The sequence below is a fragment of the Balaenoptera physalus genome (assembly GCF_965194825.1).
Source record: "Balaenoptera physalus genome assembly, chromosome: 9".
NCBI classification, from domain to species: Eukaryota; Metazoa; Chordata; class Mammalia; order Artiodactyla; family Balaenopteridae; genus Balaenoptera; species Balaenoptera physalus.
Genome location: NC_138888.1, coordinates 35,531,709 through 35,675,887, shown reverse-complemented (window position 1 = coordinate 35,675,887; position 144,179 = coordinate 35,531,709). Strand labels below are relative to the sequence as shown.

At 35.9% G+C, this 144,179-nt stretch overlaps 1 long non-coding RNA gene across 1 annotated transcript; it reads right to left on the bottom strand.

The window, feature by feature from the left end:
- Window positions 1–53,561: 53,561 nt before the first annotated feature.
- On the bottom strand, window positions 53,562–141,853 carry LOC309666905. The gene is made up of 5 exons (XR_014267339.1): window positions 128,601–141,853; window positions 116,169–125,201; window positions 99,219–99,368; window positions 66,449–66,496; window positions 53,562–58,564 (listed from the first exon to the last, which is right to left on the bottom strand). It is a non-coding gene; the product is annotated as an uncharacterized lncRNA (long non-coding RNA).
- Between the last annotated feature and the right edge of the window lie 2,326 nt (window positions 141,854–144,179).

The following is a 144,179-nucleotide window of genomic DNA, read 5'->3' as shown; positions in this document are numbered from 1 at the left end:
AATTTCATTCTTTTACATGTAGCTGTCCAGTTTTCCCAGCACCACTTATTGAAGACGCTGTCTTTTCTCTACTGTATATTCTTCCCTCCTTTATCAAAGATAAGGTGACCATGTGTGTGTGGGATTATCTCTGGGCTTTCTATCCTGTTCCATTGATCTATATTTCTGTTTCTGTGCCAGTACTATACTGTCTTGATTACTGTAGCTTTGTAGTTTGGTCTGAAATCTGGGAGCCTGATTCCTCCAGCTCCGTTTTTCTGTCTCAAGATTGCTTTGGCTATTCGGGGTCTTTTGTGTTTCCATACCAGTTGTGAAATTTTTTGTTCTAGTTCTGTGAAACATACCATTGGTAGTTTGATAGGGATTGCATTGAATCTGTAGATTGCTTTGGGTAGTAGAGTCATTTTCACAATGTTGATTCTTCCAATCCAGGAACATGGTAAATCTCTCCATCTATTTGTATCATCTTTAATTTCTTTCATCAGTGTCTTATAATTTTCTGCATACAGGTCTTTTGTCTCCTTAGGTAGGTTTATTCCTAGATATTTTATTCTTTTTGTTGCAGTGGTAAATGGGAGTGTGTTCTTAATTTCACTTTCAGATTGTTCATTATTAGTGTATAGGAATGCAGGAGATTTCTGTGCATTAATTTTGTATCCTGCTACTTTACCAAATTCATTGATTAGCTCTAGGAGTTTTCTGGTAGCATCTTTAGGATTCTCTACGTACAGTATCATGTCATCTGCAAACAGTGACAGTTTTACTTCTTCTTTTCTGATTTGGATTCCGTTTATTTCTTTTTCTTCTCTGATTGCTGTGGCTAAAACTTCCGAAACTATGTTGAATAATAGTGGTGAGAGTGGGCAACCTTGTCTTGTTCCTGATCTTAGTGGAAATGGTTTCAGTTTTTCACCATTGAGAACGATATTGGCTGTGGGTTTGTCATATATGGCCTTTATTATGTTGAGGAAAGTTCCCTCTATGCCTACTTTCTGGAGGGTTTTTATCATAAATGGGTGTTGAATTTTGTCGAAAGCTTTCTCTGCATCTATTGAGATGATCATATGGTTCTTCTCCTTCAATTTGTTAATATGGTGTATCACATTGATTGATTTGCATATATTGAAGAATCCTTGCATTCCTGGGATAAACCCCACTTGATCATAGTGCATGATCCTTTTAATGTGCTGTTGGATTCTGTTTGCTAGTATTTTGTTGAGGATTTTTGCATCTATGTTCATCAGTGATATTGGCCTGTAGTTTTCTTTCTTTGTGACATCTTTGTCTGGTTTTGGTATCAGAGTGATGGTGGCCTCGTAGAATGAGTTGGGGAGTGTTCCTCCCTCTGCTATATTTTGGAAGAGTTTGAGAAGGATAGGTGTTAGCTCTTCTCTAAATGTTTGATAGAATTCGCCTGTGAAGCCATCTGGTCCTGGGCTTTTGTTTGTTGGAAGATTTTTAATCACAGTTTCAATTTCAGTGCTTGTGATTAGTCTGTTCATATTTTCTATTTCTTTTTGGTTCAGTCTCGGAAGGTTGTGCTTTTCTAAGAATTTGTCCATTTCTTCCAGGTTGTCCATTTTATTGGCATAGAGTTGCTTGTAGTAATCTCTCATGATCCTTTGTATTTCTGCTAACTGCCTAGATCGTAATCTCTAGAAGATTGTTGACTTTAGCCTAAGCTATTATACCATTCTGTGTGATAAAAACCCTCCCCCTGGGACTTCCCTGGTGGCACAGTGGTTAAGAATCCGCCTGCCAATGCCGGGGACATGGGTTTGATCCTTGGTCCCGGAAGATCCCACGTGCTGTGGAACAACTAAGCCCTTGCACCACAACTACTGAAGCCCGGGCACCTAAAGCCTGTGCTCTGCAACAAGAGAAGCCACCGCAATGAGAAGCCCATACACTGCAATGAAAAGTAGCCTCCACTCGCCACAACTAGAGAAAGCCCGCACATAGCAAAGAAGAGCCAACGTAGCCAAAAATAAATAAATTCATTAATTAATTAAAAAAAAAACCCTCCCCCTTCCCAGCTAAGCAGGTCTGTTCCAGTCCCATGACTGTTCAGTTTGACTGCTCACTGAGATCTAGTCCTTCTTCCTTTAGGCCTCCCTCCCTGCGTATAATAGAGCCCTCCTTTACCTCCCAGAGAAAAATACAAAGTCTTTAGCATAGCATTTGAGAACTTCCATAGCATGAATTCTCCATTTTTATTAGATTGAACCATCTACGTTTCCCACCCATGCAGACTTCCATCTTCCTGGTTTTAAAAGTTGAGGAAATTCTCTATTTATATAATATCATATACAAATATGTGATCATCTTAGCTTTTTAATCAATGATTGTTGTCTAATAACATGTTTATTATTTTTCCTGCTAATGCATTGGATTCTGCTGTTTTTTCTCATGTTATACATGTTTGCCTGTTAGAAAAAAAAAAAACCTATGGTCACAATGGATAATTATTTCAATGTGATATATTCTGTTTTAAAATCTTATATAGAGTTTTCATTAAAATATCTGTAAGTAAACTTAAATTATATAATTTTTGGCCATTTTGAGTTTTGGTGCTAAAACTAAATACAAACTGTCTGTGATGTTTCAACTTATGATTTTTTGACTTTACAATGGTGAGAAAGAGAAATGCATTCAGTAGAAACAATACTTTGAACTTTGATCTTTTCCTGGGATAGCAATATGCAGCAGGATACTCTTATGATCTGGGCACCCGCAGTGAGTTGCAGCTCCCAGTCAGCTGCAGAATCACAAGGGTGAACAACTGATACACTTATAACTATTCTGTACCCATGCAACCATTCTGTTCTTCACTTTCAGTACAGTTTTCAAATTACATGAGATATTCAATACTTTATTATAAAATAGATTTGTGTTAGATGAGTTTGCCCAACTGTAGGCTAATGTAAGTGTTCTGAGCATGTTTATGGTAGGCTAGGTTAAATTATGATGCTCAATAGGTTAGGTGAATTAAAAGAATTTTTGACTTAACAATATTTTCAAATTACAATGGGTTTATCAGGATGTAATCCCATCATAAGTCAAGGAAGATCTGTATGTTTCCTAATGTGAATGGAATAGTAACATATTTTACTTTTCTATATTTTTCAAGTCCATATAACATAAGAGCATTGATTCCATAACAGTTTTTGGAGAAAAGTCTTTAGTGAATCAGGTTTAGAATAATTTTAGGAATAATTCAATTTTTTAAATAATGAATCACTTTGGTAATTTTCTATTTTTTGCTAGAGGATTGCTTCTGTCTATAAAATTGTCACATTTACTAGCCTATTTTCTAATAAAAAGAATAGCATTTCCCTTTCCCCAATGCCTGGTTGGCATATTCATCTGAAAGGAAATAAGTCACAGTGTTTAAAAGCACAGACTCCTGAAACCAGACCTCTCGCCACTTATTATTGACTCCTTAAGTAAGCATTAAACTTTACATTAGTATTAAACTTTAAAATGAGGATGATGATAATAATAATACTTCTATTGCAAAGTCGATGTGAAGACTGAGTTACTATATAGAGAACACTTTAAAATGCCTAGGGTGTAGAAAATGTTAGCGATTTCTTTATCTGCTGGTTGTTTAATAAGCTCCTCAAGCTTAAGGGGTCCAAAACAAAATTTTGATCTACTCCTGATCCCCAAATCTGCTCCTTCTTCTATAATCTCCTTCGAAATAAAATGTACCACACTTTCACCAATTCACTTAGTCCAAAAAACTACTACCTATCACTGGTTCCTCTGTCTCTCTCATCTCTCACATCTAATTCATCAGTCTTATCTTCTCTAAATTTAAATATCTTCTAAATTGGACAACTTTTCACTACTTCCATCACTGCTGTCCAAGTCTACAACACTGTCACGTGACTCCTGCCATGGCCTCTTAAATGATCTCTCTGCCTCCCCTCCCCTTCCATTTCATTCTCTTCTCTACTCAGCAGCCAGCATCTCCTCCTTAAAAGACAAATCAGATCCAATTATCTCCCAGCTAAAAATTGCTCGGGTCTTCCTATAACACTTAGAATAAAACCCAAACACTTTATCCTGACCTAAAAGACCTGCATACACTGGCCCCTTGTCTTTCTGACCTCATCCCCTATCAGATCCTGCTTGCTCCATGCATAGAATCTTCCAGCCAGTGGGTGTCTTCAAACACAACAAGCTGCTTCCTATCTTGGAAGTGGTACTTCCAAGTGAACTTCACTCATGCTTCTCAGGTTTTCTTTTCTCCCCTTAAGTGAGACAGGAGGGCTAGAGGGGCCTGGGGTTGTGTATTTCCCGTTTCCCACATGGAAGGCTGGAGGGAGCTGGTGTTCGGTATTTCCCTTCTCCCATGTGGAAGGCTATTGCTGACTAGAGTTAGATATTTCTCTTCCCCCAAGTAAGTTAGGCTCTAGTAAAACCCCAGCATGTTTTAGGCTTTGGCAAAATAGTTTCTCCTGAGGGAATGTCTTGTTAAGAAGAACAGAATGCTCTGGCACATTTCAAAATGGTTTCTTTTTCTCTCTTTCTGCTGGAAGCATGAGGAAATTTTTCTTGATACTCACTGTGAGGACCTGGTGGAGCACCTGGAGGTAAAAGTAACAAAAAGTGTGGGACCCCTCAGATGACTGGGTCCCCCTGGAGTTCTCAACCTGCAAGCTTGTCCACATTGAGCCTCCGGCAACTTGTCAGTTATTTTGGGTGGGCCAAAATGTTCTTTCGGTTTTTTCCATAAGATGGCTCTAGTAGCACTTAGTTGTCTTTAACTTCATTCGAAACAATTTTGTTAGATTATTTGTGACAGCTGTCATATCAGCGTGCGTTTAAAAAAAGACTTATCAAAATTGGTGAATTTTTGTGTAGCCATTTTAGTATTGAAGATGGAAGGGAAAAAGCAGCATTTTCGGCTTATTATGCTTTATTATTTCAAGAAAGGTAAAAACACAACTGAAACGCACAAAAAGACTTGTGCAGTGTATGGAGAATGTGCTGTGGATGATCGAACGAGTCAAAAGTGGTTTGCGAAGTTTCGTGCTGGAGATTTCTCACTGGACGATGCTCCACAGTCGGGTAGACCAGTTGAAGTTGATAGCGATCAAATCGAAACAGTAACTGACAACAATCAACGTTATAGCACACGGGAGATAGCCGACATATTCAGAATATCCAAACCAAGCGTTGAAAATCATTTGCACCAGCTTGGTTATGTGAATCGCTTTGATGTTTGGGTTCCACATAAGTTAAGCAAAAAAAACCTTCTTGACCATATTTCAGCATGCGATTCTCTACTGAAACGTAATGAAAACAAATTCCGTTTTTAAAACAAATTGTGATGGGCAATGAAAAGTGGATACTGTACAATAATGTGGAACAGAAGAGACTGTGGGGCAAGTGAAATGAACCACCACCAACCACACCAAAGGCCAGTCTTCATCCAAAGAAGGTGATGTTGTGTATACGGTGGGGTTAGAAGGGACTCCTCTATTATGAGCTCCTTCTGGAAAACCAAACGCTTAATTCCAACAAGTACTGCTCCCAATTAGACCAACTGAAAGCAGCACTCGATGAAAAGCATCCGGAATTAGTCAACAGAAAACACATAATCTTCCATCAGGATAACGCAAGACCGCATGTTTCTTTGATGACCAGGCAAAAACTGTTACAGCTTGGATGCGAAGTTCTGATTCATCCACCGTATTCACCAGACATTGCACCTTTGGATTTCCATTTATTTCAGTCTTTACAAAATTCTCTTCATGGAAAAAATTTCAGTTCCCTGGAAGACTGTAAGAGGCACCTGGAAGAGTTCTTTGCTCAAAAAGATAAAAAGTTTTGGGAAGACGGAATTATGAAGTTGCCTGGAAAATGGAAGAAGGTAGTGAAACAAAAGGGTGAATACGTTGTTCAATAAAGTTCTTGGTGAAAATGAAAAATGTGTCTTTTATTTTTACTTAAAAAACCCAGAGCACTTCGGTTTTGGCCCACCCAATAGTTCAGGTTTTCCAACCTGACACTGGTTTCCATGGAGGTTTCTGCTCATAGGTTTCTACACTGGTAAGTTGAGATTCTTTGTATCTTTCTGTCTCTGTCTCCAATTTGGGGGCAGCAGTTTGCCCTGTGATCTCAATTATCTGACAGATCTAAGACGAGTTGCTGATTTTTCAGTTTGTTCAAATTCTACTTGTTTAAGGTAAATGGACTCTTTTACACTCCTTACATGCTGGACTGGAAACTGGAAGTTCCCCTTCGTTGGGTGTGTGGGGGGCGCTTTTTCCAAATCAGAATTTCTTTTATGTTCTTTGTTCAACTTATAAAATGGGGGAAAGGGTTGGGGTAGCAAATGTTACTAATCATTAAAAATAAATAAAAGCATTTAAAGAATTGCACTGAGTTGGTGCTTAACTCTGGCTGTAGAAATATTAGGCACAGAGAAGATCTTCTAGAGGGTTAAATTCTATAATAATATATATGAGCAGTGGGCTTACAAAATATTCCAACTAATATTTGCATAGCATTTGTCCCTTGTTTAAGTGAGAGATTTATTGATCATAAACACAGGCTATTTATTATCCCCATAATATGGATGAGAAACCCTGCGCATAGGAAAATTTAGTTACCATCCAAGGTCACCCTCTGATCACCTGGTATACACTATAATAAGCCTGAAAATCTAAATTTATTAGTATTTTTGGCTCCTCCATGAAAATGGGCTTAGAAATATTCCTTTTTTGATTGCTTCCCCACAGAATTTATCTCCTATCGATAGGTGCAAGATGAGTTAGGGAGCATGGAGGTAAAGTTAATTTTCTTGCATCTCAGGCATATTACTCATATATTTCTAGATTCATAAACACAACCAACATTGGCAATCCCCCAACTACCATATTTATCAACATACTCATTCAGGGGATGCAAATAAAGGTGTCGAATACATAACTAAGTTCCATAATATAGGGCAAATTATTGTAATTATTTCATAAAAAGTAATTTGAATGAATAAACATATATCTATGTCTATGCCTGTATCTATCTATATCCATTCTAAAACTTCACATTAAAACATTAAATATCACATTAAAACATGCCCTAAAGGAGGGCAAAGATCCAAAGCATTTTGAGAACCTGATAATTCTCCTATTGAATTATGAAGGAGAAACAGGCCCCATAAGTGACATTTCTCATTGATAATTTTTAAAAAAGAGTACACAAAATTGAGCCTCCTCCTTTTGTTGCTAAGTGTTTTATTTAACTCACTCCTCCTCCTATCATGAAAATAGAGTCAGTTCATAACACAGGGAAGACAAGAGGTGTTGAGAATCAATCACTTTGCTTGTTGCCAAAATATAAAGGCACCACTGGGAGAAATATGATTCCTTACTCAAAAATGCTTGCTTTACACCACATTAGATATTCTCTAATCATTGACATTACACAGATATCAATCTTGAAAATGCTATGGGAGAATACCAATGGACCTAGATTCTATAGTGGAAAGACAAGCCAAGAGCTCCAAAATGATGGTTTAACATAAGAATATCTCGCTTTAAAGGGACAGACATAACCTTAACATACATACCGTTTTTAAGCACTCATCTTCCTTTATTGCAATTGCCTTTGCATCAATGTGTCTTTCTCCCTGTGGGCATTTTTCATGGCTTGGATCATGGCTTGTTTATCTTTGACCCCCCAATTCCAACAAATTGTTTGCCCTCAAATTTGTAATCACAAAAAAATGTACTAAATGAGTAAATGAAGGAATACCTGCATTTGTAAGTCTAAGAAGTATTTTTTCTTCTTTCTCTGGTAAAAATGATTAAACATTTCTTAATAGTTTTCAGAATTTCTTATTCTTTTATTGTATATAGAAGAGTTGCTATCCTCATTTATAAATGGAAATATCGTACATAATACATAAAATGTAACCACTTAAACTTATTTTAGACAAATAAAACATGCTGGAAAGAAAACACTGGTGTTGGAGAAAAGGAAAAAAATATTGTTGAGGTTTGATATAGAAGTTGCTTTTCTCCCCAAGCACAGTTACACAAATCCATGAATTTATTATTGCTTTCTACTCTCAAGGAAACACAAATTAGTTAAGGATAATAAAACCGACACTCAGTTTCATGTTTGTGGGTTGACTTGCTACATGAAATCAGAATGTATTTTCTGTGGCATAATATTTTTATAGTGAAGCAGCCAAAATACCACAAACGCATAGCACGAGGAAGGAGCATTCTGGTCCTTCCAGGCATTTCTGTGGCTTGGTGTTGATAAATGCAGGTGAGATATGGGTTGCAGTCAGGATCAAATTACAACAAACAGTGACTTTTCCAAAAATATGAGTTGCTAAAACAGCTTCCCTATTACCTTGGGAGAGGTTGCCTATCCATTAGCAAGCTGGGACTTTAGAGCAAGTTCTCACAGTTGCATCTTTTGAGTGAGCAAGAATTCAGGCCCAGAAAAATAAAAACAATAATAAAAGACACTTCACTCACATTTCCACAGTAGCCTTGTGTGGCAAACACCGATGTAGAGTGTGACTTCCTTTTCTCTTTCCTTCTTCTCATTTCCTAATTGTATATTTTTGCCTGCTATTGAATTTAAAAGGGTAAGGTGATTGATTTCTTAATTTGAGAAATGATCAAAAAGTAATGAGTCTAGTTTATGTATTTCTCTTATAGAATCATTCTCACTACCTTTCTAGGCCCACCTAAAAATTATGTTTATCACTTAGTTGATTCCCTAATATATAAATCATCATTTATAAGCATGCAACTTGTCCACGAGGGTTCTTTCCTTTGTATTTTTTCCCACTAATTTCTTCTTAATTTGGTTACATCAGATAACAGCATAAGGTACCTTGGAAAACACAGTGTGTGGCACATAAGATATGCTCAGTATCTTGTGGTTATTAATAAGCCATCTAAAGTAAGATACTTCTAAAGATTAAGAAAAAGCAGAGCCTCTGATTTTTTATACTCATATGATTTTAATTTGTTATTCTATAATAAATGTGAAATATATTCTATAGTTATCTAATGCTATTACTATATTCACACTACATTTTCACTTATTCTTTGTGATTGATAGTCTAAGGTAAAATTTGTGTTTTGAGATTATGTGGCTTTTCTGAAGTTGATAAGCCTTAACGCCATTTCTCATGTGGATCAATTTCTCAGTATTTTCAAGACTATATCTTGAGAATAAGTATTTATGTGGCTCTTGACATAGCAACTATGGCTCTCGTTTCATTTCAAACAGTCAACCAAGTAGTATGGGGTCCACACATCTGGATCCACACAAATTTAAACAGTGTTGTACCATAGTTCTACTTTATATGAAAACCACTTTAGCACAGTGCTGAAAACAATACTAAAACTTTTAGATTATTCTCACAGAATGAAGCTCTCAAGACATCATCAATCATTTTCCTTTGTTTCACTTCCCTGTGACGTCCCTTCATACTACTCTCAACAAACTCCCTGTGGATATTTTGACCTTAAGACAACTGCCACCATTCTTATAGCTACACAAAAAGACATTTATTACAGTCAGATCAATGCAAAACTGATGCAGTTAAACCATTTTCAAATTAGTTCCCTCTCCAATTAATCTCTGATGAGTGCTTTCCACTACCTCAAAGGTTCCAACCAACTGATGTTTGTTCTTTTGTTTTTATTTTGACAAGGACAAATTGAATTTCTCATTGTCCAGGAATGCACTGGCAATGATTACAATTATTCGTACTTGCATTGGTAAAAATTTCATTCCTCTAGAACATTTAGTAATAGAGAACCACTCATGTTGGAAACAGTAAAAGGGCAGTTACCACGTAATCTAATTTCAGCCTTTGTATTGATTATTTCCATTAGCAATGTAGAAACCAGTATAAGTTGATTGTAATCAAAGTGAAAATGTGAATCAAATGGGACAGGATAGATATTAGGCAATGAAACAGCTTTCAAACTTCTACACAACTTACGTGGCCCTGTGAAGTCTGATAGATCCTAATGATTCACTGCCACCGATAATGGAACCAAACACTTGGGTTCTGAAGTTAGGAAGGACTCTGGGTGGTTCAGACATAGTTCTGACAATGCCAAAACAAGCTTGGAAAGGGAAACGTAAGTCTAACCATTGATTTGGCAGCATAAAAACCCAACGAATATGTTAATCGATGTTTGTTTTAACATTGAATATAGTCAAATCCTTTTTATATAAATCCAACCCATTAGAGAAGATACCCTCTGAAGGAGAACAGTTGAGCAATAGAGGTCAAGTGTGAACTGAGCCATTCTTCCTTAGAAGTAACAAGAGGCTGAACTTTTCTGATGAGTTTTCAAAATGAGATGGAAGGGAGAAGTGTATGAAAACTATGCTTCTCTTTAGGTTGTATATGCCAGCATTATTTAGCATTTGCAGAGTAAGAAAATTTTTCCTCACAAAATTTTGGTGCTCAAAGGTTGTAAAATATGAAGGTTATTAGCTAAGCGTTTGCAAAAGACCTTTGAAATATTAAAATCTTAACATTTTATTTCAACAACGATGGTCCCTGTAGTTGTGAAGTGTTATGCACTGAGATTCCAATATTTGGTTTTGGGAATTTGTCTGCATTAAAATATATTTCGAATGAATTTTATTTTTCTCTTAAAACTTTCTCTGGGTTACAGTTGCTAACATGTTGCAAGATGTATAAATTCAGTTGATATAACAAAGATGTGTATAGGTACCCTGCTAATTCCTAAGCATATCCTTCATACTCAAAAGAAACAAACGAAAACACATTATGCTTGATACCTGACAGGGTATAGCTCATTCTACTGTGAGTTCTACTAATCAATGTCTCCTGATAAAACAAGATGAAAGTCATACATTGGAAAATACAAGTCAAGGCTAATAGTGCTTTCACTTAACTAGGAATGAAGTGGAACATAGTTATGATAATAATAATGATAATAACAACCTTATATTGAGAACACACATAGTACCTGGTTCACAATATGGCAATTTGGATATTCTCTTTTATTTCATCATTAAACAGATCGTAAGGTCAGTATTGTCATTCCCATTTTATAGATAAGGAAACTCAAGTAGCCCATCCTAAAATAATCACATAGGTGGTTATGTGAAACTCAAATCCAGATCTGACTGTACTAAAAGTCTATTCTCTTTTCACTCAACAACCTTGCCTAAAAAACTAATAATAAAGTGAAACACCAGGGCTAAGGAGAGACTATGATATCTCACATCAAGCCTATGTGCTTTCATGCTTTGAGGTCATACTCCCCAATCCCCACCCCATTGAAAACCCAGCAGTTATAAAAAAGAAATTTCAGAGAAAACAATTAAATGATAGAGCCAAATTAAAGACAATTGAGACAGAGCTCTCTGTGGACCTGAAGTGGAAGAGAAACCACCGTGGACTGGTGAGTGTGTGTGTGTGTGTGTGTGTGTGTGTGTGTGTGTGTGTACAGGGCGGAATGGCAGGAGGAGGCATGGCTGTCATTTGTCTGTTTGCACTCAAATCCATTCCCTGCTTTCTCCTGTCTATATTGCAGGTAGCCTCATTTCCCAGGCCCCCTTGACAGCTGGCTTTGGCAAGGTTGGGTCAATGAGAAGTGATGGCAAGAAATTACAGAGCAGGAGAAAAGAACATCCATGTTACCTTGCTCCCCCTCTCTGCCTCACTGGCATCTGGCTGTGACTGTGTCCCTCTAGCGGATTCCACTCCTTCCAGACCCATTTCCTCCATGGTCCCACCTCTCCCAGGATGGTTTTTGTTTTGGCCAGTGGTGCTGGTGGTTAGTCTCTGATCACAGCAGCTTGTCCTCAAGTCTCTCCAGTCATAGGGACAGTGTCATCTTCTTACTGTTGATAATCTCTAGGATGACTTACTGTCCCCTGTTTGTCTTTTCAACTCATTGTGTAAACAATTATCTGAATTAAATACCCTTTCTGAAATAACTGGAGTGACTTCTGTTTTCTAGACTCTAACTGATAGTATGAGGTTGTTGAGTGTGGTGGGGAGAATAAAAGCTAAAGTCATATGTCCATTGGTTTATGTGTTCAGAAACCATGGAAAATTTAAGTCCTACATATTACACAGATAATAGTATTGTATATTCAGTGGAAAGATTGAAGAGACTCTTTAGGAAGCTGACTTGGGGACAACATTAGCAAAATCCCTAATCAATCATGATATGGGAACCCAGAGCCAACAATATAAGACATGGCGCTTGAGCAAAGGAGCCAAGATGGAGGAGGGACTAAGCAGGGAAGCTGTAAGCCACATGGGGTTAAACAGAGAGAGAGAGAGAGAGAGACAGAGACAGTGACAGAGAAACAAGCTTATCCCGATGACCATCAAAACTAAAATTTCAAACTATTAAAACTAAATAACCCTAAGAAAGGGTGTCTGTAAATTCAGGATGTTAATCCAATATAGAAAAAATGGGAAAAAAAAACCATAACAACAACAACCTCAAAGGGACTATTCTAAAATTATAAAACTAAGATCATCAAAGAGATTAAATAAAAATAAGATCAGTTAAAAAGAGAAAATTACGGGAAAAGAACAGGATTGCAAAACTAGAACTGATGGTTATAAAAAATAACAATCAGTAGAAACAGCAGATATTATATACTTCATCTCCCCCAAATCTTGAAATATCAAAATTATTGAACATGTATTACGAAACAAATGTAGTAACTCTGTTTGAGTCTACTCCATTGGGTAAATCTAGACAAATTTAGCATATTGTCATGTTCTCTCCTTCTGATTACACCATAAGGAAGTTCAATTCATTAAGTCACTGAAAGTAGCCAACTCATATTGGTGGAATCTCCCTCAAGTCTACTTATTTGACCAAACTAAATGTGGTATAAGTACATTTTTTAAGATTTTCAGTGGCCATGGATGGCATATCATGGTTTCTGCTCTAAAAAATGTGCAAGTGGAAATCAACTCAACTATGCTTTAAGTTGTCAACATTTGAGGATTTATTATTTATTCATATGCTGTAGAGGGTGATGGATTGATTGATTGATTAATGCCTTAAGAGATCGTGGAACTGCCTAGGAATGCTAGTGTGGCTGGTCTCTTTGCCAAGAGGCTTGGCTGGCTATTTACACAAGAGTCCTGGTTAGGAACCTCATTTTTCACAATTAATGTATCATTTACTTCATTTAAGTAAATAAATAGAATTTCTATTGATAAGCAACACACAATACCTGGATTGCAAGCCTATGCCAGAGGATAAATCTTCAAGTATTTGTTGTCCTGTATTTGTCAAAACCAATTGAGAGAAAATATATTTGTGGAAGGAAACATTAAAGACAAATAATCCTCTGGTCTAACTGATATATATCCTTAGTTCAATCTGCACCATCAGAAAGCCTTAAACACCAGGGTACACTATTATCGTAGCTCTCTAGAGACCTATTTTTACTGAATTGTACTTTGGTATTGGATCCTAGACTTGTACTGAGAGCTGCAATAAGATAAACAAAATAAAAATAAACTCTTCAGTTAGGTAGGCTAAAGTGCTTTAACAAAGAGACCCAAACATCTATATGTGCCTCAAACATAATAGAAGTTTATTTCTCATTCATGTAACAGTCTAAAATGGGTGCTCCCTGTAGGTGCACAATTCTCATCCATGTGATGATTTGGGAATATTTTGATGAAGCCCTAGGCCTTCATCATCATGTGTGTCTAATGGTAGAAGATGATGGAGATCCTGGAGGGGCACACCCCTTCTTAAAAGGCTTAGCCAGAAAATAGCACTCATATCTTATGATCACTTTCCATTCACAGGAGTTCCATTCACACATGAATGGTCACATCTCACTGAAAGGAGTATTGGGGTATATGTGGCCCCTAACTAGGCAGCATCTTCCCATTGATGATTCTACAGTGGAAAGCAGAACAGAATTCGGTGGACGGGGGCACAGTCTCTGCCACACTGTACTTGTTACGTGTAGAGGACATTGATTATGACCTGGAAAAGATAAAGGTGTAAAATTTCTTTCAGATATAAGCCAGAGTAAGCTTTTCTTTTCTTAAGAAATTGATGTATCTTTCGTTTTGAATAATGTAAATCATGTAAATGTACATGACTTTGTTGGTTGGTTGTTCAATTACTATTTTCTTAATTTTTCTCTTTTGCTTTGACCAAAGGGAATCTTAAATCAAATTGTGAATGAAATTTAATAACTGGACAGGATCTTAAGACTTGTATAAAATAAAAATTATATATTTATTGTGTGTGAACAAGATAAAGCATTCAAAAGGACAAAATGATGTCAACATTTTGACTCCTTTTTCCAGATTCAACAACTTTTATGAGAGTCTTCAGTACACTTCCAGAGCTATTCCATGCATATATAAGCAAATGCATTTTTTCATTTTCCTAAAACATGGTTTTCTCTGTCTATATACATATTTCTTACATGTTTCTTGTTAACTTTATACTTCTAATTATTTTATCTTTTTATTGCTGTTGTAAATAGGGTCATGGGGCCTTTCTTTTATAATATATTCCAATTGTTTATTATATAATATGTGAATGCTACTAGTTTTTTAGCTGCTTCTTTTAGATTTTACAAGTATACTGTACCATCAATCTTCTATAATAATTACAATATTACTCCAACCTCAACAATGTTATTCCTATTATTTATTTATCTTATTTAGCTAATACTTCTAGAACAATCTTAAATAATAGCTATGATAGTATATTTGTCTTGTCCTAACATTACTGGGAATGTTCCTAAAGTTCCCCTTTTAGCATTTTCCCCTTAAAATAAGATTTTTTTTCTCTTTTATGGTAGAATTTATTTAATTTATATTCAATGAATTTAAATTTATTTTTAGTGCTATTTGTTGTCAGGTTTGGTTATAAAAGTTATGCTAAGCTGAGTAAAACAATTCAGAAATTTATTTTCTTTTTTTATGCCATAGAGCACTTAAATAAATGAGTTTTCCACTCCATACACTAAAACATACTCTTGGCCTAATGCTTTAGCGTGGCGGAGGAAGACATTAACACAATACAAATTCTTTCCTTGCTTTTATGACATTTGAACTATTTATTCGGGGGTGTGGGTTGTTTTGGAAATTTATCTTTCCTAGAAAATCTCCCATTTTGTCAAGATGTGCTAAGTTTTTGAATGAGGTTAAAAGACATTATGTGGACCTTTTAGATTCCTCCCAATCTATAGTTATTTCCCCCTTCTCAATTCTTATCTGTGTATTTGTGCTTTCTCCTCTTGTTTTTCCTTGAGTAAGTTATTTGCTTACCTAATTTTTAAGGAACTTGGTCTTGGATTTATTCAGCAGCTCTAATTTTTTTCCATTTTCTAATTTATTAATTTCTGCTTTTCTCTTGCTACTATATTCTTTCTCCTTTCCTTAAGACTATTTGTTGTTCCTTTCTACCTTCCTGGAAATGCTCAATCCACTTCTTTTTATTATTTCTTCTTTATGAATATAAATATTTAGGCTGAGAATTTTCCTAGATTCTGATATGGGTGTTTTAATTTCATTTTCTAAGTATTTTTTTATTTTGATTTTCATTTGTTGTTTAAGGAAGAAGTTTTGTTTGGTTTTAATTTCTAAATGGAAGCATCTGTTACTTTCTTATTTGGTCATTATTTCTGCTTGTATTACATTGTGATCAGAGAATGTTGTTTGTATTATTTCTCCTGTTTTACATGTATTTAGATATTTTTAATGTCCTGTATGTAATTAAATTTTGTGAATGGTCATTGAACTTGTAAAAAAGCCACATATTTTGTTTCCAAGCTACATACAAAGTTTGTCATATCAGTTAGCACTATCATATCTTTTGTTTTGTTTTGTCTATGTCTTCAGTACCCTTAAAAATCTTTATGCACTAAATCTATCAAGGGCTAAGAGGGTGAATAAAAATCAGGTACCAATGTTGTCTCTCTATTTTTGTGTGCGTTTAAGTTTGTTTTTGCTCTAAGAATGGCAATGCTACATTTTTGGCAAATAGTTATCCACGTATGTCATATTTTCATTGCAGAGTACACTCTTTATCATCACTGAGGACTCTTCTAGGTCTTTTAGTGTTTGTGCCTGGTTTTCAACCATTTTTGATATAATGATATGTGTCCCTTTATTTTATTTTCTTTTGTCTGGTATGTTGTTATCTATCATTTAATTTTCAATCTTCCTGAGTCACTTTGAGTTAAATAAATCTCTTTTTTTTTTTTTGCTGGTTTTGCTTTGTGATCCAATTTGAGAATTCTATTCTACTAATAGATGAGTCCAATTCATTTGTATTTATTAATATGGCTTGTATGTTTATTCTCAGTCATGTCACCACACTTTATATTATGTTTTCTGTTTTATAGTATATTTTAATCTTCCCAGTGTTTTATCGTTCTGATCAAACTGTATTTTCTTTGACTCTGGTATATTATTTATTTCTACTTTATTAGATGCATTGTTAAACAATGCTTTAAAATGTATTGTTCTACAAGATGGAGGAAAATAGATACTTATGTGGATAAATGTATGCATGTAGAATATATATTTATTTATGTACACGTGTCCATTTATAAATTTGTAGGTCGATCAAAAAATTTTACATTGTTCATATCACATATGGCCAGAGAGGCAATTCTACAAGAGAAAGAACACTGGAATAAGACTCAAAAGACCTGGATTCTTGTTCTGGTTCCAAATTGTACTAGCCAGAAATCTCTGGGCATATTATTAATCTTCTCTATAATATTGATAATATTTCTTTTATGGTAAAAGTTCTTTAAAAGATAAAGTATTTTAAAGTGTTCTTCTAGAAATACCAGCTCTCAGTCTATTTTTTAAATTTCTCATATAATCACCCAAACAATAAAATTAAAAGTCAAAACTTTAACCTTAACATTAGGAGCGAATCTGACTTGGAAATCCTCACGTACACAGATTCAGAAACATAAATAGTTTATAACCCCATTGAATTTTATCAGATCAGTAACCCTCTGCAATGATATTGACATTTGTCCATTCAGAGGTCACCCTGACAGGGCATATAATCGGCATAAGCACTTCTGGTGACTTTTAAGTACCAGGGACAGAAGGCACCTGATGATGACCACAATGAGAACACGTCACTGCGTCTGTTATCAATGGCAGCAGGTGGCTTTGGACCTGGAAAGTAATAGGGTGGGAGTCCTTCAGTCATTTAGAATTAGTCATGAGGCGGCTACATATTCACAACATGAAAATAAAATAGCAAAACTCCTCACACAAAAAAGAAATCAGAAGATGAGCCAGAGTGTGAAATGTAATGTGAGCTTAGCTGGTGTCTGGGCTACTACGTCATCCCTCTGTCCTTTGTTGTGCCTCAAAATAGAAAACAAAGGCCACTGGCACCTCCTGTGTGACAATCTAAATCTACATTAATTTACAATCTCAGTTCCCGTGTCACCTAGGAACCTCACGGATGTAAACCATGGCTGTAATGTTACTGTAAATAACGGCTCACTGGGCTGTTGTTGATTCATTAACTTCTCACTGTTTCTAACAACACTTCATTTCATGACACGGGATATCTACAGGCATAAAGAAAAAGACTCTAAGGATCTTTAGCAGCACACATCACTGTACGTTACATGTAAGGCTGTTCTTTTAGAAGAGAATAGCACACTATGGCTTTTAGAGGTAAATTAAACTAATTGGCTATTATAACCAGAAAAGCGATTATATCTTGTAAATTAGTATGTGTACAAGACAAACATATACCTTAAAAGGCACAAGATACTTCTTTAGAATTAAAAATTGAAATTCTACTAAAGAGTAGAAAGAAAGTTGCAACTATTTACTGCCTTCTAAGTGCACTTAGATATGCTCTCTTTTGGGATCCTTACAGAAAATCTGTACGGTGTATGTTAATGTTCTTATTTCACAGGTGAGAAAACTGAGGTACAGAGAGGTTAAGTATGTTTTCTAAAGCCATTCAGCTTAGGGAATAGTAAATACAGGTATCAAACCCTGGTGTGTTTGATTCCTAAGCCCTCTTTCTTTCCAGTACACCACACTATTTCCTCTAGGGCCTATTAAATAAGAGGTACCCATCTATGCAGCGCAGGATATTTAAAACAGATAATGCAGAGTCTGTAACACTAATTATTTTAAAAGTTAACTGATTAAAGTTCATGAATAAGTACAAGACAGAAGTATGAGGAGAGGTTTAAGATAGTAGTAAGGGATTTAAATAAAATTGATTTACAAAATTCACAAAAGATTTCATTAGAAATGGCATTTCAAACAGTTTTTAAAGAACTGGAAGAATTTTGTAAGGAGAATCTATATCATTAAACATACCTTATAAACTGTGAAATTGGATGCGCTGTTTACTTGCTTTTTGTAGACACGTGGCAAACAATTTCCATTTTACCTGGTGTGTTTGTGAAAGAAGTTAAGCCTTTGGCAGATAAGAGATTCTTGAAGGTAAGATTTACTAAATCTACACTGAGAATGTGCCTGGAAAAAATTTGCAGACATTTTTCTAAAAATCTAGATTATCATATTTGTACCTTAGCCAAATTTAAAGTAATGAATCTGTTCTTGTTTATAAAGGAACACTCCAAAAGTTTCAACAAACCACCGTCGACAAAGAAGAATTTAGCATCAAGGTATGCCAATTAAAGCTCTGAGGTATATATTACAACGTGTATATATTTAACACCTGGATAACTTGTTGACATGTGTTGTTGGGAAATGTCTCCAGCAGTCTGAAATTCAACTGTGTCAAGGTTCTGGGGTTAAAATTGGACTCAAAAGACCTCAACAAACCTGGTGATCTTTAGGACAGTGGGCCAAATTCTTACACACAACTGCTACTGACATCAGGGAAAGGGATCAGACTTCAGTGAAAGATGACCTTGAGTGATTTGGAGTAGCACTTGTCTTCAAATCTACTATTTAATTCATTTAAAGCTAACTGAGCCCATGTAAGAAGGCAAAAGTTGTGTTTCAGCATCATGAATGAATACTTTTTTTTTGCATCTATAGAAATCCCCCAACAAAAACATGCATAAATGGAGGTATAGTGATCTGCTTGATTTCTTCTCATGACAATGACCACAGCACTCTCCAAGGAAGCCCATAACAAGGTGGGATACTTCTGCTTGCTGGAGAATGATTTCTTCTTTTTAACTTTTTTTAAAATCAAAATTTCTTACCTGCTTTAGGTTTAAGCTAAACTATATTTTCACTTTTTCTCAGAGTAGCTTTGTTTTTAGTTTAGTTTGTAATTTATGTTCCTCATGTGTTACATGTTTTTATAAATCTCTTTTTCATCGATGTAACAGTGACATGTCCTCTTTCTCAACTGCAAAAGAAGATAGCCAGTTTTTCTATGGGATAGGAAAACATTTACTTACTGCTTGTTTCTTTGTTTCTCTATTTCAGTCACTTTCACATATGCTGGAAGCTAAACACAATGGTAGCTGAAAGTGGCATTTAGTGTTTCAAAGCACACTGGAAAGGTGACGTCCATCTCTGTAGGAATCAGGAAGCTCCACTATCAGGGTCTAGGAACAGTGGTGTGCATCAGAAGTTCCTGGCCAAGTTCACATCTACAATCATCCTGCTTCCTTTAGAAATCTTCACTCTTGTTCTTCTCTCCCCATCCTTGATGCTCCAAACAGACAGAACTGCCCTCACTTCCTATCTATCACATCCATTCTCACTTTTAATCCTTTTTATGTGCCTTTACTCAGATACCATCCATTGTAAATGACTAACAAGGCTCAGTTAGAAGACCTTTATTTCATTATAGCTCATTTCCTATCCTTACTGAGCACTTACATTGCAAATGCCTGCTTACTGGTCTGAATCTCATTCCTTATTGAAAGCTCACTGAGAAGGACATACTTCGTTGGTCTTGTTCACAATTATATATCTCACAGTGTCTGGCGCATGGTAGGCATTCAGTAAATACCTACTAAATGAATAAATGAGTGAATGAATGAATGAATGAATAACTTTCATACCTGTATGAGGAACACTAGAGTAATACTTGCTGACTTTATACATAATTGATATTATTGCTCAAATCTAATGTTACTGTAGTAAAAGATCAGAGAAAGAAAATATAACAGTATTACAACTTTTCAATAAGCTAGATAATAGATCTAAGCAATTTGGGCATAGGTGGAATTTCCTATACAGCCAGAATTTTAAAAATCAGCTTTCTTGATATTTCTGGGTTTATCTAATTATTCTAGAGTCCATCTGGTCTAGTCTTTCTTAAGTTATTAAACATTCCAGAGAAGTTCAACAGGAGATAAAGTCCACTGAGCATTCATGTTGATTCCCTACCCTGGCCTGAAGAGCTGGATAGAAAAGTGACAGCTTTAGGACCACACACCTGAGATAGTATTCTTTCTCAATACTCACCTGTAACTACAGCTAGCCAGAATGTGTGTGACTGCTTCTCATTGGTAGAGTTATGTCAGGCATCCAGCCATATAGATCACTTTTAAAAGCTCCAGTGCACTCCTTGCTAAATACTGATGGATTGAATGAGACATCTTTAACCTTTACTCTGCTTTCTACTTTCTGACATCTGTTAATGACACATTCACAAATTTAATGCAATTTCAACTCTGAGGTAGACTGGAATGTAGAATATTTTGGGATCTTGGGGCTAGGGAAGGGGAAGAAACAAAATGTTGGAGTTTAAAAAAAAAAAAAGGACTGTGAATGGAAAGGGACCAGGACGGCAGGGGAGTAAGGTTGTCACGTGTAATGAAGATTTAGTGCTTCAGCAATAAATCTAATTCAGCTAGAAGAGCACGCTGCCAAAACACCGTGCAAGAAATACCCCCAAGGTATCCAAAGGGGTCTCTTTAAACCCTGTTCACTTCACATTGCATATTTGAACACAGACAGTTGGAGTTCAGAGAGCACACATCTGGGTCACCGTGCAAATCCCCACTCTCCTTTAAAAAAATAAAATACACGCACTCCACCTACTCTAGACTTATTCTACTGCTGAATCTGCCAAGGAAAACTAATTCATTTTGGAATACAAAAGCCAAAACACAAAGTGGAACGAACCCGCACAGAGTCATGCTCTGCTACTTTATGTATCCAAAGAAAGAAAAGTATTCAAAGCCCCAGTTCTCAGATTACTACTCCATCAGGCAACTGTACCTAAGATTTTTTTTATTATCCTTGTTTTCTGCGATGAGGACCAGAAGTCTCCAAGAAATCATGAGCTTTAACAAAGCAATATCCAGCACCATTCACTTCTCTTGCATTTAATGTAGAATTAAGCGCCATACTCACAGTTTGACATGGTATGCTTTTTGTACGTTTTTTGGTTCATCGTGATAATTTAAGGAGAAAGGCTTTGTAAACTTTAAAATGCTATCTCTAAAGAGAAAGGTTTTATGATTATAAATCGCTCTCCTCTCATTTTTATTTTACACCTTGATATTTTAGTATAGGAAAGCAAATATGTGTAATTGTCTCATTATTTGGATTCTGAAGACCAATTCTTTATATTGAAGTTGCTGTATGGAAAAAATGTCCTCTGAGTTTTCCAAAATCATTCAATTAAAAAAGAAATAGTATCTAAGTAGGTGCTTACTAAGAGAGTTCCATCACAATCATTATAGTAATAGAGAAAACCAAGATAAAACAACTCAATTTTTGCTTCTAGTAGGGGTGATCCAGGCAATCTTCAATAAACTATTCTCCCTTCAACCTTTATTTCAGATGGCTAATACAAACATCAAAACAATAGGCTAAGAAGAGAAAAGGCCCCCCACCTTCATTTATCTTATTTTTATTTTATTTAAGATCATATTTTCTTTTAGTGAGAGGGCAAGATAATCAAGAAGTCTAAATTATGGTCCCCACCCTCAAGTTGCTTTCTATCTAGTTGGGAGACAAGTATAAGCACTTGATGAGTTAAATAGCAATACATCTTAGATGTAGCACCCAACAATGTAGAGATATCACAACAGAAATTCAGACAATAATTACTGAAATGGCAGATCATTGTAAACCACAGTGGTTTACACAGTTTCTCTGTGAAATACTGCTGATTCTACAACTTGCACAGAACTGTTCAAACTATTTGATTGATGCAGTTGATGTGAAAAAATGTCCTAAACAATTCTATAATGACTCTACAAATATTTATATATGTAATGAGAACTTGAATCAATAGAAGAGTTGTTGATAGTAACAATACTATCGCTAAAAAAATGGAGTTTACAAAATATTTTTTACCTAATTTATTGCATCTTATCCCTCCCTATAAAGCATCAAGTATCCTTATTTGATGAAAGCTAAGGTTGGGAGAAAATGAAGAGACTGCCTAAATTTACATTTGTTCATGGTGGTTTTGATTCAATTTTTATCTTTTGATTACTAGTTAAATGTCATTTCCCCTATAGAATTATAAAAATTATCATAAGGAAAACAATATTTATATGACTCAATGACATTTTAAGCTTGATGATAACTAAGGACTGACCATATAATTTCTGAATTGTAATAATTAACATTTACAGGGTACTAAGTTAGAGCTAAGAATATTTACATATACTACCTCATTAAATCCTTATAGTAATTTTCTGTTTGGAACACATTTATTATTCCCATTTAGCATATGGAAAAACTGAGTTAGAGTTAAAATTCTAACCCTGGCCTATGCAGGGTCCAGAGGTTTCCTCCATGGTCACCTATGCACAATCTTGGCATGTTGGTTTATATCAATAGGAAAAGGCTCTTCATAGCAAAAAATTTTTCTTTAGCAGCTGCACATTAGATTGAATTTGAACCCACAACATCATAATTATGCTGAATAACTTGATGGCTTACCACACTTTGGAAGTTAGCCTATAATCACTTTACATTCAACCTCAGAATAAAAGAAATCATGTTAATATAAAATATTGGAAAAGCTTTAGAAGAAAAGATTTCAGTAATGCATAGAGTTCACAGGTATATTCAATCTCTAAGTTAGGTGAAGCAAAGCTAGAATGGCATCTAGTAAGATAAAACAAAATAAGCCTCCAGGTATTAAACAATTTTATGACTGTTGGAGAATACTTTCTAAGTCTATCAGCTGTGAATTTCTAGTATCAATCCAAATGTTTTTAAAATGTCAGGAACCATATTTAAAATTCTTCTCAGTTCAGTTAAAATGAAATTAACTATGGAAAACATTGTACTTTTCCTATACTTGTAACAAATATTACTATGTTTAATTAATGATTATCAGATTTACAGTTGGTAAAATAAGAAAGCAATCAATGTACACCTGAAAGAGAATTCCGGTCCCAGATTCCATATACTCTAAACCATAGCTTTCTGTGCCCTAGAGAGTTTTCAATTAACTTCAAAATAATTAAAAATATTCCTTAGTTATAATAGAGGTCTATGAGCCAAAAGTTCTTTGAAACCACACAGATCCTTAGTTGTACTAGTAGAAATTCTTATTCAGTAGTTTTGGGGTGGCACTGGAGTATTCAGGTTTTTAAAAATTTTCTCTGATTTAATAATCCAGCATCAATGAGGGAATCTGCATCTGGAAACTCTTGGGATAGAACATTTCATTACCTGACCATACTGATGCACCAGGTGTTATATTTATAGTGAAAATAAATTTAATATGAGCAGTTTAGAGATAGAATTTTATGGTGGGTTAGTTTATGGAAAAAGTGGCATAAATCAGATCTTATCTTAATATGGTAAATTTTGGGATTATTATTACATTCCTGGTCTTCCACTCAGTATTAACAGAATTGACCACAAACACCACATTAATTCAACTACAATGTAATTGTCTCTATACTGTAAAAAATATTTTTTGCCTCACTTTTAGTTATTTTGTTAGTAATCAATATAGCATAACAGGCACAGATAAAAACATAAATGAATCAAAGTAATATATAAAGAAAGAAAATTAGACAGGCCTTAAATAACTAAACCAAGAAGTTTAGACTTAAATGTAACTAGTAAAGATTCAATGCAATATATATTTTTAAGCCTATAGAACCCAGTATTCCCAGGCAGTCTCCCATCCAAGTACTAACCAGTCATTGCAATATTTTAAACAGGGAACTAACATGATTGAACTTGCGTTTTAGAAAAGCACTCAAGAGGCAATTGTGGAGGATGGACTTGAGGAGGAGGAGATTAGCAGCAATAGGAACCGTTAAGAAGTAACATGATGAGAGTTGAAAGCCATGGCAGTGTACATAGAGAGGCAAAGAATAATAATAACTAACATTTAAATAACGCTTACTCTGTGCCAGACCACATTCTAAGCAATTTACACATACTAACTCATTTAATCTTCACTACAACCCTATGAAATAGTGTTATCAATTGGCCTTTTTGGGGTAATAACCCAAAACATAGTGCCTTAAAATAACAACCATTTGTTTAGCACAACAGTCCATAGGCTGGCAGTTCTTCTGATCTTGGCTAGCATCACACATTCTCTGTGGTCAATGTCCAGGTTGGCTGAGGTCTGGCTGATCTAAGGTGGCTTCATTTGGGAAGGTTTTTCTCTGAACCACATGGCCTCTCCTTCCCCAGAAAGTTGGCTCAAATTTTGAGAGAACATAAGTATTCAAGGCCTTTTAAGACCTAGGTTTAGAATTTACACACTATCATACCTTCTTCATTCTATTGATCAAAGCAGTTCACAGTCCAGCCCTGATTCAAAGGTGGAAAAATTAACTATCTTTTTAAATTTTTTATATTAAATGTAGTTGGCATACAACATTATGTTAGTTTCAGGTTTACTACTCAATGATTTGACATTTGTATACATTATGAAATGATTACTACAGTAAGTCTAGTAACCATCTGCCTCAAATAATAAGTTTCCTTTGCTGTGCAAAAAATCTGTAGTTTGATGTATCCCATTTGTTCATTTTTGCTTTTGTTTCCCTTGTCTGAGGAGACATATCCAAAAACAACTGCTAAGACTGATGTCAAAGAGCATACTGCCTATGTTTTCTCCTAGGAGCTTTATGGTTGTAGGTCTTACATTTAAGCCTTTAATCTATTTTGACTTAATTTTTGTATACAATGTGAGAAAGTAGTCTTGTCTGATACTTTTGCATGTAGTTGTCCAGTTTTCCCAACACCATTTATTGAAGAGACTGTCTTTTCTCCATTGCATATTCCTGCCACTTTTGTCATAGATTAATTGACCATATAAGTATGGGTTTCTTTCTGGGTTCTCTATTCTGTTTCATGGATCTATGTATATGTTTTTGTGCCAGTACTATACTGTTTCAAATACTGTAGCTTTGTAATGTAGTCTGAAATCAGGCTGTGTGATACATATACCTCTGTTCTTTCTCAAACTTATTTTGGCTATTTGGAGTCTTTTGTGTTTCACAAATTTTATTTATTTTTTAATTAATTTTTATTGAAGTGTAGTTGATTTACAATGCTGTGTTATTTTCTGCTGTACAGCAAAGTGAATCAGTTATACATATACATATATCCACTCTTTTGTAGATTCTTTTCCCATGTTAGACATTACAGAGTATTGAGTAGAGTTCCCTGTGTTATACAGTAGATTCTTATTAGTTATCTACTTTATATATAGTAGTATGTGTATGTCAATCCCAATCTCCCAATTTATCCCTCCCCCCTTTCCCCCTTGGTAACCATAAGTTTGTTTTCTACATCTGTGACTCTATTTCTGTCGTGTAAATAGGTTCTTTTGTACCATTTTTTTAGATTCCACATATAAGTGATTATCATATGATATTTGTCTTTGTCTGACTCTTCACTCAGTATGACAATCTCTAGGTCCATCCATGTCACTGCAAATGGCATTATTTGATTCTTTTTTATGGCTGAGTAACATTCTATTGTATATAAATTTTAGAATTATTTGTTCTAGGTCTGTGAAAAATGCCATTGGTATTTTGATAGGGATTGCATTGAATCTGTAGATTGCCTTGGGTAGTATGGTCATTTTAACAATATAAATTCTTCCAATCTATGAGCATTGTATATCTTTTCATTTGTTTGTATCGTCTTCAATTTCTTTCATCATTGTCTTGTAATTTTACAAGTACAAGTCTTTTACCTCGTTGGTTAGGTTTATTCTGAGGTATTTTATTCTATTTGATGTGGTTGTATATGTGATTGTTTCTTAATTTCTCTTTCTGATAGTTTGTTAGTGTATAGAAATGCAACAAATATCTGCATACTAACTTTGTATCCTGCAACTTTACTGAATACATTTATTAGTTCTAATAGTTTTTTGGTGGTGTCTTTTGGATTTTCTTTATACAGTATCATGTCATATGCAAACAATGACCGTTTTACTTCTTCTTTTCCAATTTGGATTCCTTTTATTTTCTTTTTCTTGTCTGATTGCTGTTGCTAAGACTTCCAATGCTATGTTGAATAAAAGTGGTGAGAGTGGGCATCCTTGTCTTGTTCCTGATCTTAGAGGAAATTCTTTCAGCTCTTCACCATTGAGTATGATGCTGACTGTAGGTTTATCATTTATGAACTTTATTAGGTTGAAGTATGTTCCCTCTATACCACTTTGTTGAGAATTTTAATCATAAATGAATGTTGAATTTTGTCAAAAGATTTTTTGCACCTATTGAGACATTCATTATTTTTATTCTTCAATTTGTTAATGTAATATATAGCATTGACTGATTTGTGAATACTGAACCATCCTTGCATCTCTGGGATAAATTGCTCTTGATTATGGTGTATGACCTTTTCAATGCGTTGTTGAATTTGGTTTGCTAACATTTTGTTGAGGATTTTTGCATCTGTGTTTATCAGTGATACAGTGATATTGGCTTGTAATCTTTTTTTTCCTGTGGCATCCTTATCTGGTTTTGTTATCAGGGTAAGGCTGGCTTTGTAGAATGAGTTTGGAAGCATTTCCCCCTCTTCATTTTTTTTTTGGATGGGGGGAATAGTTCGAGAAGAATTTTTCTTTAAATGTTTGGTAGAATTCACCTGTGAAACCTCTGGTCCTGAACTTTATTTGTTGGGAGTTTTTTATTATTATTACTGATTCAAATTCATTGCTGATTATCAGTCTGTTCATATTTTCTATTTCTTACTGATTCAAACATAGAAAACTGTACATTGCTAGGAAATTATGCATTTCTTCTAGGTTGTCCATTTTATTGCCATATAATCATTCAAGCAATCTCTTATGATCCTTTGTATTTCTGTGGTGTCAGTTGTAATTTCTCCTCTTTATTTGTAACTTTATTTATTTGGGCCCTCTTTTTTTTTTTTTTTTTTTTTTGAGGAGTCTGGCTAAAGGTTTATCAATTTTGTTTATCTTTTCAATGAACGAGCTCTTAGTTTCACTGATCTTTTTTATTATTTTTTAGTCTCTATTTCATTTACTTCTGCTTTGATCTTTATTATTTCTTTCCTCTTACTAATATTGCTCTTCTTTTTCTAGTTCCTTTAGGTGTAATATTAGATTGTTTACTTGACATTTTTCTTGTTTCCTAAGGTAGGCTTGTATCACTATAAACTTCCCTCCTAGAATACTTTTGCTGTGTCTCATGGATTTTGGGTTGTTGTGTTTCCATTTTCATTGGTCCAGGTATTTTTTATTTCCTCTTTGATTTCTTCAGTGACCCATTGGTTGTTTAGTAGCATATTGCTTAGCTTCCATGTGTTAGTATTTTTACAATTTTTTTCTTGTAGTTGATTTCTAGTCTCATGCATTTGTAATTGGAAAAGATGCTTGATATGATTTCAGTCTTCTTAACTTTATTGAGACTTCTTTTGTGGCCTAGCATGTGATCTATTCTGGAGAATATTCCTTGTTCACTTGAAAAGAATATGTATTCTGGGCTTTTGTAAGGAATGTTCTATATATATACATGTTAAGTACATCTGGTCTAATGTGTCATTTATGGCTTTTGTTGCCTTATTTTCTGTCTGAATGAGCTGTCCATCGAGGCAAGTGGGGTGTTAATGTCCTCTACTATTATTGTGTTATTCTCAATTTCTCCCTTTATGTTTGTCAAGGCTTGCTTTATGTGTAAGTGCTCCTATGTCAGGTGCTTATATATTCATAATTGTTATATCTTCTTGTTGAATTGATCCCTTTATCATTATGTAATGTACAATTTTGTATCTTGTTACACTCTTTGTTTTAAAATCTATTTTGTCTGATGTAAGTATTGCTACCCCAGCTTTCTTTTGTTTCCATTTACATGGATATTTTTTCCATCACCTCACTTTCAATCTATTTGTGTCTTTAGATCTGAAGTGAGTCTCTTATAGGCAGCATACATATGGGTCATGTTTTTTAATCCATTCAGCCACTCTATGTCTTTTGATTGGAGAATTTGGTCTATTTACATTTAAAGTAATAATGGATAGGTGTATACTTATTGCCATCTTGTTAACTATTTTCAGGTTGCTTTTATATTTGTTTTTTTCCCCTTTTTCTCTTCTTTTGAATTGATGTCTATCTTTAGTGATCTGTTTTAATTTCTGTCTTTTCTGTGTGTATCTAATATAGGTTTTTGGTTTGTGGTTACTGTGAAGTTTGTATATAAAGTTGATAATCTATTAATTTTGAATGCATTATAGCAACCCTGCATTTTACTCCCCCTACCCATGTTTAATGTTTTTTTCACACCATATTTTACATCTTTTTGTTTTCGGTATCCCTTAACTTCTTATTGTGGGTATAGATGATTTTTTTTACTTTTGCCTTTTAACATTCCTACCAGCTTTTTATGTGGTTGATCTCTTACCTTTGCTGTATGTTTTCTTTTAGCAATGAGAAATTTTCCTTCTGTAATTTTCATATTTCTGGTTGTGGTTTTTTCTTTTCTGCTTAGAGAAGTGCCTTTAACATTTCTTGTAAAGCTGGTTTAGTACTGCCAAACTCTTTTAGCTTTTGTGTGTTTGTAAAACTCTCTCTCCTTCAAATCTGAATGATAGTCACGGTGGGTAGAGTATTCTTGGTTGTAGGTTTTTTCCTTTCATCACTTGGAATATATCATGCCACTTTCTTCTGGTCTTAAATATTTCTGCTGAAAAGTCAGCTGATGGTCTTATGAAGTTCCCAGGTATATAACTAGTTGCTTTTCTCTTGCTTTTCTCTTCTCTTTTAATATTCTCTCTTTACATTTAATTTTTGCCATTTTAATTATAAGGTGTCTTGGTGAGGACAGCTTTGGGTCCATCTTGTTTGGGGCTCCCTGTCCTTTCTGAAGCTGAATATCTGTTTCCTTGCCCAGGTTAGGAAAATTTCCAGCTATTATTTCTTCAAAAAAAAGCTTTATCCCCTTTCTCTCCCTTTTCTCCTTCTGGAACTCCTATAATGTGAGTGTTAGTGTGCTTGATGTTGTCCCAAAGTTCTCTTAAACTGTCCTCATTGTTTTAATTCTTTTTTACTGTTCAGCTTGGATGATTTTGACTACTCTTTCTTCCAGTTTCTAGATCTATCCCTCTGTATCATCTAATCTACTGTTGATTCCTTCTAGTGTATTTTCAATGTCAGTTATTGTATTCTTCAGCTCAATTCGGTTCTTCTTTATATTTTCTAACTTAAAATTCTCACTGTGTTCATCTATTCTTCTCCCAGGTTTGTTGAGCATCTTTATAATCATCACCTTGAACTCTTTATGGGGTATACTGCTCATCTCCACTTTGTTTAGTTCTTTTTCTGAAGTTTTGTCTTGTTCCTTCATTCAGAATATATTTCTCCATCTAATCATTTTGCCTAAATCTCTGTTTATTTCCATGTATTAGGTAGGTCTGGTGACCAGAGGAGAGTGTGCTGCTGGGTTCTATAGAATGTGTATGTAGATTTAACTATGTAATTAGTTATGTAACTATGTAATTTAACTATGTAATATTAGTTAAATTTCTAGATTTTGAAAAAGTGGCCTTATGTAGGACACATCCTATAGAACCCAGCAGCACACTCTCCTCTGGTCACCAGAGCTATATACTCTAGGGGTGCCCCTACATGAGCTGTGAGGACCCTTCTTATGGTGGGGCCAACCACTATAGGCATGCTGGTAGGTGGGCTGGCCCCAAGCCCACAGTGGCTGCCAGCCTGGTGGTAGGCAGGGCATAGTCCCAGTGCAACTGGCTGCAAGGCTTGAGGTGGGGAAGGGTTGGCTGGCACTGGCCCACTGGCAGGTTGGGTTGGGTACTAGGGTAGCTGGCTGTGGAATCCAGGGGGCCCAGGGCTGGTGCTATCAACTTCATCTCTTGATGATAGGAGCTTCAAAATCACATTGTCAGGGGAAGAGTAGAGAGAGGAGGAAAAGATTGTGGTGATGGTTGATGTCTACCTTTGGTAGGTATTATTACCATGCCTCTTTTGCAGATGGGGAAACAGAAACACAGATTTGTTAGCTAATTTACCTTAAGTTATTCCCCAAACAGTATAGCTTCAGTGTCTGTTGTCAAAGGAATTTTCTTATATGTGTCTACAGTTTTAATGAATGGAAGATGGTTAGGAAAGTATTAGCAAGAAAAATCAATATAATTTAATGAGTGATTAGATTTGGGAACAGTCAGAGAAGGAAAAAGACAGGATTCAAATTTTGAAAAGTGACACTATTAAGAGGAGTCAGCATTTATTGATTACATTAACCACGAATTAAGTAATATAGAAGTATAAAACATTCAAGACTGAGATACCCTCAGGTTATTCAGGTGGATATGTTTATTGGGCTGCTGGACGTGGAGTGTTTCACTCAAAAGAAAGAGATCTGGATAGAGATACAGATTTCAGCTTCACATAGTTGGCTTGGTAATTGAAAACATGAGACTGGATGAAGAGACCCAGAAAGAGCTTAAAGAAGGCCAAGGACAAAATCTAAAGAAGTATAGAGGCAATGCAGAGGAAGAGGAGCCTTCCAAGGAACTTTCAGATGATAAAAACAGTGCACAAGCTCCTGGCAGAAACACATGTAAATTTAAATCCATTTGTGATATGATAACATCATTCTAAGATGCAAATTATTTCTATAAAATACTTAAATATGAGATCCTACACATAATCAGGCATACTAGAAGACAAGGCAACATTAGCAAAAGCAAACCAGCAACAATAATAAAAATTAGACAATAGAAAAAAGACCAGTAGGGGCTTCAGATATTGTCATCCACTGATCGACATTTTTAAATAACTGCAAATGCTGTGCAAGGAAATAAAAGACAAAATCGAAATTGATGAAAGAAATGGAAAATACTAAAAACATCCAGATGGAAATTCTGAAACTCAAAAATACAATAAACAAAATTAAAAATTCAATCAGTGGGTTTAAAAACAGGTTAACACATTTAAAGAGACAATTAGTAACCTGAAAGAAAAATCAGGGAAAAAAAGTAGCCAGAATAAGAACTGAAAGTGTGTAAAATACAAAAGAGTACAGAGGACACAGTGAAAAGGACTACCTATAAAGTTTTGTAATATCAGACAGAGAAAACAGAGAAAGATACTTGAACAGGTACTTGAAAAAGATAATATCTAAGTGGCCAATAGACATTGTAAAAATGTGTTTAACTTCATTAGTATTCAGGGAAATGCAAAATGCAAATTGAAAACACATTGATAGGGAGGGTGGGAGGGAGGGAGACACAAGAGGGAAGAGATATGGGAACATATGTATATGTATAACTGATTCACTTTGTTATAAGGCAGAAACTAACACACCATTGTAAAGCAATTATACTCCAATAAAGATGTTAAAAAAAAAAAAAAACACACATTGAGATACCACCACATACAAAAACAACTAAAATTTTAAAAGACAAAAGTTGCCAAGTTTTGCAAGGATGTGAAGTAAGAGGAATTCACATACACATCTAGCCATGTAGGAAAAATAGGAAGCCAATGACGAACAAGACCTAGGAATGGGAAAGAAGCAAGTATACAACTGGAAGTTTACCTTTACAGAGATGAAACCTACTTTTCTTTGAGAGGACGGAATGATGGATGGATAGATTTGTTTGGGGCTAAAATTTTGAGGAAGCTTTATCTGAGGAAGTTCTGAGTGGCTCTATGTTTTTTGTCCATGAGAGTGAGGTCCCTGATGAAGGGGAGGAAAGCAGGGCTGGGTAGTTGAATTTCCAAATGTTGAAGAAAATTTTGGAATAGCTGTTGTGAAGAATGGAAGTGAGACCTGACTAGGCATGTGTAGAAGGGTGGCTGAGAATACTGTTAATGAAAATGATGCAATTTAGGTGAGTCCTATGGTACTGTTTTAGTGATTTCTCTGGTCTTAGTGGTACAGTAACCATCTCAATTTATGAAGTATGTCATAGGTCTTATTCCAGTTGTCTCTGAGGCCCAATTCATTCATTTACTAAGAAGTGTTTCTACACAATACTCACTGTAAAAGGGCATTTATATCTGTTTAGAAACAATTATACTTAGTTATATACAAAAATGTGCAAAGGAAGTGAAGACAAAGCACTTACATTGAATCTAGAATACAGTGGTGAGCTTGACCATGGAAAGCCATTTCATCCACATACTTGGCTAGAGACAGTCAGCATTGAAAGTGTCTTAGGCCCTCTAGCATCTGTGTCCCTGAAGCCATTTCAAGCAAAATGATGTAGGCCCTCAAATGTCACTAAACCTCAGCAAGAGATTCAGCCAAATTCTTTTGTAGACCATTCTAGTTTCTCCCAATTCTCATGGCCCAGACATACTTTCTTATATATTTCATGGTCTATTTAACTTTCCCTGAAATCTGGAAAACCTCAAAAGCCTGTTGACAGCAAGGATTTTAAAAAGTCTTTCCTAAGACAGCCAAAACTGTAGTTCATGGCCTGCATAGAAACCTTGATTTTTACAAGCAGACCAGTGATATAGGTTTTCCCCACTACACTCAATTATTATATATTCCCTCATTTCAGTTCCGCTTTGCATATGAGTTTTACAAAGCTGAGTTTGATGAGATGAAATGTTGTTAGGAACTAAAAAGCGAGTTCATGGCAACACCCCACCAGAAATATATTTAATTAAAATGACTCACCCTAACATAGCAAAAGAGCAGGTAATTTTGTAAATTGTCCCCCAAATTTTCTCCTTGCCTTACCACCAAAACGCATGTGGTCTTTAAAAAAAAAGTCTTAAAAAAATGTCCAGAGTAGATAGAATCTGGAAGGGAATACATGTTTACTTCGTACGCTTTTGTATTTCGTTATCCCACCAAACATCAGAACAGTCAGGACCAAGTTTGAAAACCCAGGAGAGACTTTCAACAGCAACCTTATCTTGTTTGAAAGTTTGCTCTGAGGTCACATGGGGCGAGCCAGAACCCAGCTGACAGTGTGTCAAAAGGCCTTGAGCTCGCAAAAGAAAGCATCGTGAGTGCACAAAGGTCGAGCATCTTTAGAAATGGGTAAATTGGAACAATATGATATGCCATGTCTAAAAACATACCCCATTCTCTAACTTTGCAAAAGCAGTTTGTGGCCTAGATTCTTGGAAGCAAAGGAAATGAAAATGAATAAAGGTAAGTTAATGTCAGAAGTGCTGGACTTTTTGTTGCTATTGGTGGTAGTGGTGTAAAAAATAAAAATAACACCAATACATGCCTAAATATATAGACATCAATTCCTTCAAAAGCCTGATAATTTTGGGCAAGCCCAAACAGCGCGCACCTATCGTCCAATTCGAGGGAATCAGGACAGCATTGGATTTCACAGATAGCACCACAGACAGCTATTAAGGCCTAATCCAGTGTCACCTTTCTGCCCAGTGCTGACTAACTACCAGCCCAATTTGCTGGCTTCACTCTCTCTGTGTTTCTTCATTGTTTCAAGCCGGGGGAGACTTATCTTAATAATGGGTCAATCCTCAGCCAAATGTGCTCAATTGAAGGCCACCATGGAAGAATGGCAGGATATTGTCTTTCCAACAGCAAGTGAATTGCAGGCAGCTTAAGGCAATATCCATTTCACTATAATGCTGGTTTATGTTACAGCTCTTTTCAAACTTCTAATTGCCCTGTATTGCTGACATTTATAGACATGCCTTATTTTAAATGAAAACACAACACTGAGGTCAGGAGGAGGTGCTGGGACAGCAGAGACCCCAGGTGAAACCAGAGGGGGAAATTACTTTAAAACTTCTAAATGCCAAACATGTTTGAGAAAAGGAAGAAAAGAAATAAAGTCTTAGGGCAGAAAAAACATTAATCACGGCCCCATGGTATAAATTAATAACTATATTTAATTCTCCTATGTAAACATTCTATGGTTGGATTATATAATTTTTAAATGAAAGTAAATATTATTCATTTGGCTTGGTAAGTCTGGTAAGTCTCAGCTTATATGGAATAACTTTGAATATGATTTTTTTTCTTCCAATTTCACTTTTATTTTTTAAAAGCAAACATACCAAGCTAACCAGGTTTGTCAGCTGCTTTTGGCAATCACGATATGTTATGAGTCTTTCAGATCATTCTAAAAGTCACAATGAATAAAATAATATTTCACATTTATATAGGGCTTTTCACCTGGTATCTTATATGGTTTTATAAGCAATAAATCATTCATTCCAGAATTGAAACTAAAGAGCCTCGAGTGCAGTTCCAGTAAGTAAATCTTCCTAGTTAGCTCCAGAAGAATATAGACTATAATTATTCTCATTTGTTTACTCATGCATTCATTCACAGAGTTACTGAGTCATTGATCCATATACTGAACGTATATTTATGTCATGTTCATATGTGTCTAAAACTGTGTAGATTTCAGGTTATATAAAGAAGTATTAAAGAGCTTACACTTTAGTTGAGTTCTGGTTAGGAAATTAATTGTTTAAGATACTATTCTGAATAACCAGAACAAATTCTTTTCAACGCTATATTCTCCTAATCTCTCTGTGAATGTCTAATTGAGGAATAAGAAATTATTAAGGAATAGTCAACACTAGTGTTTTTCTTTTTATACATCATATATATTCATAGAAAAATTTTGGAGAAAAAGAAGAAGTCACCATTTAAAATTTTAAAATCACCATTAATTCCACTACAGGAAGATAAACATTGTTAACAATTTGGCATACAAATTTCTTGTTTTTAATTTTTCTTTGTGTGTATAAAAATATCCACTTTTTATGTAAATAAGATACATAAATATGTATGTTGATTTATAACTGATATTTCAGTTATTGATATATTATGAATATTTCCCATATGATTAAATTTGAGCTTTGAGTATTATGAAGTCAGACGTAATGACCAAATGATTTTTGTTTTTAATTCCACTTCAAGTTGTGAAAGGACACTGGACCACAACTCAAATTCACATGAAGAAATAAAGAACACAAGTAAAGTTAACTACAGAAACCGGCAACAACTAAAAATGATTATGCAATATGACCAAGTTGGATTTATCCTAGGGATGCAAGGCTAGTTCATATAATGAAAATTAATCAATATAATATGCCATGTTAATAGAATAAAAGTAGAAAACACATAATCATCTCAATAGATAGTTTGACAAAACCCAATACTCTATAATGATTTACAAAATTGTTCAACAACCTACAAATAGTGTATAAGTTTTGAATTCCTTTTGTTAAATTTATACATATAAAAACTATAAAACATTATTGAAAGAAATTAAAGAAGATCTAAATAAATAGAACAACATTCTGTGCTCTTAAATTGGAAGACAATATTGTTAAGACCACAATACTCCCCAAACTGGTCCTTAGATTCACAGAGATCCCTTTCAAAATTTCAATTGCTTTTCTTAAAGAAATGGACAAGCTGATCCTAGAATTCATACAGAAATGCAAGGGACCGGGATAGTCAAAATAATCTTGGAAACAAACAAAACTGAAGAACTCACAATTCCTAATTTCAAACTATTATAAAGCTACAGTAATCAAGAAAGTGTGATACTGGCCGAAGGCTAGACAATAGGTCAGTGTTATAGAACTGAGAGAACAGAAATAAACCTAGTGTCTGTGGCCAACTAATTTTCAGTGAGGATGCCAAGACTATTCAGTGGAGGGGGGGCGGGTGGGAATCATCTTTTTAACAAATGGTACTGTGAAAACTGCATGTCTCCATGCAAAAGGATAAATTTAGACCCTTAATTCATATTATATGCAAAAATTAACTCAAAATCAATCAAAGACCTAAATGTAAGAGTTAAAGCTATAAAACTCTTAGAAGAAGGCATAGGTATAAATCTTTGCAGTCTTGGATTAGGGAATGAATTCTTAGATATGACATCAATAAAACTTTCCAAACATAAAATAGATAAGTTAAACTTCATCAAAATTAAAAAAACTCTTTGTGTTAAAGATACTACAAGGAAAGTAAAAATACAACCCACAAATTAGGAGGTTACTAAATAGTGGTGATGGTTGCACAACTTTGTAAATATTCTAAAAGCCAAAGCATTGTATACTTTAAAGTGGTGAATTTTGTTGTAATGAATTATATCTAAATTATTAAAAATTGAGACTACAAGATATTGGCAAACACGTTAGAAGTACATGGCTTATTGAAATGAGAAGGTAAAACGTGGGAAAATGTGTAGAAATAACAGGAAAACAGGAAAATAAAATGCATGAAATAATACATTTTCCAAAAGAAAAGATATCACAGATAATAATGAGGTAACACAATCAAGTCAACAGGGGAAAAATAATCCATTGTATTTTCAGTGTATTTTGTCCACTGAAAGAATAGACCTGCTAGGGTATCCATTTGTGTGTGTCTGAGTATTAGCAAAACATAAGGCATGAATTTCCATCTATTTTTTTTTTTTTTTGGTGACTTTCACTTTTTATAGGTAGGGAAACTGAGGCATCAAAAGGTTAATGTTGATGTCACACACCTAGTAAGTGATAGAGTGAGGCTGAACCCAGGTAGGTCTGGCTCTAGAGCCCCTCCTCTGAACCCCACACACCACCACCACTCCCATCTATTTAAAAAAAATTTTTTTGGAGTATAGTTGATTTACAATGTTGTGTTAGTTTCAGGTGTACAGCAAAGTGAATCGTATACGTATATCCACTCTTTCTTAGATTCTTTTCTCATATAGGCCATTACAGAGTATTGACTAGTGTTTCCTGTATTTTTGAAACCCAGGTAATCCTAGAAATACAATCCACTCATTGAATTTTTACCTTCTGATTATGCTTACAATTTTTCTCTTTATAAGTAGCAAAGTGATAACTTGGGAATGTTGAGGGACCAATTGCTTAATTAATAATATGAACTACTGTGTATTTATTAAGAAAATGCTACAGACACAGCATTCTGAATAGTTTTAAAATTTGCTCCTCAATCTAGTCTGCTAAAGTCACTGATCAGGGTAAGGAACTCTACTATGTGTACATGATTTTACCACAGGACACAGAATAGTGTCCCTATTTTGGAAAATTAAGGATAGCTATATCCATAGTTATTAAATATTAGACACATACAATACTAATTAAATATTGGACACATCTTATATCCTCACCTTTCTCTCTCTTCTTGAAATGTGTTTAAGTCCTTGAACTATGACATATACATCGTGTCCATTAGATTTAAGGTTCTCTGTTGCCAGCAATATGTATTATTCATTTCTGTTGCATTTCAGTAACTTGTGGTAAAATTTAATACACAGCAGTTTTATAGTACACATTAAATATAAGAAGAAGAAAGGAAGGAGGAAGGAAGGGAGAGGTGGGAAGGAAGAGGCAGAAGGGGAGAGGAGGGAAGGGAAGCGAAGAAAGATGGAAAAAAGGAAAGGAAGCTTAGTTGGCTTATAGACTGAGTAGTATATTGAGGTCTCTACTCTCTGGAGAGCTTAGAGCAGTCGTCCTCAAACCTATGAGACCTAATGACCCCTTTAAGAAGTAAATGTTTAATAGTATCCTCCTTTCTATCCTGAACAGTAATTCTGAGGTAATATAACATTTAAACAAATATGTTCAGGAAAATATAATATGAAATCTTATTTTTAACATAATGGAGAAATAAAATAAAAGAAATTTTAGCAAATGAATATAGGGTTCAATATGTAAATGCTCAGGTGTGACTATACTACAAGACAAAATGAGTTCATCAGGTGCTTCACCTACTTGTAATGAATAAGTTTTTATTTAAAAGAACAAGGGAGATCAGAAGTCAGTCTATAAAAGAAGTAAAGGAAAATGAAATGTTGATGGTATTGGTGACATTAGAATAAAAATTACAGTTACGAAAAGTATTGACAAACCCGACTTTTGTACTTATGATAAGAAAAAGGAGGAATTACTAAATAGGTAAGACCAAATTACATCTTGTCAAAATGGAGAGAAAAAGTAAGTACAACATACCTTTGTTAACTTGCTACTGTCTATCTGTAAAATGTTCATTTGGTTTCTTGTTTTCTCTACTTGCTTCATTATTTAAAAAAGAATGTTGTCACAGAACATTGATAACTTTTCAACTGTGAGCAGAATTATAAAACTCAGTTGCAAATGTTCAGCTGAATGTTCTCAGCATTTCTGTGTTCATCATTAAAGAAAACCTCAAAGTAAATGTGTGTGTGTGTGTGTGTGTGCATGCATGCACATGTGTGTATTAGAATTACCATGATTATGAGAGGAACTGGTAAGGGATATGTTGTATTGGCAACTCAAATACTAAAGTGGCACTGCCACTGGTGATTTGATTTTCCAAAATGATAAATTTTTAAAAATCGTATTTCAATTTAAATCTTATGATTTCTGGAAAATTCAGTGCATGTAAAAATGTTCCAAAATTCTTGTGTTTACGTATTAAATGATTGTATTAAGGCTCAGATGTTTACAAATTGGTTTTTCACTTATGCATTTGTCTGATAGAGTGTTCAAAAGCCACGCAGGATGGGAGCCAATTCCCTTTTGTGTGGGATTGCCCCACTCATTGCAGGACATCAAACATCCCTGTCTCCTGTCAAATAAATGTAAATAGCAATAAATATAAGATGTGGTTTGTATTTGTTTGCCTGCTTCTTGAGAAGATCAATGAAATATGACTCTGGAGACACGGTTTCTAGTATAAATTGATTTGGAACATTTCAAGGGCTGCTCATGTCTCAGATTAAAATCTCATCAATTTAAGATAAAAGGGCTTAAATACAGGATTTTAAAATTAATAGTGCACTGTTATTGAGGAGGAGTAGCTGAAGAATAACAGCTACTTACCAATATTGACTTAATTATAGTCTATTATAATCAATTCTGGCACTAGCAGCTTATAAAACCTTCTATTGACAACTTTTAAGAAGAACAATGAAAATCCTAAAGGGCTATTTTTCTCCTTAAATCAAATTGTCCAAGGTAAATATTGACTAAAGTAAAATGTACTTAATATGTAAATGTTTTACTTCTTCCCACAACTACTATATTGTTCTTTTCCAAATTATTTAAAATGTAAATAAAAATCTGTAGCCTACATTATGATTTCCCAGTGTTCTTTGAAATATTAAGAGAGTCATTGTTAGCTTGGAGGAGATTGGAGCCCAGTAATGTAATTTACCATATATTAATTTTAGGAAAGAATGTTTCTTGTTATTTGGAAAAGACAATGTTATTAGTTCTGTTCTTAACATTGACAAAAAGGTCTCAATTTTTTTGATGTCAGCATCTTAATAGAAAAATCTTCCAAAAACTCATGAGTGAAATAATTCATTGATTTATAGCAAGATCTACCATTTTTAAATCAACAATACAAGAAATGCCAGAAGGACTTATATCTAATTGATTTCTATTCAAACTGTGACATAATAAGAAGAGCAAGATTGTGAAGGGAATCTGATTATCAGGACAAAATAATGGTTCAGTGCAGGGATTGAGCCTAAAGCAGATGGCCCAGAAGACTTTTTTTTAGGATGATGGAAATGTTCTAAATCTTTATTGCAGTGATGCTTACGTGACTATACACATCTGGAAAAATCATAGAACTATACATCTAAAAAGGGTCAGTTTTACTTTATAAAATTTTAGCTTTAAAAAAAAAAGCAATTTGGGGGGAAGGGTGTAGTTGCTGGTGTTTGCTCAGTAACTCAGCATTATCAGGGCCAGTGTTGTGTTATGATTTATTTTTGTTATCATTCAATAAAAGTCTCATACAACTTCTGAGATGCAGCTAAAGCACTGCTTCGGGAGAAATACACAGCCCCAAATGTGTCCTTTAAAGAAGAAGAAATACTGAAAATTAATAAGTCAATTATTTCTATTATTTCTCTCAAGGGATTAGCAAAATAAATGTAAAAATAGTAGAAGTAAATAATAAAGAAGAGATTAATCAAAAGAATCAGCAAAGCCAAAATTGGTTACTTAAAAATAAAATTGATAAATTTCTACTGAGATTAATTTTTTTAGAAAGAAAAGGTGCAAATACCTAATATCAGATTCTCCAAACATTATAAACAATTTTAGGCCAATAATTTTGAAAATTTAGAAGAAATGGAAAAATTCCTAAATAATACAACCTATCAAAATGGATAGAAGAAGAAATAGAAAAACTGAAAAGGCTTAAAGCAATCTTTAGGATTTATTAGTAAATCTTTAGTACAATTTTAGTGAAGTAATTGAATATTTAAATTAAAACATTCCCACAAGGAGAACTCTCAGCCCATACAGGTAAAATTCCATCAAACAAAGAAGAATTAATGTCAACATTATACAAATTCTTGTAGAGATTAACAAAATTGAGAATACTAGGTCTATCAATCAGGGGAGGCTAGTTCTTGACTAAGTTGTTGACAACAAGCAACCTCAGAAATCTCAATAAAATATACAGCATTATTTTATACATACCATATATATATATATATATATATATACACGTGTATTTATATATAGATAGATGCTATATATGCTACATACAGATAATATATATATTATACTATGATATAATAAAATGCAAACCACAGAAATCTCAATATACAATACCATCAATACTATATATACTATATGCATACTATACAAATAGTATTATATTATAGTATAATAAAATATATATTAAGTATTCTTCTTGGTCTTAATATTTTTATATTTAGGCAATACAAGTAAGTGAAAATTATAAGAATTGAGATGTACTAGGATATTTAACAAAAATTCCTTGTATAAAATATGTGTTAGACTGTGTTATTGTTCCTCAATATTTTTTTCCTCATTGGGGAAAGATTATATTTCCCTGTGTAATTGAAGTTAGGCTTTACTTCAATTCAAAAGTGATTTGTGTTGGCTAATAAAAAATGGGTTATAATGTTCTCTGTGACTTCCAGGCTGCAGCCTTAAGAAACCATTCTTCCTGTACTGTACTCTTTTCCCTCTACCACTATGATAAGGAGTCCTCTAGCCAGGAGCTACTTTTTCAGCCTGGGTTCTAGATTGAGGACAATGACAGATAACATGAACAAGAAATAAACCTTTGGTGTTTAAACCCACTGAAACTGTGGTTGTTATTACAGCATTACTTAGCTTGTTCTGCCACAGCACATTGGAAAGATGGGGAGACTACCCAAATCTTTGGGTATTCAGAGGGACGAACAGCTATCTGATTTAGGAGGAGATATACCTCCTCATAGTTTAACCATCCAACTGCTCTTTCCTTTCATCCTTTCAGAACTCTATACAGACTGCTATCAAAGAACTTATATTTCATTTCTCACATTGGCTCTGCGACTGGGTCATGAGCTTCCCGAGGTCAAGGATTCTAACTCTTCCATCTTTGTATCCCCGACGTCTGTTACCTGGCAGGCCTTCAATTATCAGGTACTGAAGAGTCATGCATGAATGGATGAGTGGATGGATAGAAGGGTAGATGTGTGGAGAAACAAGTATTTAAGTGCTAAGACAATCTGGGTGCATAATTTTCCTTCTAAATTTGGGTAAATAAATTTCTTAAGTAAGTAATTGAAATTAAAATTTCTCTTTTGACAGTAAATACACATTTCCTAAAATTATTTACCTTATTACTGACATACGACATTAACTAGGTCTTGATTTGGTAAGAGTTAAATTTTGCCGTTAACCACAAAGTGCAGGTAAAGAGAGCCTTAAAGTAATATAAATGGAAAACAGAGGCTGAACCACATTAATCCATCCTCCCTCCAGGAAGGAGGAGCTGGGGTGAGAATAAAAACTGTTGGGTGGAGAAGTCCATGGAAAACATCTGCAGGAGTGTTTCAAAGAGTGAGGAAGACACTTATTGTGTGTGCTATTGCCAAAGCCCCCCAAAACACAACATCAATGAGTGCTGTTTGTTTTTTCTATAGTCAATAGATCAAAAGCCTGAGAGGCAGTGCGATCTGCTCTTTGTAAGGAGAAAAGTTCTATGCAGAGAAATGGGGGAACACATCTGGAAATATCTGTCTATGAAACTGCTTGAAAAATCACCACGTAGCAGCAATAGGAGAAACATCTGTGCAGTGTGCAGCAGCCCAGCAGAGGAAGGGAGCTGCTGGGAAGAGAAGCACATAATCAAGACAAAGATTGGGGTGGAGACAGGCACCCCTTGAATGACAAAGCTTTCCAGATTTCATTTTTAGCCACATGTAATCAATAAGAACAGTTTTCCTTTCTAAAGAATTTAGATTAGCAGCACCTGCTCCAAACGTAGCAGGGCAAAGGCAGAATACAATATGTTAAGGTAATTTCTCAAAGACACTGTCAAATGTCAATAAAGAGCAGAATCTGTGAGTTACGTGTTCACTGTGAAGTTCTAAACACTAATGTATTATCTTAGAATAAAGTATTGAAGCAGCTCATAGGCATAAATTTTAAACCCAAAATACCTTCAACACAGTTTCTTACACAACTTATGTGCATGAGTTTTTAAACAAATGTATTTTGAAAATATTATTTTTCATCAAAACTAACAAAAATTCAATAATTTTCTTAGAGACCTTCAAGATGGCAGAGGACTAAGACGTGGAGATCACCTTCCACCCCACAAATACATCAGAAATACATCTACATGTGGAACAACTCCTACAGAACACCTACTGAACGCTGGCAGAAGACCTCAGACTTCCCAAAAGGTAAGAAACTCCCCATGTACCTGGGTAGGGCAAAAGAAAAAAGAAAAAACAGAGACAAAAGAATACGGATGGGACCTGCACCTCTGGGAGGGAGCTGTGAAGGGAGAAATGTTTCCAGACACTAGGAAGCCCCTTCACAGGCAGAGATGGGGGGTGGCGGGGGGAGAAGCTTTGGAGCCACAGAGGAGAGCGCAGCAACAGGGGTGCAGAGGGCAAAGCGGAGAGATTCCCACACAGAGGATCGGTGTCGACCAGCACTCACCAGCCCGAGAGGCTTGTCTGCTCACCTGCCGGGATGGGCGGGGGCTGGGAGCTGAGGCTTGGACTTCGGAGGTCGGATCCCAGGGAGAGGACTGGGGTTGGCGGCATGAACACAGCCTGAAGGGGTCTAGTGCGCCACAGCTAGCCGGGAGGGAGTCTGGGAAAAAGTCTGGACCTGCTTAAGAGGCAAGAGACCATAGTTTTGGGATGAGGGATTCAGAGCGCCGCCTAAACAAGCTCTGCGGCTATCAGCACAGACCCCAGAGACGGGCATGAAATGCTAAGGCTGCTGCTGCAGCCACCAAGAAGCCTGTGTGCAAGCACAGGTCACTATCCACACCTCCCCTGCTGGGAGCCTGTGCAGCCCGCCACTGCCAGGGTCCCGTGATCCAGGGACAACTTCCTCGGGAGAACACACGGTGCGCCTCAGGCTGGTGCAAAGTCACGCCGGCCTCTGCCACCGCAGGCTCTCCCCGCATTCCATACCCCTCTCTCCCCCCGGCCTGAGTGAGCCAGAGCCCCCTAATCAGCTGCTACTTTAACCTCGTCCTGCTTGGGTGGGAAAAGACACCCTCAGGCGACCTACATGCAGAGGCAGGGCCAATCCAAAGCTGAACCCCGGGAGCTGTGCGAACAAAGAAGAGAAAGGGAAATCTCTCCCAGCAGCCTCAGGAGCAGTGGATTAAATCTCCACGATCAACTTGATGTACCCTGCATCTCTCGAACACCTGAATAGGCAATGAATCATCCCCAAATTGAGGCGGTGGTCTTTGGGAGCAACTGTAGACTTGGGGTTTGCTTTCTGCATCTAATTTGTCTCTGGTCTTATGTTTATCTTTGTTTAGTATTTAGAGTTCATTATCATTGGCAGATTTGCCTGTTGATTTGGTTGCTCTCTTCCTTTTTTTAATATATATATAAATATATATACTTTTTCTTTTTCTCTTTTTCTGAGTGTGTATGTATATTCTTCTTTGTGTGATTTTGTCTGTATAGCTTTGCTTTTACCATTTGTCTTAGGGTTCTGTCTATTCGGGTTTTTTTTTAGTATAGTTTTTAGCGCTTGTTATCATTGGTGGATTTGTTTTTTGGTTTGGTTGCTCTCTTCTTTCTTTCTTTCTTTTTTTCTATTTTCCATTACTTTTAATTTTTTTTATTTTGAGTAATAATTTTTATTTTAATAAATTTATTTTATTTTTTCTTTTTCCCTCCCTTTTCTTCTGAGCTGTGTGGCTGACAGGGTTTTGGTGCTCTGGGAAGGTGTCAGGCCTGTACCTCTGAGGTGGGAGAGCCAAGTTCAGGACATTGGTCCACCAGAGACCTCCCGGCTCCACATAATATGAAATGGTGAAAGCTCTCCCAGAGATCTCCATCTCAATGCTAAGACCCAGCTCCATTCAACGACCAGCAAGCTATAGTGCTGGACACCCTATGCCAAACAACTAGCAAGAAGGGAACACAACCCCACCCATTAGCAAAGAGGCTGCCTAAAATCATAATAAGATCACAGGCACCCCAAAACACACCACCGGACACAGTACTGCCCACCAGAAAGCAAAGATCCAGCCTTATCCACTAGAACACAGGCACCAGTCCCCTCCACTAGGAAGCCTACACAACCCACTGAACCAATCTTAGCCACTGGGGGCAGACACCAAAAACAACGGGAACAACGAACCTGCAGCCTGCCAAAAGGAGACTTTAAACACAGTAAGTTAAGCAAAATGAGAAGACAGAGGAACACACAGCAGATGAAGGAGCAAGGTGAAAACCCCGCAGAACAAACAAATGAAGAGGAACTAGGCAGTCTACCTGAAAAAGAATTCAGAGTAATGATAGTAAGGATGATCCAAAATCTTGGAAACAGAATGGAGAAAATACAAGAAATGTTTAACAAGGACCTAGAAGAACTAAAGAGCAAACAAACAATGATCAACAACACAATAAATGAAATTAAAAATTCTCTAGAAGGAATCAATAGCAGAATAACTGAGGCAGAAGAATGGATAAGTGACCTGGAAGATGAAATAGCAGAAATAACTACCAAAGAGCAGAATAAAGAAAAAAGAATGAAAAGAATTGAGGGCAGTCTAGAGACCTCTGGGACAACATTAAATGCACCAAAATTCGAATTATAGGTGTACCAGAAGAAGAAGAGAAAAAGAAAGGGACTGAGAAAATATTTGAAGAGATTATAGTTGAAAATTTCCCTAATGTGGGAAAGGAAATAGTCAATCAAGTCAAGGAAGCGCAGAGAGTCCCATACAGGATAAACCCAAGACGAAACATGCCAAGACACATATTAATCAAACTATCAAAAATTAAATACAAAGAAAAAGTATTAAAAGCAGCAAGGGAAAACCAACAAATAACATACAAGGGAATCCCCATACGGTTAACAGCTGATCTTTCAGCAGAAACTCTGCAAGCCAGAAGGGAGTGTCAGGACATATTTAAAGTGATGAAAGGGGAAAAACTACAACCAAGATTACTCTATGCAGCAAGGATCTCATTCAGACTCAACAGAGAGATTAAAACCTTTGCAGACAAGCAAAAGCTAAGAGAATTCAGCACCACCACACCAGCTTTACAACAAATGCTAAAGGCAATTTTCTAGACAGGAAACAAAAGAGAAGGAAAAGGCCTACAATAACAAACCAAAAACAATTAGAATATGGTAATAGGAACATACATATCGACAATTACCTTAAATGTAAATGGATTAAATGCTCCAACCAAAAGTCATAGACTGGCTAAATGGATACAAAAACAAGACCCATATATATGCTGTGTACAAGAGAACCACTTCAGACATAGGGACACATACAGACTGAAAGTGAGGGGATGGAAAAAGATATTCCATGCAAATGGAAATCAAAAGAAAGCTGGAGTAGCAATTCTCATATCAGACAAAATAGACTTTAAAATAAAGACTCTTACAAGAGACAAAGAAGGAAACCACATAATGATCAAGGGATCAATCCAAGAAGAAGATATAACAATTGTAAATATTTATGCACCCAACATAGGAGCACCTCAATACATAAGGCAAATGCTAACAGCCATATAAGGGGAAATCGACAGTAATACAATCATAGTAGGGAACTTTAACACCCCACCTTCACGAATGGACGGATCATCCAAAATGAAAATAAATAAGAAAACACACGCTTTAAATAATGCTTTAAACAAGATGGACTTAATTGATATTTATAGGACATTCCATCCAAGAAAAACAGAATACACTTTCTTCTCAAGTGCTCACGGAACATTCCCCAGGATAGATTATATCTTGGGGCACAAATCAACCCTTGGTAAATTTAAGAAAACTTAAATCGTATTAAGTATCTTTTCCAACCACAATGCTATGAGGCTAGATATCAATTACAGGAAAAAATCTGTAAAAAATACAAACACATGGAGGCTAAACAATACACTATGAAATAACCAAGAGATCACTAAAGAAATCAAAGAGGAAATCAAAAAATACCTAGAAACAAATGACAAGGAAAAACTGACAACCCAAAACCTATGGGATGCAGCAAAAGCAGTTCTAAGAGGGAAGTTTATAGCAATACAGTCCTACCTCAAGAAACAAGAAACATCTGAAATAAACAACCTAACCTTACACCTAAAGCAATTAGAGAAAGAAGAACAAAAAAACCCCAAAGTTAGCAGAAGGAAAGAAATAAAGATCAGATCAGAAATAAATGAAAAAGAAATGAAGGAAACAATAGCAGAGATCAATAAAACTAAAAGCTGCTTCTTTGAGAAGATAAACACAATTGATAAACCATTAGCTAGACTCATCAGAAAAAAAAGGTAGAAGATTCAAATCAATAGAATTAGAAATGAAAAAGGAGAAATAACAACTGACACTGCAGAAATACAAAGGATCATGAGAAATTCCTACAAGCAACTATATGCCAATAAAGTGGTCCACCTGGAAGAAATGGACAAATTCTTACAAAAGCACAACTTTCCAAGACTGAACCAGGAAGAAATAGAAGATATAAACAGGTCAATCACAAGCACTGAAATTGAGACTTTGATTAAAAATCTTTCAACAAACAAAAGCCCAGGACCAGATAGCTTTACAGGCAAATTCTATCAAACATTTAGAGAAGAGCTATCACCTATCCTCCTCAAACTCTTCCAAAATATAGCAGAGGGAGGAACACTCCCAAATTCATTCCATGAGGCCAATATCACCATGATACCAAAACCAGACAAAGATGCCACAAAAAAAGAAAACTACAGGCCAATATCACTGATGAACATAGATGCAAAAATCCTCAACAAAATGCTAGCAAACAGAATCCAACAGCACATTAAAAGGATCATACAATATGATCAAGGAGGTTTATCCCAGGAATGCAAAGATTCTTTAATATACGCAAATCAATCAATGTGATACACCACATTAACACATTGAAGGAGAAAAGCCATATGATCATCTCATTAGATGCAGAAAAAGCTTTTGACAAAATTCAACACCCATTTATGAAAAAAACCCTCTAGAAAGTAGGCACAGAGGGAACTTACCTCAACATAATAAAGGCCGTATATGACAAACCTACAGCCAACATCATTCTCAATGGTGAAAAACGGAAACCATTTCCTCTAAGATCAGGAAAAAGACAAGGATGCCCACTCTCACCACAATTATTCAACATAGTTTTGGAAGTTTTAGCCACAGCAATCAGAGAAGAAAAAGAAATAAAAGGAATCCAAATCAGAAAAGAAGAAATAAAACTGTCAAGGTTTGCAGATGACATGATACTATACATAGAGAATCCTATAGATACTTCCAGAAAACTACTAGAGCTAATCAATGAGTTTGGTAAAGTAGCAAGATAAAAAATTAATGCACAGAAATCTCTTGCACTCCTATACACTAATGATTAAAAATCTGAATGAGAATTTAAGGAAACACTCCCATTTACCATTGCAACAAAAAGAATAAAACACCTAGGAATAAACCTACCTAAGGAGACAAATACCTGTATGCAGAAAACTATAAGACACTGATGAAAGAAATTAAAGATGATACAAACAGATGGAGGGATATACCATGTTCTTGCATTGGAAGAATCAACATTGTGAAAATGACTATCCTACCCAAAGCATTCTACAGATTCAATGCAATCCCTATCAAACTACCAGTGGCATTTTTCACAGAACTAGAACAAAAAATTACACAATTTGTATGGAAATACAAAAGACCCCGAATAGCCAAAGCAATCTTGAGAAAGAAAAACGGAGCTGGAGGAATCATGCTCCCAGATTTCAGACTATACTACAAAGCTACAGTAATCAAGATAGTATGGTACTGGCACAAAAACAGAAATATAGATCAGTGGAACAGGATAGAAAGCCCAGAGATAAATCCACGCACATATGGTCACCTTATTTTTGATAAAGGAGGCAAGAATATACAATGGAGAAAAGCAGCCCTTTCAATAAGTGGTGCTGAGAAAACTGGACAGTTACATGTAAAAGAATGAAATTAGAACACTTCCTAACACCATACACAAAAATAAACTCAAAATGGATTAAAGATCTAAATGTAAGGCCAGGAAAACATAGGCAGAACACTCTATGACATAAATCACAGCAAGATCCTTTTGGACCCACCTCCTAGAGTAAGGGAAATAAAAACAAAAATAAACAAATGGGGCCTAATGAAACTTAAAAGCTTCTGCACAGCAAAGGAAACCATAAACAAGACAAAAAGACAACCCTCAGAGTGGGAGAAAATATTTGCAAATGAAGCAACTGACAAAGGATTAGTCTCCAAAATATACAAGCAGCTCATGCAGCTCAATATCAAAACAACAAATAACTCAATCCAAAAATGGGCAGAAAACCTAAGTAGACATTTCTCCAAAGAAGATATACAGATTGCCAACAAACACATGAAAGGATGCTCAATGTCACTAATCATTAGAGAAATGCAAATCAAAACTTCAATGAGGTATCAACTCACACCAGTCAGAATGGCCATCATCAAAAAGTCTACTAACAGTAAATGCTGGAGAGGGTGTGGAGAAAAGGGAACCCTCTTGCACTGTTGGTGGGAATGTAAGTTGATACAGCCACTATGGAGAAAAGTATGGAGGTTCCTTAAAGAACTAAAAATAGAATGACCATATGACCCAGCAATCCCACTACTGCGCATATACCCTGAGAAAACCATAATTCAAAAAGAGTCATGTACCACAATGTTCATTGCAGCACTATTTACAATAGCCAGGACATGGAAGCAACCTAAGTGTCCATCGACAGATGAATGGATAAAGAAGATGTGGCACATATATACAGTGGAATATTACTCAGCCATAAAAGGAAACGAAATTGAGTTATTTGTAGTGAGGTGGATGGACCTAGAGACTGTTATACAGAGTGAAGTAAGTCATGAGAACCTAGAGGCAGGAGAGGAATAGACGCAGACATAGAGAATGAACTTGGGGACACGGGGAGGGGGAAGGGTAAGCTGGGACGAAGTGAGAGAGTTGCATGGACATAGATACACTACCAAATGGAAAATAGATAGCTAGTGGGAAGCAGCCGCATAGCAGAGGGAGATCAGCTCGGTGCTTTGTGACCACCTAGAGGGGTGGGATAGGGAGGGTGGGATAGGGAGGGTGGGAGGGAGATGCAAGAGGGAGGAGATATGGGGATATATGTATATGTATAGCTGATTCACTTTGTTATAAAGCACAAACTAACACACCATTGTAAAGCAATTATACTCCAACAAAGATGTAAAAAAAATTTTTTAAATAAAAAATAATTTTCTTAAATGTGTTTGTTTTGTTATATTTTGAGTAATGCCATCACTTAAGTTTTTAAAAATAAATATGCAAGTAATGAATATTCAGTTGCATGCCCTTTAAAAAACAAAGTCATTAAATTATTTCCCTCATGCCTAACGGGGCAGCTCTATCATCTTTTGATAAATTAACTCTGTTATTCAACTAAAATATAAAGTTAGAGAGAATCTCTAGAGATGTAAACTTAATTTACATCTACATTTAATAAATACTGTACAGCTGTGCAACTAGATTAAAAGTACATTCAATGTTTTTGTTATTTATGAAATTTGGTCTATAAACATGGTGTTCCCAATATTGGTGTTAATTAGCAAGTTGTCACTTTATATTAGGCTGGAGTTGTCTAATGCTTTCATTGCATCTTGAGACTCTGTTTACATTCCCCATGAAATCATTTTGCTATAATATTGCTCAATTCTTTTCATTTTTCTCAGTCCTTGTTGCCAGAATTTAAAAAGGAAAAAAAACTGATAAATTTTAACTATCAAGAAAGTGTTTAAACAGAATATCTTATACATATAATTTATAAACTAACTTTATTCTTTGGCTCATTTAATCCTTTCTACACCCCTGTATTAAGGTTTTATTAGCCTTATTTGCGAATGAAAAGATTAAAGCACTGAAGAGTGATTTAACTTGCTTCAAGTTACATAACTGATAAATGGTAGAGCTAATCTTTGAATGCAGGTATTCTGATTATAAGTCCAATACTTTAAAAGAAAAATACTTTTGAAGAACCTGAAAATTTCTCAAGAAAATGCTTTTGAAGTACCTGAAGGATCTGGGGAGCTCACAATAATGGTCTCTATGTGTCAGCTCTACAGTCAGTGGTTTATGTGTTATTTAAATTAATATTTTCTAAAATCCTGTGAGGTAGGTATTTACTTTCTCTCTTTTAGATGGATAGATTTAGAGAGGATGAGTCATTTGCCTAAGATGACACACTTGATGAATGGCATTCAAATGCCAGCCTGACAGAGTATCCTAAACTCTTGCCAGTCAATCCATGGTTGGTCCTCAGACAAGCAACATGGTCACGACCTGGGAACTTAGATACAGAGAATCTTGGATCCCACTTTCAACCTAATGGGTATTTTTAACAAGATCCCCAGGAGATTTGTAAGCCACATAAAAGTTTGAAAAAGCATTTCTATGTGCTATATTAGTCTGATACCAAAATTTAATCTATTAAACAGCATCACAGAAAAGAGACCACATTTTTTACATCTGGCTCTCCTCACCAGACTAAAAGCTCCTCAAGACTAAAGTCTAAAACTGCTCCCAGAAACGGCACAAGATCTGGTGCTTGTAGCTGCCTAATATATGTTGAAGTCTTTAATTAATTGCATATATGTAACAGGTATTTGGGCAACAACTGTATATAAATAAGATGTTCTTTGTTACATATATCAGGGGATGTTAGGTGGGGAGCAGGTTATTTTACTTCTGCTGTCTATGATTAAATGAAATATAAAACTATCTTAATAAAAAGTGATTTTGTTTCAAAATACTGTTTGTGTGGCTTAGGTATTTTTTAGTTGGGTTTGCTTCTTGTGTTTTAGTAAATAGCATTTATGGTAGGAACTAAAGAGCTGCTCTAATATATGGTTATGACAGCATTTATATTCTGCTATCTAACCCAACAGAAAGGAAGGAATATATGCAGGCAGGCTCAGACACAGAGTGACAGAGTTGAAGAAAGGAAGTAGGACTGACAATGGGAAGTGGTGACAATGGTGCAGGTCACTCTAGTGATGGATTCTCAGGGACTGCATGACAGAGGGGCCAGCAGAAATAAAAAAGATATAGACTAGGACTCAGGAAAGCTTTGAAAGACATCCTAAGAAAAGAAGAAAATATTACATTAATATAATACTTCTATTATGTATACCAATATATAAATAAATTATATATTATAGCATGGTATAATATGCAATATAGTATATATTATACACACAATATATAATATAACATATATATTAATGTAATAATTGGTATATATTATATCTAAAATATTTTAATAATTATTGTATTTTGAGAAATTGAAGAATGGAGAAAGAAATTAACATCTATTAATTGCTTACCATGTGCTAGAAAGTATGCAAGGTGCTTTCCACATACTAACCTGTTTTAAATTTTATGGTAATGTAGAGATGCTTCTATTTTTCAGAGGAGGTAATGGAGACTCAAAGAGGTGAAACAATTTGTCTAAACCAAAATTTAACTCCTGCTATTTTCACAATTCCAATCCTGGCTGAGGATCAGAATCATCCAATGGGATTTTTAAATTATAAATACATGAGCTCCTCATCTGTAAATCTCAGTAGTATGTATATATTTGTTTAAAATTCCACAAATGTTTATAAAGTAGAGGAACATTGCATCATAGAATACTTCCTTTGACTTATTATATGCAAAGCACTGTACTAGGAGAAATAGGAAAGAAAAATCAGATAGACATTCTGTCCTCAAAGAGCATCCAGTTTATTTGGCCAGACAAGTCAGGTTCAAAAATAGCACAATATACGGGAAAACTGCTTAGTAACATACTTAAAATGTTATGAGAATCAAGACAGTGTGGTATTGGTGAAAGATTAGACAAATAGATCAATGGAACAGAGTAGAGAGCCCAGAAATACACCCACACAAATATAGTCAACTGATCTCTGACAAAGGAACAAAGGCAATTCAGTGGAGGAAGGATAGCTTTTTCAATAAATGTTTCTGAAACAACTGAATGTTCTGATGTTAAAACAAAAAATGAATCTAGGCAAAGACTTTACACCTTTCACAAAAATTAACTCAAAATGGATCATAGACTGAAAAGTAAAACTCAAAACTATAAAACTTTTTAAAATATGAAGTAGGAGAAAATCCAGGTGACCTAGAGTTTGGCAATGACTTCTTATACACAATACCAAAAGTACAATTCATGAAAAAAAATTGATAAATTGGACTTCCTTGAAATTTAAAAATGTCTGCTCTATAAAAGACACTGTTAAGAGAATGAGAAGACAAGGTACTGGCTGGGAGAAAAGATATTTGCTGAACACCTATCTGATAAAGAACTTGTATCCAATATATAGGAAGAACTCTTAAAACTCAACAATAAGGGGCTTCCCTGGTGGCGCAGTGGTTGAGAGTCTGCCTGCCGATGCAGGGGACACGGGTTCGAGCCCTGGTCTGGGAAGATCCCACATGCCGCGGAGCAACTAGGCCCGTGAGCCACAACTACTGAGCCTGCGTGTCTGGAGCCTGTGCTCCACAACAAGAGAGGCCGCGATAGTGAGAGGCCCGCGCACTGCGATGAAGAGTGGCCCCCGCCTGCCGCAACTAGAGAAAGCCTTCACACAGAAACGAAGACCCAACACAGCCAAAAATAAATAAACAAATAAATAAATTTATTTAAAAAAAAAAAAACTCAACAATAAGAAAACAAGCAACCCAATTTAAAAATGGGCAAAAGATCTGACAGATACTTCACCAAAGATGATATACAAATGGAAAGTATGCATATGAAAAGTCATTCAACATCATATGTCATTAAGGAATTGAACATTAAAACAACAGTGAGATACCACTGCACATTTAAAATGCCTACAATCCAAAACACGGGCAATGTCAAATGCTGAGAAGGATGTGGAGCAACAGGAACTCTCATCCATCGCTGGTGGGAATGTAAAATGGTACAGGCACTTTGAAAGACACATCAGCAGGTTCTTACAAAACTAAAGATACTCTTGCCATATGAACCAGCAATTGCTCTCCTTGGTATTTAACCAAATGAATTGAAAACTTATGCCCACACAAAAACTCGCACATAGATATTCACAGCAACTTTATTCACAACTGCCAAAACTTGGAAGCAACAAAGATGTTCTTCAGTAGGTAAATGGATAAACTGTGGTAATACAGGCAATGGAATATTATTTAGCACTAAAATAACTATTAAGCCATGAAAAGACGTGGAGGAACCTTAAATGCACATTACTAAGTGAAAGAAGCCAATCTAAAAAAGCTGCATACTGTATGATTCCAATTACATGACATTCTGGAAAAGGTAAAACTATGGAGGAGAGGGAGGGACTAATCAGCAGAGCATAGAGGATTTTCAGGGCAGTGAAAAAATTCTGTCTGATCCTGTTGGTGTATATATAATTTCATGCATTTGTCAAAAGCCATAGAAGGCAGCAAACAAAGAAGGAACCCTAATGTAAAGTATGCATTTAGTTAATAATAACGTATTAATTAATATTATTTCATCAGTTCTAACAAATTTACCACACTAATGCAAGATGTTAATATTATGGAATACTATATGTGGGGAAAGAGGGAATACATGGGAACTCTGTGTTTTCTGCTCAATTTTTTTGTAAACTTAAAACTATTCTAAACAATAAAGCCTATTAGTAGTTTTTTAAAATGCTACGGGAGTTCAGAGGGAAAAAAATGTTTCCAGTCAGAAAAATCAGGGAAAATAAAACTACTCATAAGAGATGGCATTCCAAATAGACATTGACAGATGATTAAGATTTAGATAATACAATATCCTTGCATAGGGTAAAGACATTCTGACAGAAGAAAGAGAATGGGTAAAGACAGAGGTAACATTCTCAAAACAACAATTAAGCAAATGTGCAAATCAGTTATATGTGGCTCCTCTGTGCATTATATACCAGTAATCTTTACTATTTAACCTATGTGAGCCTCAGTTTCTTTATTAGTAAAGTAGGGATAGTTGTACATCACAAATTTGTTCTTATAATTAAATTATATGATATACATACACACACAATATAACATGAGCATGAAGTAGCCCTAGAAAAATAGTATCACTACTATTCCTATAATTAGTAGGAACACATTCAGTGGGTGTAGGTTGTAATGGATACTGTGACAGCAGAATGGATTTAGAGGGATTGAAAGAACAGTAGGAGAAAGGATTAATAAAATTTTGTAAAAACAACTGTTAGAACATTTGAAGTAAGCTAAGGACTTTGGACAATATTCTGTTTTTAAGGAAGAGAATGGAGAAGACTCTACTTTGGTCAAATGTCATAACATTTGCAATGAATCTAGTACTGTGCCTGTCACATAGTAGATGTTAAGGATGGCAGAATGTTAAGGAAGTCTACAAAGGAAAGAATTCCAATGACGTGATGATTTTCAACATTGTCAAATACTGAGAGATGTTGAAGAATTTGAGGAAGAGTCAAAGCCATTGGATCTGTCAACCAGTCGGTTGTACATGACTTTTGGGAAGATGGTTTTCATAGAGCAGGTACAGCAATAGACAAAAGTATGGTTTTTAAGGAGTATGTAGAAAGGAACTAGAAAAAACAGTGGAAACAACTCTTTCTAGAAGCTTAGTTGGAAAAGGAAGGAGAGACCTAGGAGAATAACTCAAAGGGGTACCAAAAACAAAACTTTATTTTAGGATGGAGAATATTAGAACATGCATTATGAGCAAAGAATTTTTCAATGATACTAAAGAAAGAATAGATAGAAGGTATACAATCAAAGCACATATGATAGGTACATAGAGAGTTGTAGGGAGAAAAGATTAATTTTGAAGGAAAGGAAGAATGGAGGAAAGAGGAGAGAGTAATTGAAGAAACAGACATTTTGAAGTAGAGAGGATAAAAGTTGAAGAACCTCCTTCATTCGCAAATATTTTTATGCATCTAAGTATCTAACATGGGTAAGGGAGCAGTAGAGCAAGAACAGAAGCATAAAATGCATAAAATTCCAAGATGGCACAGTAAATTCTGTGATAGAGGTGAGTGTGAAATGCCATAGGAGTCAGGGGAGAATCCACAGATAAGGCAATATTTCAACTATGTCTTTTAAGTTAACGTAACAAGGTAGAGCAGTCAAGGAAAGGCATTTCAGACAGAAGAGACAGAATGTGTAAATATTATAAGTACAGTATAAATTAAGAAACTCATATTAGATGGTCCTTTGTGGGTAAATTCTTGTTTCTTGGCTTCTACAATAACTGACATGAATTTGTTTTCTTCTAAGCAAATTTGTGTAGGCAGTAGAGATCATCTCCATAGTTGACCTTTACCTAATTCCAGTGTTATTCCTTCAACCTCCCAATGAAGATTGCTGTTTTACTGGTCTGTGAGTACATATAATCAATAATCAGATAAGCACAAAACCAATTCTCCCTTTGCCTGTAATTACTAATGGTAATACCATTTTTCCTACACCCACTTTAGCATTTTTTGTCTCTTCACATACCCCTCTGTTGGCACCAAATACTTTAAATTACTTCTGCATAGGGTTTTTCATTTTTAAAATTTTCTATGTCCACTGACTTGGTTTTAGTCTAAATCATCATTAGATCATGCCTAAATGTTTACAACAACCTTCTAGCCTCTATCTATAATTCCTTACTTTTCAAAACTGTCCTGTACCCCGCTGCCAGCTTATCTTACCAAACACCACATTCCCTAGGCTATCTTCTAGATCAAACTCCTCAGTGACTCCCAGCTACTTATTTAAGATGGAGCCTTTAGCCACAAAACCTGGTTCCTTCACAACCTAGTCAGTACTTAGTTTTTGCCACTTAGCTTCTGCCTGCCATACTAAATGTTAGCAAGAATATGGAGTAAGCAGGACTCTCATACATTTTTAATGGAAACTGAGAAGAGATATGGAAATTTCTCATAAAACTAAACACACAACTCCCTTATGACACAGCAGTTCCACTATTAGGTATTTTTCCAAGGAAAGAAAACTGTACACAGGAATATTAATAGCATCTTTTATTCATAATAGCCTTAAAATTAAAACAGCCCAGGTGTTCATCAGTAGACAAAAGGACAAACTATTCATACAAGGAAAGTTACTCAGCAGTAAAAATGAATTAACTACTGATACAATAAAATGAATGAATCTCAAAAACAGTATGCTAAGTGAAAAAAAAAAAAGGCAAAACAAATCTATGGTCAACAACTATCAGAATATTGGTTGCCTCTGAGGCAGCAGTTACAAAAACTAACCAACAACAGAAACAAGATAATTTTTTGGAGTGATGATAAAATTCTGTATTTTGATAGAGGCTTGTTTTATAAATGTATGTGAGTAGTCAAACTCATTGAATGGTGCATTTAAGTTATGTGTATTCATTGTATATACATTTTACTTAAAAAAATAACTGTAAACAAATACTGAACCCACTTACTCATATACATGATGAAGTATTTAGGGGTGAAGTGTACTGATGTTTGCAACTTAATTTGAAATGAATTAATAAGTAAGATGGATTGACTTATAGAAAGATGGATATATAGATGAACAGATGTGTGATAAAGCAAATATACTAAAAATAAGTGTAGAATTTAGGTGGTGGTATATGAATGTTCACTGCACAATTCTTTTAATTTCTGTGCATTTGGAAAGATTTATAATAAAATGTTGGCGGGGAGGGACCTAGCTTCCCATTACTTCCCCATGTATATGTATACACTCTGATCTACTTGACCATCCTCACTCTTTCTCACCTCTGTACCTTTAACCTACAAAAACCTCCTTCACCTTCTTTCATACTCAAACCCAAGCTTATCCAAGTCATAGGCTAACCTCTTTAACAAAACTTTTGGTGACTGATTCCATCTTAAATGATATCTCCCTCTTAAAATGAAGCTTAATTAACTCGATGCTTCTCACTGTACTTAATTATAAACTGTAATGAGGAGCATTCTAGCAGAGTGATATATTAGCATAGGCCAGGCTCTAGAGAAAAAGCACCGAGTTTTAATGCCAGTTCCACAATTTACTAAACCATGGAGTCTTAGGCTTGAGATATCTCATTCATAAAACCAGAAAATTTTTCTCTCTCTTAGATATTATTATAAGGAAAAGATACTTTATTGTTAATATCTTCTGCCTGACACATAGAGCTCAATACATGTTAATAATTATTGTCTTTGTGGTACTTATACTAATATCTACACTGCATCTTAATCCTATAAATTCCTTAACAGCAGAGGTTGACATAGACACACTGTTTCACTGCATTCTTCTGCAAAAGTGTACCATATTATCAAACACAAAGTAGCCACTAAGAAAAATATTTCATTAATGAATGAATGAGGAAATAAAAAAATTTAGTATGTCTTACTAGGGTGCTATGCTGTCTCTGACCCTCTTTTCCAGAAATAACATCTTTAACTAATCTCTTCCAAGCAGCATGTAACAAAATTACTAACAAATGAAAGACTGTTAATCTAATGCATACTCTTCACTGTTGCTTTAGAAGCACAAATATGTTTTGACTGCTTTTAGAATCATGAAAAGAAATATTTGGTATGTACTGCTATTTTGCTAGTATTTTCTTACATACTAGGATCCAATTAGCCATTCATCTTCTAGATTGGGGAATTCTGGAGTTCCAGAGATGCTGAATTTTGAAAGCCTGTAGTACAGAGCAGAATCAAACAAACATGAGTTTTATGTCTTTGCTGTTTCTTTAGAGAAATATTAAAACATTGCTGGAAACTGTAATTTTATGAACTTCAAAAGCTAGAGGAAATCAAACATCTTACAGGATCATAGTAAGACTAAGCTTTACTCATCAGCACCACAGTGATGACAACACAATTATTTTTCTGGAATATAGAAGTATAAAAAACTTATGATCAACTGAGAAAATTAGCAAGTTACGTGGCAAGTTGGAGGGTCCTACCTTACCACAAAAGCAGAGGAGCCCTATAGAAATTATAAGCAAATGTAAAGATTTTGGGAAGTCTCTCACATGATTAGTTTCCATCTCAAAAACTTTTCTCAGAATTCCAGAACTATGAAGTAATTAGAAATCATAAGTGCCTATGTGTGAACACTCTCCTTTTTATATGACATAATGAGAATTTAAAGCTTATGCACAGATGGCTTTAAAATGTCAAGATAACTATTATGTACTTTCTACTACCCAGAACGTTTAGAGGAGCTTTCACATCTATAATTTATACAGAAAGCCTGGCTAGAACAGGATTCTAAAGAAAGCCCAATGTCTTTGTTCTGCTTTAAGGCTAAAGACGCCTTACTGATGCCTTACTCCAGCCTGGCCTCTTAGAAAGAAGGTTCTGAGTCGTGAAAAAACTCATGAGAATGTAGATGTATCCATGAACACACCACTGGAATAGCTCAAGTTAAAGGGACCATAAAGGCCTGTGGGCAAGTCGAAGGATGCATTTGGTGGGAAGGGGTCATCTGTTCCTGCCCACAAACTAACTGGGCACATTTAGCAAGCAGCAGAAATTGCTCATTCTTCCATCAGAGGAGAAAGGTTGGCCTGAGTTGAACTGAGGTCTTTAAGGGCTGATGCTTCAAAGTTCAAAAACAGAGGGGCTATCCAACCAGGGGTGTCAATGTTTGGTGCCTTTTACTATTAACAAGTGCCTCCTGCACTGAGTGTTGGCTCTCACAGGTATTCACCAGTTATTTACCTATGTGAGGGCAAGCAGGACTCATTGCATGCAAAGACTAGAGGGCTTGCATATCAAGGTAACACCAACCCTAGCATTAAAAAAAATTTTTTTTAATTAATTATTTATTTTTGGCTGCATTTGGGTCTTCGTTTTGGTGTGCGGGCTTCTCATTGCAGTGGCTTCTCTTATTGCACAGCACGGGCTCTAGGCACGTGGGCTTCAGTAGTTGTGGCACACGGGCTCAATAGTTGTGGCCCATGGGCTTAGTTGCTCTGTGGCATGTTGGATCTTCCCAGACCAGGGTTCGAACCCATGTCCCCTGCATTGGCAGGCGGATTCTTAACCACTGCACCACCAGGGAGGTCCCCCAACCCTAGCATTAATTTATAAATATCATATTTCATTTAACAGTTAAGTCCCCTAGTCCACTTCCCCATCACCCCAGTAGCACCTAATTGCCTAATCCCACAAGAAGTCTGTCCCCTGAATAATCCCAATTATTTGCCCTCAATCCCACTGTTTGCTCTCAGAGTGCTCTCCTCAAACTCAGTCGCATCCTTTCTTCTCTCAACTTTTACAGACGAGAATTGTTCTTTATGGTGACTGGCCTTTCAAAAGTTTCTCTCATCTTTTAAGGTTTGGAAACCCCCTGCAAAATTTAACCACAAGAAATAGCTGGTAATCCCAATAGTGTATATACATTCATATGTTCCTAGACCCAGAAACACTTGGCAATGAGCAGCTTTAAGAGCATGTAATAGCAAATCTTAAAAGGGTACATTTCTCTTTTTGTTTCCTGTGGCTACTGAAACAAATTATGACAAACTTGGTGGCTTCAAACAATAAAAATTTATTCTGTCACCATTGTGGGAACCAGAACTCCAACATCAGTGTCATTAGGCCAAGATCAAAGACTGACTAGGTATGCACTCCCTCTGAAGGCTCTAGGGGAGAATCGATTCTTTGCCTCTTCCGGTTTCTGGTGGCTGCCAGCATTCGTTGGCTTGTGGCCTCATCATTCCAGTCTCTGCCTCTGTGTTCACATCACCTTCTCTTCTGCATGTGTATCTTCTTCTCTGTTGTTTGTATCAAACCTCCCTCTGCCTCTCTCTTATAAGACATTACATTTAAGGTCCACCCTGATTGTCCAGGATAATCTCTCTATCTCAAAATTCTCAACTTAATCACATCTACACAGGCCTTCTTTTTTCCCCCTTATAAGGTAACATTTACAAGTTTCAGAGATTAGAAACTGATACTTTTGGGGGAGCATTATTCAGCTTACTCCACCCTCCAATGACCCTTCCCCTATTCTGAGTGCTTTCTGTGGATATCAGGGGATCATTTTGCTACTATTAATCTATAAATACTATTCTTATTATAATGAATTGTATTTAAATACAGTTATATATTCAGGACTGCAAGAGCCAAGCTCATCTACTATGTATGGGGAATGGGCTAATCTGATAGATGAGGTCATTTCTAGTACTTCTTAGACAAAACAAACAAGCAAAAATAAAGAAAAAAAAACATAAAGTAAAGCAGTGCCTTCCACTAACTGAGGGAAAGCATCAGACTCCCTTTGTCTCAATCGTGGGTGTACTAAGGTACGCCATAGAGAAGATTATATAAACCATCCCCGTAGGGTAGTTTTTTTTTTGTTTTTTTCTTTTGTTTTTTTTTTTTTCTTAAAACTACACGGTCTGGTCCCTGCCTACCTCTCTGACCTAATTTCACATTAATCTTCTTCTTGAACCCATATCTTCAGCTATTGTGGCCTTTTATTTATTTATTTTGATTTATTTGTTTATTTATTTATTTATTTTTGGCTGTGTTGGGTCTTCGTTTCTGTGCGAGGGCTTTCTCTAGTTGTGGCAAGCGGGGGCCACTCTTCATCACGGTGCGCGGGCCTCTCACCATCGCGGCCTCTCTTGTTGCGGAGCACAGGCTCCAGACGCGCAGGCTCAGTAATTGTGGCTCACGGGCCCAGTCGCTCCGCGGCATGTGGGATCCTCCCAGGCCAGGGCTCGAACCCGTGTCCCCTGCATTGGCAGGCAGATTCTCAACCACTGCACCACCAGGGAAGCCCCCCGTAGGGTAGTTTTAAGATGGTACTAAGTGAAACTGGCTAAGAAATAAGTCATAACAGCCCAAGTAAAGTTGTGAGGGCCCCTTGGGGCCATCTGACTCAAAATGGAGAATGAGATGAGACAAGTTCACGAGCCTAGTGTCAAGGCTGCCATAACAGCTCTAAAAAAATACATACTTCTTTGGTTGCACTTTTTTTATCTCCTGAACTCCCTGTGCTTTTCCCCCACTGGTTATTCCTTTACCCCCTCATTTACTCAGCCCACAAATATTGATTGAATGCCCAATATGTGCCAGGCACAGCATTATGCCCCAGCGATGCAACCCTCAACAAAACAGACACGGTCTCTATCCTTCTTGGGCTTACAGTTTAAGAGTGTGGCTCCTTGGTTCTCAGTAGTAGAAAATCACTTCCTTATCATGTCTGTGAAGAAAAGCCCAGGGCCAACGGCTTAATAGGAGCACATCACAAAGGTGGGAATGGGACTAAATCAAATGTAAAACTAAAGGAAGCAGAGACAGAGACACTCAGTAAGCTGTGCTTCTCCACGTGGACATTCTCCTTCCAGGGAAAGCCCATGGTGTTCCTGAATTTTATTTTAATAAGGAAGTTAGAATTGCTATAGAGCAAGGGTCTTCAGAGCCCTCGGAGAAGTGAAAGAGCGACACAGTGAGCCCCCTCAAGCGCCTGCTTCAAACAGAGCAGCTCTGTGTTCATCTGGTTTACATCTTGGGCTTTTAAACAAAGGGTTCTGCAACCAGAACAATGAAGATTGAAAACTCCTGCTTTAGAGGAGCAGGCCCTACAGTGACCAAGAAACTCCTCCTGCTTGGTGGCATGCCTGGGAAACAGCTCAAAACGTATGCACCAGGAACGGTGGGTCAGGAAGCAGCTTCTTCTATGAAGGATGCGCTCTTAAATTAATACTTAACCAATGACAGGAACCAGTGTAGCTGATGATAACCTGAGTCTTTCTGGTGTTTCATTTCTTCCTTATGTGATGGGAAAGATAACCAGGAAAGGAATGAAAAAAGGCAAACTTGTTTCTCACAATGCTCATCACCTATCAAGTGATAATTTGCCTGCTCATGTTCTGAACATTCTCCATCTCTTTTGAAACATTTTACATCTTTATGAATTTCTGAAGAGCTGTCCATGGGGATTGAAAACATAAGGATCTTGGAATTACATGACAATTTTTTTAAAGGAATTGAGTTGAGATCTGGAAGTTTGATGAAAATTCCCTCTTATCCATTGTATATGTATCATTTTTGTCTTATGAATTTTTAGAAAGATGAGTTAAACTCATGTTTCACAGACGATACTAACCTCTGAGTAAGATAAGGTAATAACAACAATAATCATCAATATGATCTGGTTCTATTTCTGCCTGATCTAGCCTTCAAAAAATTCTTCCCAAATGGTTCTGAGTTTCCTTAGGTGGTATCTTATGCTTTGGCACCTAATACAATCAGGCCCTTTCATTCTTGCTCACAGTCACAATTTCTTTAGTCACCTTTAATGTCAAAAGTGGCAGCTACACCATGATGATTGCAAAGTCACTTAAAATGAATTGGTTAAGAGTTCCAGCACTTTAACCAGTCCTGTTCAAACCTCAGTTGTGCCAGAATCTGAAGGGACCCTGCAGACAGAAATGAAGATAGTTCAGAGATGTCTGCAAGCTCCAAGGACCAGATAGGACAGTTGGTTCAGGTTTGCATAAATAGACAAACAACAGTAAGGACCAGATTGCTGACCCCTCCCTCCCAGTGCCTTAGCTCCACCTTCTCCAATGTTTTAGAATGCAAATACAACTCTGGGGACAGAAGTGCAGTCAGTGTACTGAGAATATTGTCTCTACCTCCACAGGAATCATGTTCAGGTAGACAATAAAGTTTTATATTCTGATCACCTTAATTCATTGACCGATAACACTTTCCCTTTATTTAAAATGATTAAAATGATTAATCATGGTCAATTAGTTATTCATTAAATCTAAATATGAAATTATAATATAACACATTATTATAGCAATATAATAATAATGTTGAATGTTATGCATAATTACTATAAAACACTAACAATTTATGTTATATGTAATTGAACTGTATATTCTTCTATGCTATTCTTTTTGGATAATTGACTTAATCAACCAGTATTCCCCCAAAGATATTTTTCCAATTTTTCAGCTCTTCAATGCTTTATAAATGGCTTATTAAACCAACTGGGATCCTGCACTTGATACTTATGGAGAAAGAACATATATTCTATTCTTGTGAATCAAGAACACAGGCTATGAATGAGGCAGCCGTGGAAGGGGCCAAACTCTTAAGTCTAAGGCTCCTGTGAGGAAAGGCTCTGGGACATGCATGTAACTTGAAAGCTGCCTTTTCTTAAGCATTGTCCTATTTTATTTAAAGAAGTTTCTAGCAAATCCCTTTAGGTACAACTGAAAACTAGATCAGCATCTGCTAAGTCTCTGTTAGAGAACTTAAAATTGTATTACCATTTATGCAGCTAGGACAGCGCCCTTGCACCACATCAACAACCACTGTACCTGAAAATTTCAGCCATGTAGGGGAGAATGGGCAACAGAGTAATGTTTCAGGAGAACAATAGATCTTATAGATTCACTGGAGACAAGAGCAGCAAAGCAACTACTGAAAAGTCTGGTAAATCTTTGCATGCATCTGGAACTGATAGGAAGAAATGACACAGGACAATTATTTGTCTTATATGAATTCAAAAAGTCATCTTGTTGAGCACTGTATTTTTTTTCCCTAAGAATATTTGTACTTCAACGTAGTATGGCTCTTTCTTGTACACAGGTGGACATGATGGATGAATAGAGCAAGGGCCCATGGTTTCAATGTTCTCACCCTCCAAAACTGAATTATACCAAGATGCTGCTAATTACACAATAGTTCTTCTAAATGAAAGCTCACAGCAACAAAACTCACAGTAGAGGGTTTTAATGGATAATATTATAACAGTGAATAATTGAATCTTTAGCCCCCGAAGAGGTTCTCAGCTTTTAAAGTTAAAGGCAACCAGACCTGGGATGGGAAGGAGCCATACAATTAATATAAAGAAAAAATAGTATGAGAAACCAAAGTAATTTCCTCTTTACCACATTTCCCCCCAACACACATATTTTGTACATTTATTACCAAAGAGTGTTACTTGTTTACCATCTCATCAAGGCTTAAGTTCATTTTACAGAAGACATTGAATAGAATATCAGTTGGACTCAGATAATAGGGTTCATTTTTTCTTACTCTGAATAATTACACTATTACTAATATTAATAATTATTTATTATTATTAGCTAGCTACTATTTTTCAAGCACCGAGATACTGTAGTGGGACTTAAGCATTAAACTAATTTTCTCAACAACCCATGTGGTACAATAACACTCCTACGGATAGGAAAATAGAGGTTCAGGAGTAAGCACATAGGCTAAGGTTACACAGCTAATAAGTGCTGAAGAGGTATTCAAAGATAGAGCTTTCTAAATCTTTTATGAGACAGGGGATTTTCACTAAACGGCACTTACCTCTCAAATGCACTTGTTTTTTTTCCTATTGGACTGGAATAGTAGAAATGCTCAAAGCCCTCAACAGACTCTGGGTCTAGATCTCCTATTATGATCTCAAGTTCCTAGATGAAATTAATTGTCCTCTTTTATAATAAGGGTCTGGTTCTCAGGCAAATAATATAGAACCATATTTTCTTTCACACAGAATCTCCTTGGGCAAAGAGGCAAGGTGCCTTTAGGTTGCTTCCTGGCTATTCAGGCCAATATTGGGGCAGTTCTAAATCTAACCTGCTTCTCAGCAGAGTCGCTATTGGCTTTTGGGGTGAAACAAATCTTTGTGATGCTGAATTGTCCCAAATGTTACAAGACATTTGCATCTCTGGCTACCAAATATCAGTGGTGCCAAAAGGCCCCCATACAAATACAAACCCCATCAGGGGTGATACTGCCCCTAGTTAAGAACCACTGAGCCCATTCTTACAACCCTCTATAGTCAGCAGGCAGCTGCTATATAGCTGCAAAAAGCAGTCCTGAACTTTCCCTGCAGGGTTACATCATTTTGATCCTAGTCCAAGAATGTTAGGAGCAGATAACATGCTGCCATTGGCAGATTTGGACTAAGCCACTGCTCTGGGGCAAAACTGTATTAGAGCAAGGGAGGGGGGTTGGAAGTCAGATCAGAATGTGTGGAAGTGAAAAGTTGGTCAGTCGCCATACTGAGTCATAATCATCAGTAGGAAGGAAAGGAAAGAGAAAACACATTAGGAGATGCGTGTCTCCAGTTCACTGGAAGTAAAGAGCAGTAGTAAAGCCCAGTTTAGTCTCCATCTGACTGGCTGCCAACTTCCCACACACTGTTGGCTCATGACGTGACAATTCTCTGTCTGGAACCCCTTCGCCTTTACAATCACTCCTCAATCACCTATTAACTACTCTTAGGCCCCATGGAAGACAGGCCAACTGTCTGCTTTCAGGTCTGTTGTAACTTATTCTGGAAATATGTCACTACGACGACTAAAAAGCTTGTCACCCCGTTCAGCACATTTTGAGTTGTATTTTTGTAAGGGAATGTTTGGGCAATGACACACAAATTACATGCACAAAGCCAAATTAATTATTTGCAGATATGTAGTATAATTATATGGGTTTATGCTATCCATCTGTGAACCTTAGTCTCCCCTGGTGCAAGTACTGCTTACAGTACAAAGGGTTTAATAGCTTTAAGAAAAACTTATTATGCTTACGTTTGCACAAGAGAGAAGTCTTCATTATTTGATGGCATTCATGGGATCCTGTGGGTGGAGAAGACCTTGATGAGCAAACTGGTCCATTCTCTGGCATTCAAGAGGAATCACTGTTAAACAAACTTGGAAAGATGGTATTGAGGAATTGTCACAGCCACTTGGAAGAAATACTTCATTATTTAGTATCTTTCACCCTCAAGAAATTTTTCTGTTTCTGTATCTACATTTCCTGTGGCAATTTACGCTATTCACAATCATCTGGTGCTCCCTGATGCCAGAAAATGCCCAGTTGTCTCCTCTGTGTTAAAACACATCATGATTGAGAGTTGTTATTCAATGATTTCTACCTCCTCTTTGGACTGAGTAATATCAGTACAATTAGACTTTCCTCCTAAGTCTTGTTTTATAAAACATAATAATTTTCAGTCAATCCCATACAAATTTCCCACACTCATTTTTAATGGTAAAGACAACCATGCAAACAATTGGCCAATGCATGATTTCACAATAATGAGAAGATCATTTCAGAGGTCCTTTTATGCATTTTTCTTTATTTGTATTGGTATCATGGCAGCTTTTAAGAATAGCATTACGTGACTGGCTATGTACCCTCCATGCCCAAGTGCCTCATTATTACGGCACAGTGACATAAGAGCTGACTTGGCAACTGGACAAGATATGGAAAGAGGTTTTAAAAAGAGAATGGAGTGTTTACCTTTGTCTTGGGTGTTAGGGGGTGCTTTGCAGAAATGACCCTGCAGACTTGTCTTCTAGAATGAGAAGTAACTTTCCAGCAGGAAAGAGGGAGTTACTCTTACAGAGAATATTATATGACATAAATGGATGGAACCAAAAAATAGATTCAAGGTATTTCATGCATACCAGCATGCTGCCACATAAGGTAAAGGGAATAAAATAAGGGAAGGAGGAAAGGAAAATGTATTGAGCATTGTCTATGTGCTGATGCATCACATACATGGTTCCATTTAATTTTCACCATGGCTATATACACTGACCCATATTTTGCCCATGAAAAACCCAAAGTTCAGAGGGGTTATTACTTTGCTCATGGTCAGACAGACAGTGAGTAGCAGAGCCAGGATGAGAACCCAGGACTGGATGATGGTAAAGTACATGCTCTGTGTTTGTCATATTACTCTCTTATTCTAAAACTAGTAGATCAACAGTGGTCAGATCATAAGGGCTTTGACTGCACTGCTATGAAATTTGTCATTTCTTTTATAGACCAAAGAGGGTCGGAAGAGTTTTTATAATTTTATTTTTAGAAAAAAGTTATAAAGACGACTCTTGTGATAGCATAGATCCAAAATTTAAAATAATAGAAATGGTTTCAGGAATATGCTGTCGGAGGCTAAGGTAACATCCAGGTCAGACCCACTGAAGACCTAATCTAAGGTAGTAGCAGTGAGGATGACATGGAACAGATAGATTCATGAGGTTTTATCTCCAGGGCTCGGTGATTGCTTTGATGTGGAAATGAAGGTCCATGAGAAGTCTGGGATCATTCCCAGGTTACTGACTTCAGCGGGGGGCGGAGGGGGGGGCGGGTCGGGTGATTAATGGTACAATAAATCAAGATAGTAAATTCCAGAAGAAGTAGCCAGTTTGGAAGTGAAAGATGAAGAGTTCAGTTTTGGGACATGTTGAATTTGAAAGAGAGATGTCCTATAGATAAGGAGCTCTCTGGGATTTGAGTTCATAACTGCTGAGGGTTGGCAGAGAAAAGAAAACTCATCCTGGGGAAAGACACAGAGTCAAGAAAGCACGGGCTGAGGAGTAAACCCCAAAGGTCACTAATTTTTTTTTAAAGTTGGGTATAGAAGACGGAGTGGGTATAAAAGAAGAAGAAGGAGATTCAAAGGACTGATCCAGGAGGTGGAAAGTGAACCAGGAAGCTTTGTATCTTAGAATCTGACCCAGGAGAATATTAAAAAATAAATAGTGGTGAGCACAGACAAAAGCTGCAGAGAAAACAAGTGATATTGGGACTTAAAAGAGCTATCAGTTTGCGCAATTATAACATTAGTGGTAATACTAGTCGGAGCAGCTCGAGTGAAGTGATTTGAGCTAAAGAATAATGGTGGTGCATGAGGAAGCTATGGGAAGTGAAGAAGCAGAGATAATGGAATAAAGTTCATTTTAAGAGCTTGGAGCATAATCAATGACTTGAAAGTGCAGAAATCTTAAGATACATTTGTGAAGTTAATTTTATTATCTCTTTAAATGTCTTCAGTGAGGATAATCCTTCCATGCCCCTGGATAAAAACTAGGCAGATTCCATGACTCTTCTTTCAGTTAGTAAAAATTCTCATAGATTCTCATAGATATCTATTCTCATAGATAGATTCTCATAATAAATTCTCTTATTTCAGCCTCAGTTCAATATGTAAAATTGTCCCGACAACATAATAAACAAACTTTCAAGGTTTGTTCAAAGATAAATATTTGTTCCTCCTCCCTCCTTGAAGAGGGGGATTTCAGAGAGGCACCTCCTCTTGCCCCACCTGCCTTCTAAACCTCAGCCACTTAGTGGAGGGCAGCCTCAGCAACCTTCGTTGTTGCCTCATATCCTGACACCGTGTTAGGTTTTTCAGCTTCTTCATGTCGGCCATGATGTAGTCGCACTGGTTCTGCACTTAATCCCACCTAACTGGACCTGTGGAGACTCTGACTCTCCTCCCACTTCCACATTCATGAGGAAGCCATGCATTGCAAGGCACAAGGTCTGGCTTTCCTAGTGGCTGTCCAGAGGGGCCTGAACACACAACCTGAGTCAAGGGTCAAAAGTAGGGAAGTTAATGCCTCAGGAGTTGAACTTGAACCAAAGAGTGACCAGATATGGGTAAAAACCAGCAGGCGAATGCCTCTCGATTACTTCTATTGAGGGAATATTCTAAGGAACAGTGGCTCCACAATGCCTGTCTGGAAGAGGTGCCCTAGGAACAAGCAACCAGCTCTGCGTCCTGGTGAAGCTATAGCATGCTCAGTGATGTGCCACCTGGTATAGGAACTTCCTCTTTCCCTGCCTGCCTTACTTCCCTGTTCCCTTGATATTGCCATATTGAGATTGCACCTTCCAATACAGTCTTAACATATAAGCTTTCAATAGGACTTTCTTTTTTAGGGAACCCAGGCCAAGACAGAGGTGGTTGCCTTTTCTTCTTTCCACTTGACAGCAGTTTTTTTTTTCCTAATGCCTTGAGAACAGGTCTTGACTGGTACTGTTACACTCTATATGGCTCTATACTCTGTTAACACTGATTCTTTCTTTCCCTGGGCATCTTGTAGAGACTCTTGGGCGGACCCTCTGACAACAACTCCCTTTACCCAGGCAGTGCCTCTTTTTTGGCTGCTTATTGCAAATTTCCCACTACGGTCTCCAATAACACAACTGACAGCCTCTTACTGCCGGACACCACCACCAGCAGGTCACACTTTCTCAGGTGTGAATCAAGCACAATCTTACAATTTCCTCCAACTGCAGAGAATACATAAATATATACACACAAATACACATTTATATTATATATGCATGCATATTATGAATCATTCATATATATGTGTTATCATATACATAATATACATATACATACACACACACACACATACATATATATACATATCTAGCTACATATATATCAGATTCCTTAAGTGGTCCCCTTGAAGCCCCTCTTAAAAGATGTAGAGTTAAGAAGTTGCACCCCTCATTCCTGTGGGCAGAAGGAAAGGGAGAGATAGACTCACAGCACTCCAGAAGTTCTCCTCAAATATCGGTCTCAAAAAAAATATTCTCCTTTATTCCTAACCCTGGATAATTTTATATTCTTAATATGTGAGGGGTTCAAAAATCAAGTAATGCACCTTTGGTTATCTATTTCACATAAAATCTAGCATCTTCTCTGATTGTTTTGTCTAGGCAAAATCCAACCTTATGTCTTTATAATGAAAAGGGTGAGAAGTAAGATATAGCTAAAGAGAGGCATAGAATTTAAGTAGTACTTTTAAATTTTATTTTGTTTTGATGGAAAGTGAGAAAGATTAGTATATAGGTTCAAAATGGACCTATTAGAGAAGAAAAGATTTAAAATATACATTAACAAAAGGATATTTATTTTTCACTTGGTTAGTTTTCTAATCTGCAGAGTGCAGCTAATAATATCTACTAACATGGAGAGATTGTGAATATTAAATGAAATAAAAATGTTAAAGGTGTTAGATATACCAGGCCTAGAATAAGAGCATGAAGAATCTGGAATCTGACTATTACTCTGGAAAAATTTTAAAGATTTTTCTAGAACCATGATGAAGATCTCTTTTTTTAATTCAACTGCAGATCTATCAGTCTTCAGTGTTTCAGTAACTTGGATGAGACTAATCTGAAAGGATTTATTCTTTACAAATATAAAACCCTTTTCTTTTCAAGGAGTCTTCAAATTGACTTTAGTATTAATCTTTCTCTTTTATTCCCTGTAACTTTCAATATCATTCATATATATATATGAATATATATGACACTTTAGCCTAAGTTTTCTCCCTTTTTAGGAACATTCTGACCTTTTATGTGATCTCATAATAACTGGTGTTCCTGGGCTGATTTGAGCCAGTTGTTTTATTAAACTGCAAGGAAGTCATCCAGATCTGCTGACTTCACTTTTCTATTGAAGCAACTGCTGTCTTTAACAAATTGTTGATATTAGAAAAATATCTAACAGACACTGAGTGCCCCATGTAAGGTACTGTGCTAAAGAGGTTACTTGCATTAATATACCCAATGATCTTATGAGACAGGTATTTTTACTACCCCCATTCACAGATGAGAAAAATGAGGCCTAGAGAGGTTAGGTTTTCAAAATGATTCTTCCCCCAAATTTGCTAAGATCTTAAAAGCAACAAATTTCCAGCAAGGATGGGAGTCTTAGTGAGGAGACTAAGAGAGAAGTGGGCTGTAGCCCTTTGCTCAAATATGGTGGCCTCCCATGGTGCAGCCTCTGCCCTCACTTCAACCCTGCCCACCCCAGAATCACACCTCACTCATAATGAATTAGCACAAAGAGAGTTTTTATTGAAGAATTCATGTTACAGAAGAATATTTACCTTGAAAAATTGCATAAAATCCTCTTCAGGCTCTTCTTTCTCTAAAATCACTTTCCCCAGAACCAGGCATTTCATCTCCCTTCTCTTTCCTCCCTTTATCCCCTATGGAAGGGAATCACCTCGGGTTGAATATTCCACTGAACAAGCAAAAACTACATAAACAGAAGGCAGTTCAAGGAGTATCAACTGCTACTTAAGCCCGCCCCTTCCTTTGGGTGGGAAAGTGGTGTCTTATCCACCCATCCCCAGTAGCCCATCCAATTTATTAATTATGTACTCATGGCTTATTAAGGATGGGAAGTGGCAAGGCAGATTTTGCTACTAAGAAGAGATTTTTCTCATCAGTCCTTGCTGGACAGGGACCAGAACCAATTCCATAACAACAAAGACCAAAACTTAGAATAGAAAATAGGATGGACATGCCCTCTTTGACGCTGAGAATAGATGATACCAAGCTTCTCTCTGAGCCCTATGTACTGTTAAGTATTTGAATTGATCTTTGTAAACCAACATGTAGAATTCTGAAATTTGATAAACCTTTTAATATTAACTGTCAGTGACATATTTAGGAGTAGGTTACTACAGAAACAGGGTAAAAGCAGAGGAAAAGAGAAAAATGATGCTAACCATTTGTGCCATGTTGTCCTCAAGGAGAAACTCAACAGCTTCCTATTCAGAATAAAAGGAAGAAAATAAAGGGCATGAGGAAGGAAGAGGCAATGATTAAAACATTCCAGAAATATAAAATTGTCTTTACCAAAATGTGTCTTCTAGGACATGTGTTCAAGTTTTGCTGGCCTCTGATGTAGATGGAGATTTTCCTTAAAAAACAGACATTTTAGAGAGGGTGTGAAAGTAACCCCATTTGATAAGTTTTACCTGGGTATCAAATTTTGAAAGCATAAGTGACATTTTCTCATGACTAAATATATATTACTAATAATGATGGAATAATCACCAACTTCTCTTCAATTTCCATACAAAGACTCTTGCCCTATATGAGAATTTATTGACTTGAAATTTAAAGCATAAAATCCTCATTTTAAAAATGTAGTCAGCATTTCTAAGCATGAAAAAGATATTTTGACCAGGGAAAGACAACTCCAAAACAATGAGATGTTTTTCAGTTTGTAAACTTAATCTTGATCTTCCTTTTAGAGAAAGGGATATTTTTGTAATTTGTACTATTGCCTTGCAAGTTCAGATTCATGTGTAATAGTTAAGGTCAATCTATTATATTTCTGTTTTTTGAATTACAAAGACTATATCTATATTAATGCAAACAATCCAGAAGAAAAAAATCAACCAGTAACGTCCACAAAAAATACAGATGCAAAAATGTTGAATCACTTTTCACTGAGATATCATAGTACAATGTAACCCAAGTCAAAAATTATATATGCTGCTTTTTATGACTTTGAGGATAGGAGTAATTAGTTTATTAAACTGACATTATTAAATTGACATTTCTGATTCTCTGTTTAAAATAAATTTCTCTTTATTCAGTATCTCTTCAGTATCTCTTTTAAGACTATTTTATTTTATTCATGTCAGTTATACAAAATGCTGTTTTTTTTGCATCACAAAATTTAAATTCCACTGGAAAACCCATACAACTTATATATCTAAATCACAGCTAATTCTTATATATTTCACGATAAGCAAAAATTTCCATTAAAAATCAATACTCTTCAGCAAGCCAATATTCACTAGTGAAAATAGATGTAATAATTCTCTCCTTTCCCTTCTTTCTTTATCTCAACACTAGCATATCCTTCCGCTTCCAGATTTATTTCAGGGTTCTAGATCAAAGAACCATCAGCCACAATCATTCAGATGCCAGCAACTAGAATTCACAGTAATCCACTCCACACTCTACCATAGCTCTCTGAAACCTATAGCACCCTCTGACTACTCAGAGTACAGCCAGGGCAGCCCTAAGTCCTGCCTGGGAACTTGCATTTGCCAAAAGTAAGGCATTTATCTATCCCTTTGTACAGTATATTCAAGTTTTTCACAGAAAGAGAAATTGCCCTTCTTTCCAAATTGTCTGTGTTTCAGTAATTTTGAGAACTCCCTTAAGAATTCTCTCATTAGTTTCATTCTGAAGGGGATTTATAATTTATTAGAAGTTCAGAGCTTAAACCCTGGAAGACCCTCTGTTTCATGCCAGAAACTGAGAGGTTCCAGGGAAAAAGGGAATGGTGAAACAAGGTTCACCATACATTCCAAGTTTATTTTACCATACCTCCCAGATTTTAATTCTCTTCTTTAATTTTCCACCCAGCCTTAACTAATGATCTTTGTTCTGTGCTAATGGGAAATCCTAGGCCAGAGCTTGTGCTAAGAAAAGCTACGCCTGTTGTAGAGGCCTAAGGGAAAGCTCAAAGTCCAAAGGATTCAAGATCATGCTGGTCTTGAAGAGAAATCTCGAACAAGAAAAGCACACTGAAGAGAAATCTCCAACATGAAACATTTCCTTACTTGTTTTCTCAGAAAACACAAAACTTCATCAGGCTTCAACACAGAGAATATAATTAAGAACTAAGACACAGAGTTTTCACAAGTGTCTTTCTAAGTTATTACTCCTATCTTAAAAAGTAAGAATAAAAATAATAATTGAAAATTTTCTTAATAAAAAGAAATTCTCCATATTTTATAACATTATTAATATGGAATGTTCTTTGATAAATTAACAAAAAATACTGGATTATCTACAATAAAATCAATAATATTACAAGTTTGAAATTCAAGTAAGTTCTAAAACTCACTATTTTGAACCAGTGATAGAAAAAGTGAATCATAGCATATATATATGTATATATGAGTGTGTTTGTACATGTGTATTTAAACACACTTTTAATTTTTTCAATTTATTAAGGAGGTAGAACCTGTGCTATATTACTATTGTGCACATAGCACTTAGCATAGCCACAGACATGACATAGGAACTCAATAAAAATTACATTAATTAGCTAAACTCTATTGCATTCCTAGTCTGTACCTGAAACTATTCTGTACAGAGTGGCAACTAAAATTATGAGTTATTTCCCATTGTCTTTGAAAAGCTTACAGCTAAATAGGAAAGATGAGACCTCCCACACAAAGCTGTTAGAGTCCCATTAGAGAATAAATATCTTGAGATAACAATGCAAGATGATAAATATGTGGTTAGGTGTGAACAACTGCACTTAATAACAGAATCAGACAATGGTGTTACATTTCACAAACTGTAGCATCAGAACAGTTACCTTCCTCTTGTATCCAAAACAGAGGTGTCCATATTACACAGCTACTAGTGGAGTTAGGGCAATTCCAACCTTGAAGTAAAGATGACCGAGCCTCCACTCAAGCCCCAACATGCTTCTTTGCTAATGATACCTAAAGTCTTGATTGAGACTAACAGGTGTCACAGTACTTATTTAGTGACTGTCTGCTTCATCTATGAGGCTAAAATGCCTTCTGATATCTTTAATACTGACATAATAGCTAATAATATAAGCAAACTGAAAGACTATCCCATTGTCCTTGCATGGTATTGAGCAGAATTTAGTGAGCCATACAGCTGGCCATAAAAGTCTTTTTCCAAAAAGCAGGGGAAAGTTCTAGAAAGTAAATAAAACAGAAAGAAATTACCCAATTTTCATGAGAAGTTTTATAAAAAAAATAAAGAACACATTTATTTGAAATTTGGTGAAACCACAAGTAATTAAAGATAAAATAAGCACAGACTAGAGCATGGAGAATATAATTTTTATACTCAAATGAAACTGCTTTACATCCAAAGTAGTTCTGTTGAAAGCAAAGTGCCTTGAAGATTTCCCTTTGTTTAATCTAAACCAGTAGTTTTCCATAGAAGCCTTTGGAGAAGCTTCAAGAGTCACACGAATGTTTCATAGAAATATAATTTCTAAACATTTTTAACTAATTTCAAAACTAGAAAAATGCATAAGACAATATATAGCATATTTTAACACACAAGAATCTGTGGAACTCATCTTGACTCCCAAGTTAAATTGTTTCTATGCAGATTTTGGAATAAAGCTTCTTTTGCCATCTCTATATATATTTGACCTTCTTACAAACGTGCAATTCATGAGGAAGTTTTAACTTTTCACTGGTCTTTTTAAGTGCCAGCCCTATGCATGTCCAGTTCTGTAGGATTGAACGAGTGAAGGGAGCATCACAGAGCACCTCAATATTGTGCAAAACCAAAATGGTATTCGAATAAATGGGTTGCCAACTTGAAAGAAGACAGTAGCCATTAATTTGGACCACAAGTCCAAATTTCAAATTTTTACTATCTTTAAAATAGCCTTATTCTTCTCGTGCATTTTCTTTATAAGTAAGTTCTATAAATTTAAATTTATAAAATAAATTTATAGACATATTTTATCACTTATAAAATAAATTTAAACACATTTTATTTACAAATTTTATCATTTATAAAATACACTCGTACTAGTGAAATGCACATTAGATTTTTATTTCTTTTCCTTTTAAGAGAGCTTACTTATAGTTGTTAATAATCTAAAGTAACATAATACTATTAAACATTTACCAAAACCAAATCTCATTCTTTACCCATTTTAGTTTCATTATTCACTCTATTAAAATTGCTCTATACAAGATCAATAGGGACCTTAACAAAATAAATTGTCTTCACTGAGCCCATGTTCTCTGGCTACATATATTGTTCCTCACTGCCCCTGTCAACATCTTGGTCTTCAGTGACAATGTTTCCTAATTTAATTCTGATTGCTCCGATTATCTATTTCCTTCAGTAACAAACATCTGGGGTATTTTTCCCTTGACCATTAATACTGGTATCTCTCAACCTCAGTCCTTGACTTTTGTATTCTCTAAACTTCACCCTCAGGAACCTCATTTGTTCTCCTGATTTGGTTCTACATCTCCAAACTTTTATAGTACCACATCAAGTGGATAGTATCTGTGACAGGAATCTACCACTGCATTGTCAAACTACCCAAACTGCCCAACTACATAATGGCATAAAACAACCATTTTATTTAACTAGTGATATGGAGCTAAGGTGCCCAAGAAGGACTCAGTTTGATGTTTCATCTTTGATATTCTTGATAGCAGCTTGATACCTAGGGTAACTGGAGAATACACTTCCTCAAATGTTTCTTCCCTTACATTTTGCACCTAGGTGCTCCTTGTGTGTGTTATCTTTCTCTCTCCTTCTCTTAGGGCCTCTCCAGATGGTTTTGACTTCTCATAGCATGATGGTTTCCAGGTAGTTGCAGTTCTGACATGGCAGTTGGCTTCCAACAGGCTTCCAGGCTATTCAAAGGTCTGGCACAGCATTGCTTCCTCCATATACCATTGCATTGCCACCTCAATGGGAGATCATGTGCCCATTTTTATTCCCCTGACTTAGAATACCTTCCTTCTTTTGGTCTTCCAATTCATGTCTCTCTCTTCCTTTAGAAAACATTCTCCCGTGATTTCTTTCCAGATTAACTCCATATCTCTGAGTTCCTTTCCCTCAGAACTTAGACACCATCTTCATATATTATGTGTAATAGACATTTCTTGCTTTTTGGCTGTTCATTACTGAGCCCCTCCCTTCTTATTAGTAATCCAAATTCATTTGAGTAATGACTCATTTTGTAGAACTCTATGGAGGTTTTAGCCACCTCCTACAAAATAAGCTGTATTAGTCAGGGTTCTCCAGAGAAGTAGAACCAACAGGGTGTGTGAATGTGTGTATGTGAGAGTGAGAGAGAGAGAGATTTATTTTAAGGAATTGGCTCACACTATTGTGGGTATGGTGAGTCCAAAATCTAATGGAGTAGACCGGCAGGCTGGAGACACAGGAAAAAGTTCAGTTCAAGTCCAAAGGCTGTCTGCTGACAGAATTCCTTCTTGCTGGGAGAAGATCAGTCTTTGTTCTATTAAGGTATTCACTGAATTGCATGAGGCTCTCCATTTTATGGAGGGTAATCTGCAATCTCAGAGTTCACTGATTTAAATGTTCATCTCATCCAAAAAACACCTTCATAAAAACATACAGAATAACATTTGTCCAAATATCTGGGAACTGTGGCCCGGCCAAGTTGACACATAAAATTAACCATCACCTAAGCCAAACAGACTTGTTCTTCCCTTGCTTCTCCACAGAGCAGACACATAATATAAGTTCAGTACATCAGATGCTCTTTCTTGGTTGTTGAATCTAAGCCATTAACACAATGGCATCAGGAAAGCAGGTGGTTGTATTCATTACAGCAGCAGTAAGAGCAGTGGCATGCCATCAGATTGTAGTGGCATGACTACCACTCTGTTTCTGCTGCCCAGTCTTCTGTAGCTTCCTTGGTTTCTTCTAGTCAATAATCCTGGTCATGTGTCCTCCATTGAGTCTGGAGCCTCTAGATAATTCCAATAAACTCACTGTTTTCTGTAGATAAACAGGATTGGTTTCTGCTGCTTAGAACCAAGTTACACTTAATACTATATCATGCTACTTATGTTCATGAGTTGTATTGAGGATAAATGCATTACTAAATGAAAAGTATATTGAACAAATTCCTAGCATAGTGGGGTGATCAATAAATTATGTTAATATGTTTTTCTTCATCTTCATTTTCTTCTTCCTATTCTTCCTAATTATTATTAACATTATTATAATAATTATTATTGAACTTTCTATATATGTTTTGAACAAGAAATATGACTCCTAGCATAACACTCTGGACAATGTAGTACCCAGCTCAATTCATTAGCCTGGTTGGCTCATACACAATAAGACTAAAATCTTGAGTTGCTAAGGAACTTAGGTAGTTCATACAATAAGCTGTCCAGTTCAGTGCTGAACTCTCTAAACTCTGCTACATTTTACTACATGCTTGAAATATTTTGGTTATCTACAGAAAAGAATCTTAATAGCGTGGAAATTGGAGATGAAAAAAATATCAAAGTTGATTTTTCAGAGCTACAAATGAACCTTTATTCAAATTGGAAGTTAGAAAGAAGGTACCAGTACTCTGAAACCATCAACAAATCCCACAAAAGTCTGCTAACGGATACAGCATTTCTTTTTAAGGTGATGAAAATGTTCTGGAATTAGATAGAAATGATGGTTGCATGCTTTGTGAATATACTAAAAACTACTTAAATCGTATACTTTGAAAGCATAAATTTTGTGGTAAGTGAATTATATCTCAATAAAAAAATTTTAAGCAATTAACCACACTGTAAATATCTGATTAGTGATTTAGATTATAGGTGTCTATTTTTTAAAAGTTCATTATTTATTGCACAGCCAGGATTCCTGTATTACTGGAGGAAATTTCTAAATCACTGTTATTTATTTCTTGGGCAGTTTTTAAACCTGTCAACTTATATACTCACTTTAAATGAAAACTTCATCATTCAGATTTCAGGTGGAATCTCGTTGTGGAATTCAGTCATTCCTAATGGACACATATTTTATTATATCTGGAGATTTATCTGGCAGCTACTTAGTAAAGTAAGGAGATGGACTGATTCCAACAATATTTGAAGTTGTGTGGTGGGTCAAAGCATCCAAAGCACATGAATAAATCAATGACAACTTTCTATTTCATCGTCATAGCTGAAACACTCAGCTATGCTTCGGAGTGGTTACATCTAAACATGTTTAAGATGGAGCATTCATTGTTCTTTTGTTTTACTTCCAAGCATATAACTGGGGACACATAAAGGTTACATGATAATGATACTGACGGCTACAAATAGCACACAAGGAACACACTACCTAAATATTATTTGCCTATACTGCTTTGAGAAACAGAGAGGAAAATATTTCAAAGTCCTCAAACACAACCTTAAGAAGAAACATTTTACAATTATTCACCTGCTTCCATTCAAGGAGTCTGATGTAGCTCCCAAGACAATTCTTTAATAGAGAATATATCTGCAGTCTTACTGCAATATGACAAGAAGGAAGATGAGACGAGGAGGAGGAAGAGGAAGAGGAAAAGGAAGAAGAAGAAATAGTTGTTAAGACTGGCAACATACCAAGACTCATGTTCTGTACTCCATCGCATAAAATGGAATTGGGCCATTTTATCTCATGAGTCTCTGTCTGTCTGTCTCTGTCTGTCTGTCTCTCCCCCTTCTCTCAAGCAATCTACTTATCACTGTGCCTAGGCTTGATTAGATTTATAGTTTGTTTATCTGAGAGCTCAATGCTTTATTGCATCCAGAAGCCAAAATATGTGCACCTCCACAACCCAGCTGAATAAAACAAACTCATTTTGATCTTTGTGTACAAAGCCATCAGCACTGGTTCAAAGTGTAGCGCAGCCAGTTCTGGATGGCAGATGCAGAGTTCAGCTCTTCTCCCGGGCCCTTGGTTTCAATTAGGCTGTCTGCCAAGTGGCCCATGTGCCTCTGTGTGCTGAAACATTTCTTTGAGGCAGCTTTTTTAAATTAGGAAATAAAGACTTCCCATGTGATTTGCTATATATACAATTTATGACAATTGATTTTTATAGTTAAAATACATACATTTTAAACATATTTCTCTTTCTACAAAATAGCAGCTTTCTAAGAAGAGAAGAAAATTAGCAAAATGTAAATACTGCATTTCTTTTACTCTTCTGACTAAAATTTACTCAAACATACATTAAAATGATGCTAAAGACCACTAGGTTTCTAAAATAAATAACTTCTTTGTTTTAAAAGGGAAAAAAAAGGACAATAGCATACAAGCAAGCATTTTCTAACTTCTAGGAACTGCAAATAGGGAAAAAATCAATATGAACAAAGAAGAAGCTGTAATTACTTGAGATTGGCCAGTTCCTCAACCTGAATAAATGATATTTTCTTTGTTTTCACTACTATTTGGGTCTTTTAACTCCTGAACTTTCCAACACAACTTTGTGACCTGGCAGTAGATATAACAAATTCCAAAAGCCAACTTCCAAGGTGTAGCTGATTCCTGGTAGACGCATGAAATAAATGCACAGCAAATGTCTGTGCTCCACAGCCCCAGATGCCCATATATATATATGTAAATATAATTCTCACCAAAGACAGATTCGTATGGCAAAAATCTAGAAACTATGGAAAGCAGTTATCTCATTAACAATACCCTCCTGTTGCTACGTAGAGAAGGAGACAGCCAAGTCCTAGGAGGCCTGAGTGGGCAGCAACCATCTCATAAGGAAGGTCCAGGCTGTGTAAAAGCCAGGAAACCATGATGCCTTGCAACCTCTTGTAAGCATTCAGGTCGACTTTGAAGAAGCTCCCACACAGGCCTAGATTATGCCTTACAGTGAATTCAGGGGCGTTTAAATCCTAAAGACCTGGGCCCACAAATTGAGCCATCACTTAGCAGATGTTAGCCGCTGCCGGTGCCAAGACAAACTGAAAATAACTGGGCACCAACACTAGCAACTGAATGGTAACCAGCTGTTAGTGGTGAGTTTAAGCAGGCCCCCATACCATGCTAGGCCACTCACACAGCAGGGACCCATAAGTATGGCATACAGGTTTTGTTTTGTTTTGTTTTTTAGTGACCAGATGGTTTTATTGAGTCACTTTCCTGTTTTCCATAAAGCTGAATTACTACATTCCTAAAAATCTTCTTTATTTCTAAATTAGTACATTGCCCATTGCCATGGTGCCTAATCTTGAAAAGTACTGAAAACGACGGTACTATGCCTTATTGATGCAGGAAATTTCAATAACAGAGAAAGAAGCAACAGTAAAACATAACCTTATTGAAGAAATTTTTGGAAAAAAAATTTTAATGAAAGATAGAAATATATGATTCATGTAAGAGCTAAAAATGTTTTAATTTTTTTCCCTTTCTCAAGGCATCATCACAATTAGAAGTTTATAAATTATCTATATATATCTTGCTACACTCAATGTAGTACAAAGTAGATGAGATAATCTTTCTCGTTAGCACTTATTATAAAACATACACAGACAGTGCAGCTGAGCTAACATTTAACAGATATCTATAGTATTTGCCTTTTTTTCCCTCTATTTTTTGAACCCCTTCACCCATTTCTCTTACATCCCACCCCCCACTTCTGGCAATCATCAATTTGTTCTCTGTATCTCTGAGCTTGGTTTGTTGTTTTGGGTTTTTTTTTTTTTTAGATTCCACAGATAAGATAGATCATACAGTATTTGTCATTCTCTGACTTATTTCACTTAGTATAATGCCCCCAAAGTCCATACATGTTGTCACAAATGGCAAGATTTCATTTTTTATGGCTGAATGATATAAATTATATATATATATATACATATATATCACAATTTCTTTATCCATTCATTCATCAATCACACTTAGACTGTTTCTATATCTTGGCTATTGTAAATAACACAGCAATTAATATGGGTGTGCATATATCTTTTTGAGTTAGTGTTTTCATTTTCTTTACATAAATACCCAAAAGTAGAATTGCTTGATCTTATGGTAGTTCTATTTTTAATTTTCTGAGGAGCCTCCATACTGTTTTCAATAGTGGCTGAACCAACTTACATTCCCACCAACAGTGCACAAGGTTTTCCTTTTCTCCACATCCTAGCTAACACTTGTTATCTCTTTTCTTCTTCTTCACAGCCATTTTAAAAGATGTGAGGTGATATTTCATTGTGATTTTGATTTTCATTTCTGTAATGATTAATGATATTGAGCATCTTTTCATTTACCCGTTGGCTATCTGTATGTCTTCTATGGAAAAATGTCTCTTCAGATCTTCAGCCCATCCTTTAATTGGCTTGTCTACTATTGACTTTCAGGAATTCTTTACATATTTTGGATATTAGCTCCTTATCAGATGATTTGCGAACATTTTCTCTCATACAGTAAGTTATCTTTTCATTTTGTTAATGGTTTCCTTTGCTATGCAGAAGCTTTTTGGTATAATGCAGTCCCATTTATTTATTTTTGCTTTTGTTTCTTTTACTTTTGGTGTCAGCTTCAAAAAAACCACCACCAAGACCTATGTCAAGAAGCTGACCAACTATGTTTTCTTCTAGGAGTTTTATGGTTTCAAATCTTATATTCAAATCTTTAATCCATTTTGTGTTGTTTTTGTATATGGTGTAAGATAGTGGTAGATTTTCATTTTTTACATCTAGCTGTTCAGTTTTCCCAATATCATTTATTGAAGAGACTGTCCTTTCCCCGTTGTATATTTTTGGCTGCTTTGTTATAAATTAATTGACCATATATGCATGTGTTTATTTCTGGGCTCTCTATTATGTTCCATTAATCTGTGTCTGTTTTTATGCCAATATCATACTATTTTGATTACTATAGCTTTGTAATACAGTTAGAAATCAGGGAACATGATACCTCCAATTTTGTTCTTCTTTCTCAAGACTGCTTTGGCTATTCAGGGTTTTTTGTGGTTCCATAGAAATTTGGGGGTTATTTGTCTTGGTTTTGTGAAAAAAGCCATTGGAATTTTGATAGGGATAGCACTGAATCTGTAGATTGTTTTGGGTAGTGTGGACATCTTAACAGTATTGATTCTTCCAATCCATGAACATGCACTATCTTTCCATTTATTTGTGTCTCCTTCAATTTTGTTCATTAATGTCATATTTTTCAATATACAGGACTTTCCTTGGTTAAATTTTTTCCTAGGTATTTCCTTTTCCTGATGCAATTGTAAACAAGATGGTTTCCTTTCTCTTTCCGATAGTTCATTATTAGTGTATAGAAATGCAACAGATTTTTGTATATTGATTTTGCATCTTTCAACTTTACTGAATTTGTTTATTAGTTCTAAGTGTTTTAATGGAATATTTAGGATTTTTCTATATGCAGTATCATGTTATCTGCAAACAGTGACAGTTCTACTTCTTCCTTTCTAACTTCGATGCTATTAATTTCTTTCTCTTGCCTAATTGCTCTGGCTTGGACTTCTGAAACTATGTTGAATAAAAGTGGCAAGAGTGCACATCTTTGTCTTGTTCTTGTTCTTAGAGGAAATGCTTTCAGCTTTTCACTGTTGAGTATGATGTTAGCTATGGGCTTGTCATATATGGTCTTTATTATGTTCAGACAGGTTCCCTCTATACCCACTTTGTTGAGAGTGTATCATAAATGGATGTTGAATTTTGTCAAATGCTTTATCTGCATCTATTGAGATGATCATGTGATTTTTATGCTTCATTTTGTTAATGTGGTATATCACATTGACTGATTTGCAGATATTGAGCCATCCTTGCGTCCTTGGAATACACCCCACTTGTTCATGGTGTGTGATCCTTTTCATGTATTGTTGAAAAGGATCCTTTATCGTTATGTAATGACCATCTTTGTCTCTTATTACAGTCTTTGTTTTAAAGTCTATTTTGTCTGATATACTTATAGCTACTTCAGCTTTCTTTTGGTTTCCATTTGCATGGAATATCTTTTTCTATCCCTTCACTTTCAGTCACTTTCACTTTCAGGGACTCCCTTGTAGGCAACATATTGGTGGGTTCATTCAGCCACTCTGTGTCTTTGGATTAGTGAATTTAGTCCATTTACATTTAAAGTAATGATTGACAGGTAAGTACTTACTGCCATTTTGTTCATTTTTTTAAGGCTGTTTTTGTAGTTCCTTTCTGTTCCTTTTTTCTTCTCTTGCTCTTTTCCTTTGTGATTTGAAGACTTTCTTTAGTGGTATGCTTATACTCCTTTCTCTTTATTTTTTGTGTATTTACCATACGTTTTTACTTTGTGGTTATGATGAGACTTACATATAACAACTTGTATCTATAACAGTTTATTTTAGTTGATAACAATGTAAGTTTGATCTCATTTTAAAGTTCAACATTTTTACTGTCTCCCCTACATTTTATGTTTTTCATGACACATTTTACATTTTTTTATATTGTGTATTCCTTAAATAATTATTGTAATCATAGTTATTGTTACCACTTTTGTATTTTAAACTTTTACTAGCTTTATAAGTGATTAATCCACTAACTTTACCATATATTTACCTTTTCAGTGAGATTTACTCTTTTGTTGTTTTCTTGTTACTAATTAGTACCCTTTCTTTTCAAATTAAAGAAGTCCCTTTATCATTTCTCATAACACTGCTTTGGTGGTAATGAACTCCTTTAGCTTTTGCTTGCTTGGAAACCTCTTTATCTCTCCTTCAACTCTGAATGTTAACTTTACTGGGTAGAGTATTCTTGGTTGGAAGGTTTTTTCTTTCAGTATTTTGGATATATTGTGCCACTCCCTTTTGGCGTGCAGTTTCTGCTGAAAAAAATCTGCTAATAGTCTTATGGGGGTTCCCTTGTGTATAACAAGTTGTTTTTCTCTTGTTGCTTATAATATTCTGTCCTTGTCTTTAACTTTTGGTATTTTAAGTACAATGTGTCTTGATGAGGGTCTCTTTGGATTCATCTTATTTGGAATTCTCTGGGCTTACTAGATCTGGATGTCTATTTCCTGCTCCAGGTTAATAAAGTTTTAAGCCATTATTTCTTCAAACAAGATTTCTGCCCATTTCTCTCTCTCTTCTCTTTTTGGGACCCCTGTAATGTGAATGTTAGTCAGTTTCATGTTGTCCCATAGGTTCGGTAAGTTATTTTCACTTTTTTTTTTTCATTCATTTTTCTTTTTGCTGCTCTGATTGGGTGAATTACACTGCCTTTTCTTCGAGTTGACCAATTCCTTTCTTCTGCTTTACTTTGTCTGCTGTTGAACCCCACTAGTGCATTTTTCAGTTTAGTTACTATATTCTTCAGCTCTGTGACTCCTATATGCTTCAGCTTCAAGATGGTAACATAGGAATACCTGGAAATCACCTTTTCCCATGGATACACTAAGTCTACAGCTACATATGGAACAATTTCTTCTTAAAGAAAACTTAAAGGCCAGCTGAGTGATGACTACACATTGGGAAAACAAGAAGATAACCACACTGAAATTGGTAGATGAGGCTGGCACACAATCTCACCATAAACGCCACCCCCACAACCAGAAGAAAACTCCAAGGCCTGAGCTTCTTCCTAAGGAGCGAATAGTTTGAACCCCACATCAGGCACCTCAACTTGTAGGACTTGCACCAGAGAGAAAACCCCCAAAACATCTAACTTTGAAAATCAACAGGACTTGTGTCCTGCGAGCCATAAAATTGTAGCAAACTGAGAGACAGCTCTTAAAGGACCCATGCTTGGACTTACCCACTCCAGAGTCCAGCTCAGAGGCAGCCAATTTCTCCCACACTTAAAGTAGAGGAGGCTCATTTGCTTATATTAAAGCATTTCCCTGAAGGTCAGGCATCTAATTTAACACACACTCTAGGACCATATTGGAACACTCTCCAGGAGCAGAGACTGAAATGTACTATCTCTTCTCTCTCCCTTTGCCACACTTTAGAGCACGAGTATCTCACAGAAGGGAACTTTTATATGTGTCTCGTGCCCTGATCTCTGCTGCTGTTGCCCAGAGGACATTTCTTGGCTGCCTGGCTCTGGAGGCCAGGGGAGCTTGTGTTTTTGGTCCCATAGGACTGTAATAACTGGGGTCACCCACAAAGGAGTTCATACCCCTGTCTGGACCCTGATTTTTGTGGCTCTGGTGGCCAGTGGGACTTACACTTGTGGTTCCCACAAGACCATAATCAATGGAAAAAGAATTCTTAAACAGCTTCTACCCCCAGGGCACAGCAAGAGGCAAAGGGCCCAGGATCTCAGTCTTTCTATGAAAGAGGCCTGCTAGCTAATCATCAGAGCTGCAGTCTGAAGGTCAGGTTTCTAATTAAGCACATCTAGGAGTTGACTGCACTCCTTTTCAGAGATCATGGAGGGTAGGCACTATCTTCACTTTCTCCCTCTGCTGCACCCAGACCACCAGTGTCTACTAAAAAAGAGTTTATATGTAGCTGGTGCCCTGGTTTTCACATCTGGTGTCCCAGTTTTACAGCTACAATCCAAGGGATACCCCCTTGATTGCCTGGCTCTTGTGGTGAAGGGGGGTTGCATTGTTGAGTCCCATGGGACTGTGGCAATCAGAAAGATGACTCTTGGCAGGCTGCCATCTCCAGGGCCCTGTGCAGACAGTGACTGAGGCACACCACCTAATCTTTTTGTGAAGAAGGCTTCTTTGCTTGTCCTGGAGCTTCAGTCTGGCTTAAGTTTTGGCACACATCTGGTGCCAAAACATAGAAACACAAGAACACCAGTTAAAGGAATGACTTATTATCACCTGCTGCCTTTGGCCCCAAATATCCACATGGAGCCCTAACTTAGCTTGTGAGTTAGGCTGAACTACGTGGAACTACATGTCAAACCATAGACCTAAAACCAGGACTCCAGCTTTCTCTGTGTCTTTCTACTACTGCCAAGGTCATACTTCTATCTCTTAACATAAGAAATTTAACCCAAGGTAAGGTAAGCAAAGGAAAGGTTATTCTACTCAACCCACCAAGCTTCCTTAGGATGGAGGTACAATGTGGCTGTGATGGCCAAACACACATGACATAACTAACAATAAATTTAGAAAACAATATGGTGGCAATTTGTAAACAAGAGTGAAATAATTAAGAGTAGTAAAGTCTGGACTAATCCAGATGTTTTAGAAAATTACCTATTAGTTGAACTTTCCAGATAGCTGAGTGAATTTCTTTCAAAATCCAAAAAATATTTCACTTTAATCATTGTTTTTTCCAAATTATTTATGTAATTCCTTGACTTTTTAAGTGGCATTAACTCACATGATGAAATCTTTTATTTTAATTCACTTCACCTAGAAACACATAAAATTCTCCTTTAATCTCACTAATATAACTACTTTTTAAAAATTTATCAACATATATAGTAATAGTATGTTCTAGGCATTGTTCTTAGTATTTAACATATATATTATATCAGTTTAATCTTTATAAGAGCATATGGAGAAGATAATCTGTGCTTGTTTATAAGATGAGTAAACAAAGCCACATAGGTTTCACAATTTGCTCAAAGTAAGGCAACTAAAAAGTGGCAAATCTGGAAACCAAATGCAGGAAACCTGGTTCCAAGTTTATGCACATGGCCTCTATATTCTGCCATTGCCTTTCCATTTGTGTTATTTCATTCCAGTCTTTATCGACAAATAACCTTCTTTTAAATAGCAGTGATCTGTCAGATGTCTATGTAATTCTATGATCACTTTTTTCACTTAACACTGTTAACATTATTCCATATTTTTATATAGTTCTCATAATTATAGTTTAAATGACTATGTAATATTCTATTGGGTGGATGGACCATCTTTCAGTAAACCTTTATTGTGGAACACAGATTTCTTCAGTTGTTTTGGTATCACTTATATTTGTTTTAAATGTTTTTGTGTCAAATTTCATGAATTCTTTGACTACATAGATGGTAATGTTTGTCTGGAAAAGTATCCCAAAATATCACTAAAGAAATATAAATTATAATTATTTAATTATTCTAGAAGACTCAAAGCCATTATTGCAAATTTTAATTATTTAACTATGATGTACCACAGGGTTATCTTGGGAACTACTGAAAGGTACAGCTTGTTTTACCTATACAAAATAAACAAAAATCGTGCTGCTTTTTTGAGTTTTGTCTGTTTTATATAGATTCATTTTTAATCTCTTCTTTTGATACAAAGCTGACAGGCCTCACTTTTGTTTTTAGAGTATGTATACTTCCTCTAGTTTGAATTTGTTGCACATATAATTTTGTTATATTGTATAAACAATGACTAAATAAGATCTGAGTAAACATAGTGCTCTTTTATGAATGAAATGTATGGATTTTGCCACAACTATTTCAGCCACTAATAGCTCTTTAACATACTTGCCTCCTTTGTTTCACACAGGCCAGAGTATTAGACCTCAGATCTACTCAAAGTTGAGCTACTATTAAATTTGAACAGTGGGAGAATAGAGAAAATGACATTGAGATAGGAAAAGATAAGACAGTGAATTCCCAGAGACTCATTATTGGTGTATAAAACATGCAAGTAAATAAAGATCCATGATCTAAGGAGTTTTCTCTTTAGGAATTTATAATTTAACTTTTGTTTGAGACTTGTGGTTAACTCCATAAGCTAATGTATAAGAATACCATACTAGGAGGGGGACCTTCAAGATGGTGGAGGAGTAAGACATGGAGATCACCTTCCTCCCCACAAATACATCAGAAATACATCTACATGTGGAACAACTCCTACAGAACACCTACTGAACGCTGGCAGAAGACCTCAGACTTCCCAAAAGGCAAGAAACTCCCCACGTACCTGGGTAGGGCAAAAGAAAAAAGAAAAAACAGAGACAAAATAATAGGGACAGGACCTGCACCTCTGGGAGGGAGCTGTGGAGGAGGAAATGTGTCCACACACTAGGAAGCCCCTTCACTGGCAGAGACGGGGTGGTGGCAAGGGGGAGGCTTCAGAGCCATGGACAAGAGCGCAGCAACAGGGTGCAGAGGGCAAAGCAAAGAGATTCCCGCACAGAGGATCAGTGCCGACCAGCACTCACCAGCTCCAGAGGCTTCTCTGCTCACCCGAAGGGGCAGGTGGGGGCTGGGAGCTGAGGCTCAGGCTCTGGAGGTCAGATCCCAGGGAGAGGACTGGTGTTGGCTGCATGAACACAGACTGAAGGGGGCTACTGCACCACAGCTAGCTGGGAGGGAGTCTAGGAAAAAGTCTGGAACTGCCTAAGAGGCAAGAGACCGTTGTTTTGGGGTGCACAAGGAGAGGGGATTCAGAGCACCGCCTAAATGAGCTTCAGAGATGGGCGTGAGATGCGGCTATCAGAACGGACACCAGAGACGGGCATGAAATGCTAAGGCTGCTGCTGCAGCCACCAAGAAGCCTGTGTGCAAGCACAGATCACTATCCACACCTCCCCTCTCGGGAGCCTGTGCAGCCCGCCACTGAGAGGGTACCGTGATCCAGGGACAACTTCCCCAGGAGAACACACACCTCACCTCAGGCTGTTGCAACATCATGCCAGCCTCTGCCACTGCAGGCTTGCCCCGCATTCCATACCCCTCCCTCTCCCCGGCTTGAGTGAGCCAAAGCCCCCTAATCAGCTGCTACTTTAACCCTGTCCTGTGTGGGCAGGGAACAGACACCCTCAGGCGACCTACACTCAGAGGCAGGGTCAAATCCAAAGCTAAAACCCAGGAGCTGTGCAAACAAAGTAGAGAAAGGGAAATTTCTCCCAGCAGCCTCAGGAGCAGCGGATTAAATCTCCACAATCAAATTGATGTACCCTGCATCTCTGGAATACCTGAATAGACAACGAATCAACTCAAAATTGAGGTGGTGGACTTTGGGAGCAACTGTAGACTTGGGGTTTGCTTTCTGCATCTAATTTGTTTCTGGTTTTATGCATATCATAGTTTAGTATTTAGAGCTTATTATCACTAGTAGATTGTTTATTGATATGGTTGCTCTCTTCCTTTTGTTTTCTTATAAATATATATATATATTTTTTTTCCTTTTTCTCTTTTTGTGAGTGTATGTGTATGCTTCTTTGTGTAATTTTGTCTGCATAGCTTTGCTTTTACCATTTGTCCTAAAGGCTATCTTTTTTTTTTTTTTTTTGGTATACTTATTAGCACTTGTTATCATTGGTGGATTTGTTCTTTTGGTTTGGATGCTCTCTTCTTTCTTTTTTTTACTACTTTATTTAAATAATTTTTTATTTTTCATTTTAATTATTTTATTTTATTTTATTTCTTTTTTTCCTCCCTTTTCTTCTGAGCTGTGTGGCTAACAGGGTCTTGGTGCTCCAGCCGGGTGTCAGGCCTGAGCCTCTGAGGTGGGAGAGCCGAGTTCCAGATATTGGTCCACCAGAGACCTCCTGGCCCCACGTAATATCAAATGGTGAAAGCTCTCCCAGAGATCTCCATCTCCACGCTAAGACCCAGCTCCACTCAATGACCAGCAAGCTACAGTGCTGGACACCCTATGCCAAACAACTAGCAAGAAGGGAACACAACCCCACCCAATAGCAGAGAGGCTGCCTAAAATCATATTAAGCTCACAGACACCCCAAAATACACCACTGGAAGTGGTTCTACCCACCAGAAAGACAAGATTCAGCCTTATCCACCAGAACACAGGAACAAGTCCCCCACACCAGGAAGCCTACACAAACCACTTAACCAACCTTACCCACTGCGGGTAGACACCAAAAACAACGGGAACTACAAACCTGAAGCCTGTGAAAAGGAGACCTCAAACACAGTAAATTAAGCAAAATGAGAAGAGAGAGAAATACACAGCAGATGAAGGAGCAAGGTAAAAACCCACCAGACCAAACAAATGAAGAGGAACTAGGCAGTCTACCTGAAAAAGAATTCAGAGTAATGATAGTAAGGATGATCCAAAATCTTGGAAACAGAATGGAGAAAATACAAGAAACGTTTAACAAGGACCTAGAAGAACTAAAGAGCCAACAAACAATGATGAACAACACAATGAATGAAATTAAAAATTCTCCAGAAGGAATCAATAGCAGAATAATGGAGGCAGAAGAACGGATAAGTGACCTGGAAGATAAAATAGTGGAAATAACTACCAAAGAGCAGAATAAAGAAAAAAGAATGAAAAGAATTGAGGACAGTCTCAGAGACCTTGGGGACAACATTAAATGCACCAACATTCTAATTATAGGGGTCCCAGAAGAAGAAGAGTAAAAACAAAGGGACTGAGAAAATACTTGAGGAGATTATAGTTGAAAATTTCCCTAATATGGGAAAGGAAATAGTCAATCAAGTCCGGGAAGTGCAGAGAGTCCCATATATGATAAGTCCAAGGAGAAACACACCAAGATGCATATTAATCAAACTATCAAAAATTAAATATAAAGAAAAAATAAAAGCAGCAAGGGAAAAGCAACAAATAATATATAAGAGAATCCCCATAAGGTTAACAACTGATCTTTCAGCAGAAACTCTGCAAGCCAGAAGGGAGTGGCAGGACATATTTAAAGTGATGAGGGAGAAAAACCTACAACCAAGATTACTCTACCCAGCAAGGATCTCATTCAGATCCAGCAGAGAAATTAAAACCTTTGCAGGCAACCAAAAGCTAAGAGAATTCAGCACCACCAAATAAGCTTTACAACAAATGCTAAAGGAACTTCTCTAGGCAGGAAACACAAGAGAAGGAAAACACCTACAATAACAAACACAAAACAATTAAGAAAATGGTAATAGGAACATACATATCAATAACTACCTTAAATGTAAATGGATTAAATGCTCCAACCAAAAGACACAGACTGGCTGAATGGATACAAAAACAAGACCCGTATATATGCTGTCTACAAGAGACCCACTTCAGACCTAGGGACACATACAGACTGAAAGTGAGGGGATGGAAAAAAGATATAGCATGTAAATGGAAATTAAAAGAAAGCTGGCATAGCAATTCTCATATCAGACAAAATAAACTTTAAAATAAAGACTATTACAAGAGACAAAGAACGACACTACATAATGATCAAGGGATCAATCCAAGAAGAAGATATAACAATTGTAAATATTTATGCACCCAATATAGGAGCACCTCAATACATAAGGCAAATGCTAACAGCCATAAAAGGGGAAATCGACAGTAACACAGTCATAGTAGGGGACTTTCACACCCCACTTTCACCAACTGACAGACCAACCAAAATGAAAATAAATAAGGAAACACAAGCTTTAAATGATACATTAAACAAGATGGACTTAAATGATATTTATAGGACATTCTATCCAAAAACAACAGAATACACTTTCTTCTCAAGTGCTCATGGAACATTCTCCAGGATAGATCATACTTTGGGTCACAAATCAAGCCTCGGTAAATTTAAGAAAATTGAAATCATATCAAGTATGTTTTCCAACTACAACGCTATGAGGCTCGATATCTATTACAGGAAAAAAAATGTAAAAAATACAAACACATGGAGGTTAAACAATACACTACTCAATAACCAAGAGATCACTGAAGAAATCAAAGAGGAAATCACAAAATACCTAGAAACAAATGACAATGAAAACACACCAATGCAAAACCTATGGAATGCAGCAAAAGCAGTTCTAAGAGGGAAGTTTATAGCAGTACAATCCTACCTCAAGAAGCAAGAAGTATCTCAAATAAACAACCTAACCTTACACCTAAACCAATTAGAGAAAGAAGAACAAAAAATCCAAAGTTAGCAGAAGGAAAGAAATCATAAAGCTCAGATCGGAAAGAAATGAAAAAGAATTGAAGGAAACAATAGCAAAGATCAATAAAACTAAAAGCTAGTTCTTTGAGAAGATAAACAAAATTGATAAAGCATTAGCCAGACTCATCAAGAAAAAAAGGGAGAAGACTCAAATCAATAGAATTAGAAATGAAAAAGGAGAAGTGTCTGCAACTGACACTGCAGAAACGCAAAGGATCATGAGCAATTACTACAAGCAGCTATATGCCAATAAAATGGACAACCTGGAAGAAATGGACAAAGTCTTAGGAAAGCACAACCTTCCGAGACTGAACCACGAAGAAATAGAAAATATAAACAGACCAATCACAAGCAGTGAAATTGAAACTGTGATTAAAAACCTTCCAACAAACAAAAGCCCAGAACCAGATGGCTTCACAGGCAAATTCTATCAAACATTTAGAGAAGAGCTAACACCCATCCTTCTCAAACTCTCCCAAAATATAGCAGAGGGTGGAACACTCCAGAACTCATTCTATGAGGCCACCATCACCCTGATACCAAAACAAGACAAAGATGTCACACAGAAAGAAAACTACAGGTCAATATCATTGATGAACAGAGATGCAAAAATCCTCAACAAAATACTAGCAAACAGAATCCAACAGCACATTAAAAGGATCATATACTATGATCAAGGAGGTTTATCCCAGGAATGCAAGGATTTTTCAATATACGCAAATCAATCAATGTGATAAACCATTTTAACAAATTGAAGGAGAAAAACCATATGATTATCTCAATAGATGCAGAAAAAGCTTTTGAAAAAATTCAACACCAATTTATGATAAAAACCCTCCAGAAAGTAGGCATAGAGGGACCTTACCTCAACATAATAAAGGCCATATGTGATAAAGCCACAGCCAACATCGTTCTCAATGGTGAAAAAATGAAACCATTTCCACTAAGATCAGGAACAAGACAAGGTTGCCCACTCTCACCACTATTGTTCAACATAGTTTTGGAAGTTTTAGCCACAGCAATCAGAGAAGAAAAAGAAATAAAGGGAATGCAAATTGGAAGAGAAGAAGTAAAGCTGTTACTCTTTGCAGATGACATGATACTATACATAGAGAATCCTATAGATACTTCCAGAAAACTACTAGAGCTAATCAATGAATTTGGTAAAGTAGCAGGATACAAAATTAATGCACAGAAATCTCTTGCATTCCTATATACTAATGATGAAAACTCTGAAAGAGAAATTAAGGAAGCACTCCCATTTACCATTGCAACAAAAAGGATAAAATACCTAGGAATAAACCTACCTAAGGAGACAAAAGACCTATATGCAGAAAACTATAAGACACTGATGAAAGAAATTAAAGATGATACAAACAGATGGAGAGATATACCATGTTCTTGGATTGGAAGAATCAACATTGTGAAAATGACTATCCTACCCAAAGCAATCTACAGACACACTGCAATCCCTATCAAACTACCACTGGCATTTTTCACAGAAGTAGAACAAAAAATTTCACAATTTGTATGGAAACACAAAAGACCCCAAAAAACCAAAGCAATCTTGAGATAGAAAAACAGAGCTGGAGGTATCAGGTTCCTGGACTTCAGACTATACTACAAAGCTACAGTAATCAAGACCCTATGGTACTGGCACAAAAATAGAAATACAGATCAGTGCAAAAGGATATGAAACCCAGAGTTAAACCCACACACATATATATGGTCACCTTATCTTTGATAAAGGAGACAAGAATATACAATGGAGAAAATACAGCCTCTTCAATAAGTCGTGCTGGGAAAACTGGACTGCTACATGCAAACGAATGAAATTATAACACTCCCTAACACCCTACACAAAAATAAACTCAAAATGGATTAAAGACCTAAATGTAAGGCCAGACACTATAAAACTCTCAGAGGAAAACATAGGCAGAACAGTCTATGACATAAATCACAGCAAGATCCTTTTTGACCCAACTCCTAGAGAAAGGGAAATAAAAACACAAATAAACAAATGGGACCTAATGAAACTTAAAGGCTTCTGCAAAGAAAAGGAATCCATAAACAAGACGAAAAGACAACCCTCAGAATGGGTGAGAATATTTGCAAATGAAGCAACTGACAAAGCATTAATCTCCAAAATATACAAGCAGCTCATGCAGCTCAGTATCAAAAAACAAACAGCCCAATACAAAAATGGGCAGAAGACCTAAATAGGCACTTCTCCAAAGAAGATATACAGATTGCCAATAAACACATGAAAGGATGCTCGACATCATTAATCATTGGAGAAATGCAAATCAAAACTACAATGAGGTATCACCTCACACCGGTCAGAATGGCCATTATCAAAAACTCTACAAACAATAAATGTTGGAGAGGGTGTGGAGAAAAGGGAACCCTCTTGCACTGTTTTTGGGAATGTAAACTGATACAGCCACTATGGAGAACAGTATGGAGGTTCCTTAAAAAACTAAAAATAGAACTACCATACGACCCAGCAATCCCACTGCTGGGCATATACCCTGAGAAACCGTAATTCAAAAAAGTCATGTACCACAGTGTTCATTGCAGCTGTATTTACAATAGCCAGGACATGGAAGCAACCTAAGTGTCCATCAACAGATGAGTGGATAAAGAAGTTGTGGCACATATATACAATGGATTATTACTCAGCCATAAAAAAGAACGAAATGGAGTTATTTGTAGTGAGGTGGATGGACTTAGGGGCTGTTATACAGAGTGAGGTAAGTCAGAAAGAGAAAAACAAACACCGTATGCTAACACATATATATGGAATCTAAATAAATAAATAAATAAATGGTTCTGAAGAACCTAGGGGCAGGACAGGAATAAAGATGCAGACATAGAGAATGGACTTGAGGACACAGGGAGGGGGAAGGGTAAGCTGGGACGACGTGAGAGAATGGCATGGACATATATACACTACCAAATGTAAAATAGATAGCTAGTGGGAAGCAGCTGCATAGCACAGGGTGATCAGCTCACTGCTTTGTATCCACCTAGAGGGGTGGGATAGGGAGGGTGGGAGGGAGAGGTAAGAGGGAGGAGATATGGGGTTATATGTATATGTGTAGCTGATTCTCTTTGTTATACAGCAGAAACTAACACAACATTTTAAAGCAATTATAGTCCAATAAAGATGTTAAATTAAAAAAAAAAGAATACCATACTAACTAATAATAACAACTGTATTTAAAATGTACTTAAATATATTTATTATTAGAATCCATTGTATGCTATAGTATACAAGGTGGTGATATAAGTATTTAAAAGATGTATGTAACATGAAACCTGCTTTTTAAAATCCACATCTTTTTAGGGCTAGCCATGAGAAGCAATGTAGGAGAGCCTACAAATGCCAACTAATAACAGTATTGGTATGATTTTCAAATAACAAAGCTTAGTGTTAGTAAATGTATTTGTTAATAGTTACATATTTATATTGAAATGTTACTCTCTGTAAGTTAGTTTTTCAAGTACAGTAGATCCTCTCTTCGAGATTTAAAAAAAAAAAAGAGAGAGCATGGAGTTTCTTAACTGTGCAGAAAAGAGAAAAATCTCAGAAAAGAAAAAAATGCTCATAATTCTCTGGGAACCCAGCAAATTGTTAAAGTCTTGGCCATGATGGATTACATTAGAATGTGGGAAGAGAAATACCACGCATTGTTCTGAAGAATTTTTCTTTTAACTATCCCTTTCCCATTTCTTTAATGTTTGCCTTATATTAATAGTGACTGATATGAAATAATCAACAGATTTGTGCTGTAAATCCAAAGAGAAAAGTGCAAAGAATTTAACGATTTGGTCTCATCTGTAATTCTGGCAGATAAATGGAAAAAAGCCAGAGAAGTGGGATAAAATTAAAGGAATATTGCAGTTAAATTTTATGCATTATGTCCTTATGTTTTTGCTGAAAGAAATATGAAAATGTATACAAAAAATACACAAACCTTTGCTGTCAGTAAGAGTGAATTACTAGTAAATGCCACTGAGAAGCAAAAGAGAAACAACATAAATTATTATAATCATCATCATCATCAAGATTCATGTGTTAAGTTCACATATTTTTATTGCATTGGTTTAGATGTGTTAAAAGCAAATTAAATAGTCATGGTCCCTGTCCGATAGGAACTTATGATTTAAGACAGGCTACATTACCAAGACAAATGTAAGAGAAGTATAGACAAATATATGCACCTCAGAGAAACCTATAAATTAAGTGAATAAATAAACTGAATCCTTCCTATTGTTTATAAGTTGAGAAAAAGGGGAATGACACATTCCTGGATTTGGAGTTTAACCATCAGTTGGTCTCACAGGAATGACTTTGGGGATGTACTGTTGCAGTAACGGTAGAAAATGATCTGAACATACTGAAAGATTAGAAAGCTAGAACACTGGAGATTCTGAATCTAGAATTAGGAAGCACTGCTTTGCCCACAGACAGATTCTTGAATAAGGATTCCATATATCATGGTCCCATATTTTCACATGATGGAACATCTCTGGACTATTTCTGAGAAAGAAGTAATGAAATGAAAATGATGGATAGAGAATAAACTATAATTTCATTTATGAAATAAACTTTAAAATTGTCACCTATTTCCCCTTTCAGAATTATTCTATTTATACATTATTTTAGAGATCACATTGTAATTATGTGTTTTTCTTTGAGTCTTGTAATAGTCTTCATCCAAAATCCATACTATTCTGATCTGACAAGAACAAAATTTCAGAAAATACCATTTTTAATAATTAAATTAAAATTTAAAGCATCCTCAAATTAGTTCCTTATGTATTTAAAATGCCTTCACTAATAAAAAGAAGACTGAAGTTGTATGATACAAGCTTTCCTAATTTAATCCCCTTAATTCAATTATTAAAAAAGTAGGAAAAAATAGCACAACCAATATGGTTCATTAAAATATTAGCAATGTAAAAAGTGGTTATAGTAGTTGCACAATTTTATAATTTTTTAAAACATCCTTGGTGTTATTCAGTGCTTCTTAGTGAAACCCATTTGTGTTGTTTATTTTTCAATTTGCTCTTCATTGCCTGCTTTGCAGTAGAACATGTGTTTGCAATTGTATTTAGCAAAATTCATGATCTTAACATTGTACACCAAAGTCAATGTGCCTTCCTGGCACAAAACAGCCAGTATTCAAACACTTTTCTAATGTTTGGGGTTTCTGTCTCAATTGACAAAATTGAAAAATATGTATTAGCCAAGCAAAACCACTATCTCAAAGCCATGTTGAAAATTACTCCAACCTGTCAAAGCCAATTGAAATTCCCTTCCCAGCCCAATTCCTAGCTTCATTTTGTATGTGAAATAGGAAAAGTTGGATTTGATTATAACCACATGCAGAAGGAATCAAGAAATCACATGTACCTTATATATTTAATACTATAGATAATTTTCCGTTCAAAGAATTTGTCTTTTTCCACCATTTATCCCATCTCACCTGTTCCGAATAAGGCACTCATTTCTAGTATCTATACATGAGCAGTTTAATTAGAGTTGTATAACACATTTTAAAAATCCTTGCTGCACCACATCATTCTCACCTTGGAGATGGAACAACCCTAATGGAAGAAATCTAAATCTATCCCTCATGCAGATCCAGTAATTTGGGATATTGCTCAATGTCAGGCTATTTTCTATTATTTATTATGTTTATATACCAACTACAGTGGTCTTCTAACTATGGTGCCCAGTTGCTGTTAATCCAATTTTAACAAAAGGGCATGATTCTGTCCTTGAAGTTCACTATAGAAGTAAGTTCCCTTCTTTAAGAAAAAAAATCAACTTTAGTTCACACCAGAACACAGAAGGGCTAACACAAGGTTATACACAAGATGAGAAACATGACTAAAATATTACCCTGCCCCACTATTGATGTCGAGCAGTACAAACTGCTTGAAAATTAGAGCCCATAAAATCCCTGGCAAAACTTAAGAGAACAACAAAAACAAAGTAATGGCATTGGGGAAAATAAAGGCAGGTTGCTTGGAATAAACAATATGATTTCTATCTATAAAATCACCCCAGAGTCCATTGCATTTAACATTTATGAGCATTATCTAAAGGAGAAAGCAGAATGTGTTCAAAGATGTCTAAGAGACAAATAAACGCTGTGGATCACATCTCAGTTCACTGTTATTTATTGATGAGATAGTCTAGAATTTTCATCAAGGCTTTGATGTAAATATTTCTTCCCCATTTTAGCTAGTATAATTGAGACTCTGGTGGAATAAATGATGTGTGCAGACAAGCCAGTGCATTACTCTCAAGGAATGAAATGAATTGGAAGCTAATTTTCAGGCACTAGAATGATTTGAGATACTCAACCATTTGGGATGAGTGAAGTTTTGAATTATAGGTTGAGATACTTAGGCTTTTCATCGTTTATACTTGCTTATGGTTGAAATATAAATTCAAGGGAGAAAAGTACCTGTAGGACTGAGCAGACTTTCTTCTCCACTGCCATGGCAATCGTGGAAGGACTTGTTATGGAAGTGCCACATGATCAAGTTAGCCTGGGGTTCTGAGCTCCCACATGGAAGACAGCTGCCCTGGAAAGCTGCCTGTACCCTCAGCAGACCTTGAGAGAGCAAATAAATAAACTGTTGTATATTAAGCCACTGGGATTTTCGTATTGTTTGTTTCCAAATTATAATGTAACCTATCTTGACTGATATATCAACCACAGTTAAAAAACTGTTAATATATTTGTATTTAGCTTTCCAGTATTATTTTCTATTTATAGATATAAAAAAATTTAGATCATGTTGTACATGTTATTTTGTAAACTATCCTTTACTAAATAATATATAATGAACATTTTCCCAAGTCATTAAATATTTTTTTTCCAAAACACTATTTTCAATAGTTACAGAGCATTGAATTAGCATTGTACCATATTTTATCTAACCTTTCACTAATATTGGACAATTTTGCTAAATAGTGCTATACTAGCTAACCTATTCCATGTTCTTTGTGTATATTTCTGATTACTTTTCTGGGATAACATTTCCAAAATGAAATTCTGCATCAAAGTTTATTCATATTTTAAAGGCTTTTGATACCCATTGCCAAATTACCCTTCAAAGATTTTGTATGAACTTATAATTTTTCCAAGTGTGTAATATATCATTGTCACTCTACCTTTGATGACCCTGAGAATCACAGTTTCTAAAATTGAAAATTTGGTATATAAAAACTATCTCACTTCTCATTTTAATTTGAAGGCAAAGTTATTAGGAGTAGCTGATTTCAGGGGGAATACCAGGAATTCAGTTCTTTTAAAAATGGAAGAATTTGATGCTATATATTTGACTCTCTATATCTTTTGTCTCATTCTGAAAATGCTATTATGAGATATTTCATTGTCATTATTTTATAATGACATAGGGTCCTATGGATTCAATTTCATATTTGATCCAAAAATTTCACAGGATAATTTTTAATTCCAGTCTTTGAGTTTCTTTTTAATATTTGCTTACATATGTATTATTGATTACTAGTTTTATTAATTCATGGTCTGAGACTAATTTGCATAATTCAGTTTATTAGCATTAAAACATATAATTTGCATACAAATAAACACCCATTATTTTAAAAGTTTTGTTTCAGTCTCATGGATGTGGTAGACATGGTAAATCTGGTACTGAGTATTCATTCTGTCTATTTTCTAAAGAGTTTTTTAGTACTACAGAGGCTGGAAAGCTAAAACTCATATTTCCAAGATTAATTGGCAATTCAAAATGTAGATGTGAAACAGATCACACTGAAAATGCCCCACTCCAAACCTTGAGATTGGGAAGGTGCAGGTGAGGCTGAGGCAGGGGACTACTTCTTGTTTTGATTTCTGCAGCTGGTAAATAAGGACAGAGATGGTATTGCCCCAGTGCCCAGTCACTAACTTCACAAGCGCTTGCAGTGGAGACATCGGCAACAGTTTCCTGATGCCTGGATCATAGCTCCAGGGTTGTGCTCTTGAACTTGACAGTTCAGGTGGTGTTCACGTGATTACCCACTTTTCTAATTATGGCAAAGGTGGCAGCAACCCTGCAGGCCTGTGGAGCAGTGTGATTCTGGGAATCATTCCTAGGGATCATCCTACAGTTCAGTTCTCTTGCCTTTTCAGGCATTTTGTATGAACTAAGTTATCTGGGTCAAATGTCTTTTGCTTAAAATAGCCAGAATGATCTCTATTTCCTAACTGAACCACCAACTGACATAGATAAGTATTTAAGACTTAGCCCTTCTTTGTAGTTTCTAAAATTTGATATATAGATATGTCTAAAATAATGTGATTAATTATATTACTTTTATTATCTATATTCTTTTTTCTTTTACTGATACCTACTTGCTTTTAAAAGATAAGAGAGTATTGTATTAAAGTCTTCTTCAACAGTTGTGGAGGTTTTTTTTTTCATTCTCTCCTTGATTTACAATTTTTTTTCATCAGTTTTGATGTTCTACTTACTTTACAAAAATTTCATTTTGTTAGAATTTCATTGTATTTGGTATTTTTCGCCTACTAAAAAATAACCATTTTGTTCACTTTAATGCTCTTCTTTTTCTTTAAATTCTTTCTCATCTGATACCAATATTGAGACCTGGAGCATCATTTTTATTGCATTTATTTGATATCAATTTATTCATTTTTAATTTTTAACCTCTACAAGTGACTGATTTTATACATATAGAAATCCATTTACAATGAAGAATTAGTTGGTTATCTGAGGTGAGATAATAATGTGTGAATAAAGTAAAAAGCATAGTTAAAGCAGGAACTTAAAATGGGTCCAACTACTACTCAGTGTTAGTAACATCAATCTAATTGGTTTAAGTAAGTTTTTGGTTTAAGTAAGTTTTCAAAGGTAATATCAACATGTAACTTTTGCCTTTTGCCATGACATGAAATCTAATTCTGCCTTAAGACACAAAGTGCTGGCCACACTTAGTGAGCAAAAATGATCATGGCCCATGACAGGTAACCTTCCACATAGACAATGACTTTTCATATCAATGCTGTTTCATAATACTAACTTTATGAAGACATTTTAAGCAACAATTAAGGATATATGTTTCATTTATAAAGCAATGGCTTGTGTGATCCTGATGCAAACAACTCAAATGAACTGACAATTGTATAAACGTAAAATACCTACAAGGTTAAGTTTGCACAAGTGCAGGCAGTGACAGCTAGAAAATAATTCAGTCCTCTGCCTTCTGGGAGCAAGTTTCTTTGACATCAATTTGAAGCATTGCATCCCAATTTCAGAAACAAAGATAAAATAACATATTATAGTCAAGAAAATATGCAAATGCATTGGGGAATTGTTTAATTAATGGCTAATAGTTCATTTTATAAAATCAGTCATTTATAAGGATTGTTTTATTTTCACTAGAAATTCTTGGAATAAAGAACTCTTTTAGGAATTTTTAAAAATATTATATCTGAATTAAGAAAACACACAAGTATAAATGTTGAAGTGGCACAGGTAACAGCACTTGTAGAATGCTGCCTTCACACAAGGTAAGTCACCATTGGTAAGCCACGTTTCCATTACAATTACTGTCTTAATAGGCCATTTTGAGATTAGTCATGTAAGGCTTCTGCTGTTGGTTACATCTATTGCAGAAGAGGAGTGAAAGGAATACAGAAAAGGAAGTCAGATTGTACTAGTTTTCTATTGCTACATAACAAATTACCACAAACTTAGTGCTTTAAGACAACATTCACTTATTGTCTCACAGTATCTGTAGGTCAGAAGTCCAGGCACAGTGCAGCTGGGGTCTCTGCTGGGGTCTAACATGGATATAACCAAGATTTTGGCCTAGGCTGCATTCCCATCTGGGGCTCAGGGTCCCCTTCCAAGCTTATTCAGGTTGTTGGCAGAACTCAGTCTCTTGCAGCTGTAGGACTGAGGTCCCCAGGCAGGGACTGATCTCAGCTTCTAGAGGCAACCCTCAGGTCCTAGCCACGTGGCCCTATCACAATATGGCAGCTTCTTTAAAGCCAGCAGGAGAATCTCCCTCGATACAGCACAACCTAATCAAGGGAGTAATAGCCCCTCATATTCTTAAGTCTTGTCCACTCTCCAGGTCATGCAGGTCGTGTACACCAACAGGAGGAAACTGGGGGGCCATCTTAGGATTCTGCCTACCACACTATGGTTACAGGGAGATTTTTAATATAGTGTCAAAAGCACGGCCAGTTGCCCTCTGTGTATCAGATGAATGCAGAGGAGACAAGGTTTCTGATCTGAAGAAAAGGAATTGAGTCTTTAACAAAAATCGATAAGAAACAACTCAGGAAAAATAAACTAAGGCATCAAGAAGTTTAAACTAAAATTTAGCTGCAGTGTAATAAGATAGATTTTTTTTTCTTAAAATCAGGAGTTAATGTTTAAACGATTGTGTTTTAATATTTTTGAAGCAAAATTGCAATGTTATTGATTTTAAATATACTGCACAACAATACAATAAACAGCCAAAGTGGAATGCTTTGTGACGCGCAGGATGGGGAATCCAATCCAGAGCACCTCCCCAGCTTCAGTTTCTTGTCCTCCACAAAGACTAAAAACTGGTTGAACTGACCTGCAAGACCGCGGTTTTGACCTATGCTGAAAAGTGCAAGGTTAACACTAATCCACTAACAACTCAACTCAGTAATCAGTAAATATCTTGAGTTAAATAACGTAATGTACCCAGTTAAATAATCTTAACTGATTGTTTCATAAGTATAATTTGTTTACTCTGTCCTACCTGCTTCTTATTTTGAAGTGAAATATCAAAGGTTGTTACCCTGATTCCTATATTACCATAAAGTATTTTTAATAAAAGCCTAAAGGTTAAAGATCACCTTTATTAAACAACCTCGCAATCCCTTTCTGAATGACATAATCTTCTTAATAATCCAAATATTTTCTAGATAATTATTAATTTTCAATATTTAAAGTTTTTCCTAATTTCTAGATATGTGAAAATATGTTCTAAAGCATGATTTGCTTTAGCTGTCTTTTCCCATATACTCTATTTTCTAAAACCTTACTGCCAAAATAGTTTTAAAGGCTTAAAGAAATTCCCTATGCATGACAGTGTAGTATTAGCATATCAAATAACTTCTGCTTTTATTGAAAAGAAAACTAAGACATTGAAATACAGAGTAATATAAAACTGATCATATGCACGAAACTTCCACTAGAAAGGATATAAAACAAAATGTTAAATCTGTATGTATAATATGGTGTGTTATGCTTCAGTTTCCATAGCAACTTTCTTGACAGATGTTAACAGGGATATTGCTGTGAAACATAAAATAGCATAAAACAAAGTTATGCACATTTGCAATCAGTGATTAGCTTAATACACACAGAACAGCAGAAGCTAAACCACATGATATTACTGAACTAAATGCAGAAAAGATTGTGACAAGTCTGAGACATTTATAGTACCGCATTAACAAGTTGTATAGTGGAGACAAATTTTTCAAATATCCAGTTGCATAGCTCTTAATAATGGCACTAGTAATCAGGACAAGGAATTTTGATGAAAAAGCAATTCTTTCTGTGAGCAGAGTTTTGTCTATGTTGTAGACCTGTAAAGATTTTTTTCTATGAGCACAGCATCATTGTAACTGTTACCCTGGAAATCAGCTTAATGTCTTGCTTTTAAAATTAATCGAGCTGCTTTTGCTATAACAAGATAGAAACCCAATTCAAAATAGCTTCATTAAAAAGGAATCTTTTCTTAACCAGAAAATTCAGAGATGGGACTGTCTTCAAGTTTCTCTTTCAGTCTCTCTTAGATGTCCATTACTCTACATATATCACTCTATCAAGGTCACAGATGACCTTCACATTGCAAACCAATAACAAATTTTAGGCTTTGTGTCACTAATCAGCACCATTTGTCACCATCATTCACCATAGCTTGAATCCCTTTCTTTGCTTGTCTGCCTGGATACTGGTACAGAAAATTGTTTTTGGTTTTGTTTCTCAAAATATTCAGATTATTTAACACATTGGACCAAATACTCTAAATGTTTTGCATGTCACTCAGAATAAAACAATGAGCCCACAAGCCCTCCATAGCCAGTGCTCCCCTCTTTCTTACCCACCACTGCCTCCCCACACTCATTCAGCTTTAGCCGTACAGAACACCTTGCTCCACCTCAGGACCTTTGAAGTTGCTGTTTCCTCTGCCAAGATCTCTTCCCTCAGACATCTAAATGACCTCCAGCCTCATTTCACTGAAATTTCTGCTCTAAGTTTTCCTTTGCAATATTGCTTTCCTTGATCATTCCTCCTTTTAAAAAAATCTGTTGTGTTCATTGTTGTAATCTTAGAACCCAGAACAGTGTCTAGAATAACATAGGTGCTCAATAAATAGTTTTTGAATGAAAGAACAATTCAATCCAGGAGATTAGACAGTGTGGCCCTTCTCCTTCTCTACCTCTCAGCAAGTCTCATTTCTGCTTAGTCTCATTCTGTATTCATGCCTATTTTCTACACAGCCACACATACTGTCTTTAAGATATTGGTATAAACTTACAGCATAAAATTATTGCCAAATAGGTTTCGACATATGTGTATCTCTGAATAGTACCATGCATCATGTTATGGTGGCAACATGGCAACATCGATGTTTCTATTAGAACAAGGCACTTATTGTGTCCTATAAATACTAATCCTAGACAATTACTTTCACTAAAGAGATATTTGGGTGCTCATCTTTTTAAAAGAAAATTTAGTGAGCCAATAACAAGTCAAGACTAGAGAAGAAAACTTGCAGAGCTTTTAAGTTATATTTTTAAAAAAATAACAGAATCATGGGAATTGAGCTTAAACAAAGATGGGAGAACATATCTTTATATCATGCTGAATACATTGATGTAGTGTACTAAGCGGAAACTCTGGAGCAAATTTGACACCTGGAGCCACTTGGATTCAGTTGACTGAAACATGGATTCTGTGATGGCTCGTGCAAAACAGTTGAGTTGATTAAAAGTCCTTAGCATAACACAGGAGGTAATCCAAGGCCTTTGGAGGTAAGAATACCAGGATAGAACTATGAAGGAAACATATAGGAAGATCAGGAAAATAAATAGCCTACAAAAGAGACTAAGAAGAATCAAACTGAATGGGGCTGAAATCCATGACAGCATGGTATCAAGGAAAACAAACAGGGAGTTCTTTGAAAAGGAAGAAGTTTGAACAGTGTCAAGTGAGATCAGAAATCATGTAAAATAACTGAAAAATGATGCTGGATTTTCAAATTACTGGGTCATTATGACCTTGGCAGAAACAGTTTATATGTGGATGAAGGCAAAGCAAAGTTGGTTGAAAAGTTGCTGGGGTGAAAATGGAGTAAAATAGATAATGCTTTCAAACAGTTCTCATAAAGACAAAAACAACCTAATTTAGGATTTAAAAAATATTTTATATAATGTTTTTATATACATCTAAGTTAATGTATAAACACAGCCTGAATAAGTACTTTACATTAAATTTAACATTTTCCTTAAATAGACAAAATTTTGTATAATACAAAGCCATAAACTATTTTTAAAAGCATTCAGGTATACAGAATTGTATTATGCATAATCCTTGGTTTATGACACACTCTTGCCACTGATCCATTCAGAACCTCTTTTCAGTCTGTTAGCTGGTTATTTTTAATAAGGTAATAAGCATCTATAAAGCCACAACCCAGTACAAAATCTCAGATCTTGACAACTGACATCTAGTCATATGTACTCCGTCCGTCCTCCTTTTCCCTCAGCTAGAAGTAACCATCATCCAAAATCTGGGTTCAATATTCCTTTGATGTGCATATATGTATGTATATGTATATGTGTATACAATTTATAAACTAATCAAAACCTCAGGCCTGTCCTCAAACTAGAATATTCTTTTTAGAGTCTTCAAAACTAAGAGTGGTGTAAATTTAGATTAGGATCTCCTTTCCCTGTACCATTTCCTCAGAGAGTTTAGAGACATCCTTATAAGGTTTTTTCTTTTTTTTACTCCATTAAGCATTTCTAAGTGTTTGACTCTGGCAAGGTGTTACTGGTAGGTAGGAAGGCTATGGACAGGACCAGTAAAGATAAAGAAGGATGGTTCTATTTTGAGTGTCATCTTTCTTAAGCTTTAAAGCACTATTATTTAATAAGAGCAAAGGCAGTAAAGATGAGATTTAAATTAAGTTTTTGAAATAGGTAAAATAACTGAAGCAGTATCACATATGATATGATTAATACCATCAATATGGTATAGAATCATGTGTGTTGAGATTGATTTCTCTGAAATGGGTAAATGTTTTTGATGCTGAGTATAAGAGTTTTTCAAAAAGAATGATCAGAGGGCATAATAAGCTGCTTCATGAGTAAATTAGTTTTTCTGATGTAGTCTTTAACAGTCAAATAATTATATATTGAAAATGTTAAACAAATTGTCTTTCAGCATGGAAAATCTCACACAGCAGTTGTCTTTACTAGAGAAACAAATAAAAGATAAAATTAATTCAATGATATACTTTAATTCCACACACACACACACACCCATTCAAAATGTCAGATATAATGTGGTAAAAACTGAAGCGGATATTGTGTAATTTAGGTAGTTTTTAATCTAGTAGCCTAATACGTAATCATTTTTTATTAATCTCTATGTCTAAGTCTACCTTGGAATATGTTTAAGTTTGCCTTTGTTGTTATATATTTGGGGGAGTTCCAATGAAGTCTTAGTAGAATACTGATACCTTATCTGTTCTCTTCAGTAGCAACAGACTGAGTTTTTTTTTACACACAGATGCCAGACTATTCTGTCTGGAATCGTTTCTCTTAGGTTATTATTGTTGCTCTCAGATTTTTTTCAATAAGTCCGTATTACCTGCAGAATAAAGCCCAAAATGATGAATTGTACATCCAAGGCTCCTCAGAATTTGCTACTAAACTATGTTTCCTATCTTACTTTCCAAGTTTTTTCAATTAATAACTCATCGTTCTAGCAAAATTGGAAGACTTACTGCATCTTCTGAGAACTTTAAATTTTCACAACTTGGTGACTTTGATCCTGTGTTCTCTCTTCCTGGAAAGTATTTATTCTCATCATTTTATGCCAAAAATCTATCTATCTAGATTGCAGATAATAGCTCAAATGACACATCCTCCAAAAGCCTTCAAATTGTAGAATCAAATAAAATCTAATATTTAAAAAAATTCTGAGTAACTCTCAGAGTGACAGGTTAATTTTCATACTTAAGTAGACACTGAATCATTCTATGTGGTTATGATTATCCTTTAAGGTATAAATTGATGAGACCCTGTTTTTGCTATAGTGTGCTTTCTAGTAAGAGACACGCACTCAAGTTTTGTCAAGAAGATTACAGACACACACACATTGATAGAGGTAGAGTGAAAATTTAAATTTGCTTATTTTCAGTAGTAGTTTAAATTAATAATTAAGAATATTGCTATTTTCTGTACTCTACATATTTTATGCGATATTAGATGGTCTATCTTACAAAATAGGTTTTAGTGTCATTCTTTTAGAGGGTCTAGCAAGAAGGCCTATGCCTGCATCTACAGTGTAAATACCTTTACTGCCATGTTCACAGCTGACTCTTCCAGATGTTTAGAAGCTTTAGAAAAGGTTAAGTTTTACCCTAACCACTCCCATGGGCCTGTGGCAGTTTGGCTAAACAGGCATGGGTTCATTCTGGTGATACTGAACCTACAGCTAGCTCAGACGCTTCTATTCTCTCACTTTGGCCAACATGGATGATAATATCAACCCTCGTGTTTTCTTGAGACACAAACGTAACATCAATCTTAACACTAACTGGCATTCTAAGAACAAAAATTGTATCTGATCTCAGCTTCCCAAATGTAGGCTTTCCGAAGCACAAAAATGACAGATGGGAAAATCAAGCTTATCCAAACTTGAAATTCTAAATTGTTTTCCATGTTGATGTCTTTGATATATATCACAAAAAAAAATAATTCATTTCATATTCACATAATTTGCTGCATTCTGTTTACTATTAAATGGGTCTAATAATGCTGGTTATATCATCTGACCAGAACTTCTAGAAGTTTGATGTCTTTAACTTATATAAAGTGAGGAACTACTCATTATTTAAATAAGGTTTGGTCGACAAGATCTTCAAACACATATAGTTCAATAGTCAAGGGGTGATCAGATACAACTGATTAAAATTTGAGTCGTTGTCATTCAAAATAAAGAAACCATAATTCATACTCTGATAATACAGGTATCTTTGATAGACCCCTAATCTGTTCTATGAATGCTACCGCATCCTACAGCCTAGTTGGTAAAGTCTTTACATCTTGGTCTTTTCATACCTAAACTTTTTATAAACTTTCCTTGACTATGCACACACACACACACACGTGCGTGCGCGCGCACACACACACACACACACACACACACAAATGCATGTACTTCATTTTGGGATATTTTGCTTCAATTTCATATCTGGTATATAACTCTACCTAGCCAATCACTACACTGATACATAACCCTAATTAGGTGTTTACATCCCACATGCTACTTTATGCTGCTTATCTTTGTGTTCCCAGTGCCTTCTACCTCAGTGTCTGGCACACAATAGATGGTAAATGCTTAGAGAATGAGAGAATCTGTCCCTTTTACATTATTTTTTAAAAAATAATTGACCAGCTCACCACTAGTAACTTACCACCTCAGTGCAAAATGAGTGCCTAATCTAACCACTGAAAACTGCAAATCTTTTGTCTTTTTTCACCCTATTCATATTAGCAAATACTCATTTTAAGTTGACAGCACTAACCACCACCTAGTGGCTAGGATGGGGAACTATATGATTTGATATATGTTACCTGGCACCTTTAAGGAATTTGGAAGGTCCAAATAGTTGGAAATAGAGGTTACCAATGACATCAGAAGCAGCAAGTAAACCCCAGCAGAATCTGATCAAGGCTCTGGATAGTCTTGTTCCTAGACTCCTTTGTCCTAGGTTTAGATCATTTAATCCTCTTTTAAGATGTCTGCATACAACAGTGAGGGACCCAATACCAGACTTCCCAGGTTCAAGTCTCATATCTCCCATTTACCCTCTGAATGATCTTAGACAAGTTATTTAACCTCCTTATGTCATAGTTTTTTTATCTATAAAATTGGGATAATAATATTACTATATGGGCCTTCATGATGGTACTATCCACATTGAGGTTCTTTTGAGGAATAACTACAATAACTCATGTGAAGAAATTAATACAGTGCCTGGCACTTAATTAGAACTCAATAATTGGGTATGGTTTCTATATTGAGCTAGTTCATCTTCCTGGCTGGGTTTGAAACCACCCTTGATTATACTCATTATACTCAGGCAATCTTTCTCCAGTTCAGGTCCTGGTTTCTATTTTTCTTCTTTGTCTGCACTGGTATCTGCTTCTGGCCTACCTTGGCCTTGCCCCTTTGTAAGGCCGATGTTTGACTCATCATCTCTTCCCCACAATCTACTTCTTTTCTGAGAAGATTTGTGTCTGCAGTGAAATTCCTATATTTTCATTTCTGTGGCAATAGACATAATTCCATCTTGGATAATTTTCCTCATTTATAAATATACCACTTTGACCACTTTACCCCTTCTTATATATCTCTCATTGCACTCTCTGTTTCTTCAGAAAAAAGAAATCATCATCTCTTTCTCCTACTCTTTTCTTCTGTTGTATTGTCATAACTAATAACACAGGTGTGGGTCTGTGGAATATTACAGGAACCAAGGAAAGAGGAGAGTTAAAATTTTAAAATAAAATTAGGTCTAAATTATATGAATGTTGTTAATCTTTAAATATCTTGAAAATGCCCATAAATCCACCTAAAGTCCTGCACAAACTTGCCATTTTCTAGCTTCTCATATGATTGAAATATACTTTTCTTCAAGTACCCATCTATGAAGAAATATTTTTAAACATTTCTTATATTTTATTGTGAAAAACTGAAAACATCTTCTGTAAATGTTTATACTTCAAGCATATGTTTTATTTTATAAAGTGGGCATTTGTACCAATCCTGGAAACCTAACCACCACCATAAATATTGTTATCATAGGATAATGTAGGCCAAATGAACTTATGGTACACAATTCATTTCTAAGTTAGGAACTGAATAGAAGAAGAATGAATATGATATCCAAGCTGAATTATTCTGCTTAGCATGTCCTCCTGTTATCTAAGTTATTGAGTAATTTGATATTAGTTGTTTTTTTTTTCCTCTCCTTGGTGAAACAACTATGCTTTGAAATTTAGAATAATCAGAACAGCACAATCAGATACTTTTCACTCAGATTCCATCGAATATATCCTAAATATATTACTTAGTGATGACAGTCTTTTGTTTGAGCTGTTCACAGTATGTTGGGCACTGGAAACATCACTCGTGGTGATATTATATGTCTCAGTAACAGGTCAGACTCTAGGAATTTCCTGGTTTGTTACCCTCACTCAGGTAAGATAATTTGTTCTCAAACATTTGGATGAAGGGGCAATCTGTCTCTTTTGATAACTGCAGCTGTACAGATATAAGGTCTCATTCAGTTGGTTCCATTCTCAAACTGGACATTCTCCTACAAATCAGGTAAAATGGTGAGAGAATAGACGCCAGACCCATTTCCTTCTGATTTTGGTCTGTTGTGGTTTCCGCATCTTCTCTTGGTCCTCTCAAAATGCACTGGGAAGTGGTCCCAGAGTAGACACAGAGCAATCAGCCAGAGGTCTGCTCAGATCACAATAGGTAAAACATAGCTACCTACAGTGCAGTGTTCTTGGTTTGTGGCTCTTACTTTTGAATATAATACGGAGTTTGAAAATTTTTATTTTGTGATTTAGGCTTATTTATACTGTGATCCTAGATAAATCATTAAAATCATGATTTATCATCATGATTTCCTTCATGAAAGGAAAGAAATCCTCAATGCTGGAACTAGAATCCTTATGTTATACATGATGGCTATTAGAAATGAGTTTAGTCACAAGGTTTCTGTGATGTTAGATAATTTTTAAGTGTCAGAATTTTGCACCCAAGGTCTCATACTGTAGGAATGAAAGAAGGAAATTGACACTTTAATGACACTTCTATTAATATCTAAAGCAGGGGGTCTCTTCCGAGGTGCTAGTACTAGGTTCTCCAGGTTCTACCAGGTCCTATTCATTCCCTGCCTAGAATTTGAAGATTTTTAAAAAATTGTTCTTCTTTCCTAAAATTACAAAAGGAAATGAGTTCATTTACCTGGACACCTCTCATTACTCTTGGAAAAAAATTCCCACTAAATTTACACCTGCTTTAGAAATATTCAAATTCATGCACTCATGACACATATGCATTTATTTAAAGCACTTTTTTTTAATGTCTGTCAAACCGTGCAAGTTTTAAAAGTAGGCTGTCTCACTCACAGGAAGGGAAATAATGCAAAAACATGTGATGTAACCAGACAATTATAAATCAACACAGATGTAAGAATAAGATAATATAAAGCAGTGATCTGAACACAGTATTCATTTTCAGAAAACAAACTATAGAAGAACAGTTAAGTGGTATCCAGGTCAACACTGGACCATGTGAGAATTTAAGGACTCTGGGAAAGGGAATCTAAGAAAAGGAGGTCATGAATTGTATGACAGTGCAACTAGGGAGTGAAATACAAAACCATCATGTTATATGCAAGACAAGGATGAAAGAGTAGTTAAGGTAAAATTCCATTAATTAATACGGAGTCCCTCAGAATCAAGTTCTTCAGGAAAATTATCACTGGTCTCAGAGTAACTAGAGATGTTTTCTTTATAAATCAAGAGAGAAAATATTTCATTACTTGGAATGTTGTAGGTTACTCTAAACAATAGAATGTAAAGAAATTTTCATCTGTTGAATGTTCTGAAAGGTTTAGGTGGGGTTCTTCACTATGAGGGTTCTTTAATATGTTAAAATCTAATACTAAAAAAACTTAGACACAAATATTTAATCCTGGAGATTAAACATTAAGACATAAACCTAAATGTGAGAGAAATATGTTAAGACATTGTGGAAGTTAAGGGAGAAAATGAGGCTTTTAGCCAATAAAGAGCAGTAATCAATCAAACAAACAGAACTCCTACCAAGATGAAGCACACTGCCATCACGTTTGTGAGCAGGGTAATATTAATTGACTAACTTAACAATAAATTTCTTCTAAAGAGCTGATGGAAAAAACTCTTTGGGATTCAAAGAGTTTTCCAGAACAGAAGCAAGTAAAAACTCTGTTTCAATAGGAAGTGATATAAACATCCAGAGGAGACGTTCTCATTAGAGATAAGGGAAAGGCAACATGTCCTAGGAAAGTTCCATAATTCTGGCTTTGATCCATTTGATTTAAAGTGCCACTATTTAAAATCTTGATTTCTCAACAAAAGTTGTTATTCCCATATTCCTTTTTTGTAGAAGGCTTCTTTGAGGACATTTGATCCCCATCACCCTCACCATCCAACATCTAAAAGAATAATTACTTCATCTTTGCTCCACCTTGAATCTATCTCTGTCATAACATCATTACCCATTATCACACGTTAACAACCAACAAACAGCACTTGTAACAGACGGGGAGCTCCTTGGGACCAATGTTCATTATATCACTATTGCCTCACACAGTGCCTGGCATCTACTAGGGATGTAAAAAACTGTTAATAAAGAAAAGTAGAAGTTTAAAGTTTCCTTAAAATTAATATTAGCTCTTTGGATAGAGTTTATTATCTTCCTTTGTAGCATTTTGAACTTTTTCTTTTTATCCCTTAAAACATTTGTCATGAAATAATTACCAATGCAAACAATTTTTAATGACTGCCTTCCCCATATATTAAGATGCATGGGAGCAGCAATGCGATCTGTCACATTCATTGTTGTGAATCTCTAGTTTCTAGGACAACTTAATAGGAGCGCAATAAATGTGGAAAATTATGAATAAAGGTATGAATGAAGAGATGAATTCATATAATTTTTTAAACTACCTGCTGGTTTCTCTTAATTAACTCTGATATATTTACATATATATAAAATACATTATGTCGCCTGGGCCAATGACATAATTTGTAGGGCTCAGCACAAAATGTCAATGCGGAGTCCTTTGTTCATAAAGCGGGAAAAATATTCCATAAAATTAGTCAAATATAAAACTTTTCCCTTTCTTTTGAAGTTTCTTAAATTGTCATGGCATTTTTATTTCCTATTTAATGTCATTCTAAGTAAAGAAAAATTTGAAATTAAATTATTATCATAAGTGTTACTGTTAATTTTATATTGTTCAATGCCAGTTTTAAAGGCAAATATAAAAAATCTAAAAAAAAAAATCTAACTCTTGCAGAATCATTGAAATTACACAATTCCTATTTTGTAGCTTGTACATGCATATGTATTTTGATGTTGTTAGCACAAAAGATGCTCTGCACAAAACTAATTCAACTGTTTTATTTCACTTCTTGATATACATCCTCTACCCACACTATTTGTGGCTTACCCATGAGTAAGGGAGGACTGAAAGGAAAAGGAACTATGGGTTGCCCTACCTTTCCTTTTCCTTCTATAACACAGCAGCTTCCATAACATGCTTGTCTTGTATTTGCTTTGAATCTTTCTGAACTCCAACACATTGTGAATCCAGTGGAATTCTGCATGGATGGGACATCACGAAGGCTATAGGCAAATGGGATGGCGAGGAACGGTGGACATACATACTGCTCATATCTTCTCTGCTCATGTGCATGCTCTATTTTCCCATCAAACTCCACTTACAAACACAAGTCCTAAGATAAAAGTAGTAAGAATTGAAGGCGCACAAGAGGGCATTAAACCAAACACAGGACATTTCTGAGGGCAAAGCCTCGTGTGACCTGCACAGGTCATAAGCCCATGAGGCCAGCCCTATCTGGGGCCCCTGTTGCCCTTTAGACAACAGCTCAACCATCAGAATTGGCCTATAAATGTCACTAGCATCAGAAGGCAAGTGACTGAAGTTTTGCTGTAAGTTGGAACTTGAAGATTTGGATAGTTGATTAGTTTGCGTCAAAAAATAATGTTATCTTTTAGACTGAGGAGAGGAAAGCTAATAAGGTGATTGCCAAAAATCTCATGAAATTTAAACTTATATAGATGTTATTTGTGGGAGTACAATCAGACAAAGGCTCTGTTACAGAGATGCTTCATATCTGAAATAAAAAATGGGCTAGCACTCCATCAGTGGATCTTAAGATCAAATTACTAGGTTATAACCACTATTTCTTAAAATAATGAAATAGACTAGACAGGAGTAGAAAAGAGTAGACGGCTGCACATATGGCAAATACATGTATAATTTTATGAAACTATTTCATATATACATGTAAGTATAATACATATTATATATATATGAACGAAAGTATAGGTTGCAAAATAAGATTATTTCTTACTGTGGGTCATCATTAAAAAAGCCACTGTTCTAAAAATCTGTGTCCTCAGATGAAGTCTATGGTTTTTAAACTCACAAACCATCTTTCTATATTATAATGAACTTAATATCAGAAAAGGAAGAGCAAGTTCATATAAGACAACCTGAAAATTACTTCCTACAAAATGTTGCCTTTCCAAGCTTAGATTTTTGTAGATGATTATGTTCTCGAAGATTCATAGACAATGTACCCAGCAATTCTAACATTTGCAGCATCCATCAAAGACTGGGCATTTGGAAGTAAAGAAAGAAAAAAACACATTTATTCATTTTAATTATGTGACTTAATCGTCACAGTAATCTCTCAAGGGAATATTACCTCTCTCTTTTATAGGTGGGGAAGGTGAAACTCTGAGCATTTAAGTAATTTTCTCAGTCACCATACCTTATTAGTGGCAAAATGAGACTTGGAACTAGGCTGTCTGTGTCAAAAAGTCCAGCATTTAAGTCTCCTGAGGTGCTATAATCTTATAAAAATGCTGAAAAATTCAAATTAAAAAGGGAAATAATATAACTGATGCACAAAAATCAAGGTTTGATTGTGTTACAGTCTAGTGAAATATAATTTAATTTTGGACTCCATTTTCCCACTGAACCATACCATAACTAATAGGTAATATTCTTTTGTGAATCAGAGCCTCAGCATTTGCGTTTTCTTGTGGTTACATTATAAGAAATAATGTGCAGTGTTTTGATTTCTTTGTACCCACAATCTAAGCCATTCAAAAACAACAAAATTCCACAAAGGAGGAGGAAAAAATAAATCTTAGAGAATTTCGGAAAGAACAGTATCAACTTTTTATAGCAATCCTAAGAAAATCATCTACATTCATATCAAATATCAGGTTTCCAGCACAGGAAAAGAAAACTGCAGTACCTGCCATTTTAAATTACTCCCTGTCATGTTTTTATTCCTCCTCCTCCCCTGGGATGTTAACGTCTTGAAGAAGTATGTGTGCACTCTGAAAATATTTCCTGAAGTCAGTGGATTCCATATGTTCCTAGGGAAACAAATTATTCACTCCATGGGTCATTCCTGGTGACATTTAGATCATCTAATCAGTAGATTTAGGCCCTATGTACTTTGTATTTTCAGAGCTCTCTTACGTAGACCTACATAGAACTCAAGAAATATTCGTGACTCAAACCCTCACTTAACCTAAAAGAACACATATGAGCATACACATATGCTCTCTTTCATACATACTTACACATACAAGCACATATACAAAGCTACACAAATATATATTCTTTTCAGTGTAACTATATTGGATATTGGTTTTTGAAAATTAAAACAGCTATTTTGAACTAAGTAAATGATAGTCCCAAATGCAAAGAAAAAGTTAGAAATGTACAAGAAAATATACTCAATACCTGTAGTTCATAAATAAAATTGATCATAGAGAAGAAGGCAAAAATAATAAATTATAAGAGACTACTTCTGTTTGATTTGTGGGGTTTTTCATTTTTTGTTTTGTTTTGCTTCTTTACAAAACAAAGAACAAGAATTGGAGTGTGACTTTTGCTTTCCTTTGAACAACAAAAACAAAAGGTGTTGTTCTTGAAATACATTCCACATTTTGTTTCAGGGCCCTGCTCTCTTCCTGTTCTCGAAAATCTATAATGATTCTTCTCTTTTCTAACTCTGATATTAGAGCTTCCCCAGATTATTTTATTGGTCCTCTTCTTTGCTGTCCTTAGCAATTTCAATACTATCTCAGGTTTCAATTGTCATTAATATGCTATAAACTCCCAAATATATATCTTATTCATTTATTGTACATATATTTGTTGATTGCTTATATATCCCAGAAAGTCGTGTTATTTAGTTGGGACAAAATAGTCATCACCATCTTGCAACTTAAAGTACAGGAGCAATTTATTAAATATGTAAATAACCCCCAAAATGTAATCAAATAACAATAATACCAGGAAGGAAAATAACAGGACAAAAAGTTAGAGAATAAGGTAGGAGGAGGGAAAGTCATAAGGAAGTCACAATTAAGTTGAGATCTAAAGAATAAGAATATCCAGTCTAGCAAAGATCAAGGAGGAAACTATTCCTGGGTTTCTGGCATGGAACCCCTCATATCCTGATTCTCTCTGAGCTCCGAACATGCTCCAAAAATTACCCAATAGACAAACATTGGAATATATAATTCCTTTGATTTTAAGATGTATATAAATTAACTCTCTAATTTCCACACAAATCCAGTTGCTTCTCCTCCAGGCTGTTTCTGTCTTGGTTAATGGCACCACCATTCACCCAAGCTAAATACTTCAGAAGAGACTTGCAAGAATCTTCCTTGTATCTCACTTTTTATATAATCACTCATCAAATTCTATAAATTCCACTCCACATAGAAGGTGCTTAACAAATGTTTTTCGTAAATGAATGAATCAATAAACCAACGAGCGAAAATCTTTGGGCTTCTGCCTACCGATGAGAAGTTTTTAAGTGCTATCACTAATTCTGTCTTAATAACAAAGTACCTGATCCTTCTTCATTTAGAATGTATACTCTGCCTTTCAAAGGAACTTTGAAACTACTTTTTGTTGAACATATCACATTATTGCAAAACGGGGGAGAGAAATTAGTTCTTATCTTGCCACTGATCTCACTCAGTCTAAACTCAGTTCTTGATAAAGGGGATTTGGTAGAGGCCACATCTTTATATTTGGAAGTATTGTTCTTGGGGAAGAGCATCAAAAAAGGGGAAAATAATGCTCATCTTTCCTCGTCTTTTACTATTTATACAGACAGCTCACCGATTTGTATTTCTGCCCATGACTCTTCTCTGAATTACTCATCTATAGATTTATATATCCAACTGCCTACTTGGACTTTCCACTTAGATGTCCAATTAACTTCCTGAACATATATATCCAAAATGAGCCCCTGATATTCTCCCTCAAACCCTGCTCCTCCAACAGTCTTCATTATCTGTGGTAATAACAACTCCATCCATCCAGTTGCTCAAGACAAAATGTTCTTGACCCTCCATTCTTAACACTTCTCTTTTCTTATATCCCACATCCAATCTTTCAGAAAACCTTGTTGGCTCTGCCTTCTAAGTAGATCCAGAATCTGAAGAGTTATCACCACCCTCACCCCTACACCTTGTCCTAAATCAACATTGTCTTTCTTGGATTATTGCAAAATCTTCCCAAAGCGTTTCTGTTTTTACACTTGCTCCCCTACAGTCCTTTCTCAAAAGAGCAATCAGAATAATACTTTTTGCTCAGCACTCTTCAATGGCACCATCTCATTTGGAATAAAATACCCTAATGAGCCCCATGTGACCTGCCCAGTTGCTGCTCACCTCTGATATCTACTCATCTCTGAGGACTGTCCCCCCAATCCCTCTCTTCTTACCACACCAACTATATATCCTTTCTCCATTGTGTGTTCTTGGCACCCTTGTCCAAGATTAGTTGACTGTGTATATGCGTGGATTTATTTCTGATTCTCTGTTCTATTCCGTTGTGCCTATTGTTATGCCAGTACCATACTCTTTTGGCTACTATAGCTTTGTAATATAATTTGAAGTCAGGAACTGGTGCCTCTAGCTTTGTTGTTCTTTCTCAAGATCGTTGTGGATATTTGGAGTCTTTTGTGGTTCCATATGAATTTCAAATAGTTTTTGTTTCTGTTTCTGTGAAAAATGCCATTAGAATTTTGATCGGAATTGCATTGAATCTGTAGGCTGATTAGGGTAGTATCAGACCTTTAATTTTCTAATACAGCACATTCTCATTATTCACAGAGTGTATTTGTAAATTTGCCTACTCACTAACATTTATTTGTAACCCCAAAATCAATATCTACATTGCTTTCCCTGTCATTCACATACATATACAGAGCAGCAAAAAATTTGAGTCCCTGTCTGGCATGTTTCCCAGCTACAGTTGAACAAGGAGATGCTCTGCCTTCTTGTTTCAGCTCTCAGAGTGTAAACAAGTGTCTTTTTCACAGTCTATTTGATACCAAATTTGTTGCATTTTTGTTTGGTTGGTGATTCTGCTATTGAAAAGGCCACCAATTGTAGTGTTGACATGCTGTATAGTCTCCCTAAGTGCAAGAGACTGTGATGTGCATTATAAAGAAAATATGTGCACTGGATAAGCCTCATCCCAGGTATGAGTTATCATAAGTTAGAGTGCTGTTGGGTGTGAATTCAATGTTATTCATCAATAATATATATTAAATAAGGTGCCTTTAAACAGAAACATGCATAAATCAAGATTATGTATCGATCAATTGTTAGAAATATTGTGACCAGAGGAACTTAACTAGTGTTAGCAGCAATTTTTTTAGGAGCATTTCTTTTAGGAGCAATGTTCAGTATTCACTAAGTCAGTGTTTGCAGTAACTTTCTAGAACATAACTACCACAAATAATAAGAATCAACTATGTATTAGTCAAAGTGTGCAATACAAGCTTTGGAAGAGACTTTCGAACGTAAAGCTTACGGTATTCCACAGAGCTGACTTGCTAGCTATAGTCTATCTAAAAGATCACATAAAATAGCTACATGTTCCATGCTGCTAATCACTGATGTTTCTAAAGAATCAAAGAGAACATGTATATAACTCCTCCTTTGGTTCTGGACACTCCCCTATATTGGACAGCATGACAGAGGGGACCTTTCTAAGCAAAAGTTGGAGCACTTTTTGAAAATTATGTCTTTGAGAATAAAAATACTAAGCCACTGGTGAAAAATATAGGGGCTGGCCAAAAAGTGCCTTCGGTTTTTAAGTAAAGATAAAAGACGCATTTTTCATTTTCACCAAGAACTTTATTGAACAACGTATTCACCGTTTCGTTCCACTACCTTCTGTCATTTTTCAGGCAACTTCATAATTCCATCTTCCCAAAACTTACCTTTTTGAGCAAAGAACTATTCAGGTGCCTTTTACAGTCTTCCAGGCAATTGAATTTTTCCATTAAGAGAATTTGGGTTTTTTTGTTTTTTGTTTCTTTTCACATCTTTATTTGAGTATAAATGCTTTCCAATGTTGTGTTAGTTTCTGCTGTACAAAAAAGTGAATCAGCTATATGTATACATATATCCCCATATGCCTTCCCTCTTGAGTCTCCCTCCCTCCCTCCTTGTCCCATCCCTCTAGGTCATCACAAAGCACCGAGCTGATCTCCCTGTGCTATGCAGCGGCTTCCCACTAGCCATCCATTTTACATTTGGTAGTGTACATACATCAATGCTACTCTCTCACTTCATCCCAGTTTCCCCTTCCCTGCTCCATGCCCTCAAGTCTGTTCTCTATCTCTGCATCTTTATTCCAGCCCTGCCACTAGGTTCATCAGTACCACTTTTTTAAATTCCATATATAGGCGTCAGCATATGGTATTTGTTTTTCTCTTTCTGACTTACTTCCTTCTGTATGACAGATTCTAGGTCCATCCACCTCACTACAAATAACTCAATTGCGTTACTTTTTATGGCTGACTAATATTCCATTGTATACATGTGCCACATCTTCTTTGTGCAGTCATCTGTTGATGGACATTTATGTTGCTTCCATGTCCTGGCTTTTGTAAATAGTGCTACAATGAACATTGTGGTACATGTCTCTTTTTGAATTATGGTTTTCTCAGGATATATGCCCAGTAGTGGGATTGCTGGGTCATATGGTAGTTCTATTTTTAGTTTTTAAAGGAACCTCCATACTGTTCTCCATAGTGGTTGTATCAATTTACATTCCCACCAAGAGTGCAAGTGGGTTCCCTTTTCTCCACACCCTCTCCAGCATTTATTGTTTGTAGATTTCTTTGATGATGGCCATTCTGACCGGTGTGAGGTGATACCTCATTGTGGTTTTGATTTGCATTTCTCTAATGATTAGTGATGTTGAGCATATTTTCATACATTTGTTGGCCATCTGTATGTCTTCTTTGGAGAAATGTCTATTTAGGTCTTCCGCCCATTTGGGGACTGGGTTGTTTGTTTTTTGTTGTTTGTTTGTTTTTGTTTTTTGCTTTAATTTCCACAGCTGCTTCTTTATTTTATTTTTTTAACATCTTTATTGGAGTATAATTGCTTTACAATTTTTTACAATGCTGTGTTAGTTTCTGGATTGTTTGCTTTTGTGATACTGAGCTGCATGAGCTGTTTGTATATTTTGGAGATTAATCCTTTGTCAGTTGCTTCATTTGCAAATATTTTCTCCTATTCTGAGGGTTGTATTTTCGTCTTGTTTATGGTTTTCTTTGCTGTGCAAAAGCTTTTAAGTTTCATTAGGCCCCATTTGTTTTTATTTCCCTTACTCTAGGAAGTAGGTCAAAAAGGATCTTGCTGTGATTTATGTCATAGAGTGTTCTGCCTATGTTTTCCTCTAAGAGTTTTATAGTGTCTGGCCTTACATTGAGGTCTCTAATCAATTTTCAGTTTATTTTTGTGTATGGTGTTGGGGTCTGTTCTAATTTCATTCTTTTACATGTAGCTGTCCATTTTTCCCAGCACCACTTATTGAAGAGACTGTCTTTTCTCCATTGTATATTCTTGCCTCCTTTATCAAAGATAAGGTGACCATTATGTGCGTGGGTTTATCGCTGGGCTTTCTATCCTGTTCCATTGATCTACATTTCTGTTTTTGTTCCAGTACCATACTGTCTTGATTACTGTAGCTTTGTAGTATAGTCTGAAGTCAGGGAGTCTGATTCCTCCAGCTCCGTTTTTCTTTCTCAAGATTGCTTTGGCTATTCAGGGTCTTTTGGGTTTCCATACAAATTGTGAAATTTCTTGTTCTAGTTCTGTGGAAAGTGCCATTGGTAGTTTGACAGGGATTGCATTGAACCTGTAGATTGCTTTGGGTAGTATATTCATTTTCACAATGTTGATTCTTCCAATCCAGGAGCATGGTATATCTCTCCATCTGTTTATGTTATCTTTGATGTCTTTCATCAGTGTTTTATAGTTTTCTGAGTACAGGTCTTTTGTCTCCTTAGGTAGGCTTATTCCTAGGTATTTTATTCTTTTTGTTGCAATGGCAAATGGGAGTGTTTCTTTAATTTCTCTTTCAGGTTTTTCATCATTAGTGTATAGGAATGCAAGAGATTTCTGTGCATTAATTTTGTATCTTGCAACCTTACCTAATTCACTGATTAGTCCTAGAAGTTTTCTGGTGGTGTCTTAAGGATTTTCTATGTATATTATCATGTCATTGGCAAACAGTGTCAGTTTTACTTCTTCTTTTCCAATTTGTCTTCCTTTTATTTCTTTTTCTTCTCTGATTGCTGTGGCTAAGACTTCCAATACTATGTTGAATAATAGTGGTGATAGTGGACATTCTTGTCTTGCTCCTGATCTTAGAGGAAATGCTTTCAGTTTTTCACCATTGATCATGATGTTTGCTGTGGGTTTGTTGTATATGGCTTTTATTATGTTGAGGTAGCTTCCCTCTCTGCCCACTTTCTAGAGAGTTTTTATCATAAATGGGTGTTGAATTTTGTCAAAAGCTTTTTCTGCATCTATTGAGATGATCATATGGTTTTTATTCTTTAATGTGTTAATGTGGTGTATCATGTTGATTGTTTTGCGTATATTGAAGAATCTTTGCATCCCTGGGATAAATCCCACTTGATCATGGTGTATGATCCTTTTAATGTGTTGTTGGATTCTGTTTGCTAGTATTTTGTTGACGATTTTTGCATCCATGTTCATCAGTGATAGTGGTATATTATTTTCTTTTTTTGTGATATCTTTGTCTGGTTTTGGCATCAAGGTGATGGTGGCCTCATAGAATGAGTTTGGGAGTGCTCCTCCCTCTGCAATTTTTTGGAAGAGTTTGAGAAGCATAGGTGTTAACTCTTCTCTAAATGTTTGATAGAATTCACCTGTGAAGCCATGTGGTCCTGGGCTTTTGTTTGTTGGAAGATTTTTAATTACAATTTCAATTTCATTATCTGTGATTGATCTGTTTATATTTTCTAATTCTTCCTGGTTCAGTCTTGGAAGGTTGCACTTTTCCAAGAATTTGTCCATTTCTTTCAGGTTGTCCATTTTATTGGCATATAGTTGCTTGTAGTAGTCTCTTATGATCTTTTGTATTTCTGCGGTGTCAGTTGTAATCTCTCCTTTTTCATTTCTAATTTTATTGATTTGCATCCTCTCCCTTTTTTTCTTGATAAGTCTGGCTAAAGGTTTATCAATTTTGTTTATCTTCTCAAAGAACCAGCTTTTAGTTTTATTGATCTTTGCTCTTGTTTTCTTTGTTTCTATTTCATTTATTTCTGCTCTGATCTTTATGATTTCTTTCCTTCTACTAATTTTGGGTTTACTTTGTTCTTCTTTTTCTAGTTGCTTTAGGTGTGAGGTTAGATTGTTTACTTGAGATTTTTCTTGTTTCTTGAGGTGAGCTTGAATTAAGAGAATTTGTAAAGAGAAAAATGTATGGAAACCCGAAGGTGCAATGTCTGGTGAATCAGAACTTCCCAGCCAAGCTGTAACAGTTTTTGCCTGGTCATCAAAGAAGTATGCGGTCTTGCGTTATCCTGATGGAAGATCGTGTTTTCTGTTGACTAATTCAGGATGCTTTTCATGGAGTGCTGCTTTCAGTTGGTCTAATAGGGAGCAGTACTTGTTGGAATTAATCGTTTGGTTTTCCAGAAGGAGTTCACAATACAGGACTCCCTTCCAGTCCCACCATATACACAACATCACCTTCTTTGGATGAAGACCAGCCTTTGGTGTGGTCAGTGGTGGTTCATTTCACTTGCCCCATGATCTCTTCCATTCCACATTATTGTACAGTATCCACTTTTCATCACCCATCACAATTTGTTTTAAAAATGGAACGTTTTTGTTACGTTTAAGTAAAGAATCACATGCAGAAATACAGTCAAGAAGGTTTTTCTCACTTAACTTATGAGGAACCCAAACATCAAAGCAATGAATATACCCAAGCTGGTGCAAATGATTTTCAATGCTTGATTTGGATATTTTGAGTATGTCAGCTACCTTCCACATGTTATAACATTGATTGTTCTCAATTAATGTCTCAATTTGATCCCTATCAACTTCAACTGGTCTACCTGACCTTGGAGCATCAGCCAGTGAGAAATTTCCAGCATGAAACTTCGTGAACCACTTTTGATATGTTTGATCAGTCACAGCACCTTCTCCATACACTGCACAAATCTTTTTTTGCATTTCAGTTGCGTTTTTACTTTTCTTGAAATAATGAAATATAATATGCAAAAAATGTTGCTTTTTTCTTGCATCTTCAATATTAAAATGGCTAAACAAAAATTCACCAATTTTGATGTTTTTTTTAAATGCACGCTGATATGACAGCTGTCACAATACAATCTAGCAAAATCGTTTCGAATGAAGTTAAAGACAACTAAGCATTACTAGAGCCATCTTATGGAAAAAACCCCAACTAACTTTTTGGCCAACCCAATATTACATGGGATTCTACAGGCATTAGATCTGCTAGGATAACTGAAATCTTGAAAGGTTTTTCTTTATTTGTTTTTATTTTCAGGGATTTTGGAAAGGGAACAGGACTTGAATTCAGAAGACATGTTTGGAAGCCTTGCTCTACCACTTTCTAGCTGTAGTTATTCTATGAATCTGAGTTTCCTCATGCAAGATAGAGAAATATCTTCTTCACAAGCCTGTTATTAACATAAGAGGATATCATATAGAGAGCACTCTGCAGTCTGTAAGGGTTATACAATCCTGCTATATCTGACCTAATCTAGTCTAATGAAACACATCATAGTTAAATGGAAAGGTTTTTCCTTTGTCTTCATTATTCTTGATTTGGCTGAAACATTTTAGTCTGTTGATCAACTTCTTCCTGAAACAACCTCCTGTGTTTTTTAAAAGAATGCATCATGTCATTTCTATTTCTTTTCTTCATCATGGTACTTTCTTGATCTCCTCTGGATGGATCATGATTTGAAGGAGGAGAGAGGGGGAGAAGGGGAAGGAAGAGGGAGGAAAAAGTATCTGAATCAGAAAACCCACTTTCAAATAAGACTCCACTGCTTGGTACAAGGCCTTATACCAGATCAGATACATATTTTTAGTATAAATATACAGATGAAGAAAATTAAAAACAAAGTAATCTGATAGGATTCTTGTGAGTGTTAAATACAACTGATTATCTACATCCCCTATGGCATGACTAGGTTTAACATCACCATGCCCTACATTCTGGTTTAACTCAATATCACCACTCCCTGTGCATCAACTAGACTTATCTCCCAATTTAGATCTTTATATCCTTTAGTCTAACTCAAGCTTTCACATCTTGTCAACATCTTGCACTGTGCCCCCTGGAACTCACGGTTTGTCATCATCAATAAACCCAATATTCTCAACCTCTTCTCCACCAGTTCTCTTCATCATCAGATTCAGTGTACCTTGCATATCCCTCAGTTGATGGTTTTTTCTTCCACCCACAGGGACGCGGTAGATATTCTCTCTGCCTTTTATTGCCACTTCCAACTTCCAAAAACAGTTCTAGTTACTTCCAAGTACATGCTCTCAGACTCTGATATGTGATAACCCTTCCTTATTGCTGATGCCTATCATCATCCAGTTTGCTCCCTCTCCTTCACTGAATATTTTATCATCTTTCTCTTTACCACCAGCTCTGTATTATGGGAATTCCAATATCTATCCAACACTTGGTGACTTGGTTCATTGACCTCCCACTCATTCTATGCTGTTCTTATATCATAACTTTGAAACAAGCTAAACAATGTAATGTTTCCCAAATATACACTGTGTTTTCCAGCCTCAGAATATTTGCTTAAGCTCTTTTTTCTGTTATAGAGCACCGTCCCTTTTCATTTCTACCTAACAAATTTCTACTCATCATTCATTGCCTACCCTTAATAACATTTTCTTCATGCAGCTTTTCTTGATCATTTAATTTGGCTCTGAATTCTCCTTTCTTAAAATCTTGTGTCATTTTTATTAAAGTTAGTTTTTAATTATACTCTTTTGCATTCTTGCCTTATCTGTCTAGTCTTATACAGATGTTTATTTTATGGTAAGCCCTTAGATAGCAAGAACTACTTCTTACCAATGGTGGCATTACTTGATGAATCTAATACAGACATTTTCCTAAATATATGCTAAAGAATCCTTGTTTAATTGGAGAATTATTGCTTCTTAATTATAGTTAATAATTAAAAATTTTTTTTATCTCAATAGACTGCTGGTTTCCATAAAGAATACGGAGTCAGGCAAAGGGCTAGAGTAGCATCTTTTTCAGATTCTGTTTGCCTAAAACAGTGCTTTTATATTCAAATAATTTTTGTTGATTGAATGAATTGTTCTGTTTTTGTAAGTCAGGGTTTCCTATGCCCAATACATTTGAAGCAAGACAGACCCTTGCAAGAGGCAAACAACCTGCAAAAGTCTTGCAAGAAAAAAATAATCCTGAGTAAAAGTGGTGACAATTCTCTAAAACTGTAATTCAAAAACTTGACCAGTCATAAGAATCATCTGCAGAATATTATAAAAAATGTAAATGCCTAAGCCCCATCCCAGACATACTAATTAAAATCTCAGCAAGTGAAACCAACCATCCAAATAACTTAACGATCTGGGGATGAGACACTTTTGGAAACACCTCTTGTAGGAGACATGGCTGAGAGCTGGTTCCATTTCTTACCAGTAAATATAACTTCTGTACTCTATCCAAAGTAATTATATATAACACATTTTTTAAAATTTGAGTGTTTGTAATCTGTGCATTGAATAAGCATTTAGGAAATATAATTGAGGCAGAATAATTGAATAAATCTGCAGGTCAGTGATAATTACAAGTAAATACTTTAAATGTGGAAAATTTAATGTGGCTCTACTTCATTTAAAATAGATTTATATAATATTCATAACCCAATTTTGGCATATGAAAAAGGAATTTCCAATTTAGTGTTTTTCTGGAGATTTGCTGAATACAAAAAGACTAAGCAATGTTAGCACGTATTTGATATTGTCTGTTCTTGGCTTGTCATGTATAATTGTGTCATATGAACAGGTCCAAGCCAAGTAGAGATAATTTAGCAATGTAACAGTAACATGACAGCTAGGAAAGATTATTTATGATTACGTAAGATAGTCAATTTTAATTTCTGTTTGTGATTCGTGGGGTTAATCACAGTGGGATAACACTAACTTTTACTTAGCTAATCCACATCTCCTCTATTTTCAGAGAAAACTGAGCGCCACACCTTGTTCTCAGAAAAGATTTAATAACTGAGAACTGAAGTGAGATTGAAATGTCAAGTTGTATTTCTCATATTAAAATTAAAAGCATTAGACTAGGAGCAGAAACACTGGACATTGTTGAGTCAACTGATCTAAGTTCTTCTGCTAATTCTACCTACTGAATTGCTGTGGGGAAAATGAGAGGTGTTTTAAATACTGAAACTATATTTTCATTTAAATAGCAATTAATAGGGACTTCCCTGGAAGTCCAGTGGTTAAGAATCCGCCTTCCAATGCAGGGGACGTGGGTTCGATCCCTGGTCGGGGAACTAAGATCCCACATGCTGCGGGGCAGCTAAGCCTGCGCACCACAACTACTGAGCCTGCACACTCTAGAGCCCATGCACCACAAGTAGAGAGCCTGCCTGCCACAACTACTGAGCCCATGTGCCACAACTAGAGAAGAGCTCACGTGCCACAATGACGATCCCGTGTGCCGCAACTAAGACCCAATGTGGCCAAATAAATACATTTTTTAAAAAATAAATAGCAATTAATAATAATAATAAAGACAAGAGAAAAACCTTGCTTCATATGTGCTATACATAGGAAACTTTGACCTATAAAGATAGAAGTCATTCATTCAACAAAAATAATTTGAGCATCAAACGATTGTAGTAGACACTAAGAAGCCAAAAAGAAAAAGAAAAAGAAGCCACTCCAGCCCTTTGGATTCATGGTCTAACAAAGAATCCAAAAATATTAAGAGATAAACAATGAATATATTTATTAAGCATCTATTGCGTAGTCATCTAATATGAGATGAGTTCTCCATGGGCTTTTCTAACCATAGGAAACTTTAAGGAAGAGAGAAAATTTAGTTGGGCTTGAATAATAAATGAAAAGATAATCAGGCATCGGAAAGCATTATAAGCAGTGTTCTGAAGTAATAAACACCATATTTGCAATCACAAGACTTTGGTTCCATTGTTAGTCATGTAATTTTTGAAAGCCAGTTAACCTTTCCGAAACTCAGGTTTCTCACCTGAGAAATGGGGAAAATAATAATATCTACCTATCTCTTATCATATAGGAAGGAACAAATAGAATAATACCTGCAGAAGTGCTCTGGAAGATGCAAAGAGCCATGAATACACTTCGGATGCTTTGAGCTGGGGAAATGATGTGACTGGAAGATCCAGAGGCCCAGTGAGCCTGGTGTGTAGAAGAAGGAATGTCGACAGTAAGAAAGCCAACTTAGCTGAAGTGGAAGACTTACTGGGAGTAATGTAAAGTCAAGTTAAATAGACATAATTAGGGTCAAACGATTTTGTTTGCAATCTTGAGAAGCTGTTTGGAGTCATTTTAGTAAGCAATGTAAAAGCACTCTAAGCTCTTGCAGTTGAGGGGAAAGGGGGCAAGTCAAAGCTGACTTATTTTCTGCCAAAGCTATGCAGATGGCTCAAAAGAGGGAGAACATATCAAAGAGTGAAAAACTGTAGCATTTTAGAAATGACTTCCTAGCAATCTGTGCTAGAACATTGTCTATGATAATGGAAAGGAAGGGCTGTGTAATGACAGAAACAACTTGGCAGAGTAGCTGACTTGTTGCTAATGTGAGATATTCCAAAAGGATACCCAAGATTTATATTGTTGTTGGGCCATGAATAGAAATGGAATACAGGAAAATAAAATCAGTTTAAATGTTTATGGGAGTAGAGAACCAGAGAGACAGGTAACTGTCAAAATAACAAAGTTTGTTTTAATCACGTTGAGATACTTTGAAAAAAATGAATGTAAAATTTGGGTAAAATAGAAATACTGAAGTCATGAGTATAGAGTTGATAATGGAAATGTTAAGAAATCTGATTTATATGTATGAGGGAGAGGGGTGTAGGATATGCTCAGAAATAAGAGAGTTGGTAAAAGTGAGAATGCTTAAGAAATAAATAAAGGATGAGAAACAAGGGACAACAAGTAAAGATTACTACTCTTTTTGTTATTTTAGCAATTAAAAATTTTTAATATTAAAATTATTAAAATATTAATAATTAATTAAAAAGAAGCCCTTGAGTGAATCTTTAAAGGTATTGGGACAACAAATTGTAACGGTGTTGGGTGTGTTTGTAGACAAAGGGAAAACAGGAAATTTAAGAAAGAAGTTCCCAAGAGGGACTGAAAGATGAGATCAATTTTTTCTCATTTTGTTTATGATATAAATATTTCCTTTTCCTTTCTCTCTTTCTCACTAAGTAATGCTTATTTTTTCACAATGGCACCTCGAGGTAGGAGGGGGCATTTGAGGAAGAAAAAAAAAACAGGCATTGACACTCTCTTTAGCAGAGTGGGACAAATCTCCAATAGGCTTGGGAAGCATTGCTGATAGTGGAGGTCAGAAGACCAAGGGGGAGCTTGGTGAAGTGGATCTCAGGACTCTTTCACAGAGGATCAGGTAGTTAAGTGGGAAGGGAACTAATTTTTATAGAATGCTTATTAGATACCCAGCATCATTCTAGCTGTTTTACATATAATCTAGTGAGCTACGGTGTGCTATTCACATTCTTTGAATAGCCTCACAGAAGTTAATTTGCCAAAGGTCAAATATCTAGTAAGTAACAAACATAGGGATTTAAATGTAGATATGTCTAACTACAAAGTTTGTGATCTTTCTTTATCCCACTCTTTCCTTATCTGTAAAATGAAATTATCAGACTAGATACTCTCTAAGACTGCTTCCAATTCTAACATTCTCTGCATCTCCATGGTATAACCACTTCACTGGACAACTCACCTTATTCTTTCATTGCTGGCAAAGCAGGGTTTTAAAATGAGCCCTTGGACTGGTACTATGACTGCCTGATCTTCCCCAACTTGCATTTCTTTCATTTAAAAATGCATCCTTAATTTAGTAAATATGTCATATTTAATTTTGAAAAAAAGAAAATCCCTGTCTGAATCCTTGCCTATTCTTTGAAAAGTACTAGTAGAAGTTAGACATTAAATGGGAAATGATCCAGATGGTAATGAATATATGTTCAGGTGATATTACTTCCTCTTTTATTTACTCCAGAGGTGTAGAATACTTCAAGTGTGCTTTAAGAATTCTGTATTCTGCAAAAAAATTTTTTAAATATCTACAAAATGATGGAGTTTGAATAAAATTGATAAGACTCTACCCTAATGCTTTCACTTTATAGATGAAATAACCAAGGCACAGAAACATGAAGGCAACAGAGTATTCAGTAAACACACGGGCTTTGGAATGAGGCTGTCAAGACTAAATCTTGGCTCAGTAGCAATGGTTTCTAGGAATCATTTTTGGTCTGATTCTCAGATAATTATCTGTAAAATGAGGATAATTATAGTATCTACACGATAGAGTAGTTGAGATGATTAAATAATTTAATGTAAATAAAGCACTTACCATAGTGCCTGACCCAGAATAACTGCTCAATAAAAAGTTATTGTTGGGGCTTCCCTGGTGGCGCAGTGGTTGAGAATCTGCCTGCCAATGCAGGGGACACAGGTTCGAGCCCTGGTCTGGGACGATCCCACGTGCTGCGGAGCAACTAGGCCCGTGAGCCACAATTACTGAGCCTGCGCGTCTGGAGCCTGTGCTCCGCAACAAGAGAGGCCCGCGCACCGCGATGAAGAGTGGCCCCCGCTTGCCACAACTAGAGAAAGCCCTCGCACAGAAACGAAGACCCAACACAGCCAAAAATAAATAAATAAATTAATTAATTAAAATTTTAAAAGTTATGGTTAAAAACATACTGTATAACTCATTTACTTTTTCATTAAAAAACAAGCAAAAATAACCCATGGTTATAAGTCAGGAAAGTTATTTCCTTTGGAGAGGAAAAAGTGAGTAGAGATTAAAAATGGGATGTGACAGAAAAAGGTAGAGATGGAGAGATACTGGAAACATTCCGGTTCTAGACTTGTGTGGTGATTACACGTGTGTCACTCTGATAATTCATCCAGCTGTATACTTAAAGTTATGTAGTTTTCTGCATGTATTATTTTGATTAAAATGTTTACAGTAAAAAAAAGTTATTGTTATTACTACTATCATCTTCATCATCAACAGCATAGTCAATATTAGCAGCATCAGCCTTATTCAGGATTAGTCAGAGGCAAAACTCGAACCCAGGTCCTCATGAGTCCTACTCAGTATTCTTTCACTTTAGTTTCAAGGTTCTCCACAGAATTTTAAGTTAATAATACTGCACAAAATTCTTTAAAAAGCGCCTTCTTCTTGGGTACCTCTCTCAACACTGGCAACTCTGTTTCAGTAAACGTCACCATATATGTAGTTTCCACAACCCGACCCAGACCACAGTCAATTAGGATGAATGTCCCGATAAAAAGCAATACTAACTCTTCATCACAAATGCAAACAGCAATATTACAGAGCTGAGATAATTCAATGCACGATCATTTGAAGACAAATTGAAGTTGACATTTTTCATCAGTCTGGCTGTTTGTGGCACAACTATTCTCTAATCCTCCCACGTTCTTCAGATGGTAGTAAGGTTAACTCCCATTTGCATAGAGGTACACAGTTTTTGGGAAAGTTTTCAACTCACATCTTCCTGTTTGATTCTCATTATCTCATTTTATAGGTGAGGACAGTGAAGTTAAGGAGTGACTCGCTAAAGGCGACCCAGTTGGCAAGCAGCTGAGTCTGCGCTGAAACCCAGAAATTCTGTCCCCAAGTATAAATGTGCCCTTCCAGCTAGAAAGCACTCTCCCCTTAGCTTGACTTCTTACATATACAGACAATTATTTACAAGACTGTCAAAACGAGGTTTTTATTTCCAGACCAGGTTCAAGTACAAAAGAGTTGCCAAGTGAGTTCTTAGAGTAACTGCAAGGCACTAGCATCCTACAAAATAAGTTAGTCTTATGCAGACAGAAATAGTCATCTGGTTTTCTGGAGCATTACTAGTTGTACTCCTGCCAGAGAGAATTAGATACCTGTGAAGATAAAACTCAGAATCTTTCTTTAAAGCCTGGAAACATACACAGTAAACTTTCCCGTGGAAAAAAGAAACCTAACAGAACAAGCAAGCAAGCAACGGTCATCTTTCTAAGTTGTTATCAAGACTTCTGTGCAACATTTGATTCTGTAATCTGTCATTGCCCAAAGCCAAGAAATAGACAGTGGGAGTCAAGTCCTTTGTAGAAAGCAGTGGAGCTGTTGGGGGCTTTGTTCCCTTCCTTCTGCCAAATGGGATGGGACTCTGGCAGCAAAATTTTGAATAAATCGTGAAAACAGTTTTAAGGGCCAAGAAATTACTTCATAAGGGAGCGGGAAGGATATAGAGAAGGAGGTGCTGGCTCCCTGGAGCAATCAATTTATGTGCTGTGATATGAGCACATAAATTATCTTTATCTTTATAAAGATATAAAATATCTTTATCCGATTTTTATAACTTTATCTGATTTTTATAACTTCAAATGCTATTGGTCACCAAATACCCTGCATTTTTAAGATCTCTGACTCATTTTTTAACCTGGTGACCTGTCTCTACATACTGGTTATTAGCTCCATTTTTCCCAAGTAATTCAGTATGCATCACCTCCACATTCCCTGAGGGTATTATCTTGTCTTTTGTTAACTAGCAATGGTTTTCATTTTTCATTCTTCAATTCCTGTTCATTTTTCAATATCAAGCTAAAATAATCACAGCAAGTTATAGTGAAAAAAATGTTGAATTTAATACAGGGAGACTTGAATTGAGGTCCTGGCTTCGTCATTAATTGTATGGCTGTATCAAGCTTAATTATATCAAGCCATTTTACCCCTGAGGAGCTCAGTTTTCTCCTTCATTCAGAAAAAAAAATGTTTATTTCTAATTTCTAAGGCTTTAATATCTTCTATAGTTCTACAAATTTCTGACTTCCAAACAATCCACAGGAATTCCTATGTTGCCAAACACTGAGGCAGTATTTCTAAGTAAAATACATTCTCCTCCCACTCTGGTAGGAGAGTAAAAGAATCTATAGGCTACAGCACATATAGCTAAGGTCACATTTTATTCCAAAGTATTTCCATCCAGGTGAATTAAATGAGCAGATACAAAAGCAGTTAAGATTTGATGTATTTGTTCATATCTTGCTTTAATGTGCAACTTAAAAATATATATAAAATAATATGGAAAAATTAATATATCAAAAATTAAAATAAGGAAATTGCGAGTCAAATAGAAGATCAAGACCATAAGGGTAGACAGAACAAAGACTTGTGTAGATTGACAAGGTCCTTTACTGTTATTAATGTTGATCTTCATGTCAGTCCTCACATTATGTTTTCCCCATGCTTAAAGATCACAAACTTTTGTATGGGGCAGTGAGGTTATGTTTATTATTTTCAAAGTCAAATATTTTTAAATATTTGTGGTCTTTTCTTACAAAATATCTACCTTATTCAGGAAAAGCCCTGTCTCACACCATATTTCCTAAGTCTCAGATCATATCTGAAGCACTCAGGATTGGGCAATTCTACATGTCTTATGAAAATAATGTATTCTCTATGCTTTTTAATGCATATATATCTGATCCATACTTAAATAGGTTTTAAATCCAAGGTCTGGATCTTTATTGAAATGGTTTTCAAGCTATATCTCCCAGTTATATATTACTTTTTGATTCTTTTGACCCCACTGTCAACCCAGAAAATACAAATCAAGTAAAAGCTTGATGACCATCTTGTGGTGATCTCACAGAGGGTATTCATGTTTGGGGCAGAGGCTGGCTTTTTTTTCATAAAAGCTGGTGAAAACTGGGTGTGGACTTCAACCCTATGGACCAGTTCTCAGGAATGAGATAGAATCCCGGAGGCCTGGCTAGATCAAATTTGCTTTGCAGAGCACTAGACAGCAGATATAAACCAAGGAGCAAGCACTAGTTTTATCACAGGGATTACCAGTCACTATCTGAAGAGTATTATTAAACAGAAGATCCAAGAGAAAAATGTAGAGACGTAGACAGGAAATAAGGCAAAAACTCAGGAGCTACAGAGATCATGAGCAAGTCAGAAATCAGTGTGGATGGTGGCATGTAGTGAAATGTTTATGATATTGCTATCTGGTCCATGAATGAGTGAGGCAACGCTGCCAGGATCTTTTTTTCGGGGGTGGGGAGGGGATGTTGAATGGTACATAGATTAGTCAGCTTAAAGGAGCATTAGGTTGGATATATATACCACCACAGCTATCCAGTAGAAAAGACAAAAGTGTCAAACCCTCTTTAGATGTTCTGGACCCTCTGAGGCCACCTTAGCCCCATTGCTTTGGCAAAGTAATCATAAGAGGCCTCTCAGATCACTCAATAATTTAAGTGTAGAATATCTAGAGGAGAAGCATGTTTTTGTCAAATTTTGTTTTAGGAGACAATTCTCCATGAGCCTCTTCCATTTTTCCACATCTTATGAGCTGAGGCACTTTCTATTATTATTCCAGACTGTCTTTTCAAGGATATTTGTAAAACAAAGAGCCTTTGGAAGATAAAGACAGGTTACACACCAGAGGAAAGGGCAGGCTTGCCTATTGTCTCGTATAATGAAAATTGTGTCCATTTTCAGAGTACAGGGCAGGAATGGTTACCGTCCATTATAAAAGATTCGGGTTTCCTCATCTCAGGACCTCTCTCCTTTAATACAACCCACTGCATGGACAGATATTACCTAATATTTGCACTGTCTTATGAGAATGGGGTGTGGGGAACCAGCACTAGTAAATGCTCAGTACTCTGGCTGTTGCTGTTACTGCTAATAAGGTCCTTTGTCTCTGAAGCAGGAGTCCTGTATCTTCTGCCAGCATCTATGAAACTGTGGCAGGTTAACTTAGCTTGCAAGCAGTATAAAATCTCAAAAAGAATAAAGATTAATTTAAAATAACTTGCTTGTAAAAGAAGTATCTTGAGAGACTCATCTCTGTTAACTGCTTCCATGTGAAAAGTGATACTTTACCATAGGCTCTGAAGAATTTAAAAGCTTGAACTTCATGTGATGTTTATCTATTATATTTTATACACCAAAAATATTGGCGTTATATAACTTTACGTCAGAAGCATAGGCATACCTACTGAAAAGCAACCCATTCATACCTATAGATACATTGAATACATTATCTCTACCCTAAATGAGATTTCCTCTTAACTGATAAAACTTGGATTTAGAAATCTCATAAACTTTCCCCTTTGACTTTGAGTTTCACCTCAGTTATCCTTGATCTCTACTCCAATTTGCAGTGAATTTTTATTTATGCCCTTAAGATATTCAGTACATTTGCAAGTCTCAAATGGTAACCATTTATAATTGAGTTATACCAACCTATTGTTTTTCAGTTATCACATCTACAGCATTTATTTGTCCGAGTCAGTACTGTAAGGCTTTCATGAAAAACTGGAGGAAACATGAGCCACATCTACATGGTACTCTTTACAGAGGTCTCTTGTAATTTTTTTAATTCATTTTTTTAATGTTATTGGCATTATAGCTGGATTGGGGATGTCATCCTGGAATACAGTTTGAGAAAGATGCAGAAGGGGAGGATGAAGGATCATAAAATACAGACATGAAAGAAGAAACAAAATGTAAGGTCTTACATTTAATTTTAAGCAAAGAGGTCAGTAAATTCAAGAGGAGTCCATGATGGGAGGAAATAGAAGGAGCAGAGGTGACAGGGCAGGTGGTGGCCTGAGGCAGACATGCTAGTACACCCCAAACTTAGATTATTCTATTTTATCACTTCACTGTCCCAAACAACTCCATCAATACAAATGCACCACCCTATTCACTTCAGCAAATCTTGCCAACACTCAGTAAGTTTTAGTTTAAACACATCACACAGATGTTTACATTCAGCAGAGAAATTTGAGAATTTTCATCAGGATATACAAAAATTGAGTCTGGAAGTTTGTGGTCTAACAAGTCCTCCCACTCAAAAGCAAAGGCATTATTGCTGAAAAGGCTGTTGACGAGGGGACAGAAGGACTGAAATGTTTCCTAGACGATGGGAAATATCACACCCACCCAACTAATCTGTGTTATGAATCAAGTCATCTTTCTGGCCACACCAAATTGTCCAAAACCAGATTTTTGTGCTTCCTCGACTTGGTGTCACAAAAAAGAGGAATTGTTTATTTCAATAACTGCACATTGGAATTCATGGTTTTGGTTTTTTCTAGGAATGCATGACAGCGCCCTGAGTAAGCAGGGCTCTTATTTCTATCAATGGAATTTTTCCTCTAGAATATACATTTTAAACTATAATTTTTCTTTTAGTTTCTAATTTTCCACTTTCTGCTATTTATGCAATAAAAGTCATTGATCACCTACTATATTGAAAACATTTTACACAGCACAGAGTACCAAATGATGAATAAAACAAAACCTTTGCCCTAAAGGGACTTAAAGGGGGCAGTTATCTTTGGAAACAGACCATCATAGAAACAAACACATATTGCCACGCCAACAAAAATATTTAGGTTGTTAGTTGGTTTAACTTGCCGCATTTATTAAGTGATTTCACCTACCAGAATGAAAGACATTTTATAAATATTACATATATAACATATATAAAAAATTGTTACTATACTTTTACAAAGTTGAAAGTGATACAGAATCACAAGTGGCTAGGCTCATTCTTGTCATTCATTTTTATTAAACTAGAAATATAAAGGTACTAGAAATACAAAAACTAGCTTGGATTAAACAAATAATAACAATAATAGCTTGTGGTTTTTCTATAACCACTATAAACCCCATTCTCCAGTCATGCATCCAGCACTTGGTCACTCTTTTCTGCCTGTATAAAGGAGCAGCTAAGTCATTCTTATCTTATTGTGAATTTACTGCCATCATGAGGTTTGCATTTTTTAAAAAGTGAATCCAAGGAAAGTAATCCAAGGAAGGTTTCAGACAGCTTGGCCAGGATAGAGATAATATAGGTGTTGAAGACCCATCCTACAGCCATCAAACAGCATCACACAGTCATCTGATAAATTTATTATTGGGGTTTATCCTTTCGACAGCCACCCTCTGTTGTTGCCCACAGGATAATTATTACAGTGACGTTGCAGGCTGTAGACAAACTGCAATTGAGAAATCTGTATCAGATCTGTTAGGAGACATGGACAAAAATTCAAAGATCATATCCTTGAATGTACTTCTATCCTATCGCCCTCTGCTTCAGACAGTAAAGCCACCTTACGTTCATTCATATATGGTCTGCACTTAATATCTGGAGCAGCCCTAGAGGAGAAGAGAATCAGTAAATGAAATCTAAATACAAGCCTCTAATTTTCACCAGTCATTGTGACTCTTACCTCCTCTAAACTTATTTTACAAAAGCGAAGATACCTCATCTTCAACCGAATTCGGTCTCTGTTCCCTTTACCCATCTTTTCTCTCCTAGAATATTAACTCCCTCTCCCTACCTCCAGCATGCATTGTTTCAGTTGCTTCTGAACACAGCCTATGTGCCCATGGCCTCACCCTTTTGTTTTCACCCATTCATGGTCCCTAGTCCTCCTGTGGTTCCTAGCTGGAAAACCTCCAAACTTGTATCAAGGCAACAAATCCCCCTTCATATTTCTTGGCAACAAATCCACCTTCTTATTTCTTAACACCCAGGAAATAAGGAGAAAGCCACTTACTGTGAAAACTGTGGCCTCTACCTATTTCTGGTTTCTGGCCTCATCTGGGCCTGCGATGTTTCACTTGACCCGGGCCTTTGCCTCTCCCTCCTGGTTGCTCGTGTTAGGCATCCAAATTTTCACATCTTTCCTTGGCCTTTATGTTTCATCCCACTCGCCCCAGCCCCAGCCGATGGCTTCTTCCTAACTACCGCCCCACCTTATTCTTAACTGTACATTCACAGTGAGCTTCCTGAAATGTGATCTTTCCTTCCTTTTACTTTGTTGCTGTTCTGAAGAAATCAGTGATCATTTCTTTCCTGGACTAATGCAACTTTCTAACTGCTCCCCCTGCCTGCAGTCTTGCCTTTCCCTAGCATCTGCCCTCTTATATACAACATATTTTCACTCGAATCCTATTTCCATATGCTGGTAACTCTCAAACCCATATCTCCTGTCCTGACTGATCTTCTAAACTGCAGGTCCATAGTTACAACTACCTTCTGAATATCTCCAAGTGGACATTCAGCAGATTTCACATGCTTAACATGTCAAACAACAAACTTTTAAATTCCCACCCTGTAACCTACTCTCTCCTGAACTAAGGTATTGAATCACTAGTGCAAGTTAGAATCTGTTACTCATTGTAGGCCCTTTCCTCTCATTTACTAGTCTCCCCCAGACATCACATATAATCGATTACTAAGCATTGTTACTGAACCTCTCAAATACTTTTTGAATCTATTCTCTTCTCTGTAATCCTCTTGCTAATGTTCAAGTTTTGTCATTTTGGGTCAGAATCATGAAAGTATCCAACTAATGACTCTTGCTTCCTCAACCTCACTCCCCATCAATGCACCTGCCATGCTGATGCCAGAGCAATATTTCTAAAACATACATGGGTAATTCAGTATGAAAAGGCTGGAAGTCGCTGACAAATCTTCCCACCCTTCACCATCTAAAAGAAATGAAAAGACGACATACACTGGAACTTAAGACCAACAGTGAACTAACACCAGAATTTAGGAAGCATTTGAGAAGAATCCTCACTAAAAGGAAAGTCAGTGGCACTGCCCACCATAAGGAGGAGGAAAGAATATACATTTGTTGAGTACCTACCATGTGTCAAGTCGTCTAGTGGGGGCTTTAGACAGGAATCCAATTCATCGCAACTCACTGGATCCAATGTGTACTATCCAGAGGGAACGCCTATATATCCCTGGTGGTAGGTGCACGTTTTCAAAGCAGGCAGGGGGCTTCTTTCCACTTCTACTGCCCAATCAACCATTGGGACCTCCCTTTCTACATCTGGTCTAATCCTGAAAATCTAGGAAACTGGGTAGGAAATAGAGTGTGAGCACAGTAGTAATGGCACATTTATTTCTAGAACGGATACTTCTTACAAGTGAGTCATTATAGACATAGGTAGAGACAAGATTTGTGGAAGCAGAGTATATTGAAGATTGTAGTTTTTAATGTACTTATGTGCTCAAAATGACATATAGCAGACAGTGGAATGTAAAGGTAGATTAGATCTTAGATAATGACACTAGATAAACAGTTGCATAGTGAAAACTACGCAAGAACTCTCTGTACCAACCAGCCATTATGGCCAGAAGTCTAAGAAGTAACCATCACTAAAGTAAACAGACTCTGAGGCCCAAGGGGAATGCACATACCCAGTGTGTTAGCAAACACCAAGAGTAAATAAACAGAAAACTAAAACAAAAATAAAGAAAGCTGGACTTCAGGAAAAAACAATAAAAAGTAATGGTAACCTGAGAGAAGTTACATCAAATTTAACACCCAATTAAAGAAAGAGAACTTTGAAAGAATAAATTTAAAATGTGTATATTTGGTATTTTAAATTAAGATACAAGAAATTAGAACATTTATGAAATAGAGGAGAAAGCCACAAGGGTGAGATGAAAACCAGCAGAGTGAGAATCACAAAAACAAAGATATAGGTAAGGTAAGAGAGAATTGCTTTCTTAAGCTAAAATGCAAAAACAGAATTAAAATTCACATTGGAAGACACAAATTATGATATTAACACTGTGAGAAATAAAACCAGTAATGTAGTGGACATCCTTGAAGCAGTCTTCCAAAATACTATGAAAAAAGAAAAAAACTAAATGGTGGATATGTAAGTAAGGTAACAAATATCTAAACATCCAACAAAAGTTAACACTTACAGAGCAGCTTTTAAAGCACTTTACGTGCATTCCATCCACTCAGTTCTCTCAACAATCCATCCCCATATTTACAGATTTAGAAATTGAGAGGAAATGACTAGCCCACGGTCACAAAACTAGTAAGGAGAGACATACAACTAAGGACATTTGACGTCAAAGTTTGCTGTTTATTCGTTGCTGTGCTATAATATCCAGGGAAAAAAACAGTCACATAAAGAAGAGAATTGAACTGATAAGGGATTTAAAAAGTTACATTATGGATTTATTATCCATAAAGATAAACATAACCTAGACAAGAAATTTACATGATGACTACAAAGAAAAAGAATAGCTGTCATAGATCTTTTCTGTAATAATAACTGGCAAAAAGAGTTGAGGGAAAACTTTTTGTCCCAATAATTTAATATTCAGCCAAGTTAGTGTTCATCTGTGAAGGCAATTGAAGATAGGCAAAGGTTCAGAAACATACCTTCCTTATAACACTTATTTAAAAAATATATAAACATGCTTAAGAAATGTTTGCATCATACAGTTAAGTGGGAAAAGTAGATTATAAAACAACAGGTATCATGTGTCTTTTTTTGAAAAAATGTATATCATTACAAACATATTCATGGAAAATATTTTAAAAGTTATATAGCAAAATGTAACATGTATGAAAGGGTTTTTTAAATGTGAATTTCCTATTTGTATTATGTAATTGCTTGTGTCATAAAAGAATAATAAAAGGTAAAATTAAAAAAGGTTTCTGGAAACTAAGAGATGAATCAAAACTTCATAGGTAATCATATTATTTAAAAAGATGGTAAGTGCTGAACTCTATTAAGCATAGAATCAAATTGAAATACTCACTTGATAATAAAACATAATGAGAAACCACATGAAAAAATAATTATTTGCTAATAATAATCTTATATAAAAGTCAATATTTTTTAAAACATCAGTACCTCAGTAGCAGGAAGGGTTAAAGAGTAAAATATTCCCATAGTTCATAACACATGCGGGTCCAAAAGCTATCATGAGGAAAGAATAAAAACAAGCACTTTTAGAAGAAGAAATTTTAGTGGCTGGGAAACATGGAAAGCTAATTGTCGTCTTCAATTAAGGAAAAATAAATTAACACAACAATGAAATTTTTTTTCACACATGGGCTTGGCATAAAATAAAGATTTATACTATCCAGTGCTGTTGAGCTTCAAAATTGTTGAAACTGATCACAGTAAAAATGTGAGCGGAAGGGGCTTCCCTGGTGGTGCAGTGGTTGAGAATCTGCCTGCCAATGCAGGGGACACGGGTTCGAGCCCTGGTCTGGGAAGATCCCACATGCCGCGGAGCAACTAAGCCCATGTGCCACAACTACTGAGCCTGCGCATCTGGAGCCTGTGCTCCGCAACAAGAGAGGCCGCGATAGTGAGAGGCCCGCGCACCGCGATGAAGAGTGGCCCCCGCTTGCCGCAACTGGAGAAAGCCCTCGCATAGAAACAAAGACCCAACACAGCCAAAAATAAATAAATAAATAAATAAATAAATTAAAAGGGAATGGGTTACAGCAATCCCACTACTGGGCATATACCCTGAGAAAACCATAATTCAAAAAGGGTCATGTATCACAGTGTTCATTGCAGCTCTATTTACAAGAGCCAGGACATGGAAGCAACCCAAGTGTCCATCAACAGATGAATGGATAAACAAGATGTGGCACATATATACAACGGAATATTACTCAGCCATAAAAGGAAACGAAATTGAGTTATTTGTAGTGAGGTGGATGGACTTAGAGACTGTCATACAGAGTGAAGTCAGAAAGAGAAAATCAAATACCATATGCTAACACATATATATGGAATCTTAAAAAAAAAAAATGGTTCTGAAGAACCTAGGGGCAAGACAGGAATAAAGACGCAGATGTAGAGAATGGACTTGAGGACACAGGGAGGGGGAAGTGTAGGCTGGCACGAAGTGAGAGAGTGGCAAGGACATATATACACTACCAAATGTAAAATAGATAGCTAGTGGGAAGCAGCCACGTAGCACAGGGAGATCAGCTCGGTGCTTTGTGACCACCTAGAGGGGTGGGATAGGGAGGGTGGGAGGGAGACACAAGAGGGAGGAGAAATGGGGATATATGTATATGTATAGCTGATTCACTTTGTTATAAAGCAGAAACTAACACACCATTGTAAGATAGAACACTGTGTACTGGCATACAACAATGTCCAAAAATCATAGTTTATGAAGAGATCAAATCTCAAAAAAATGTATACAAGATTATTTCATTTATTACAAGACTCCACAGAGCAAAAAATGTGTGTGTGTGTATATATATATATATATATATATATATATATATATATATATATGATCATCTGTCCTAAATGTATGAAAATGTCTATTAAAAATCTGGAAAAAGGAAAAAAAAATGTGAATTTTTTTAAATTCCTACATTTTTATAGTTCTATATGGGATTTATTTTAAAATAAATAAATAAATATATATATATATATATGTCAAAACCAAGGTTTCCTATAAAACAGAGGCTACGTTAAAGATTACATCTTTGGGACTTCCCTGGTAACACAGTGGTTATGAATCCACCTGCCAATGCAGGGGACACGGGTTCGAGCCCTGGTCCGGGAAGATCTCACACGCAGCGGAGCAACTAAGCCCGTGCGCCACAACTACTGAAGCCTGCACACCTAGAGCCCGTGCTCCGCAGCAGGAGAAGCCACCACAATGAGAAGCCCGTGCACCGCAACAAAGAGTAGCCCCTGCTCACCGCAACTAGAGAAAGCCCGCGTACAGCAACGAAGACACAACGCAGCCAAAAATATAATTAATTAATTAATTAATTAAAAAAAAATCTTAATGCTTCACTTGGGAAAGAGTGCAATCAATGACTGCAAGAGTGAATGAGAGAAACCAGAAAATGAAGCAAGGAAGCAGGGAAAGCAAAACAACATGGGTCTGTATGGAGCTGGCACAGTTTCACAGGAAAGCATAGCCAGGGACATGTCCTGGCAGGCCACGTGGAACATCCATCCCACATCGGAACAGCTGGGGGTGAGAAGAGGAATGAACTAGAGAATCAGCTCTCTCTCATCTCCTATTCCTCATTGGTCAACTTTTCCCTCACAAGTTAACTCTCTGTACCTCTGGGTTGTATTAGTCGTGACATCTGAAGAGCCTTTGGGAAAGGCAAATCTCATGCCCAATGCTCAGTGCTCAACTGAACGCAAAACCAGTGGGAAGAGATAAAACTGTCATGCATTTAGTTGAGTTGAGCCTGGTTTAGATGCTGTTGTAGTTCTGCCTTCATTAGGTGCAGTAAAATCTGACATCTTGCCAGGGGAACCTGAGACAGGAAGGGATTTTTGGGGATGAGGTGACTCCACAGTATAATGGCCAAAGATCTCCACTGAGCAAGTAGCCAAGACCCCAGGAAGTACATGACATCAAGTGAATGTGGGAAGATGCATGTATGTTTAATTCTACCACAGATATATTAAATTATGTAAACATACTAATTACAGAAATAAAAATAAATAACTAAACAAAAAAGTTATTAATACATTTTTACCTTCAATATAAGGGAAACTAAGAAACTAAAGCATATTTGAAAGTGTTTTAATTCTACTAGTTAACCAGGAGTAAAATTTTAAATGGGATGCTTACTTTCCAAACTCCTAGACAAGTAAAAACCAAAATATAGTTCATCACTAATAAAAGGAGACTCCCAGGAAGCACAAAAATCAGAAAATATAAAACAGAATACTAAAAAGGAAAAATCATACATTTAAATTATGCTAAATGGTCAACTTCCTTATTAGAAGACAAGGATACATAATATTAAAGCAA